General features: G+C 46.3%; 2 protein-coding genes across 3 annotated transcripts; both read right to left on the reverse strand.

Moving 5' to 3' along the window:
• Window positions 1-12,037: 12,037 nt before the first annotated feature.
• Window positions 12,038-89,371, reverse strand: LOC135370088 (phospholipid scramblase 1-like). 2 transcript variants are annotated; one of them, XM_064603779.1, is made up of 7 exons: window positions 89,117-89,371; window positions 84,532-84,609; window positions 76,750-76,815; window positions 40,097-40,272; window positions 23,419-23,592; window positions 19,798-19,932; window positions 12,038-12,316 (listed from the first exon to the last, which is right to left on the reverse strand). In XM_064603779.1, exons 1-7 carry the CDS (start codon window positions 89,151-89,153, stop codon window positions 12,239-12,241), a joined length of 744 nt encoding a protein of 247 aa, XP_064459849.1. In that variant the 5' UTR covers window positions 89,154-89,371; the 3' UTR covers window positions 12,038-12,238. The 2 variants fall into 2 exon arrangements, with proteins under 2 accessions (XP_064459849.1, XP_064459850.1); XM_064603780.1 differs by lacking the exon at window positions 23,419-23,592.
• A 2,091-nt stretch (window positions 89,372-91,462) lies between these two features.
• LOC135370246 (uncharacterized) lies at window positions 91,463-140,933 on the reverse strand. Its single transcript, XM_064603950.1, has 7 exons — window positions 140,790-140,933; window positions 130,917-130,960; window positions 102,161-102,269; window positions 101,446-101,487; window positions 101,183-101,321; window positions 92,525-92,632; window positions 91,463-91,571 (listed from the first exon to the last, which is right to left on the reverse strand). The coding sequence occupies exons 3-7, from the start codon at window positions 102,190-102,192 to the stop codon at window positions 91,494-91,496; spliced, it is 399 nt and encodes a 132-aa protein (XP_064460020.1). The 5' UTR covers window positions 102,193-102,269; window positions 130,917-130,960; window positions 140,790-140,933; the 3' UTR covers window positions 91,463-91,493.
• Between the last annotated feature and the right edge of the window lie 3,246 nt (window positions 140,934-144,179).

A 144,179-nucleotide genomic window follows, 5' to 3' on the forward strand; every position in this document is an offset into this window, starting at 1 on the left:
AAAGCAGGGCGCTGTCGGCATTAAAATGGGTACTACCCCTTTTGGGACCTTCAGTGGACACCTTTTAGAGAAAAATCTGCCACCGAAGCGGGTCATTTGTTGCAGTAATTAATTGGTTTCCGTTTACGTATTTTTGTCGCGGCTGGTCGCGGCGCGGCGCAAAAGGACGCTCTTTCACTCCCTTATCCATCAATAAATTACGTCCTTACATTAATGAATTACACCAATAAAATACGCCCTTTTGCGCTTCGCCGCGACCAGCCGCGACAAAAATACGTAAACCGAAACCAATTACTTACTGCAACAAATGACCCGCTTCGGTGGCAGATTTTTCTCTAAAAGATGTCCACTGAAGGTCCCAAAAGGGGTAGTACCCATTTTAATGCCGACAGCGCCCTGCTTCAGAAGATACGCTTTTTGACGAAACTCATTTGCACTTTTATTTTAATAATGAGCGCCTCCCACTCATTCACACGGTGTGCAGCTTGTAGGTGGTATCGGACAGATACTTGTAAAAAAGAAAGTTCGTGGATTGGTGCACCCGTTCACGAATTATTTAGCCCGGAGATTTAACTGAAACACCCGGTATATATTGCTCTGAAATTTGCTTGAAGAAGCCTGAAGACGTCAGATTGGCTGCGGCAGTGACTGTGAGGCCGCTACGGAAGCCTGCGGCAAGACTAAAAAGTGGGGTCAGACATACAGCTGTGCATCGTGAAAATTGCATGATCACTGAGTTTTTTTATTTATTTTTTATATGGATAATACTGCCGACCATCAGTTGAGGGTCGAGGCAGAGAGAGCACAATGAGCAACACAGGGACACGGCATCAATTTGGCTCAGACAGAGCCTAACATCACGAAAATAGCACAAGAAAACAAGTGACCGCCTAATTCAACATGCTTAGTTGGTCAGTAACTGCCTTAGAAAAAGCAGCGGAGCCAGGAATGCACGTCAGGTATGGTGGTAGCTTGTTCCATTTGCTAGTAGTGTGAGGGAAAAAAAGAACAATTGAACAACTGCTTTCTGCAACGAAACCCACTAACGAGGTTAGCGTGTTTCTGCCTGGTGGTACGACTCTAGTCGAATTTAAGAGAGTCATCGAATTTAAGACCGCTTTTACAATATACAACACTATGCAGAAAGTGAAGACGCCTTACTTGTCTGCGGCAGGATAAAGGTAACAGGTTTGATGCTTCGTACCACGCTGTGACCGAGGTATCTCTCCCGTACGAATTATATACAAAACGCGAGGCTTTTTTCTGGACAGATTCCAGACAATCAATTAGGACTTGCGTAAATGGGTCCCACAAAATGTCGGCATATTCTAGAAGTGGATATATTAAAGTTTTTTATGCTGTCAGTTTAGTCGCAGAAGTACAATGACGCATATTTCTTTTCAGGAACCAGAGCTTGCGTCAGGGGCGCCGGAACAGGGGGAACGACGGCTCCCCCTCATTTACAGATGAGGTAGCACGGCTCCCCAGTCAAAGGCCACAGGGCGACAAGTGCTTGTGCGAATTTTCGTTTAATTGCGAGTAGAATTGTTGCAACAGGAACTGGTTCAGTTGGCCATGACAGCTTTGGGATCCACAAACTTATTGCTTCCGCATGTTTTGTCAGACGCGTTGGAGGGACAGTACAAGTGTGCGTCCTCCGGGTAGTTCTCGACCCCTACGGCGGGACCAGTCCTGGCATTTTCGGGTCGTTCGGACCGTTTACAGTAACCCGATGCCACGTGTTTTCGCCCAGAATCTTTTGGCGCCCCAGACCTGGGAATTGTTTTTGCACCCTGACATTTGGAAAGGAAGTGAATTATTCTTTGTTTTTTTGCGTAAAGCGGCCAAAGTCGGGTTTTGTGACAGTGGCGTCGTGACTCTTTCCCGCCCAAGAAGAAAGGGATGTTCCGTGGAGTGACTTGTGGCAGCCCCGTCTAACGATGTTTTATAAGGGATTGTTGGATGAGCTTGAGAGACTCGTCCCGTGGTTGGTCTGGAAGACGGAATAATGCAAACGCGAGGGGGATAGCAGCGGTTTTCCCGCCGGGAAAATTTGGGAATAGTGGCGGCGGTAATAGTAGCGGTATGGCTCGACGATCGGTCTGAAGTGTCTAGTGCAGGTTACTGCACAGTGCAGCTAGATTATTTTTGTGACGTGTGCAAGTGTTGTGTGCCACGGTGTGACGTCGAGGAAAATACCAGAAGACACCCCGCCGACAAGAAGACGTCTCAGCCCTCTTCGAATAATCTTCGAACTTCCCCACCCCTACAGCCAAGTGAAGTTGACGAGACTGACGTAAAAATTGTTTAGTTAGGTAGCCGGTGTGGCAATTTTGAGTTTAAGGATTTGTGCAAGTTGTTGGGTAGCCTAGCGATTGCGATTTTAAGAGGCAGATATCACTTTTGTGCAATTTGTCGGGTAGCCTGTGTGGCGATTTTGATTGTGAGGAGCAGAGATCACTTTCGTACATCTTGTCGAGAAGCCTGTGTGGCGAGGTGGATTTTAGGTTTCTTGAGCTTAGAATGTCTTTAGGTAATTTGTTGGACAGCCTGTATGGAATTTTAGTGATCGGTGAAGATTTGTCTAGCGTAAACGGAAGCCGTGTTTTCATCGCGAGCATCGCGAGGCCACTGCCCGTAACCCGCTTCACCCGCTGAGTCCGGATGTTGATCAGCACGGAGCTCCAGACTTTACTCAGTATAGTCCCGACCGAGCCCGTGACAGGCACCTGTAGGCTCTTGTTGAGCCCCAGACCGCACCAGGAAAGCTTGGTTTAACCGCGGAAGGCAAAAGGATTGCGGATCTGACGATATATTAGCTTCCAGCCTGTGGGAACCTCTGTTCACCACGACCGGAACCCCAAACTCGTTCGCATCAACCGCGCATGGGAAGAACCACAAAAAAGGAGGTTTACTTAGAACAGACCTGATTTATTCCCTGCCATCCTGCAGGCCACGCTCCCAAAGCACACCCTGCCAGCATCAAGCCCGCCCCCTTAAATACTAGCGTGCCAGAACAGCCAGCGCCCCCCACTGGGGCTACAATGTCGGGTAACCATTAGCGCCCCCACGTCTCCCCCTCCTCAAGTTCGTTACGCAAGAGTTCAGAGGTCCTCGTCGGAGGGAAACGCCATGAGCAATTCTTCCTCGAAAATCGGAGGCGGAGCACCGGGTGGTTCAAGTGGCTGGCGAAGCGTCTCACGCAGGAGCTCGCGGAGCGCCTCGGGCCGCATGCGACGAAGAACGCTTATAGCAGCCTCCGGGTTGATAGCACTAGAGGAGGACTCCGCAGCCCGTGTTCGATGCAGGTGTCCCCGCTGGTGCGTGGCCCGGTGAATTTCAGGAACACGGCAAAGCGGGCACAGCGTTCGTTGTTCTTCGGCCGAGAGGGGCAGAAGTGGGTCCGAGGGATGCCTCTCAGCCATAGTCAGTCCCCGGAACGGCGGCAGAACAGTGGCCGGGTCTGATGTTCGAAGGGGGCGATGCTGAGAAGACCACCTGGAGTGGCTAGCCCACGAGACGGGATAACCATTATGGACGACAGTCCATGTCGAAGTCGATCTCATCCGGGGTCGAGGAACCGCAGCGGGAGGAACCGGGGACCGAGAGCGGGAATATCCAGGCGGCCTTGATGGACGAACCGTCCTCCCTGGTCCTCGTCGACTAGAGACTGGAAGAAACGAAAATAGGCAGTAGTGAAAGGGACCACCACCACGAGCGCTGGGTCAGCACTCTCTCCTACGTACGAGCGAAGGACCGCGTAACGGAAGTTCGACAAAAGCGCACTGGATCGTGAGCACCTGGATGTGGTGACCGAAACCCAGTACTGACAGATACATACCGGTTGAAACCCGGATGGTCCACATTAGCAGGTTAGGGCCTGCAGGACCCTCCCTACAATGACTGACCTTTGCGCAAAACAATGGTGTCGGATACTCGGGGAAACGGCGACATCCAGGAACCGAGACGTTGCCTTAAACCAGTTGAAAGCCGGCTCCTTCCCAAGCGTACCAGGGCGTCACATGAAACCGTAACACTCTTGTAAATCCTAAGAGATAAGCGTACTCCAGGTTGCGGGCGGTCTTAAGTTCGTCCGAGATACGGTTCCGCCGGGTAGAGCGCAACGTCACCTTATTAGCCCGATATCCGCGTAATCCAAGAAGGCGGTATATCAGGAAACAACAGCGTGCAAGATCATGTCTAGAGCGGCGATCCGTCTAACATCAAGACGCGCTGTCCCTAGCGTGCCATGCATGGTTACACCAATATCGGATTAGAATTGTCAGGCTACGGCCTGCAGGTTCCAGAGTGTGACAATTATGCGGATGAGGGCACTGCTAAAGTACCTCAAACCTCGTCAACGGCCCTGCAAGGTCCGGATGACCCTCCGCTGGTGTCCGCGGACGGGGAGCGAGCAGAGTGCGTCGGGTACCGAACACATCAAGGATTGCAACAGTAGGTCTACAAACAATTCAAACCTAACAATTTCCAAAAACAAGCCAAAGCCTAATTAGGTAAAAAGCCGGAAGAAACCCAACGTACCGTGGCTCCCATGCTGGTGACCGAACGAGAGGGCTCCGAAATACTGGGCGTAACTCGTACATTCTGCCAACACGAGTAACAAGGCCAGTGACAACACTAGGGTTTAGAAAAAATAAACGAATAAACGGGGGGGGGGGGGGGCTACTCCGCTGCACCATGCAGGATGAGCCAACTGCCCCTCGAGACAACAGCACAAGGCTGCTTCCGTCTCGAAATGACTGAAAATACAAAAAAGCAATGGAAAATAAGACCAGCGGTGACTCTAGTGCACCGTGCAAAATTAGCACACCGCTACGGAAGCAAGAGCCCGAAGCTCCTTCCCGCTTCCAAAAAAGGAGCTAAATCACAAAATTACAAACAGGCACTCATACTCGTATCAGCAGAAAACGGGTAAGGCCTCGCGTTGGGCGCCAAATTGTGGGAACCTCTGTTCACCACTACCGGAACCCCAAACTCGCTCGCATCAACCGCGCATGGGAAGAACCACAAAAGGATGTTTACTTAGAACAGACCTGATTTATTCCCTGCCATCCTGCAGGCCACGCTCCCAAAGCACACTCTGCCAGCATCAAGCCCGCCCCCTTAAATACTAGCGTGCCAGAACAGCCAGCGCCCCCCACTGGGGCTACAATGTCGGGTAACCATTAGCGCCCCCACAAGCCCCGGAGAATATATAGTTCCAGATTTTCGTTGGAATTGGCGTCCTACAGTCGTGCTGTGAGACTATTGGCAAGGGAATCTTCGTTCCGTGCCGCGGCTCCCATGTAGACATGCATTTCATGTTCCTTCTATTGTGTCTTCCATTGTTGGGCCTGCCGCATCGGCAACAAGCTTACCAGACAGAAATATCCTTGACTGGAAAAGTGAAAACTGGTAACGTTTATTCCTTGTTTGTAAAGTATGTATAAAAGATATGTAAATTATGTTTGTAATTACATTAACATTATCTTCTTACTGACATATTCATACACATTACTTCTGCAATGTTAATTTAGGTCTGCTCTACAAGTATGCACATGTCGTAATTTGCCTGGAGCACGTTTTCAATTTGTGTGCCACCCCTGTATTGCTTGCATGAGCCCTCAAGGAAAATAAATGATGATGATGATCACGATTATGTTTATGGTAGCTTTTTTTTTCCGCTCCCCCAGTGGAAAATAGTTCCGACGCCACTGCTGTGCACTTCTGTGCGGGTGGTGAACGCCACACAGCTACGAGTTGTGTGGCGTTCGCCACCCGCACAAAAGTGCACATACACGTCGATCGTACAAACGCACAGGCTTAGGAGATGTTGAATTCCTCCTTCACGTCGTCTTGCACGGTGATCGTGTCCCATTGAGATTTTGCATCGTCGACTAGTAGTATTTCATAAACAGTGACACTCGTGCTATCCTCACGCAAACGTCCCGCGAAAATGATTAACGAAAAACTACAAGAACTAGAAAGATAACGTGCAAGCTCCCACGAGTGTTTCTGCGTATTTCAATTTTCAAATCCGTTGACGGACCGAAAAGGTGGAGCGGCAAATCCCGGATCTTGGAGTCTGGAATATGGGTTGGGAGGCGTATTATGCGTGTATGTGTATGTTTTGAGTTTTTCGTTTTCCTTTTCAATTGTCTAAGTGGTGCACAATCATTGTTTCTACATGGCACATTAGCAGAGCAAACTTTTCATCTACGCGTTTTACAGCATGCGAGCAGCCGTTTCATGAGGGTCCTGCCAGTGTTGCCACACGTAAAAAAAAAAAAATATCGGTAGATCCGAGTCCGAAACATCTGTAGATCGAGCTAAAAATCTGTAGCCACTCAAAACTCAGTTTCTTGAACGTTTTGCTTTCAAATCTGGAATATCTGCCTGCGTCTCTAAATTAGTGGAAGAGCAAGGGCTTATTTTGTTCCACTGCTGAAGACCACAGCCGGAATTTATTGCTGCGGCGCTCTGGCATTACGCGTTGGAACTTTCGGTTTCGGTTTGCTACTTTCCGTTTTTTTATGATTGTAGCAGACTTAGGTGTCCGCTACAATCACAATAAAAAATGTGTCACTGCACGTAGATTTTAATACTTTGACACGTGTATTCACATCAGCTGTGCCGCTCCAATACATGAATAACACGTATCGCGTGTAATAGAAACATTTCTATCGCTCGTTCCACCATCACAGTGAGCGAGGATCACAACAGACCACAAAAACAATACAGCTCGATATATTATTTCCACAGACATAATGAAAGCGTACATGCGTGACGTGAACGATAAATGGTGTGGTTTCTTTTCAAAGCCAGTCAAGTCAAGTCTGCGAGGCAAACTGGTAACGCGCACACAAACACTTAAGAAAACTGATTTTGCGTTGAGGCTCGCCAATGGTTCAGTCGCCGTAGACGTCCTTCTCCTCCGGCGAGTCCCCCCAGTTTTGTGATCGACGGATCAAATCCTTGTCAACGGCGAAGGCGAAGCAGCTTGACCCAACAGCATGCGTTTCGTGTGCAGGAGGCCAGTTATGGTGGTCGTTGAGAGGCTGTCTCATTTCTCGTTTTCATCAAATTAACGCAGGAAAATAAACTAAAAAATAGTCGGTAAAACACTCACTCCCGCGTTCTGCTGGCATTTTTCATCGTGGTCGTTTTGTGAACTGATACGAAACACTAAGTGATCTATTCGTTGGAGCAAAAAGTCATGTGATTTCAAGAGATCTCTGTAGATTTTTCAAAAAGTAGGTAGATCTCATGATAAATCTGTAGGTGTGGCAACACTGGGTACTGCTGGCTGGGCTCCAACGGGTCCACTCCCCCGTTCTCCCACGCAACAGATTCCGCTCGAAGGAGTGCGAGAAGGAAGCGGGAGTGATTTCGGGAGAAGCGGTGAATGGGGAATCTGGCGCGCCTTTGACGCCTCGCGACTCCCTTTATTTATTAGAGTCATTGTGTTGTTCTGAAGGCAAACAATTAACCGTTTGATAGTGGTGATACCTGAAGTAGAACACTTAATTTTACGCAGGGTTCGCGCTGATATTTTATGAGTTGGTGTTACTTCAGTTACATTTTCAATAAACGTTACAAATGCAACGTTGAGGTTGCAGATTTTGCTTCATATTTCGTCTTTGAATGGTTTCTTCGCTCTCTTTTTATGTCGCTGAGCGCCTGGATGTATACTCTAATGCGGAGTTGCTCCCATAATTACAACCTATGATGTGAACGAAAAGCATCAGATGCTCCTTATTTGGACGACATTCCCCAAGGACACGCGCGGTCCCGGGATGTCCCCACAGAGTCATCGCGTCCTCGTCCTTCTATGTGCGTCCCCAGGGCGTGCTGAGGATTACACTTGTGGATGTACCTTGAGGAGTCATTCAGGTACGTCCTGAGCCCGATCCTGTGGGTAGCCAGCGGGATAAGAAACATTACTTTGTTCAATATAGCTGCTGGGACAACCCAAATATTGAGCGACACATTTGTTTTGCTTTTTGAGCCTGTCCTGGAGACTGAATGACATTTGTCAAAAACAAACGGCGAAAGGCGACTGTCCATGATACCTGGAGCATTTATCGCGTAAAAAAAACGCGTGATTCCGTCGCACCGCTTTGACTTTCAAAGGTCCTACGAGGTATATATAAACAGGTAGCGAAACTCACATAGGGCCATGAGTCTTCAGATGGCGCCATGATAGAGACTGTCAGCGCCATCCATCCGTTGCGCGGACTACTACTTTTGTAAATAAATGACGTCACAGATGACGTCAGCAGCATGAATAATAAGTAGAGCATAATTAGCCATGGCACGTTTGCATTCGCGTACTTGGTTCGCGTTGTATACAATTCCCATTTTCGTTACCGAAACCACTAATCACCCAGGACAGCAATACCAGAAGAGAACAGAGAAGGATCAATCCCATCAGGTTTGATGACACATATCAGTTCGAAATATATAGAGTTATCACAGGTTTTGACGAAGGGCACGTGAACTACAAATAGACAGGAAGCTTCGCTTAATGTCCATTCCTAACCTAGACCCACACGTACACGTACACGTAGTGATTAGCTGTTGGTATTTCTTCAACGAGTGGTCATAATGGGTTCGTTGCAAAAATACATGGGATCGTTGCACAGCTGATTCGCTAACACTCACGCTATCATGGCCGGTTTTGCCATGACGAAACCATGTTTTTTTCTTGGGGCCAGCAACACGGGATGCATAGCCCACATCCGACACACAATAAACAATACTTAAGTGAGGAATTCCCTTGAAGTGTTAACTCTCCATCAATGCAGAGTCTATGCTTGTTACTGCTTTTGGTTTGTGACATTCGGGTAGGACCCAAGGTAGATTTACCCAGGTAGCGAAAGCGAGGAAAAAAACAATCTGACCCGGCAACACTGTCATCTCCGTGAGTCGAGCGATCCTGGGAGTTGGTAGCACAGGTACGGTCGTAAACAAAAAATATTTACGACGCCCGCATGGGTCTTGTACAAACTGATAGTTTATTCATAATTCAAGTATAGGAAAAGCCATCTGTCGCACTACTAATACACATATACGAAATCATCTACGACCTGACTACGTTTCCGTATCCTGCTCCACTGCGCATGTGTAGCACTACGCACGTTTGTCCGTGCATTCTTTTATCCGTTCCGTGTAGCCGTTCACACTTGTTAATCTTGGCCTACAGCTTCGAAATGTGAACGTCGCTTCCTGTTTAATTCAAAAAGTGTACGAACTCCGCATTAGAATGCACGGGTACACGGAACTGATAAAAGAATGCACGGGCAAACGAGCGTACTGCTACACATGCGCAGTGGAGCAGGATACGGAAACGTACTCAGGTCGTAGATGATTTCGTATATGTGTATTAGTGGTGCGACAGATGGCACTATGAGTTTATACAAGACCCATGCGGGCGTCGTAAATATTTTTTGTTTACGACCGTACCTGTGCTACCAACTCCCAGGATCGCTCGACTCACGGAGATGACAGTGTTGCCGGGTCAGATTTAGTTTTTTTTTTTCCTCACTTTCGCTACCTGGGTAAATTTACCTTGGGTCCTACCGGAATGTCGCAAACCAAAAGCTGTAACAAGCATAGACTCTGCATTGATGGAGAGTTAACACTTCAGGGGAATTCCTCACTTAAGTATTGTTTGTTCACGTAATCGAATTAAACTTAGACAGCTCACTCTTCGATTTGTGTCAGAGGCAGGGATCGGAACGGGTATTTTTTAAGGCTCGGGTTCATGCATATTGGTTCGGTTCGGGTGTAGCTCCGCTGAACCGAAATTATCAGCTTGAACCAATCTAGGTATATCGGTCCGGTTCGGGTTTGGCTCAGAAAGGACACCCCCTGCCGCACACACGAAGACAAAAAAAGAAAAAAAAAGAAAGAAATCGGTCAGCGGTCGGGACATTTAAAGGGTTGAAGCCATTACTCTTTCGGTCCTGGTATAACCGGTTCATGGGCAGTAATTTTGCTACATGAAAGCGAGCTTATACGCTCACCGTACACGGTTGTAAGAGAAAGGTGTGAGATAACCGTTTCAGGTGAGTCAAAAAATGGTCGGTCAGTACTACAATTGTTTCACCTCCGAACAGATTCCCGAACCGGTAAATGGATTAATTCTTTTTTCGGTTCAGGATAAGCACAAAAATTGTTCGGGATCGGTTCGGGTTCGTCACGAAACAACAGTTTTTTTTTTTTTGGTTTTCGGTTCGGGATCAGTTCCGGTTCCCATCCCTGGTCAGAGGAGAGCAGGACCCTCGAATTTGTGGACGGTGGCTTAACAAGCAATAAATACAAATTTTAATTGTTTTCTTTAATAAATAGGTATGTTAGTTATAGTAAACATATAAAGTAAATAGTTATAGTAAACCAATAAATAGTTTTCTTTACGGAAGGGGATTCGAGTACCTTTCGAAGTGGGTTCCTCGAACTCTGTACTCGTGGCGAGATTTTTTATCAACATCTTTTACGTTTCTGTCTGCCTTCTTTGTAAGTCGCCACGTTGCACGCCAGTCGCAGTCGTCGTCGTTGTCGTCGTCGACCGAAACGTTTTTCTTTCCGGTTCTATCATAACCGGTCCGGTACCAGATCTGCTCCGGAGCACAAAAAACAAAAAAAAAACAAAACAATAACGGTTCATATCGGTTTTAATCGGTTCCGGTTCTGGTGGGCATATTCATTCCCAGAAAAAAAAATCAATGATGCAACTGTAAAACCGTTTATTCCGCATACATGGTATTTAATATGAATAGGCAGCTATGAAATTGGTAGCTCCTGGTTCCTCTAGGTTACTAATAGGCTCTCTACTTTCTTGAAGCGCATGATACAGACGGACTTCTTTGTCGTGATGTCATACGTAAAGTACTCTCTTGCTGTATTGGTGCGATCGTGTCCCATCCGAATGTATGTAGCTGCTTCCTAGCCAGCAAGCACTACCGCACGAGTACGACGCAAATCGAGGAACACCTTCACTCACTAACGCGTTCGACGGCTCAGTTTTCTTTTCTTCGTGTCCTGTCCACAGAAGAGGCACCATTTCGCACGCGCTTGCCCTCGCGGATACGTAAATGTATTCAACTTTGCTGCTCTCAAACAATGGACGTGTTGCGCGACATTACCGATAGAGAACCCGTTATGCAGCCCCCTTGGGTGATGATTAGTTGAGGAAAGTTTGACTGGATGAAATTAAAACAAACACTACGGCACATTGATAGAGAGTCACAACCGGTCACATGTACCTCTAAGTCTATGTGCGCGAACGATAAAACGTTACAAAGGGAGCCTAAGGGTCATAGTATACAGACATACATTCCACCGTAACCGTAACCCTCGTACAGCATCCATGACATGATTTCATAGCACACAACGTCAGTTTCATCCGCCTATCCGTAGTCCAAAACGGCGAAGTTTTTTCTTGGACCGAAAACCGTTAAATATTTTTTTCGGTCTCCCTCCTGAGCGAAAAAAAAAAACCTATGCCGTTTCGATTCCGTTCCGGTTCGCACCAAAATAGCGGTGTTTCTCGGTTTGCGTTTCGCTCTGACACCCTGGCGACGACCATCGTTCGTTAGGGAAAATACCAGACTTTATTGCCGCAGTTTACCAATATGAATTGACTGTAATCAATCAGTGAAACAGAAGTTGTCGAGACTGCGTGTGGTCTCTGACGAAACAAATAAGGTACAATAAAACGACGCTAAATTATGTCCCTCATGTGCCGCCACACCGTCCTAGCTCGGTCCTTGATGACGTCCGAAGAGCAATCATAACGTACCGTAAGGACGTGTATTAGTCCCACTTTGACACATGCTGAGATACACCGAGGATCGATTTCGCGCTTCTGCGGACGTTCTGTCCGTCCCTGTATGATAACTCTTAGAGCGTGCTCTCAGCGTAGTTGTTACACAAAGTCTTTCGGCAGAGACACGCATATTCCACCCTACTTGTCTTCTCTGCTGCTCAGAAAACAGCCCAAAATATACGAGCACGAATATCGTTACACGGTGGATTGACATTGACACAAATTTTTTATTACTCGCTATGCAGACGTTGAGTACAAAAACTTTGTCCACGTTTGTCTCTCAATGATTTGTCTCATTGTCTCACGTATGTCTCTCAATGATGATTTGATCACACAGGCATTAAACATTTACAGTGCAGGTCAATTCCCACGATGATGAAGTCGACAGTTGCTGACGAAACCCACATATCATTTGGAAAGATCCGCGAAAATACCAAACACCTGACAGCAGGTATACGTAAAGCCTTCCAGACGAAACATGAATGCCTGCAGGTGGAAAGAGTACCACATTGTTTAATGGTTACAATGCTTTTTGTGCGCCTACACTGTAAACTGAAAAACACGTGTCCTATAACTAACACCACTTTTTACACCGTATGGTCTGGAACACCCTTTGTAGAGGGTGTATTCTGTGTAAAACACCCTTTGAAAGGGTGCTTTTCGTTGAAAATACCTTCTTTTGCATCCTTTAAGCACCCTTTTAGGAGGGTGTTTAACAATCGTACACCTTCCTAAAAGGGCGTATAAAGGGCGCAAAAGAAGGCATTTTCAGGGCATTTCAAGGCATAGCAAGGCAAGGCATAGCATAGCACCATTTCAAAGGGTGTTTACACAGAATACACCCTCAAAAAAGGGTGTCCCAGACCGTACGATGCAAAAAGCGGTGTAAGCTATAGGACAAGCCACTTACACCCATAATGGTGTTTTTCAGTTAACAGTGTACTCATGCATCTTAAAGCGCAACACACACGGACAAGAGGGAGCCACACACTCACGCCTCGTTGTTACAGTGTACTCACAGAGATATTTCTGGAAGAATATAAAGTGAGCTTAGTTTGGCGAGTGTGCCTTGTCGCACGAGTGGAGCCTTTTTTGACCCAAGGTTTGTCGAAAAGAGAAACTTGTATGCTTTGCATATGTATGCATTGTCCTTAAACCTTGTCCTTGCGCCTGGAGTGGACAACTCTGCACAGATGCTGCGGCATACATGCACCGCACCTCCACATTATGGATCACGAATGCCATATATCTTGCCATATATCGAGTTGCAGAACAAGTGAAGGACAGTTTTTCGTTAGTTATATTTCTGATATCATCAAGTTACCTAGAAGTGTATCTGCAGAATTTGTAGCTGCCGACTCCGCATATGATTTCTACTTTATCCTGAATAACTCAAATTGACTTACAAGAAGTAACCTTTCGTCCCCTCAATTCAAATATTCTGCTGTCCTTTGGACCTTTCGGCAAATATAGGGTAACGTTTGAGTGATCCTGTTTCTAGTACATTTGCTAACGTGGCATGTGTCTGTGAACAGATAACTGCTATGAATCACGAACCATTCTAAGGAAAATAACGAAACTATACCCCTACACTCTTAGATTTAAAACACCCTTTAGGGTGTAATCCGGGTGTAACTGGGGGTGTAAACCAATTTTTACTCCCAAATTACACCAGCTCGAAGAAACATCATGGGATGAGGGGTGTTAAATGGGTGTAATAATAACGTGACACCTTATTTACAACGTCTACTGAGCTCGGGTGTAAAAGAGGCGTAAAATGGGTGTAGCGGGCATAGAGCTTTTACATGAACTGTATTTCTTTTGAAAGCACAATGATATGCTTCATGTTACCTACAGATGCATACAATAGGGCACATCAGTAGAAATTTTGAGTCTACACTCTAAATCCTGTGACGAACATGTGCCGGTTAAAAAAGTTCCCTCAGAAAGTACAGCCGGTACACAGCCGTAACCGTCTGGAAGCAGCCGTAACAGCTATCAAATAGCAAGCTCAACGATCCCTATCGCCAAAGATGTGTGCCCCGCTGAATAATATGTGTGCCTCCTGAGCCGTATACTCGTGTGCTTGTCGAATAATCCGTGTGCCGGCTGAATATGTGTGCCTTCGCTGGAGCGTACTACGTTGTTCCGCGCTCCGCCCGTGAGGAGTGACGTGACACCGCGTATTCTACCGCAGTGCATTCGTCGCTGCGTTCGTGCCTGTTATGTGCGCTGCAACCTCGCCTTTGAAAGGACGACAACCTTGCTTTTTAATTACAAGTTTAATGTTTGCTTAAGGGAAGTCAACCTGGCTGTGATGCAATGTACGACGCCTGCGTTTTACTTGTGTTTAACAATCGTTCTGTTGCAGACGATGGACACATTGCAAATGGCGGCAGGAGTGGATCGGCTACATTGGTGAAGCGACGATTTATATTACAAGCGAGGCTAATTGTATTCTTTCTTTATAGGTGAACGTGAGACTGTATCGACTGCAAGGACGTGAGTTACAAAAAGCTGTAATATTCTAGCATTAACGTTTGAACAATACCGGCGTGATGTTCACTTCGGTTTCTTTACAGGTAGTGTCCTGTCTCAACGGTCACGCATATGCGTGCAAAACTGCAACTGCTTCTCACATCGAAGAGGGGTCTGGTGCCACATGCTCGGACAATTATTCGACGGCCATTTCGTTTGAGGAACTGTCGTGTTCGTCACTAAGGATGATCTTGGTTGAGCTTTGCAGTGCCAGCCTGGTGCATCGGAGGGGTTGTGTCCATGCAACGTGTACCCCATATGTGTGTGTTGGGATTAGTGAACCGTGTATGCTTTCCATTCGGCCAACGATGATCTACTGGATGATATTTCAAGGTATGTGCACGCCAACAAAATTTGGTGTTTCAAGTTCAATGGTGCATTGTTTCCCCTATTTTCTTCTTTTTTTTCTTTTTTTTCTTGCGAAGCCTGGAGATCATTTTCTGTTAGAGAACTCGAGAGGCATAATGTGTCTCGTGTATTAGTTTGTACAAGTATTCCTTCATTACGTCCGGTACACTGTGGCTCCTGGCGTCAGCAGCGATGTCGTACCAGTTGTTTCAGGGGGCACAGGGCACCTACAGCTTTCGCAGGCTTCCTCTTGAAGTCGTCTGGTGCACTTTTTGAGAAATGTGCCAGTTGATAAGGCGGCACCTATCTGTCAATGGGTTTAGATCAGAGGCGGAGAGTTTTCATTTTCCCAGGGGGGGCAAGGGCGCACCGCGAAATAAGTACTGTGGCGGGGGGGGGGGGGGGGGTACCTTTATTAAGAAAAAAAAAGAAAGGTAAGCCAGATGGATGTCGGTGTGTTATTCCAAAAAAAGAGTGAAATGGGGTAGACAAAAAAGGCAAAGAAAAAAGAAAGCAAAAGGAAACAAAAAGAAAAATGAAGAACACAAAACTAAAGCTGAAGAATCACACACTCTGGCGGGATCTTATGATGTATGCAGAACTGGTATAGAAATAAGAGGAAAGAAGAACAGAAAAAAAAAAGCAAAAAGAGAGAGAACGTAAACAGTGAACATGTGCACAACTGAAGGCATTACGCCTTTGAAAACTGACTGCAAAAGGAACAAAACGCATTGAATCCTCGGTGTTTGACCCGAAATGCGCGCCATATTATGAATATGGTCAATGAAATGGAGCAGCGGGAGTTGAACCCGCTCCCAACGGATATGCGTTCCGAAGAATCTACTGTTACACCTCACTGGCAGCTGCTGGTACCTTTTCGACTGCTTCGTTTCATTGATCTGATTGCTTTGGGCAAAATTCAGGCTATGTGTTGTGTTTTTCTTTCTTGTCTTACTTTCTACTGTGATGAGTATGGTGGGCGGATACATATTTTACAAATTGCAAGATGCATTTTTGGGGTTGGTGCCTCTTCGCTCTTTTGACCCGGGCGCGCAGAGCCCCAAAGGTTGGTGTCAGTCTCTTAGCGGGACTTCCCGGGGGAGGCGGCGCCCCCCCCCCCCCCCAGTTCATGTTCCGGGGGGGCAAGGGCCCCCGCGCCCCCCCGCAGTCGGCGCCTATGGTTTAGATTGTACATTGTACCTATTTGAGACGTACTTGTCTGAAGTTTGGGTTTCGGGCTTTCACAGCATTCTGCTGCCTCTGTGAAGAGTCGTTGCAAGTAGTAAGCAGCAGGCAGGTCGGGAAAAATCTGCTGTGCCTGTTTATTACTCACTACCTGCAGCATGCCGCAGAAGGCAGCGAAACCATGAAACCCAAATGACAGACAGTATGTCGCCAGCAGTACATGTCCAGCTCAATATGACTTTTTTTCAGAGCATTCAAGAAAACCTGTGAAGCGAAAAAGCCGCTGCTCCTTGCTCGCTCTGTCGCTGCTCCTTGAGGGCACATTAAGCTTTGGCACACTTTGATATACTGGCGTCAGGAGTTTTAAAGCAGTGTTGCCCAGCAGGACTTTACATCATTCTTGTTGAATGTTTCTTTTAAGACCCCAGAACTAAGGGAGACCGAGATTTGTTATGCAATGCACAAAGCAGGTGCTTTGTATCCTGGCAAGCAAGAGTTTCATGCCATATATAGCTTCGGTGGTAATTACGGTTCTAGTATTGATATGTGGTGTTTGTCTGGTTTGGCCTCATTAGCAATACAAAGGATTGTAACTGCGGTAGCAATTGGACCTCAAGCACTATGAAATAAAGAACCTGTATACTTAACCTACGTCTGGACTTTTCTTTTCAGGTGCATTTCCCAAATGCTGCAGTGGCTGTGCATTTGGTGCTCGTGGAAATTTCTTGTGTCCACAGTAATTAGCAGAGAGGCACTCCCCTGAATTATGTATGAGTGATTCAACTCATCATTTATTGGACTGCGTACATGTGCATAGATTCACAGTTTCTGGCTGCTGGCATTTGTGAGAACTATAGCATCTATCTCTCACGTAGCACATGTATTACTTGACAGATAAACAACACCTTTTTGAAGGGTGTAATATTACCAGGGGTGTTAAATTACACCCTAAAGGGAGTGAGTTATAGCACTTTTGGATTACACCCTAAAGGGTGTTTTTGAAGTAGCAAATTACACCCTTTTTTTAGGTTGTAGCCGGTGGAAAAGGGTGTGATATTACACCCTAAAGGGAGTGATATCGCACTTTGGGATTACACCCTTATTACACCCTAAAGGGTGTAAAAAAATTAAGAGTGTACACGGCTGCTGGCATCAACGAGCTGCGAGCTAAGGTATAGTCTGAGTGCATTCGTTTGAATAATTCACTTTTCCAGTTTCCCTCCAACGAGAGTCTCCACGAGGTCTCCCACGCGAGACCACGTGGGGTGTTTTGCGACGCTTTTACTTTGTGAGCAATGAATGTCGCGTACTGTTGACCTCCTTTGAGAGTTTAAGGCATACAAAGAGGGCATGGCTTGCTCTATGAACTTCACCGCATAGCACGCTCCTAGCCAACCATAATCTCGAATGATATCATTATGTACCCTGATTTGTTGAAAACGGGAGCCGTACGCTTTTTTTTGTGACACTTATGCTGTTCATAATTGTCATAAAAAAGGCGTACGCCTACCGTTCTCAACAAATCAGTGCAGATAATGATATCGAGATTATGGTTGGCTAGTAGCGTTGTATGCGGTGAAGTTCATTTCTAAGAGTGCACTGACTACCTCTTCCGCGTCTGTTACAACCGGCACATTCTAAAACAAAACGCAGTCGAACGATCGCTTTCACAGAGAGATGCAACCAGAGCGTCTGCAATCTGCATAGCGTCTGCGCATGCGCCGGCAGCAGCAAACAGGAAACTGGTGCTCCGACTTCCCATGATACCTTGGGCTCCACAGGTGGCGCTGGCTTTTCTCAAAAGGTCTATTCCCTGACCGAATAGAGCATATGCTGAGACAGAGGAAGAAACGCGCGACTGCATTGCATTGCATGCAGTTCGACTTTCCATGGACCTACAGAATGTCTCAAACTAAACGCACTAAGAAACGCAGCTGTTGTATTTCCTCACTTCTATATTGCTTGTGTTAGTATTTGAATGAGGCAGCAAACAGGACTCTCGGATTCGCTCGACCTCGGAAGAATACATATTATCTGTGCTGTCTGCCTTAGGAAGGAAATGGACCCTGCGTTTCTAAGTGTGCTTTTTGGACTTCAGTTCTGGAAACATTTTATTTTTTCTGTTCACTTTTGGAAACATCGAGAACACTGTTCATTATGAAAAGTGCGGGAAACAAAAAAGAAATACAACAGAAGCACGCTTGGGAGTAAGGTAGAGAATGCCGATTGCTACACAAAATTGTGGTATTGTGGAGCTCCCATGAAGATTGTTAGACATTTAGGCCTTAATGGTCTCATCAGACCGCTAAACCATTCATTCCTACTGGAAATTTCGAAAATTAAGGTAAGCCTAATGGTTGCATTAGGATTGTCTTTAATTGATGTTTTGAACTGAAGTATGCTACTGGGCTGTGAGGCTCGTGTTTGTTTATGCCCTCTCCTGTTTAACTGCCTCATCTAGTACATCATTACATATTCGTCATATAAGCCTCTGTATAACGCGAACGTTATAAGATGAAAGAACTGATGTTCTGAGGCTGGAACAACATAGAAGGGACAAATACATACAAAGCCCCAATTTGCCTAAGAAATCAACGATGAAAGATGAAAGTCACTGAAAAGGTTAGCCAGCTGTAGGACTCGAACCCACATCTTCTGGATTGCCGGCAATTGACAAGGAACGTGTGGGCAGCGAATCGGATCGATTCTGTGGATAACTAATGCATCCACGGTGGATTCTATACAAATAACTTTTTATACTTTTTATTTGACGCAGGTTTGATTGCTATAGAAAATAACCAGTTTTAGTAAACCACTTTGCAAGGTCCCGGTACGGTACACGGTATCATAATCGGAAACAATATCACCATGCGCTATGGAAGTTTTAGCAGACCATAGACCTTGCAATGTCCCGATACAGTACACAGTACGATGATCCGAACCATCACGATACGCGAGACTGACGCTCTTTACGTGTTAGCACACCATGGAAGGGGAGGGTACGGTTAGTTAACGTCGTAGCGCTCCCGCATGGCAAACCCCGAATCCTGAACCGTGAAGCCTTTCGACCTTACGCTGTTGAGGAGTTCTGCTATTGCAATCCATGCGATCCGTGCCAGCGATACGCTACCGAAGCTCCGATAGTGTCGCGCATGCGCTTAGAGACGAATACCGTAGCGGGTATCCTATCCGAGATGCAAAAACGGTCTACGAAACCTCTCGAGTCTAACCTATCGTGATATCGTTTCAGATTATAGTGTCGTGTACTGTTTCAGAACGCTGCAAAGTGGTTTACAAACCCAGTAAAAGTGAGTTTTAGTAACCCACCTTGAAACGTCCCAGTAGAGTACACAGTACGATGATCCGAACCATCACGATACGCGAGACTGACGCTCTTAACGTGTTAGTACACCATGGAAGGGGAGGGTACGGTTAGTTAACGTTGTAGCGCTCCCGCATGGCAAATCTCGAATCCTGAACCGTGAAGCCTTTCGACCTTACGCTGTTGAGGAGTTCTGCTATTGCAATCCATGCGATCCGTGCCAGCGATACGCTACCGAAGCTCCGATAGTGTCCCGCATGCGCTTAGAGACGAATACCGTAGCGGGTATCCTATCCGAGATGCAAAAACGGTCTACGAAAACTCTCTAGGCTCACCTATCGTGATATCGTACCGAATTACAGTGATCCTTAGTACATTAGTCGTTAGTGAGTACATTAGCCATCGTCCAGTTTACGCCAAACATTTTTCGTCCTTCATCCAGTTCAATCTTCCTTCTCTAACCACTTTTGCAATCACTGCACCCACAGTCTTCAAGAGCATAACTGTGTATTCATTAAAATTAAGCACTAAAATGAGTGTCTAGGAAATAAGCTCCACCCACAAAATTACTTACTGCTAAAATTGCGCAACCGATGAGAGATCCTTTGATGTGGACGTCCAGGTTGACGGGAAATGAAAGGCTGATGAGCTCTTCCTTACTTCCTGCAAGCCTTATCTCCCCCACTAGAGTGCCTGTCATTGTTTGCACCTGGAAAGCGTATCACACTGTTCTCAGACTGGCTATCTTCTAATAATTATAGTGATTTTCATAATAATTACGAGGTGATTACATCAGTCATTTTGTGTCACAAAGGATTTGATCTGTTGTCCACACACAAATACTGGATGAAGCAGGAACTTTTTTTTTCGATTTTCTTTGCTATCTTACCCTTGGGTTTCCAACTACGACGTGATTCTACTATTAGATGATTCCACCACTGCTTAGTTCATCTTAACGCGTCTTCAGATTTGTCATGCTTTAGCATCATCTGAGCCGCCAAATGTAAGCGGCATGCCGAACAAGACAAAGGAAGTGACAAATAATGGAGATTTCAGATCAAGGTATATTTTATTTTAGCAAGTATTTCCCATCGATGCTACACATTGCCGCAGTTAGCGCTGCTGTCATCAAGGACTGCAACTAAGGTCCCACTGAGTCACTCTGTGGACGCCTTTCCAACATCAGGGAAATATGTGCCCGCATCACGGTGCACAGTTACGCCATTATGAACAAATAGCAACACCGAGGTGATTGAAGCGTTCGGGGTGAAATCACATGCATGGCAAGCTCTTTTCACAGATATCTTTTGTTCGAGCACGTACGTACCGTGTGAGTGGTACCTGTTAAAGGTTTACGTCAGTGTGGAGGCGTCCTATGTGCACGAAAAGGGCATCAAATTGACCTTTCTGTTGACCAGACGCAGCCAACACTGTGGTTACACAGTATGGATATTTATGCAATGCTGCGTACTCTGAACATAAGGGCTGATTACACAGACTTATGGAATAGGACTGGCTTCGAATCAATGTTCCACCTTTCCCGAGAGATTTTGTGTGTATATGTGTCTACTGTGTTGAAATCTGCAATTTGCCTGATACTGGGGATGGAAGTACATTTTGGAAAAACAAGGTTTATTGTCAGTCGTAGTGAGTGACCGGCATTAAAACTGGCGACAAGTTCAGCACGTTCCAGATTTAAATTATTTGAGTTGAAAATTTTAATTACTGCATCATCTATCAATGCTGAACTGGCAATCGGTTGGCTGTGCATAAGTAGAGGCCACAAAAAACAAATACAAAGAGAGTGGACAATAATAATTCATTTACTTCAAAATCAGTGAATTGAATTGCATCACCTGCCACCGTTCACCATCGCTGCTCCGCAAGTCATCACCATGACAGTTGCAAAGATTCACAGCAGGTGGCTACACTACATTCGCAAAGCAATACACCAGGTGGCGGCACCCTCCATATCATAGCGGCTTTTATGGAAGAGAAAAAAGCTAGCAGCAGTGTGATATTATATGGGGTGCTCGGTCAAAGCGAACATCACAGAAGGTTGGGAGTAGGCACTAGCGTGACGTGACCAGGAATTCCGACGCTGAAACAATTCGCAAATGGGCAAATCGCAAAGATGCTAACATAGATGAACCTGGGACAAGCGGACTTGAAGCGTTGGGGAGATACCAGAAAGCAAGATGGAAACAGCAACTTTCAAATGGTGAAGCTTAGCAGTTGAAATGATGCCTGGAAAACACACTGAAGCAGTCAGGAAAGGTCTGCGGCGTGTGATGTCAAAGATGACCTGTGTTACCACTCTGTCCGGTCCAAGATCCATCATGACTTCACCACAGAATGTCTTCACGAGAATCTCTCGTTCTCTGCCGCCTTGATGCAGATATCGATGCCATTGACCCATGTATCTCCATGCGTGTTGATAATGCAGCGATTATTTTGCATTGGAGCTGGCCACTCAGTTGCCACTCAGGCTAGCACCAGTACGCAGTGCTGATGGGGTGCGCACAGTGTCCGGAGGGTAACGTATGTGGGACGTCAGCTGTGGTATACCCATTGGAGCATCCCAAATAACGGGTCGCGGAGGCGTTGATGCTCACACTAGGCTGCGACTACTTGGAACCTTGTCGGCCACCCACGGGTGGTTAGTGGTTGTGTGGGAGACGGAAGCCATGTTCACATGATATTCTGAGAAATACCTCGGTGGCTGCACAGTGTGCGTAGACAACGCCTGCTGCGAGACAAATCACAGAGGGGGAGGAAGATATGTTTATTAAGAAAAAAGAAAGGGGAGAGAGAGATTATGCCTTTAACGACACAAAGGCAGCAGGCCAAAGAGCGCCAAAACTATGGTGAGTGTGTGGGATATGATTATGGGAGGACGACTCCCCACTCCCCCACAGGACGTCTCCCCACTCTCCTCTTCTTCCTTCCTCATTTTGTGTACCATGGAGAATGGTATTCTGTGTACCATGGATATTTCTAATTCTCCTTCTGAAAATAAAGTTGTTGTTGTTGAATATGGGAGAGATGATGTGGGAGATATGTGGGACGATAACAATAATAACAAGTGAGTGTGGTAGTTAAAAGCTATCTGCAGGTATGAGCAATGAGATGGTCCAAGATGAGAGAGAGGAGAATGACGATAACAAGTAAGTTTGGCTGTTAAAAGCTATCTACAAGTATGAGCGATGAGAAATTTACATGATGATCGCGTTGGGTGAGAAAGGCTCAAAGCGGAGCAATGCTGAACATCTACATCTGACTAAGTTACCCAGACAGGGTCAAAAACTAGATAACATTATCAAACGGCGCAAGAGGAGTGTCACCCAGTAGAAGGGCCGGGTGGAGTGGGACATGCTATCGGTAGAGCGCGGTGAAATACTGTTGGCGTTGGAAAGAAAGGAACGGTTTGTGCAGCAGAGCTTGCAATGCCTGCAACAACTGTCCACAAGATGAAGGCCTCTGCTGCTTTATGAGGTGAATAGGCTGGAATATATAGCGAGGTGTCGACTATGATCCACCTGAGTAAGATACGGCTCAAACACTTTAAAGCTATTTTTACCAAAAAATGTAAGACCCAAAGCACTTTGTCGTGAAGACGACAACACGAACTCACAGCATAATATCGTAGAATAGCGATATAGTTGGTAACCTGACTGTGCTACCTAACCTGCATTACTTTTTGCTGCAAAAGTAAGCGCAGAACAGACTCGCTTCGTGCTTGCACAGCATGGTATGGAACTCAAGAGCGCCTTTGCTGTGTAAGCACTGCTGCTGAGTAAGCACTGAAAATAGTTTCTTGCGCCCTAGGTTCCTATTTATGGTACACAAAATCATTTCTGCCTTATACATTATACATTAAAATTATTTTCACTCCGATAGGATAATAGTTATATGACACGCGAATTCAGTTTCGCCAAGCAAAGTGAACCCAGAAAATATTTCTCATGACACACGACACGACACACGAATACGTTTTGGCAAAGAGAAAGCAAGCTCTGAAAATTATTCGCGCGTGGAGTCGAGCGGTCGGTACAGCCAACCAGTTTCATCGCACTTTTACGGCTTTCACTTAAATGACTCTCATATACTGTAGTACCTTCAATTAGATCATAAATTATGGTTAAATAAATTATGCCTAACTTAGTTGGGCATTCCTGATACTACAAAAACCCACCTTGAAGATAGACAGACGCATCGCGCACGGGGAGTACGGTGGCAGAGTTGGGCCAAGAACCTTTAAGATGGGCTTTCCTTTGGCGTCATAGATGGTGAGAGAGGTACCCAAGATGTTATAATCTTCTGAAATAGAGGCAATCCTTCTTCCGGGAGGGGCTTCGATGTTCATCTCCTGACAGTAAGAACACAGAATGATTCGGGAGACCGGACAAAAGACGGTGCAACATTTCCTACAGAAGAAAGCGTAATTAAGGTTTCAGAGACGGGAAAGCACGCCGGTGACATCGTAATGGTCAAGGCGGATGTTCCATCGAAGTTGATATTATGACTGCGGCATCATTCCTACAACATGCTCGTTGACGACAAAAATGTTTCCGCGTCATGCTAGAAGCACGGATACATACAGGGTGTTCAAAATTAACTTTAACTAGCACTTTATAAATAGGCGAACAAAAGAAAACTGGTGCTATTTTTTCTGTTCCTCCAGTAAGAAACAGGTGCTACACAATTAGCAGCACCTGTTTCTTACACAAGTAGCGTAAAGTTATCATCGGGTTTCCTTTCATCGCTGTGTTTACGTAGCGCTCGTGAAAGCTTAATTTTGAACACCCTGTATAGACAGGGCCGGTGCTAGGAGTGTGCGGGGCCTGAAGCAAAGGCACATCACCGGGCCTGTTTCACACCAGCAGTAAGGATGCGAAATCCTCGGTATAGCTTCTAGGGTTGGCGGATTTTTCTTAAAAGTGGGACTTTTTCTCATCAAATGACGGAATGGCACATAACAAATTTTTCTCCCATTTCTGTTTTAGTCAAAGATCGCGCGTGCGCTTAAGTGCATACTTGCCATAAAAAAAAAAAAAACGAATCCCTCGTTGAGGGCTTCGTGCGCGGGGCCTAAGGCGGTGGCCTTACTCGCGTAGCCCTATCGCCAGCCCTACATGTACAGGGTTAGTCTCACAAACGTTACACATTTTGATCGCATCGTAAAAATAGAAGACTGGGTTTATCCAACACCAAACTTTGCAGACTCGTAGCCATTTGTCTGAAGTTTTGTTGGAATTTTTTGTGGGCATTATGGTCCTGTAGAAGAAAAATTAAAAATCGAGCAAAATTTCGCTCTATGCATTTTCTATGGCCTATCTCACTCAAAAGCCGACATTTTCTGCTGTGTGCGCTTCATTTTCATTTCACCACACACAGGTGGCACCAGCATACGGAACAAGACTAGAACATGAGGATTGGTGCATAACGTCAGAATTGGCCTGTCAGATCGTTGTAGGCAGCGCTACCTGTGTGAAATGATGTGAACGTGGAGCAGACACAAGAAAAAATGGCGGTGTTTGCGTGGGATAGGCCATTGAAAATGCATGGGGCGAGATTTTGCTTTATTTTTAATTTTCTTTGTACATGACTATAGCGCTTACAAAAAATTCAAATGAAACTTCAGATAAATGGCTATCAGTCTGCAAAGTTTGGGATGTGCCAAACCTAGTCTTCTATTTTTACGGTGCGATTGAAATGTGTAACGTTTGCTAGAATAACCCTGTAGAAAGACCCCAGAGAACGCACTTGGCGCGCTCTCAGTAGACTCCTCCTATGCCAGCCTGTGACCGTCCTACCATTCCGCCTTCTGTCCCCTAACTACAGCGGTGCAGCTCCGTCTGCATGCGACACCGCAAAGTAACACGTCATAACAGAACGGAGACGCTGGCGGACGGAGGAGGAAGGGAACGTCGATGGCCAATGGAGGGAGCGAGATAAGCTCTGTGCATTGTGTTGCGTACGAACGGCCCTTATGAGTCTGTGTACAGGGTTATTATAGCAAACGTTACACATATCGATAGCACTGTTAATATAGAAGACTAGGTTTGGCTCATCACAAATTTTGCCAGACTGATAGCCATTTATCTGAAGTTACGTTCTATTTTTTTTGTGATGAGTATGGTAGTGTAGAAAGGAAATTAAAAATGGAGCAAAATCTCCCCCATGCATTTTCAATGGCCTATCCCACAGGAACACCGCCAGTTTTTCACACAGGTAGCGCTGCCTACAATGACATGACATGCCCATTCCGATGTTCTGCACCAATCCTCTTGTTCCAGTCTGGTTCTGTATGCTGATGCCACTTGTGTGCGGTGAATTGAAAATGAAGCGCACACAGCAAAAAATGGCGACTTTTGAGTGAGATAGGCCATAGAAGATGCATAGAGCGAAATTTTGCTCGGTTTTTAATTTTGCTTCTACAGGACCATAATGCTCACACGAAATTCCAACAAAACTTCAGACAAATGGCTACCAGTCTGCAAGGTTTGTTGTTGGATAAACCCAGTCTCCTATTTTTACGATGCAATCAAAATGTGTAACGTTTGCGAGACTAACCCTGTAGAATTGAGCAGTGGAATAGGTGTCATACCGTAAATATTATGAACCATATCCTATTGGTGAGATCGTCTACGGCGCGCTAACCATTTCCTTCTCAGCTTAATATATGGGCGTGTTAGTGCCTGTAACATGCCGAAGCAGTGATGTGTATGAGCGTTTGTGCGTATCCGTATGAGCTAATTAAATATCCAATATACATATACAGGGTGTCCCAGAAAACGTGGCATTGAATTATAATAAACAAATATCATGCTTTTCGGAGCACCGGACCATAACGCGCGATGACTTTTTCAGCGGAATCGCTCTCACTCCCACGAAAGGAGGTTCCGAAGCCAGCCCACAGAGTGATAGGAGAAAAAGTAATACCTTCTAAAATTGGGAGAGGGAAAGCATTATCCCAGCGAAAGTCGGACGTGAGAAGCCGTGACTGTGTTATGTCCTTCTGCGATGCCGGAGTGAGTTGGCTTTCCAACCTCCTTTCGTCAGACTGACAAGGATTGCGCTGAAAAATTCATCGTGCGCTATCTTGTGCGACCTCCGTAGAGCATTATGTTAGGGTATTTTTTCCTATGGTAATGCTCCTGAGTATCCCTGTCAATTACCATTAATTTGAGTAAATTAGACACGGTCTTCAGATTGGTGGGGTAAAAAAGTGACCTTTACTATGCAAATTTCCGACTTAAAGGGACTATCCGCATCCGTCCCGGTCGATTCCGAAACTGCAGTGCTGTTTTACTCCGCGTTCATCACTGATAACAACGCCGAAAACCCGACACGAATTGGCAGCGTTGTTCCTGCGTAGATTGATATAAAACTTCCCAAGAGCAGACGACGCATTCCGTGGTTCCCTCTCTGGAAACGTCACACGGACGAGGCCAATCACTGCGCGCCCTTTGACATGGGGAATGCCAATCACGGAGCGGCCGGAGGGACCTTGGTGGCCTTGGCAACCGATCGACACGCAGGCTGGCGAGCGAGGCGGAATGCTAGGGAACGGCGTCTTCGCTGTTACCGGCTCGCGGAACGTTGTTTCTGGTTAGTGTCGAACGTGTTCTTACAGTCAGGAGCGTAAAGCCGTGTTTCACATAACATGGTTACGTCTCCACTCACACTGGTAAGTGAGAGTCAGCGTATTTACTGAGGACTTTTCACTTAGTATAGTGCGATGTGAACGCCAAGCAGACTATCTCGGAGACAATCGCCTGCGCTGCTCTCCCATTCGTGTGCCTGGCTTTCGTCATCATCGTGTTGGCTGCAGATGGAATGCGAACCTCTAAATCTCGTTTACGTAATATGTAAGCTGTTTTCGGAAGAGAAATTTGGCAAAGTTCACTCTGAAACGATGACGAACATTATCCTATCGGTATCATACATACGTTCCCGGATGCGGTAGTTCCTTTAAGCTCGCAAACATTTATATAATCAAACTTACGTTACACGACATTGATATCAGGAGGTGGCAAAAACCCAGTAAGAACGAATGTCATTGACCGCGTGACTCTAGGTGGTGTTATTTCTTATTATAATTCAATTACACGTTTCCTAGGACACCCTCTATATATCCTCGCCACACGAAACTGGCCATTCCCTACAGTCAAGCTCTTAGGTATAGGAGAATCTGCTCGAATGACGACGATCTGGACAGAAATTTAGAACAGCTGCAACAAACCTTTGTCGGTCGTCAGTATCCACCCGATCCAGTTCAAGATGCTCTCAACAGAGCTCGCAAGGCAAACCGTCTAAGCTTACTCGCTAAGCTAAGACAAAACAAATCAGAAAGTAATGCTGTGAACTTAATTGTAACATTCGCCGGAAATATCCCAAACATTAACAACATACTTAGCCGCCACCACAGTATCCTTCTCCAGTCAGAACGCACGAAAAACATATTTCCTAATCCAACACGTGTCGCTTACAGGCGTACACGTAACTTACAAGATAGCTTGGTTCGCTCTAAAGTAGGCGAACCCACTAGCCTTCCGGCGGGCTGTCATCCATGTAATGGCAGGCGACGCCAGATTTGCAAGTTAATGCAGACCGCACAAACGGTCAGAAGTACGAATTCCAACTTTACCGTCAAGATCAACGCAGACGTAGGCTGTAACTCATGCAACGTTATCTATGTAATCCAATGCAACACATGCCGGGCCCAATAGGTGGGTCAGACAAACTTCTTTCCTAATTAGATTCAACAATCACCGATCGGATGTTACCAAGAAACCTAATCTTCCAGTCTCACGCCATTTCAAACAACCAGAACATTCAATCAACGAAGCCTCAGTTTTTATTCTCCAGTCGAACTCCGACGGCTCCCGGGAACGACGGGAATCCTACCTTTACAAATTCCGATCGGCCGTTAACGAGGACCCTGGCACGCTGTCAACAATAAGAAGTTGAACAACCAAGGTAACACCCTGTTGCCTTTTCTCCTTTCAGCCGGATCAAAATCCCCACTGACCCAGAAGGACGATGACCCCCACTCCTGGACCTGACACAAAAGCACTCTGGAATTTCCCCAATTGACAACCGCCAGGTGGCAGGAATTTCCCCCAACCGACCATGGCGTCATTCTCAAGCCCCTTATCAGCCTCGTGGCAACATTTAGCTCTTTCGTCCCGAAGAAGGCGGAGCTTCCGCCGTAACGTAGACATCCTCCCTAACTTTTATAATTTTCAAGTTTTAATAAACCCCTTTTTTGTTACTTCCCCTACTTTCGTCTTCTGTCTCCCATTTATTTATTTATAACTCAAACGTCGCCATGCCAGTACTCGACAGCTGTTTCGGCCTTCTTGAGCCTCATCAGCAGTACGCAGGCAGACAACGCTTGAGTGGCTGGCTTCAGAAGGTCACGTAACACGTCATTCTTCCCGTGAGGGTGACATAACTCACTCACTGAAAGCCCAGTGCGAAGCCAGTGAAGTGTATTAGGAAAAAAATAGCCGGAGCTCTTTGGCTGCACGTATAGCATATGTTTGTAACTCAAACGTCGCCGTGCCAGTATTGGACAGCTGTTTCGGCCTTCTTGAGCCTCATCAGCAATACGCAGGCAGGCAACGTTTGAGTGGATGGCGTCAGAAGGTGACATAACACGTGATTCCTCCAGTGAGCGTGAGATAACTCACTCACTGAAAGCCCAGTGCAAAACCAGTGAAGTATACTAGGAAAAAAATAGCCGGAGCTCTTTGGCTGCACGTATAGCATATGTTTGTAACTCAAACGTCGCCGTGCCAGTATTGGACAGCTGTTTCGGCCTTCTTGAGCCTCATCAGCAATACGCAGGCAGGCAACGTTTGAGTGGATGGCGTCAGAAGGTGACATAACACGTGATTCCTCCCGTGGGCGTGAGATAACTCACTCACTGAAAGCCCAGTGCAAAACCAGTGAAGTATACTAGGAAAAAATAGCCGGAGCTCTTTGGCTGCACGTATAGCATATGTTTGTAACTCAAACGTCGCCGTGCCAGTACTGGACAGCTGTTTCGGCCTTCTTGAGCCTCATCAGCAGTGCGCAAGCAGGCAACGTTTGAGTGGATGGCGTGAGAAGGTCAGGTAACACGTGATTCCTCCCGTGAGGGTGAGATAACTCACTCACTGAAAGCCCAGTGCGAAGCCAGTGAAGTATACTAGGAAAAAAATAGCCGGAGCTCTTTGGCTGCACGTATAGCATATGTTTGTAACTCAAACGTCGCCGTGCCAGTACTGGACAGCTGTTTCGGCCTTCTTGAGCCTCATCAGCAGTACGCAGGCAGGGAACGTTTGAGTGGATGGCGTCAGAAGGTCACGTAACACGTGATCCCTCCCGTGAGGGTGAGATAGCTCACTCACTGAAAGCCCAGTGCGAAGCCAGTGAAGTATACTAGGAAAAAATAGCCGGAGCTCTTTGGCTGCACGTATAGCATATGTTTGTAACTCAAACGTCGCCGTGCCAGTACTGGACAGCTGTTTCGGCCTTCTTGAGCCTCATCAGCAGTACGCAGGTAGGGAACGTTTGAGTGGATGGCGTCAGAAGGTCACGTAACACGTGATCCCTCCCGTGAGGGTGAGATAACTCACTCACTGAAAGCCCAGTGCGAAGCCAGTGAAGTATACTAGGAAAAAAATAGCCGGAGCTCTTTGGCTGCACGTATAGCATATGTTTGTAACTCAAACGTCGCCGTGCCAGTACTGGACAGCTGTTTCGGCCTTCTAGAGCCTCATCAGCAGTACGCAGGCAGGGAACGTTTGAGTGGATGGCGTCAGAAGGTCACGTAACACGTGATCCCTCCCGTGAGGGTGAGATAACTCACTCACTGAAAGCCCAGTGCGAAGCCAGTGAAGTATACTAGGAAAAAAATAGCCGGAGCTCTTTGGCTGCACGTATAGCATATGTTTGTAACTCAAACGTCGCCGTGCCAGTACTGGACAGCTGTTTCGGCCTTCTTGAGCCTCATCAGCAGTACGCAGGCAGGGAACGTTTGAGTGGATGGCGTCAGAAGGTCACGTAACACGTGATCCCTCCCGTGAGGGTGAGATAACTCACTCACTGAAAGCCCAGTGCAAAGCCAGTGAAGTAAGCCAGTAGTAGCCAGTGAAGCCTGCGTACTGCTGATGAGGCTCAAGAAGGTCGAAACAGCTGTGCCGTACTTGCATGGCGACGTTGGAGTTACAAACAAGCAACGCTGGAGTGCAAGCTGTGTCCAGCACACTTCCCCGTCGTGTGCTATACGTGCACCCAAAGAGCTCCAGCTATATACAGGGTGTCCACGCTAAGTGTGAACAGATTTTTAAAAAATATATATAACACTTTTTCCAAGATGAAATCAATTGCAATATAGCATGTGCTAAAGGGCACTCCCTAGCAGGGCATTAGCAAAGTCCAAAGGCAATGTCTTAATTAACTTTCATTAATTAACTTTTTAATTATAAAAGCTACAAAGCTGTCCCAATGAGAACATCTGTTCCTTTCGGTCACCTGATATCGTAGCTGTTTTCAGAACAAAAATCCGTTCGATAGATCGCCCGCAAAAAATTCGTGAAGGAACTTTTTCGTTATTTTGTTCATTGCGCTTCTTAGAAGACGCGTCTTTCTTTCACCCCCAATGTGAGAGGGAGAAAGAGCACACTATCGCCTCTCGCGTCCTGGAAAAAGATTAAAAGAAAACAGAAAATGCAACCCTAGATAAGGCCAGTTCCGATAGAGTTACCCGATACATTTGTTTTTGTTTTGTTTCCGCAAGTTAAAGCTCATCTTCGACGCATGAGGCGGCACTGTGCTCCTTCCGCCTCTCCCGTTGGGGATGAAGAAAATACGCGTCTTTTAAGAAGCGCAATGAACAAAATAAAGAAAAAATGGCGTTCCTTCACGAATTTTTTGCGGGCGATCTATCGAACGGATTTTTGTTCTGAAAACGGCTACGATATCAGGTGACCGAAAGGAACAGGTGTTCTCATTGGGACAACTTTGTAGCTTTTATAATTAAAAAGCTAATTAATGAAAGTTAATTAAGACATAGCCTTTGGACTTTGCTAATGCCCTGCTAGGGAGTGCCCTTCAGCATATGCTATATTGCAATTGATTTCATCTTGGAAAAATTGTTATATATATTCTTAAAAAATCTGTTCACACTTAGCGTGGACACCCTGTATATATACAGGGTGTCTCAGATAAATCCCCGGGCTGAATAATTCGGGAACGGCGCCATCTATCGGGAAACTTTCTTTTTTGTTACCATCTCTGAGATATCGTCCACCAGCCATGCAGTGTGGAATTGATGTACGCACTTTCATTAATTAGCTAAAAATAAAAATCAATTACCCGGAAATGACAGCTTTCAAAGTACGCGTCCGACGGTACCGCGACATCTACTACACCATTGGGGATCTTGAGTACATACCCATCAGAGAAAAAAAAACATCGGGTCTAGTCATTTTCGCGAGTAATTAATTAGTTTCGGTTTACATATTTTCCTCGCGTAGGACCGCAAACACAAGTTCTTTCACATTGCTATCCGCTTCGGAATTACGTGTTCTTCCGCATGTTTGGCAGCAGGGAGTGCTGATAAAAAAGTAACAGCCACAGAACCGGCTTCGCCAACCTTCCGAAGCAGCAAAATGCACTGAAAGTCGGGTGCAATAGGGGTGGACGGGTAGATGAAAGGCCTTGAACAGATTCATGAAACTACAGAACATTGATAAGACACATATCATCCACCCCTAATGCACTCGACTTCCAGTACATTGTGCTGCTTGGGTTCCTTCCTCTTTATCTGATTGATGTACAGTCCGCTCTACGGGGCCGTCATGTAGTCGAGATAACGTGCTTTTATCGCCAAAACAAAGAATGTACGCACGAAACAAACAAGCAAAACAAAGGAGTGACAAAGCAAAGCAGGAGTGACAAGCAAAACTGAGCTTTCGTACCATGAAATAACAAGCCTTCTGACCAATTGACCTTCCATTCACGTTCAACCTCGAAGCAGGAGAAATTATGCGTATCATGCCATTTCCCCACTTGGTTTCGCTTCTGTAATGCCATATTCTCTGAATGTCCATAGGCGACCGTTGGACGATGTATGGACGGTGGTGTGACAGTGCAGAGAGCGATGTGCTCCTTATGCACCACCACGATGTATTCTTGTGCTTGCAACCGCAATGAAGATTCGTTCTTTACTTATATGAAGGCAACCTCCTAAGTTTAAACTACAAAATTAGGAAAACACAAATTTGATTTATTGCGGCACAGAAATCACAGGACGTGTTCAAAATGCCTTGCTTCCGCGGCAAGGCACATACGGAGCCGCTTTTCAATTGATTCCACGGTTCCTCTGTAGCTGCTCAACGGTTATCTGTGCGCAGCATTCCTCGATCCTTCGCCTCAAGTTTTCCGGCGTCGCTGGATCGGTGTCGTATTCTCTGTCCTTTACGTATCCCCACAAAAAAAGAAAAAAAAGTCCAAAGGAATCTGGTCAGGGGATCAGGCTGGCCAGGGAACAGGACCTCTTGCGCCTATCCACTTGTCTCCGAAAACGGAGTCTAACCATTGGCAGGACGTACGCGATGCATGAGCTGGGGCGCCGTCGTGCTGATACCAGACGCCGCGTCGGTCGGACAAAGGCATTCCGTCGATGTAGTCTTGGACAACGTTCCCGAGCACTTCACCGACGTACCTATGTGAAGTTAGCTGCCCGTCAAAAAAGTATGGGCCAATGACGCGGTCACCATGAATGCCACACCAGACATTAAATGACCACTGCCACCGGTGCTTACCACGCAGCAGCCAGTACGGGTTAGCAGAAGGCCAGTAGTGCCGATTCTGGGTGTTGACATTTGCGTCGCGCCCAAATCGCGCGTCATCGGTCCATATGACTTCTGATAGAAAGTCCTCGTCGTCCTCTAGTTCTCCCAGTGCCCAGTTCGCGAATTCCGCTCTTCTGCCGTAGTCAGCCTGAATGAGTCCTTGATGTATGTGGGGATGGTAAGGATGTCTACCGGCCTTTTTCAATATGCGCCATGTTGTCGCTCGGCTCACTTCGGCTCGGCTGCTGTGGAACGGACACTAGCATGTGGATGATCGCGGATATGTTCGAGAACACTGGACGTGACCTGCTCGTTCCGCGCAGATGGCTCTCTCGTATGGGGCTTGACGAAGGTGCCGTAGGTTGAAAGATTTCTGTAGACGGATAATATTGTGTTATGATCCGGGTGACGCCTCTGGGGAAACCTCTGGGCGCAAATTGTTGCAGCCAAAGATGCGTTCCGCTGAGATTCCCCGAAGGCCAGGATCATGTCCACTCGTTCTTCGTTGGAGTAGGAACCCATATCTTGACATTTGACATGGAGCAATATCCGGGGTTTTTATTGCCTCCAAACCAGGGTGTCGAACCGCAAACAATACGGGTTCGGTACGGGTATGGGTTCGCGTTGCTTTGATTTCGTTCCGGTTCAGTTCCGGTTCGGCCATGCCAAAAATCGAACCGGTTCGCAAACCGGTTCTCAACCTCGAACCGGTTCACGAACCGGTTCAACTCTTCTATTTTATATGTTCCATAAAACTGCTTCTATCAGGAAATGCGTGGCTAATAGCGTACCGTTGTTGTCTGCATTGACGTTTTTAGCGGTCAGGTTTTAGCGAGAGAAAGGAGAAATGGATGAAGCGTCGTGGACCTGCTACTTTCTGTTCCTAAAATATCTTTTTTCACACGCACAGTGCCAGCAAGATACACTTAAAGGAAGCCTGATAAGATGGATAGCGTTACATAGACGACGGTACTTGCCGGCAGACTGCATTCGCAGCGTGAATCGATCTGAAACCGTACGGAAGCATGTCGAAAATAAGCCAGCCAGCCTTACTCTGTCCGAGCTCACAGCAGTGTACTAGTTAATCCACAACACAAAGGCAAAAGCAAGACAAAGGCAAAGGCAACAGGCGACACAACTGCACTACCAATAAGCAGAACTGCATTTACTTTTCAAACCACGACCAATTAAACAGGCACTGTTCTGCGTACGCTGCTTCTCCACTTCTCATGTTTCTAACTTGTGTAATTTTTACTGCTCACGTGTAAAGGGAAATGTTGGGAGCTTACTTAATCACATATTCGTTCTATAGAGCTACATAACTGGCCTACTCCATTCCTGTTTCATTCGTCCGCTTGGCGCCTCGTTTGTCAAGAGTAGACGCCTCAGCGCGTGCGTGGTGCGCTAGACACGGCGCTCACAAGGACAACTGCGCTTCAGCGTGTTAAAAAGACGCTGAGAGTATACTTACTATATGTCCTCGTTTGTCTGCTAGGTGATAATTTCCAACATTCATGATGTGGACGTGTGATGATGATACCAATGTGTGTTCGTTCTGGGATTGAAAGGAACTCTTATGCTGACTTCTTTTATGTCCGAACCGTTTTGTTGCGAACCGGTTACCGCTATTATTTTTTACGGTTCTGCTCCGGTTCGGGTTCAACAGTGTCATGAAAATTTCGGTTCGGGTTCGGGTACGGTTCCGGCAAAATTAACGGTTCGGGTACGGTTTTCGGTTCGGGTTCGGGTTCGGTTCGACACCCTGCTCCAAACCGAAGTTGTGCCCAATGAAAACAAGAAGACATATCAGTGTCACATGTGCGATTTATCTTACCCTATCAATGCCATGTACGAAGTCAGGTGCTGGCAGATCGCGTTGATCAAGGCCAGTCTCACTGTGTGCACACCTTTGTGATATCAGCACATCATTGTCAAGACAAACTTGATTTCACCAGGGGCGCCACAACGTACAGAATTTATTGGGTACCTGCTAAACGGTGCCCCCTCCCCCAGCCGCGATAACCTACCCTATCAATGCCATGTACGAAGTTAGGTGCTGGCAGATCGCGTTGATCAAGGCCAGTCTCACTGTGTGCGCAGCTTAGTGATATCAGCACATCATTGTCAAACAAACGGGCGACGGAAAAATATGCGGTCAACGGCACTTGTGTGACAACTAAATTTGCCACCTTGCAAAAATATTTTCAGTTGGTTTTAATTAAAAGAAATTGAATTTCTTGAATTGAACTTCAAAATTTCCTAAGTCAACCTTGCATTTCTCTTTTTTTTTCAGAATTAGAGAGCCCATAGCGAACTTAGTCAGGTCCACCAAGAAATCTGCTCAATATTGCAAATGGAGCTGCCCCAAAAAAGTCCCGAAATTGAGGCTTCAAAGGTTCGGGTATTCAATGGCACGCCAAATCAGTCGCGAAGTTGCACGGAGAGCAGGACATGCTCGTGCCTATGAAAGATAGAAGGTCGAAAAAAAAAGGGGGGGGGGAGGGAGAGGCAGAATCATTTTTGTTTGCCGCTTATCAACGTATCGTATCACCTTCTTATCGCCGCGTCTTGTGCTGCACGCCGGTCCGGCGATAAATTGTTCCAGCATCATGGGGACAGGAGCATGTCCCCTTCTCCGCGGATCTTTCGGACCGGTTTTGTGCGCCGTTGAACACCCGAAACTTTGAAGCCTCAATTTTGGGCAGTTCCATTTGCAATATTGAGCGGATTCCACGCTCGCTTTCCGCATGCCACGAAACACCTCTCGTCAAGATGCTGCATTAATCCACCGAATGCGCCTCGATGTGGCCTTTACAGCTCAGTGGCGTTACCGCTTGAGACAAGTTGACTCTCCCACCTGCTGCCACTGTGGTGCTCTTGAGGATCTGGAGCACATTATTCTTCATTGCCCTCACTACGAACCTTCCCGAACCACACTCTCCGAGTCTCTTCGTCAGCTGGACTCTCGCCCTTTCTCCCTATCGAAATTGCTTGGTCCCTGGCCCAATCCAGCCCAGCAACGCTCTGCGCTCAAAGCTCTTCTGACATTTCTGGACACCATCGGACTTCGATCGTTATTGTGAAGGGGCTCGTTATTTTATTCCCCCCATTCCATCCAGCAATGGGGTAGAGTATCGCCTGTGGCGATGAAACTCCCCACTCCCCAAGGTCGAAAATAAAGTTGTTGTTGTTTTTTGTTTCTTGGTTTTGTTTCTTGATGGATCTGACTAAGTTCAATACGGGCTCTCTAATTCTGTAAAACAAAAAGAAAAACACGTTGGGTTCACCTGGAAAATTTTGGAATTCAATTAAAGAAATTCAATTTCTCTTAATTAAAATAAGATGAAAATAATTTTGCAAGATGGCAAATTCATTTGCCATACAAATTTTACCAATTTTTATCAAGTCTGAATGACACGTTATTTGAAACACCCTGTATATATATATGAGGCCCAAGAAGGCCGAAACAGCTGTCCAGTACTGGCATGGCAACGTTTGACTTACAAACATATGCTATACGTGCAGCCAAAGAGCTCCTGCTAATTTTTTTTTCCTCCTTATATATATATATATATATATATATATATATATATATACAGGGGATATATATATAATCCCCAGGGGATTAGGTACAAGGCAATCCCAGCATTTATATCCTTGGTCACCAAACCAATGTTGTTGAGAGGAGCTTTTCAGCATACAAGTTCTACTAGAAATAGAAACAGAAAAATCGAAACGTAGGTCGCGCTGGTGCGACCGGATGTGAAGCAGTATATCGTGATCTACTCTCACCAGAACTACAAGTAGTTGATGGTGGTGTAACATTCGTTATTCTAGTCATTGCTAATGTTGTAAACGTCGAGTATACCCTGAAGTTCTGTACAACACGCATGAAAATAAACCATGCGCATATTGCATGTTTCTGCACTTTTGCTGCATGTTTAATGCTTGATTTGCCGCTTTAGCTGCATGTTTCGTCGTTTTTTGATGCATGTTTAGTAGCATATTTTCCCATTTTTCGCTGCATGATTGCATGCATATTTAGTGGGTTTTTAGTGCATATAATTCCGCGGTCTGCTCATGACAAACAACACAACCAGTACGTCACCTCAAAATGTTGTTAATTTGTCGTCCCACCCCCTCAGCGATTCTGAGCTATAACTTCTGAACCGTGGGCTTTCATTCTGCCCAAATAATAACGAGGTAGACGAATTCCAACTGCATCTCGATTTAGATAATTTTCCCGGACGTATGCGCCTGGAACAGTATCTTCATGATAAGCCTGATACAACACCCAAACTTTTCAAGCCACCGTGTGAAATTACGCCCGAGCCCAATCGCGAAAAAGCTCTCGAGATGCATATAAGGGCAGTTCAAAAACATATAATTACATCATACAATCATCAACGTACATCGTACAATTCCTGTTCCCGTTTGAACCAAATTTTAGGTGAGCCGAGCAAAGTAGTCTGTCCCAGCTTACAGAATGGAAAAACCTAATAATCAAAAGGGCAAATAAAGGTGGTGCAATTGTCGTTATGAATATGCAAGATTATATCGATGGGAGACTGAGACAATTGGCTTGTGCGACGTTTTACAAAACTTCAGATGCAACTTCCACGGAACAGATTGTTTCAGATGTCACAAAAACTCTAAACGCATTCAAGGCCGTAAAGCTACTGAGAAACCTCCAGCTTCATAGACATTCATAGACGCTTAATGGCGAGAAACGCAGAAAGAAAAAAAATTAAAGAGGCCAGAGTCCCACCTGTACCAAAGTGATCTGCTTGTAGATGCCCACATACAGGGTGTCCCAGAAAGCGTGTCATTGAATTATAATAAAAAAGCTACGCCACCTAGAATCATGCGGTCAACGGCATTTGTTCTTATTACGTTTTTGCCACCTTGTAAAGTTAATGTCATGTACCCCAAGTTTAATTATGCCAATATTTGCGAACTGAACTCAGAAATTTGCCAAGGGAAGGTCACTTTTTTTACCCCACCAATATGAAGGGCGTGCCGAATTCACTCAAATTCATGATAATTGTCAGTGATATTCACGAGCTATCCCATCGGAAAAAATAGCCGAATATCATGCTTTTCGGATCACCGGACCATAACGCGCGGTGACTTTTTGAGCGCAATCGCTCGCAGTCCGACGAAAGGAGGTTCCGAAGCCACAGAGTGATAGTAGAAAAAGTAACAGTTCCTAAAATTGGGAGAGGGAAAGCATTATCCCAGCGAAAGTCGGACGTGATAAGCCATGCCTGCGTTATCTCTTTCTGCGATGCCTGGGTGGGCTGGGTTTCCAACCCCCTTTCGTCGGACTGACAAAGATTGCGCTGCAAAATTCATCGTGCGCTATTCTGTGCAACCTCCGTAGAGCATTATGTTCGGCTATTTCTTCCCATGGGATAGCTCCTGAATATTCCTGTCCATTGTCATTAATTTGAGTAAATTAGACACGCTCTTCACATTGGTGGGGTAAAAAAGTGACATTTACTAGGCAAATTTCCGACTTAAGCTCGCAAAAATTTACATAATTAAACTGATGTTACACGACATTCACATGAGGAGGTGGCAAAAACCCAGTCAGAACAAATGCCGTTGACCGCATGACTCTAGGTGGTGTAGTTTTTTTATTATATTTCAATGACACGTTTTCTGGGACACCCTGTATAAAGGTACCAGCCACATGTTTGACATGAAATAAGTCGCTAAAATTTAGTTAGCTCGAGACACTAAGCCCAAAATGTGGCGACTTACACTGGTGTTGGACGATGCTTCATTTCGGCCATGAGACGCCAGACGCAATTGTCGATTATCCCAGCAGACGCTTGGTGGTTTGTGCACGACACCACATACGTATACGCGGTGTCAGAAAGCACGGCCCGTATAACATTTGAAGAACAACATGCGTCAATATAGTCGTAAAGGACTGATATTGCAAGGCAAAGGCTCAGCTTATCCGTCAAAGCGAAATCTTATCCGTCAGAATATAAGAGTAAACCGTGTTCCCCGTGCGATTTACGCATAAAACTTCGACCTTTACATTGACAGCGGACACGTTGACGCGTACCACAATAAAACACAACTTGGCGGATTGAGAACATGTCGTGTCGTCTCTTTTCTGTTCCGTGTCTCAGGTTTTATCGTCGTTTTCTAATGTATCAGCTCGCCTGCACCCTTGCACTTCTACCACGGATACAGCGTCAGCCGTTTTTTTTCTTTTTTTTTCGAAAATTACGCTTAGTAAGGGTAAAATTGGATGTAAGCGAACATGTATCCGTTTCCGTTTCGAGAGTGTACTAGAGGAAGAACCGTGCGGTTAACATACAACCCCAAATACACGGCAATAATACAACAAGAAGTACACAGACTGGGCGACATCTAATCGAACCGGAGGAATCCACATAAAACACGTGGAACAAAGTTAACAACTTTAAGTTAGTTGTTAACAAGTTAGTAGTTAACAAAGTTAAGTTAGTTAATAAGACATGACAGAATCAAAACTTTGCAAGACGGCAGATCACGTCATACCATGCAGGGTGCTCTACCCCTTCAAGATTTTTATTAAAAGGCCATTAGACCAGAATACATGTCCTTCTGTGGTAGAGTTTTTAGTCGGACCGAAGTCGCCTCTCAGGAAGTATGTGACTACAAGATGACTAATTATCTAAAATGCGTTAATTATCTCTCTAATTAGGAGATTTAAGGCGAAACCACCCGTGTTAAAAAAAATCCTGAGGCACGGCTTTGCGACGAAATATCAGTGGCAATATCAATCAAATTTAATATTCAAATGACCAAAAACCGAAGCTGCGGTAAACTTCTGGTTTAGATAACTTGAAAGTATTTCTTTTTCTTCTTTTTTTTTTTCTTATAGAAAGCAATCTTGATGGCATTTGCTAAATCTCGTTTAGCTGGCTAAGCACTTGAGTACACTTGCAGGGTATACGATTGGATGATACCATAGATTGAAGTCTAACCAGAATGAAAAATCAACCTTGAAGTGCTTACCTGTCCCAGGCAACAACAGAAGAATCCCTTAAGACCGCTCTGAAGACGTAGAGGGCGTTCGAAGCTCATCACGGGGAGACTATCCACAATATTGCTTTGCTTCATATATGCTGTGAAAGATGCACTTACAGGCCCAAAGACACAACTACGACAGCACCCAGCACAATCTTCCGTTCCTGCATTAACAAAATTCGAACACAAGTATAAGGTCCCGATTGAAAAAAATCACGACAATTATTCTGGTGTTTCCTGATGTTCCTGACTTTAGCACTACACCCTTAAAAATGAACTTTTTGTGACACTTTTGCTGTTCATAATTGTCACAGAAAAGGCGTACGCCCCGCGTTTTCAACAAATCAGGCCAGATAACGATATCATTCGAGATGACGGTTGGCTAGGAGCGTGCTATGAGGTGAAGTTCATTTTAAGAGTGTACACTGTTAAAACAGAACTTCACCACATAGCACGCTCCTAGCCAACCACCATTTCGAATGATATCATTCTGTGCATTGATTTGTTGAATATGGGAGGAGGCGCCTATCTGGGACAGATTATCTTGTCCGAGATAGGCGCCTCCCCCCTGTTATGAACAAATCATGACACAGAATGATATCATTCGGAATGGTGGTTGGCTTGGAGCGTGCTATGTGGTGAAGTTATGTTTTAACAGTGTACACTCTCTTGGTATTTGTACTGTGCGCATCAAAAATGTCTGACGTGATACCAGGGTGATTCTGGTGCTGTCGCGTTCTCCTGATGTCAACACCAGAGTGGCCTACTGCGACACCGCAATGATTCTGGCGCCATGTAGAATGCTTGGTGCGCGCACTAGACAGACGTAGTGTTTTAATGTGACCGTTACAACGGTGTGGAGTGGTTCACAGACACCAGACCTACAGGCGCCAGAGTACGAGCACTACGCGTTGCTACCATGAAAACCGCAATTTACAATTAGCATGGGTTGGTAGCACAATTTCTTTCCCAATGGAATGATAGTTCACATCGAAAATAATTCCATCGAGTGTCGAAATCGACACATTTTTACAGCTCTCACTCGAGTTTTAAAACGAAACTTTGCGCTCTCATTGTCACGTAAGACAGCGACAGCGCCATCGGTGTCTGTTTTGTACACCGGGATGACACAAACCCGCCATTGTTGTAACTACCCTCAAGCGGATGCTTTTGGCAAAACTGTCGTCCCGTTCTGGTCGCACCTCATTGAAAGCATCATTGTGAGGTCATGTGACTTTGTTTACGTGTCATTCTGCCGCATACCGACATGTTTCCGCCGTCATAACGCCGAGAGATGAACGTACCTTGCCAGCGTACACAATGCAGTGCTTCTCCCGCAACATGGTAGCCCATATCTTCCTAGTTTAAGTACATCGCATTGGCTCAGTGAGTCCTCACTCGCGGTCGCAAGCAGTACGACGCCTTATCTGCTAACTGCGCGTTTTACTGCGAGATTATCGGATAAAAGTAATCAACGTGATTGAAAGGTATCCAAAACGTTGCTCAGAAACAACAACCGCATTGTTTACAAATAGTTTGGGCGCCGCCATCTTTAAGGCCACGTGTGCCTCGACGTTTGCTGTGACGAGCGTCCAGGACCTGTTCAGGATGCATTGCGTTCGCCCAGAACGTTTTCGTCTACGGAGCAATGCATTGGATGCCACCCCTGTGGTTTTCGACTCAACGAACTGGCCGAGGTGGTTGAGGTAGCGTTCTATCGTGGTTTTCACCATAAAGACCGCACACAAATATGAACAACTTTGTGAACGGTTTGCTTTCCAATCTGTGCATGAGAGGCTCCTATGAGAAAATACAGGCGATGCATTCGGGGCAGATGTGACGACTGGACGCCGGTGTGACGTTTTTGAAAGTGCGTTTGGTCGAGCCTCATGTGGACTGTAATTATTCATTGCATATGGACAAGAAAGGAGGGCGGGGAATGTGACCGAAGAGTCGATCGGGTACGCTTTTCTCAATTAATAACTACCACATGTGGTGTATTCACACTTGCAGAAGAAATAACATTGAACCTTTTACGAGAATATTGTGGTGTGCATGCTTCTCCTAAATGTGTATCATCAATGCTAGCAATAATACGAGGTAGGATTCAAAAGTTCCCGGGCTGAGCCTACTTATTTTATTTCTTTGCAGTAGAGCGACTATACACTGTTAAAACCCAACTTTACCACATAGCACGCTCCTAGCCAACCACCATTCCGAATGATATTATGCAGTGCCCTGATTTGTTCAAAACAAAGGGGAGGCGCCTATCTGGGACAAGCATAATGTGTCTCAGATAGGCGCCTCCTCCCATTTTCAACAAATCAATGCACAGAATGACATCATTCGAGATAATGGTTGGCTAGGAGCGTGCTGTGCGGTGAAGTTCAGTTTTAACGGTGTACGATAACGTTTCTGCGTTACTACACTCTTAAAAATGAACTTCACCGCACAGCACGCTCCTAGCCAACCATTATCTCGAATGATGTCGTTATCTGCCCTGATTTGTTGAAAACGGGAGGCGTACGCCTTTTTTGTGACAATTACGAACAGCATGAGTGTCACAAAAAAGGCGTACGCCTCCCGTTTTCAACAAATCAGGGCAGATAACAATATCATTCAAGATGATGGTTGGCTAGGAGCGTGCAATGCGGTGAAACTCATTTTTAAGAGTGTACTTACTCCCCCTCTTCTAGAAGTGGTCTCACACAAATCACGTGGTCGGTGGATCGCCACGGCGTCGTATTTCGTAGGATGGTGCATTAGTACCCGGCGGTTGAAAGAAATGGCGTTTGTTGAGGAGATAATTAGTATCAAATTTTGGTGTTCGCTCGGAGAAGAGTGCTACGGAGCCTTACAAAATGTTGAAGCATGTGTACGGCAGTGATACATGATCGCGAACGCAAGCTTTTGGGTGGCATCGATGTTTCAGAGAAGGCTGGGAAAGTGCCGAGAACGACGACGCGTTGGCCGTCCGCAGACTTCCCGCACCGCTGAAAACTTGTCTTTCTTGGATTTCGCTTATTTTCAAACCGAAAATAACTGTTTTGTCACGTCCTCTTTACTTCCCTGATCTCGTCCCCCGTGACTTTAGTTCAGCTTATTTCCTGAACTGGCAGGCCGCTTGCAGGGTCGTCGATTTCAACATGCAGATGAACATAAAAGCGCATCGCAGGCTGAATTAAAGGACATGGATAAAAGTGGACTCCAGAAATGTCTCGATGACCTTTACAAGCAATGGCAAAAGGGTGTTGTTGCGCAGGGACCTTATTTTGAAGAAGAGTCAAGAGCAGCATTCAGGGACACCCCCTCTGAAATCCGGCTTGACCTGATAGCAGAGGACTACGCAAGGAAGCTAAGTTTACTTACAGGGGGGTGCGTGAGTACGTGAGGAGGAACAGATCTGGGCAGGGAGAGGAGGACTTATCTGAAGCGAACGCGCCACGACCTGATAACAACACCGATAACACGCCCGGGAGCATTCGCGTAAGATAAAGAATAAGACGTGATGTACAACTGTGGGAACGAGCATGAGACGAGCATGGCAGGTTGGTGCCTGTGATAGCCTTCTGAACGACAAATTGACTAAATGCGGGTTCTAAGAGCGCAGCAAGGACACCAGCTACGGTCCGCAGACGATACACAGACTACGTAATTTTATGATGATACCGTCAGTATCAAATTGGAATCAAGAGTTATTACGAGCTAAAATGGAGGAAACTGACAAATTGGCGCCCGTGAGTGCAACTTGGGCGACGATTTGGCAAAATGTCTGAAGTATATAGATTGGGCTGGTTGGTGTAAACCCACAAGCGACCAAAGAACAAACACGAAACAACAACAGAGCGACTTGTGTGTGATCTTGTCTCCTGTTTGTTCTTTGGTCGCTTGAAAATGCATGATTTGACCAAACGCTACTTCGCAGGCTCTAGCAAGGGAAACAGGTATGGGCCACGGACTCGTAGCTATTAAGCATGGATATACAGACTACGTAACTAAATGATGACATCTTCGATATCACGTTTATATCCCGAGTTATTACTAAATGAAATGGAAGATATGGACAATTTGGCGTCTGCGAGTGCTGTGGCGATGCGAGTGGTGACGTCTCCGAGTGGCAATAATTTGATCAAACGCGACCTCGTTGGACCAGAGATCTTGGAGCAGAACTATACACCAGATTTGCAGATAACACTAAACAAGTGCTACGCGCCCTCGAGTACATTCTTTATTCCTCGCTTAAGATGAAGCAATGCTTAGATCAGGGCAGTCAGGGCGCTCACACACGCGGGCCGCATGTGCATGGCTTGCAGTCAACTATTCTGTGTCCCGAGGGCTCTTGACCACTAAATAGAATAAAGCTGCCCCCTCCACACACACACGCACACACCAATAATGAAGAATTCGGAATGAAACCAGGCATTGTTTTTACCTTTGCTCGATGTAGGACTGCTCCTGTCGACCTTAGGAAGTACATTCACATTCGAGCAGTTCTTGTGACTCATGAACCTCAACAAGTAGTTATAGCGATGTGGTCTGAACGTGCGTTTTGATAAACTACACTGTAAGTAATATGATAATTGAGAAGTAATAGTGGAGACAAGTGCAGAGAATGACATCATCTTAATTATTACACAAAGTTTATGGGCTTACAGCATAGCAGCAGCCTCTCCGGATATCATGCGCGAAAAACTATATACGGAGCACGGAGAAGCACAGAGAAAAGAAAAACAATAGATTGAGTAGTTATGTACGAGGTCATTGTGTAAATATTTTTAATTATTTTTCTTACCCTGATATTTTTCTTTTTCACGTTGAAAATGCAAGCACAATTAGCAATACAGTGTGTAAACCGACAATTTCAGTGCTCCTGAACGATGGCATAATCGTTCGTGGAGAACTATGTACGAAGAACTTGCAACACCTTTCAAATTTTCAATGTCTCATTTGGAAAAGAAGCACATTTGTTTATATTGGTGTGTCAAGTGAAGTTTTTCATTGACGAATTGTATATGCGAATGCCTAATAACTATACCGCTCAGCTATTTACGCTAAGGTACTTTGCTATAATTGCGGTCCTTTCCAGGGTCATTACCCCCACCCCGCACAGGGAGGTGTACACTCCCCCTGAATTTTTCCAACCACTTCCCTGTAATTCATGAGATTTCCCGATACAGCTTGGCCACCAATGCATCTACCCATAGATATGTATCCATATAGATATACCACCCTATGGTTCGCTCCACTCGAAATCACGCAGACATCTTATCACGCCGGGTACCGCATCTTGGCTTCTATGCGCATTGATGATAGTGTCAGCCGCAACAACAATGACAAAGAAGAAATTGTCGTTCCTCTTCGCTGCTGATACGAGTTGCGCAACGGACTAAAAGCTGATACCTTCCGTTTAAATTCAGCATGAGAGAGCCGCGACGATATGACAAGGAAAAAAACTTTCCAAGCTACGGGGCATAAGAGTGAACTTGCACGGCAAATCGCCGGCAGTCCGAATATTTACACGGCAACAATCACCTACGAGCACTGGTGCTAAAGTCTGAGGAAAAGACATCATAGATGAAAATACATATCCGTTACGAAACCGTTTGAATTTCGCTGTTCATGGTAATCAACCAATTTTTTCCGAAGTGCAGCACGCATAAAGAAGTCCATGATTCGCTTACATGCCGACCTGCAAGAAATGACCCACACTATCGCTCTGAAACACTGCATCACTTGCAAACTTCGTTGAGAAAAGTAAAAAGTAACCTTTCTCCAACCCCGATGATGGCAGGAGCAACCAAGGAATACACCGCAAAGAGTCACTGGTGTATTCTGCATAGGGAAGCCATTATCAACGATTTATACTAGGCCCTTGTACTGGGATTTTAACAGTGGTGACTGCAAAATTTGGAAAAGGCGCCGGCAGAGCCCTCTAAAACGGGCAAAACCCTTTGTATCATGGTGCCAACGGCATATTCGAGACGGCTTATGCTATTGCCCTTCCCACTGAGATTGTAACGGAGGCGACCGCAAAATCCGTAAAACACCGCACCAGAGCCGTTTAGAGCGGGCGAAACCTCTTTAATCATGGTTTCCAACAGATATTATCAACGGCTTATGATGCTCTTCTACAGGGATCGCAACAGAAGCGACCACAAAATTCGGAAAAGGCTGCAGCAGAGTCCTTTAAAACGTACGAAACCCCTTGTATCATGGTACCAAAGGCATATTCATGACGGCTTATGCTATGCCTTTCTACGGGAATTGCGCGAGAGGGGACCGCAAAATTTGGATACGGCGGGAGCAAGGCCTTTTAAAACAGGCGATACTCCCTGTATCATGGAGCGAAAGAAAGAAAGTTATCAGTGGCCTGTGCAATATTCTGCTGGAGTTATAACACAGGCGATCGCCAAATTCTGAAAACGTGGCAGAGCCCTCTGACACGAGCAAAACCCCTTGTGTCATGCTGCCAAAAACATATTATCAACAACTTATACTATGTCATTCTACCGAGATCATAACACAGGCGACCGCAAATATCGGAAAAGGATGCAGCATAGCCCTTCAGAACGGGCGACACCCCTTGTATCATGCTGCCGATGACATGTCATCAATGGCTTGTGTTACGCCCTTCTACTGGGATTGTAATAGAGACTACAGCAAAATACGGAAAATGCGGCAGCAGAGCCCTTTAAAACTGACAAAAACCCCTTTAATCATGGTGGCAGACATTTCACACACATATAAAGACACGACGGCTTATGTTATGCCCCTCTCCTGTGATTGCATCAGAAACCACCGCAAAATTTGGAAAAGACGGCAGCAGGGCCCTTTACAATGACTCAAATGATATGCATCATGGTGCCAAAAACATACTATGAACGGCTTGTACTGGGATTGTAACAGAGGCTACCGCAACGTTCGGCAGCAGATCGAGCCCTTCAAAACGTGCGAAGCCCCTTTAATCCTGGTGCCATTGCGTACATGGAGAGGTCGCGTTTGAAGAAACCGCTTCCAAAACGACACTCGCTAAGCAAAAAGCGTCCTAAGCTGATTTTGTAGTATGCATATGTGAAAGTAAGATCACGGGGTTTGAACCCCGTATCTTGTTCCCCCCTGTTGCACCCTGAGAAGGCGCGTTTTACAAAATCGCTTCCAAAATGGCACTCGAAATGGCCAAACAGCCTATTTCATCAACTTCGGGGCTTAATATATTTTGATATAAAAATAATATGAAAGATGTCCAAAGCTGATTTTCTAATGTGTATATCTGGAACTAAGATCACGGGGTTTCAACCCCGTACCTTGTTCCCCTGTTGCACCATGACAGGTCGAGTTTGTCAAAATCGGTTCCAAAACGGCACTCGAAATGGCCAAATGGCCAATTTCATCAACTTCGGGGCTTAATATATTTTGATATCAAAATAATATGAAAGATGTCCAAAGCTGATTTTCTAATGTGTATATCTGGAACTAAGATCATGTGGTTTAAACCCCGTACCTTGTTCCCCTGTTGCACCCTGAGAGGTCGCGTTTGACAAAATCGCTTCCAAAACGGCACTCGAAATAGCCAAGTGGCGAATTTCGTCAACTTCCGGGCTTAATATCACTCTATATAAAAATAATATTAAGAGTGTCGTAAGCTGATTTTTTAGTACGTATATGTGAAGGTAAGATCACGGGGTTTGAACCCCGTATCTTGTTCCCCTGTTGCACCCTGAGAGGTCGCGTTTGACAAAATCGCTTCCAAACCAGCACTCGAAATGGCCAATTTAGTCAACTTCGGGGCTTAATATCATTTGATATAAAAATAATATTAAAGATGCCCTACGTGAATTTTGTAATATGTATACATGAAAGTAAGATCACGGGGTTTGAACCCCGTACCTTGTTCCCCTGTTGCACCCTGAGAGGTCGCGTTTGACAAAATCGCTTCGAAGATGGCACTCGAAATTGCCAAGTGGCGAATTTCGTCAACTTCCGGGCTTAATATCATTGGATATAACAATAATATTAAAGATGTCCTAAGCTGATTTTGTAGTATGTATATCTGAAAGGAAGATCACGGGGTTTGAACCCCGTATCGTGTTCCCCTGTTGCACCCTGAGAGGTCGCGTTTGACAAAATCGCTTCCAAACCAGCACTCGAAATGGCCAATTTAGTCAACTTCGGGGCTTAATATCATTTGATATAAAAATAATATTAAAGATGCCCTACGTGAATTTTGTAATATGTATACATGAAAGTAAGATCACGGGGTTTGAACCCCGTACCTTGTTCCCCTGTTGCACCCTGAGAGGTCGCGTTTGACAAAATCGCTTCGAAGATGGCACTCGAAATTGCCAAGTGGCGAATTTCGTCAACTTCCGGGCTTAATATCATTGGATATAACAATAATATTAAAGATGTCCTAAGCTGATTTTGTAGTATGTATATCTGAAAGGAAGATCACAGGGTTTGAACCCTGTATCGTGTTCCCCTGTTGCACCCTGAGAGGTCGCGTTTGACAAAATCGCTTCCAAACCGGCACTCGAAATGGCCAATTTCGTCAACTTCGGAGCTTAATATCATTTGATATAAAGATAATATCAAAGATGTCCTAAACTAATTTTGTAATATGTATACGTGAAAGTAAGATCACGGGGTTTGAACCCTGTACCTTGATCCCCTGTTGCACCCTGAGAGGTCGCGTTAGACAAAATGGCTTCCAAAACGGCACTCGAAATAGTAGCCAAGTGGCGAATTTCGTCAACTTCCGGGCTTAATATCACTTTATATAAAAATAATATTAAGAGTGTCCTAAGCTGATTTTGTAGTACGTATATGTGAAAGTAAGATCACGGGGTTTGAACCTCGTACCGTGTTCCCCTGTTGCACCCTGAGAGGTCGCGTTTGACAAAATCGCTTCCAAAACGGTATCGAAATGGCCTAGTGGCCAATTTCATCACCTTTGGGGCTTAATATCATTGGATATAACAATAATGTTAAAGATGTCCTATGCTGATTTTGTAGTATGTATATGTGAAAGGAAGATCACAGGGTTTGAACCCCGTATCTTGTTCCCCTGTTGCACCCTGAGAGGTCGCGTTTGACAAAATCGCTTCCAAACCTGCACTCGAAATGGCCAATTGGCCAATTTCGTCAACTTCGGGGCTTAATATCATTGGATATAAAATTAATATTACAGATATCCTAAACTAATTTTGTAATATGTATATGTGAAAGAAAGATCACGGGGTTAGAACCCCATATCTTCCACTGTTGCTCCCTTCCACTGTTGCTCCCTGAGAGGTCGCGTTTGACAAAATCGCTACGAAAACGGCCAAATGGAGAATTTCATCAAGTTCGGGGCTTAGTATCATTTGATATAACGATGACAATAAAGATATCCTAAGCTGATTTGTAATATGTATAAGTAAGATCACCGGGTTTGAACCCCGTATTTTGTTCTCCTGTTGCACCCTGAAAGGTCGCGTTTGACAAAATAACTTCCAAAACGGCACTCGAAATGGACAGTTTTATCAAGTTGTATAGGGTAGTTCAATATAAAAGCGATATAAAATACCAAGCGTATCATTTGTATATTACTCACTCAAAATAAAGTTGTCTCTTCTGTCAGCCCCTTCGAGTTCTGGAAAAAAATAACCGTTCTCGTTTCGAACTCCTTCAGACCGGCTGTACAGTCTCAGCGCATGCGTATTACGATAATACTGGGACTTAGTCCGTCGAGCGCCTAGGAGGGGAACCCTGTCTGAGTCGCAACTTTGAAGGCCCTGGGTGCATGAGGATTAACACTCACACATCGTGCCGTGGTTGGTATGTAGCCTGGAGGACGTACTGAACGAAAATAGGCGATGACATTTCCAGAATTTGACTGCCTTTGTTGAAAAATCGTAGTCTAAACATGGGCGATGTGCAAAAATGGACGGAATCCCCATAGGCGCAATGCATTAAAATTCATTTGGCCAGGGTGCAGTAGGCTTATATTCTGCTGGCTCCTTTCATGTCTCCAGGGGTTCTTTACATGGTGTTCTTCTGTATTAGACGATGACATCTTAAACATTTTATTCTGTTTTGCTGTTAATTGGCATAAACGCTGTCTCTCATTGAATTCACATCCTGTAAGGCCGCTTCCCGCAAGGCGGCTGAGTATAGTGACGGAGTGCGCCGACGGGGGGGGGGGGGGTGACCGCGAAGTTTGGGATTGGTGTTTCAGCAGTTTAATTGATAAGTTATAGACCCAGTCCGGGAACTTTTGAATCCCACCTCGCATAGACAGTTTCGTTGCACGTGTTTGTCCGTTCCCATTTCTGATCATATTCAGTATACAAACTACAGTCGAACCTCGTTTTATGAACCCTCGATATACGAATTCCCTCAACTTACGAACGGCTCCCCAGGGAACCAAACTTTTTCCGTAGATGGGTAGAAATCCAGCGAACCGGTAGAGATGTAGGAAGGGAGTTGCCTCAGGTCAGAAGCCGCCGATATTTCGAATAGAGATTGTTCTTCTTCTGGGCACCGTCCTCATCATTGGAATGGTATTTAAAGGGTTAGGTGTGACGTGTTTAAAGGTTCATGCGAATTGTGGGTCAACAGCCCGGAGAGAAGAGAGGGTCCGTACGGGCTTCTACGGCGGGAGTGAATGGCTGCTTTGTTAGAGTGTGGAGGGGATTATGTGAACATAGTGATCTAGGCTACACACCGGTTACAGAAAAATGGAAGGTTCACGAACACGTGGACGAAACGGGACAACAGGCAAGAATTCGCAAGCATAGCGAAAGATAAGGAGGTTAGTGGTTACGTGGGGAAAATTCCAGAACGAGCTCGTTCTGGAATTTTCCCCACGTAACCACTAACGAGTAGTAAGTTTCGAACTAAACAGGTGAGAAATATTTAAAACTTTTGTATAGAGGAAATCAACAGACACAATTAATACATCATGCATACATAATGCCCAAATTCCTGCTGAGCGCTATAAGACGAGGACTTAAGAAGAAACACAACACATGCGCTAACTTCCAACACTTTAATGAAATTTGTCCTACCAGCTGCTTAAACGCTTCTGACCACCTGCCGGTTCTTTCTACTTTTACACGTGTCGAGGTACGTCAGCTCCCTGTCAGATAAAGCAATGGAAGGAACACTGACACAGGTCTGACCCAGATCCTTAATTGTCTGGGCCTCTATAATCTCTCTAGCTGTTCTGTCTCGATTTCTTCCGATGATTACACATTGGGTTACCACAGGCTCACACCCACACACCCTGCAGTGTTCCGCTAGCCACCCACGCCTGCAGTTCTTGAAGTTTAGCCAATGCTCCCGCAGTCGGCCGTTCACACTGCGCCCTGTTTGTCCCACGTATGACTTTCCGCACGAAAGGGGAATCCTGTAGACAACGTTCTGCCTGCATTCCACGTACGGATTCCTGTGTTGCTTTTTGCACCCCTTCGGTTCTCGATCTACGCCGTTGAGCAGCCGACAAAGTTTAATGAGTTTTTCTGGGGCCGAGAACACAACTCGGACGTCGACACGACCAGCCATTTTTTTTTAGTTTATGGGATACTTTATGGATATAGGGAATAACTGCGGTTCTTCCTGTTCTATCCTCCAACTCCGGATCCGATTGTCTCCGACTTAAATCCTTTCTGAGCAGGGACTCGGCAACCGTCGTGAGCAAGGTCGTTGGATACCCCGACTTTTCTAGCCTGATGGCCTGTTGGTGTATGCTATGACTCATAGAATGGGGGCATGATTTGTTGATTGCGTTCTGCAAACACGTATTAACTATGCTCCTCTTCACCAACTTCGAATGGGCTGACGGCAAAGGCAGGAGAGGTTTGTTACCCCTGGGCAGGTACATCCAACAGGCGTGCTCTTCGGTGAACGTCAGACGTAGATCCAGGAACTTAATGCTGCCATTGGTCATCCTCTCTTGGGTGGTCTCAAGCGGTCTCAAGGCTTCCTGTATCGATGTCACGACTGACTCCATCATCTGCTCAGTAGCCTGGTGCCTCAGAACGACCAGATAGTCATCGACATATCGGAATACGCGAACGACCTCATTCTGTACTCGGCCTGTGATCTCCCTGTCTAGTCTTGCCAACACAATGTCACTAAGTACCGGGGCCAAGCAAGACCCAATGCATATTCCTTGCTTCTGGATTAGATACTCCCCCTGCCATTTAACATACGTAGAGTTGAGGTACACAGATAACAACTCCAAAAAACCGCACTCCGAGATTCCCGTCGCATTCTGAAAACGAATGTTTCCAAACTTCTCGATGGCCTCCTCAACACAATGGCTTACTAAGTCATGCGGCAATGAATAATACAGATCCTTGATATCTACCGACAAAGCAGAAAACCCATCGCTTGGGTGTGATCTCAAGAATTCAATTACCTTCTCAGAACTGCTTATCAGAAAGGGGTCCTCTAGTTCCAGCATATTCAGCTTTTCTTGTAAAAATAACGCTATTGCTTTCTGCCAAGTTCCCCTCTCTGACACAATAACTCTTAAGGGCACTCCCGGTTTGTGAGTTTTCCCACTGAAAAACACTTCCAGAGAATCCCTCTCACATCGGTAGATAGTCTTCACCAGCTTATCTACGTGCAACTGACGACATAGTTCCTTAGCCCTGGTTTTGATCTTGGCCAGGGAGACTTTCCTCCGACGCTCGAGCACCGCGGAGACTGCACACGTCGCTTTATCGATGAACTTGCCTTCCGGTAGCACGACGAAACCACACTCCTTATCTGCGGGGAGGACGGCGAGTTCATTTTCCTGGAGAAACGCTCTTGCATATTGTATTGGATTCCTGAACATTTCTGCGTTGTGGCGACTCACGATGTCTACTCCTTCCGAGACACATCGATCATGGTCCACCTCAGCTGCCTTCCTGGCCACCTCGTAAACTATCGACAGCATCTCCGGTCCTGAGCATCTTGGTTCCGCAGCGAACAGCAGGAATATGGTCTCACACCAACAAGCCCACATTTCGTCACTCTTCCAGTATAATGCCCAACTCATAGAATATCAATCGAACCTGAAACAAAGTCAAAACAATAATTAGTTCAGACAAATCATTTCTAAGCAAGCAGCGTAAATACAGCACAGAACCTATTCAGTACGATATTATTCGTGGGGATCACTATCTTTTCGCATCCTTTCCTTGAAACGAAAGTCTTTCATCAAAGTGGATGACATAGTCGGCTATGTTTGTACAGAGGCAATATTTTTATTGAACATGTAGAGAAAGTCAAAATTATTAAATCGTAGCAACAATACTCAATCAAAAACGAGAAACAAATTTAATTACATCCGCTTTTTTAATTTAATTACGTCCACTAAATTGAAACTGATCTGCTTATTATAATTAAGATAACGTATCTTGCACTGTGTTTATGCATAATGCTCATCTTCATTGTATGTTGGTTAAGCATTTCTGACGACGGTTGTGTGGTCCACCTCTCCCAAAATCTGATTGCCACTTGGAATTTATTTCATATACGTTTGTGTGTCGTGTGTTACGAAGATTAGGTGATTAGAAATGTAGACTTTGCCTGCACATCATGCTTGTAAAATCCTCCATTTGCACCGCGGCATTTGATAATAGATTCCTTTCAACATATGTTGTCAAAAGATGTTATAGACATACTTTGAATTATACATTTGTCGTATGCTCATGCATAAGAGGTCTAGTCTAGCTGTTTGAGAAATATACATGCATTGTGGAATTTTATTCATGAAATATGATAAGTTTTCCCAAAAGGTTCCTCTTTTGTAATCAAAGACTGATGTATCATGCCTCTAAATTTCAATGGCTGATCCTTCTCCGGCAATTCTATCCTTCGGGTGTTGAAGTTGTACAGAGTGTAGTCGGGTAAAACCTATTTGATGGTCAGCTCTGATTCCATATGAGAATTCTTACACACCGTGTGGAATATTCGTTTCCTTAGCGATAATTGTTCTCAATCTAGCCATGCTAAACGCAAAGTGTTTTTCATTGTGATGCGTAGAATTCATTATAATGATGGCAAAGCTAACATTTATTATTTCAGTTATATGCTTGTTTATTCCGATCAACTACAATTGTCCTATTCCAATCTCTGAAGTTTTCGTTTGTTGTCTTGATTGATGAATTCGGAATGTATGACATAATGATGTATTATTATCGGTCGCTTGAATCCAGCGTTGGTTAATGCAATCGATACGTTGTCGCCGCATTTGTATTGCTTCAGCAACTTGCACTTTGTTGCGATGAACTTGCACAATCTCTTATTGATGTTTCTTTTCTTCCTATGAAGATTCTTGATTGGCGCACAAGACAGTATTAGATGAAAATCGTCCGGTGGTCCACCGCAGTTGATATGCTCGTTGAGTTTCAATAAGTGATGATACATCAGACCTTGTACAACAATATTGAACTTCTGCTCATTCGACATCGTTGCAAGAACTGGTAGAAGAAAATCATTGCGTTGTCGTGGTAGCGGAACGTATCATGTGATACCATTTCTATGTACTTTTCATCTCAATAGATAATAATGTAATCTCAATAATGTAATTTCAACAAATCCGTAATGAATCGTGCGATATAGACTGCTTGTATATGACAATTTGATTTGACTGCTTCCTTGATGAACGCAATGCCCATTGCAATGATTACAATTACATCTGGTCTAGTGTATTTCAATTCTTCGTTAGCGAACCTCAAAAACTCCGCCATCAATCCCAGTGGTCCTTCCAACGTTGATGTGCAGATATTTTTATAAGTATTGTAGAATCGTCATACAATTTCTTGCATCTTCAGTTCTGTACTTTGTACCAAATCTCCGAATACGACCATGTCTAGGGCGTATTGAAATGCAGAGATAATGGAATCGTTTCGCGGCTCTTCCTTTTCGAAGCAGTTTTTTATCACATCTTCCCATGACTTATGGTAGCAAGTACAAAATCTGTCCATCTCTTCAATGTAGAGCAATTGTCTCTTCTGTTTTCAACTGCGCGTCTACACTTAATTAAAAGCATATCTATACTCATTTTATTGATTAAAATTTACTTATTTTTTTTTAGAATCTTATTAATATCCAGCTGCCATGAGAATTATGAATATTGATTTCCAAAAAGGTGTGATGAGTAAGAAAAAATGTGTGCTTTCAATGATTCTATGTACAAGACCATGCTAGAACCCTCCCTTCCATAACTTGAGGTTGGTGTTGGGGTCGTCGGCTTTCATCCATCACTCACTTTATCTCTTGAACCCACTAGTTGATCTTGTTTATTCATTGAAATGACAAGTTTCTGTACAGATTCTGTGGTGTATTCACGCTGCTTGCTTAGAAATGATTTACCTGAATTAATTATTGTGTTGACTTTGTTTCAGGTTCGATTGATATTCTATGAGTTGGGCATTATGTCATGATGTATTAATTGTGTCTGTTGATTTCCTCTATAAGAAAAGTTTCTCGCTTGCTTAGAAAGTTACTACCTGAAATAATTATTGTCTTGTATTTGTCTCAATTGATCACTCGATTGACATCAGTAAAAATAATCTCTGAGTTGGGAATGCCTCATATTTCTGAGTGTGTTTCACATTTGATTTTTCTGTGTGGGTCATCTATATAGAACTTTCTGTTGCAAGATATTACTAAAATTGATGTAATTAAATTTGTTTCTTGTTTTTCATTGATTGAGTATTGTTGCTATCATTTAATAATTTGGACTTTCTCTATATGTTCAATAAAAAAATATTGCCTCTGTACGAACTTAGCCGACTATGTCATCCACTTTGACGAAAGACTTCCGTTTGAAGGAAAGGATGCGAAAAGATATTGATCCCCACGAATAATATCGGCATCTATTCGCGCTGCACAATAACATATATCGCCTTTGTACTATCTTATCTTACCTCGAGAGCGCCCTGTTTGCTTGAGGAAGGAAAAGGATATGGCCCCCAACCCTTTGAGTGACAGAGCATGCTCAGTGCTTTGGCCGTATAGACAGAGAGATAATGTCTCCGGGCTTTGACAAAAAAAAAAACGAGATCCTCTCATGGTGCCTGGGTGTTGGATTCATAAAACAAAGTAAGGTTTGTAGTGTCTCTTAGAATTAAAATTGTATAGTGTTCGATTAGATTATGTCACGGGGATGATTTTATGATAGTTAAAATGATAGATTATTCTCCTCTGTTGTTTTGATTAACAATATCTTCTTTGTAGTGGTATAGATTTTATCTCCTCTTGTGTTCGTGTCGTTCTTGTCGTTCGTGTTCCGCGGTCTTCCAGGGTCTCTGCTGTTCACAATTAATTACATACATCTATCGGCACCCGTCTTCAACAAATCGGGGGAAATATCATTAGAGCTAGTTGATGGCTAGGAGCGTGCTATGTGGTGAAGTTCATTTTTAACATATCTATTTTCTGTGTTGGATTCATAAAACAAAGTAAGGTTTGTAGTGTTTCTTAGAATGAAAATTGCATAGTGTTCGATTAGATTATGTCACGAGGATGATTTTATGATAGTTAAAATGATTATTCGCCTCTGTTGTTTTGATTAAGAATATCGTCTTTGTAGTGGTATTGATTTTATTTCCTCTTGTGTTCGTGTCGTTCTTGTCGTTCGTGTACCATGGTCTTCCAAGGTGTCTGCTGTTCACAATTAATTACATACAACTATCAGGACTTCCCGCTATTGCAATGATGGTTCTCATGTATAGGAATATTAGACTTTTTATAATACAACTGGTAATTTTGATTGTAATCGTATTGATTAAGAATATCTTCTTTGATTAAATGTGCTACTCCATTTTAATTCTGATTCATTGAAAACTTGTGTGTATGATTACAGTTAATAAAAAATATTGTGTTTGATCTGCGATACCTATTCAATGCTATTGTATCGTACCTGTAATAAGTATATTCTTTGTTACGTGTATTGCATTGTGTTCCTTCTGCTTCAGGTTTTTTGGCTGGGTTCTTCTCCTCCACACAGAGTCACAGCATGCTTCCTGGCACTATTGACTTTAATAAATAAATTTTCACTTGTACTTTTGTGTATGGCTACCCTTTCCATGTCTGTACCTGCATGTAAACCGCCCACTGCACTGCGTGCGGACAACCCTCCGCTCACGCGCCGCCCGCCGATAAGCGGGAAAACATTCGCGGTGAAGTCGGCCCACACGCGCCCGGAACTCATCCCGCTTTTACTTCTGCCAGACCATTTAGTACTGACCACTGGTTTCGTATCACCCAATCACGCACAAAATCATCAACTGGTAACTTGGTACGAAACATCTTCGTTGTTAGCGTACCAGCTCGTAATGCGAGGAGCACGGCATTCTCACAATTCTCTCGCACCGCATCTCTCACAAGATGACACCTTATGCGTGGTTCACACTACAACTTCTCTCCGTTGCGGTTGCGGTGCGGATCCAGTGCGGAGGCGGCTGTCGTACGACACGCTGTTCAGACATATGCGTTCTTGATACGTCAAACGCTTGTGGTTGACCAATCACGTCTCCATTCCATGAACATGCAGCCATGAACGGGCAACGTGATGTGGTCGGCGAAACTTTGAGGTGTTTTGAAGCGTATCTGCGTCATACAGAGCGCGTGAACTGGCCACTTGTTGTTCAAATGGCAGCAGCCATGTTGGAAAAGCACGCGACAGCACAGCAGTGATGCGCTTGCGCGGAGCGCGCTCGCTCATTGGTCAGCTGCATCTCCGCAGGTAGCCCGTACCGCATGGAGTTCGGTCGAGCTCAACTCTTGCGGTGCGTGTGCTTTTCGGAGTGTCGTGCTTCGTCGTCATGACAACCGTGTCGCGCCGCATCCGTAACGCATGAAAATGCAACAGTGTGAACCAAGCATTAGACGAAGTTGTGTGTACTGACAAGCCGATGGATGATCAAATTTAGACGAAGAGAACGGTGCTCGTGGTGCTTGTGTGTACGGGCGACTCTCGATTTCGCTTTCAGCCTGACGATTGCTGGCGATTGCGAAACAGCGAGCAAGCAAAGAAGAGCCAAAGCGAAAGCTGACCGTGACGTCACTGGTTTGAGCGGACGACCTCACGGCAAACCATAAAAAATTGATTTCTCCTAAAATATAGGGTACTTGGCCAAACTATTCTGGAGGTACACTTAGTAGGCACCGACCTTTGTGCCTGCTCGCTTTTGTTGTCATCTGTGACAATGAATTTTCCTCGGAGCTGACCTTTAGGCGATTTATTTCTGAGGGTGTAGTCCTACTACCGATGTGAATATAGTCCAGAGGCCGGGAGTAGACATGTTTAATAAGTTCAGCGCATTGGCAAGCAACACACGAAACAACATTATACGTCACGTTTCGGGTCCCATACGGGTCCCATCATCAGAAGTGAGCCGTCCTATCCGCTACTGCCTGTTTATTGACTAGTGGGGTGTAACAGTCTGGGAGAGGGCCAGGGTGCTTCTTGATAGTATCTTTTGTTTTCTTTATGTACCAGGATTCGAGATGCTTCCGTACACCCCTCTTGGTTTCCCGTGCAAGAATGAATGGATTATCAAGGTCTACCACGTGTCCCACCTTGCACGCGTGTTCACTTATTTCAGTTCTGTTTAGGGCAGACTTCTCGATATCTTGATTCGTTTTTCTTCCCGTCCCCCCGATGTAGACCGCCGGGCAATCCTGACAAGGTATCTTGTATAAGACGCCCCTCTCATCGTCAGGCGGCGTTCTGTCCCTTGGATGACTAATCAGGCTCCTCAGTGTTGACATGGCATTGAAGGTGGCCTTCATGTTTATCTGAGACAGTACACGCCAGATGGGTTCCGACAGACGTTTGACGTAGGGGATGGTGACATATATAGGCTTATCCTGGGTTTCATCAGCTATCTCCGGGCGGGGAGATAACATTCGATGGTATGTGTCATTAATGAAAGGTTCCGGATAGGCCCTTCTTTGAAGGTTTCTTGTTGCTTGCGTGATTTCTTCCTGCCTCACTTGTGGTTTTGAGGAGATCTGAATGGCATGTGATAGGACGGAACGAACTACTGACCTCACCTGCTCCAGCGGGTTGCCTGAAGTATAGTGGAGAACTTGGCCTGTGTCACATGGTTTCCTGTAGACCGATTTCCTTAAGGCACCACACTGGCCCCTATTTACCAGGACGTCAAGGAAGGCGATCTTTCCATGAGTTTCATCCTCGTGCGTGAACTGAATGCTGTGATGAATGCTGTTCAGCTTGTTAGAGAATGCGTCAGTAAAATCCTTCTTGATAATCACAAATGTGTCGTCAACATAACGTCGGTAGAAGGCCACATGAGGTCCTGAATCCGCTAGGGCTTTGTCTTCAACGTATTCCATGACTAAATTGCCAATGGTCATTGGTATTGGACTGCCCATAGGGCACCCGTCTGTTTGTTCAAAAAATTTGCCCTTGAACCGGAAGAAGGTTTGTCCAAGACACAGCTTTACAAGGTCTAAAATGTCGTCCACTGTAAGATCAGTGCGGTCTTCTAAGTCATTTTTCATTTTCCAGCATCGCCCGAACTATCGATAGCGCCAAGTCGATTGGCACATTGGTGAACAGGGAGACGACATCGTATGACATCATGATGTCGTCATGAGATACACAGAAGCCACGGATGAGGTCACAAAACTCCACAGAATTTTTTTACCGAGCGCCCGTTCATGCCTGTTAAAGGCGTCAATAACTGGGATAAGAACTTGGACAGGTTATAGGACGGCGGTCCTACGAAAGAGACGATGGGGCGAAGGGGGCAACCATCCTTATGGACATTCGGCAGGCCGTAAAGCTTTCGGTGTGGCGCCATCAGATGAGTATAGTTTCCAGTATAAGCCTTCTGAGATCCGTCCTTTGGTCCTCAGCGTCCTGAGAGCGGCAACTATCTTTCTTTCGGAAGTGGGCGTCGGGTCACCAGGAAGTTCCATAAAGCGCGCCTGGTCCTGTAGGATGGAATTCATCTTGTTGTCGTAGTCATCGCGATTCACGACGACTGTTCCTTTCCCTTTGTTTGCGGGTAGTATGATGATTGCTTTGTCATTGCGGAGGTCGTCCATGGCGTTACGTTTCAGCCCTTGTCATATTTGAAGGCGGGGGTTTCGCGTTCTGTAATATTCCCATGATTCTGTTCCTGGCTGATATCACTGCTGTCTTGTCTTTCACGTTCCGTAGTTTATCCTCTATTTCCGAGACAATTTGGCTGACAGGTATTTTACTGACGCATTCTCTAACAAGGTGTACAGCCTTAATCATGCATTCAGTTCACGCACGAGGAAGAAACTCATGGAAAGATCGCCTTCCTTGACGTCCTGGTAAATAGGGGCCAATGTGGTGCCTTGAGGACATCGGTCTACAGGAAACCATGTGACACAGGCCAAGTTCTCCACTATACTTCAGGGCAGCCGCTGGAGCAGAAGAGTTCGTTCCCTCCTATCACGCGCCATTAAGATCTCCTCAGAACCACAAGTGAGGCAGGAAGAAATCACGCAAGCAACAAGAAACCTTCAAAAAAGGGCCTATCCGGAACCTTTCATTAATGACACATACCATCGAATGTTATCTCCCCGCCCGGAGATAGCTGATGAAACCCAGGATAAGCCTATATATGTCACCATCCCTTACGTCAAACGTCTGTCGGAACCCATCTGGCGTGTACTGTCTCAGATAAACATGAATGCCACCTTCAAGCCCATGTCAACACTGAGGAGCATGATTAGTCATCCAAGGGGCAGAACGCCGCCTGACGATGAGAGGGGGTCTTATACAAGATACCTTGTCGGGATTTCCCGGCGGTCAACATCGGGGAGACGGGAAGAAAAACGAAACAAGCAAGATATCGAGAAGTGCCCTAAACAGAACTGAACTAAGTGAACACGCGTGCAAGGTGGAACACGTGGTAGACCTTGACAATCCATTCATTCTTGCACGGGAAACCAAGTGGGGTGTACGGAAGCATCTCGAATCCTGGTACATAAAGAAAACAAGAGATACCATCAACAAGCACCCTGGCCCTCTCCCACACGGTCACACCCCACTGGTGCATAAACAGGCAGTAGCGGATCGGACGGCTCACTTCTGATGATGGGACCCGAAACGTCAAGTATAATGTTGTTTCCTGTGTTGCTTGCCGGTGCGCTGAACTTATTAACCATACTATCGATGTGTTGCCGCGATGTAATCTGGTGTCTTGGTAATATTGTCTCGCCTTCCAAAGTGGTCCGTATAGCTTCTAGGCACCCTAGAGGACTTCATAATTTTGGAAATAATACCATGCAAATTTCTTACTTGTTGCTGTGTCCCGGGAGCGAGGATGATGCGCCTGGACGGCTGGAGCTCACGTCCCTCGACGAATTTCGTAGGTCCGACACAGCCGGAGGGTAGGTTGTATTTAGTTGGGCGACATCCTGGCTGTCGTTTACATGCCAGTGTTCAGTTTTGTTGGGACCTCGCAGCCGTACTGGAGGTCGAACCATAAACAGTATCACGAACAAATATAACGCTATCCCTAGCAGCAGAAGGGCTAAGTAAATACGTTGGGCGAGTTTGCTGTCAGCCATTTTCAAATCTTGCGTCACGCCGGTGTGCCCCCCTCCGCGACTTTCCCCCACTAGCTTGGAAGTTGCTTGGGTAACTTGGTATATTCACCTCTTCGTTCATTGTGTGATGCGGTCGCCGCTAGGTGGTACGTCTCGCGTACTTACGTGGAGTTTTTTACAGACAGCAACCAAAGTACGTATACCTTACGTACTTTGCAATCCGACACGCGATCTTACTGTCATACAGAGACTGATCAAGGTTACCATGAAGTTGAAACCCCTCGATATTCGCGTTTTGCATGACCTGTAGGTGGCGCATCTAAACTCCAACACAGCGAACATATCCATGATGCCGCTTAGGTTCGGTTTTAGATTTCTGAACTGCAATGTTGATTCTAGATGTGTTGAAGGCGAATGAGTATTAACCGCTGCTCAGATACTTCTGGCAGGCGTAACCGAGTTGTCTAAAGAGAAGGCTATAGTTGTCGCGTATTATTTGCGAAGTTCCAGCGTGTTTGAGCAACCACAGTTGGTGAATGTGAATTTTACGTTTACAGGTTGCGAGGCCTAAATAGCAAGCAGCGAATGTCCTGCGCTGCAGGAATATCAGAGACATGCAAGCACACGGCAGCTATGCTGATGCCCTCTCACAGATAATATCACCTAAGTGTAGCGCGTGTACGAATATGGTTCAAAATTTACAGGGTAATGTTGCGACACACGTGTGTCACTTGTGCGCCTGTTTTTGGGAAACCTTAACGAAACGTCGCATTTTTTCGCATTCTTTCCCAAGTGACTTGACGCGCTGATTCAAATGCAGAGTTACAAAACTGACTTGGTATACGTTTTCCCGCTATCCCTTGCCCTTTCTTACACATAATGGCTGCTTAAGTTTGAAACAAACTAATTCTGTTTTACCAAGACAAAGTTTTGCTTCCCTTCCTGACGTGAGTTGCACAGAACTCTGCTTCACAAAAAAAGAAAAAAAGAAAGAACGTTCATCGGACATGTACGCAGAACCGCTCCAAGAGCTTCCACACACGCACAAGCATTACTGGTGCAACAGGTTAGTAGTATAAGGCTTTGTCCATTTGATTCCCTCCGCCACCAGGGCTGCGCCACCGTCGCGTCAAGGTCGACTTCGTTCGCGAATTTTTTTCCGTGCGCGGTAGGTGGCGCGTGGGCGGTGTGCTACCCGTGCGCTTGCCATCGCACATTTTTACGCCTGGGCAGACTTCACTCGCAAATGTTTTCCATGCGCGGTAGGTGGCGCATTGCAGAGGGCTACCCGGCGCTTACCGGTGGGAGGAGGGCAGCGCGAGCGCTTGCCATCGCGCATTTTTCAGCCTGGGCCGACTTCTTTCATGATTTTTCCGCCTGGGCCGACTTCACTCGCGAATTTTGGCATGGCACAGAGGGCTACCCATACACTTATAACATGCATATACATGCAAAGAGGGTAGTACAATTTAATATATTTATTAAAGCCAATTATATTGCCAATTGCAATGCCAATCAGCTGAAAGAGAAAATTCCAGCGAAAAAACCTTCACGACCTGAAACAAAACTCAAGACAGTACATGTAATAGAAAATATAATTATTGTCTGTATAATTATTATCAGGGCTTCTGTCCTGAGGCAACTCCTTCCTACATTCTACCGGTTCGCTGGCGGCTTCTGTCCTGAGGCAACTCCTTCCTATAATTATTTATTGATTGTTTAATAAATATAACAGTGCCTCTCTTAGATATTCTTTTATTAAATCCCTCAGGGCATCAGGATCTGAAAGAAAACATAAAATCAACATTCATCACATAGCTTACTACTTGATCACTCACGTAGCCCGCACCAATGACCTGAAGGACAACTTATTATTATTATATGAAACCACATGCTCATCACAATAATACATACAGTGCATTGCCACTGGATAATCTGAAAAGATACTCATAATTAATATCAACGTCCATACACATTACAATAATACATACATGGCGCCATCACTGTATAAGCCAAAAAAGATTTTGAATTAATGTGGAGGGCTGCCAGTGCGCTTACCATTGCACATTTTCCCGCCTGGGCAGACTTCACTCACAAATTTTTCTCCGTGCGCGATAGGTGCATTTTCCACCCTTGGCCGACTTCCTTCGCGATTATTTTCCGTGCGCGGTGGGTGGCGCGTGGGCAGTTTACGTGCAAGTAGGGACATGCACGCTAGCAACCCCGCAAACCGGTGCCACCGTCGCATCTGGACTGACTTCACTCGTGATTTTTTTCCGCTGTAACATGCGCAGTGGGCTGTTTGCATGCAAGTAAAGATATGCAAAGGACAGTCATACATAAAAGTTCATGTGCAAATATATTTATTATTGCCAATGGTTCAGGGAATTGTAATGCCAGGCTGCGAAGGGGAAAAGTGTACCAAAAAAAAACCTTCACGACCTGAAACAAAAGAAACACATTATAATACAATTCACATAATAAAGTGTGTAGCTGCGCTACAATAAACGAGGTCCGATACAAGTGATGGCCGAGGGAAGAATGATGTTTTAATGAACTGCAGGTGCGCTCGACACCTACGCTCGAGGTAAGGACTCGCGGGGCCACAAGCGATGTCAATGATAGTGAAGGTGGCCGCTGCAAGGGTTCCCCCTGCGGCGGAGGGACTGTCCTGTAGTCCGGCTTGTGGAGGGTTGAACGAGAGGTGAAGTCCAGCGAACGTGGCGTGTTGGCGGACGCGCGCGGCGGTGACCGCTTAGCAATGGGCAGTACAGCAGGGGAGGGAAGGTGGGTTGTGGGTGGCGGGGGTGCCTCGATGTCCGCGAGGTGGGCGGGCTTCAGCCGGTCCAAGGTAATGGTGTCGGGACCGTGCGGCAGATGCACCTCGAAGTATTTGTCGGCACGGTGAAGTACCTTAAAGGGACCATCATATGGTGACTGGACGGGTGCGCGAAGGGTGTCACGTCGAACGAAAACATGTGTTGCTGTGTCAGGGCTACAGAAGATGGTGCGGGAACGACGAGGGGTCCGAGGAGGTGTCTCGGCCATGTCGCGGAATATCGAACATAGGCGGTCGAGGTAAGAGGAGGGGCCGGGCACAGCTGGCGAGTCGACTGGTGTGAAGAAAGCTCCGGGCAGCCGTAGGGGCGAGCCGTACACGAGATCGGCTGAAGAGCAGCGCAGGTCAGTCTTCAGGGACGAGCGGATGGCTAGGAGCACAAGGGGAAGACGATCCAGCCAGGGTCGCGTATCGTTCGCGACACAGAGGGCTGCCTTGAGTTGCCTGTGCAGACGTTCAATGATACCATTGTCGACGGGGTGGTAGGCTGTGGTACGTATGTGCTTGGTGCCGAGCAGGTGGCAGAGCTGCCTGAAGAGGTGGCAGTCGAATTGTCGGTCTCGGTCTGTTGTTATGGAAGACGGCACGCCAAACCGAGAAATCCAGCCAGAGAGGAGGGCTGAGGCTACGGACTCTGCAATTATGTCGGTGAGGGGTATGGCTTCCGGCCAGCGAGTGAAGCGGTCGATACATGTTAGTAAGTAGCGCTTGCCATGTACCGGAGGAAGGGGGGCCGACAATATCAATGTGAACGCGGTCGAACCGCACATCCGGGGTGAGGAAAAGTCCGGGTGGGGAAACCGTGTGGCGATGAACTTTCGACCGTTGGCAGAACAGGCAGGAGCGGGTCCAACGGCGGACATCGCGGTTTATGCCAGGCCAAATATAGCGTTCTTGAATCAACTTCTGTGATGCCCGAATGCCAGGGTGCGAAATGTTGTGCAATGAGTCGAAGACAAAGCGGCGGAATTCGGACGGCACGAAGGGTAGCGGCGAACCGGTAGATGTCGCACCGAAGTAGAGTGGTGGTGGATGGCAAGGGGCACTGGGCGAACTTAAGAGAGCCCGATGGCTGGTCGGGAAGGGCGTGCAGTTCGGTATCAGTCGCCTGTGCCAAGGCGAGGGCGTCGAAGTCAACGGACGCCCGGGACGGTGGGGTGGAAACGGCGGCGATGTCAAGCCGCGACAGGGCGTCGGCAGCGTAGTTGGAAGTTCCGGGGATTTGGCGGATGTCGTCAGTGAACTCGAGTATAAATGCCATGTGACGGTCTTCTCGGGGAGAGTGGGTGGTGTTCGGGGTGCGTAGGGCATGGACGAGGGGCTTGTGGTCGGTATGCAGTGTGAAAGATCGGCCTTCTAGGAAATGCCTGTAGTGTTTCACAGCGAGATATGCCGCTAGAAGCTCCCTCTTGAAGGTGCTATAGCGACGCTGAGTTGGGGAAAGCTTGTGCGAAAAGAAACCTAGTGGGCACCATTCGCCACTGCAGAGTTGTTGTAAGACGGCTCCAACAGCTTTGTTTGAAGCGTCGACCAATAAGGCCGTCTCGGCGTTAGGCTGTGGATGATGCAGGAGAGTTGCGTCTGCAAGTTTCCGTTTGACGGTTGTAAAGGCTAGTTGAGCTTCATCAGTCCAAGTCAGGGTAGTAGTTTCTGCTGTTTGCGGCCGGTGTCGGCGAGCGTAGAGTAGTGTTGTAGCGTATACTCCGGGGAATGGCGCATCTTGTCGTGACGGGTCGGAGCAATAATACTAACGTCAGCGCCGGTGTCGACGAGGAACCGTCTGCCAGTCTCGCGATCAGTGATGTAGAACAGGTGGCTGTCGCGGTCCCCAACCATTCCAGCCGTTAATGGTTGGGACAGGTCCCCCAAACTCACATCGGAAAAGCGTGCAACGAAGAAGGCCGCCACTAGATACCCCACTGTTGCCGTTCCGGATCACTTCAGCGCGCTAAGTTTAGCGGCAAAATGTATTTGTTGTTTCTGCGAATGAATCTAGTCTTTATATGTCCAAATAAAACGCGTATAACAACTTTCTCTGTCGTGTTTCACTTTTTGGTCCCGTTTTTAAACGTGTTGAGCGATCGGAAGAATCTAGTGCACGGCTGCGTGCATCACATAGCGTACCTGCCGTACAAGGCGCGGCAGGCGCTGCAGTCGTCCATTTCTCCTTCGGTGACTTGGCCTGGCTTGGATTGTGCTTCAACTGGATTTTTAGCGCGCTACAATCCACGCAAGCCAACGTCTGGTAACAATGGGGTATCTAAGGGCGGCCTCCGGCATTGCACGCATCGGGATAGGAACAAATACATGGGAAAATGACGACCTTGGGGGACCTGGGTTGGGACTTCCGTTTCCCTGCCATGAGCACAGCGGTTTGCAGTTGCGGGCAGCGACTCCAAAGGTGTCATGGTACCAGCAGTACCCATTGGCAGGAGAAGGAGAGCTGTGGTATCGGCGGGATGGAGAGCGGTGGCGGCGATACGAACGCCTAGGAGAATAAGCCCTGAGTGGATGGGACATAGCAGCGACTTCGACGCGAAGCTCCTGAACTGCGGCTTGCAAATGTTGGACAGTGGAAGTCAAGGTCGCGATAGTGGGATCTGGTAGAGGGAAAGGGGCAGCATCGTATGACAGCCGGGTGGGATAACTTGACTGGCAGGTCTGTCTCGACGCAGCAAGAACGGGAAGGCCCTGCAGGTCCATAATACGGTCGGCCGTTTTGGCTAGTTCATCGAGAGATGTGAGTTCGGCAGCAGCCAATATGAGCCTGACATGGTGGGGTAGGCGCTGTAGGAAGAGCTCACGTAGTATGACATCATCAGCTGAAGTATCTCCCAGGAATTGGCGCATGCGGCGCAAGAGGTGGGTGGGCTTACGATCTCCGAGCTCCTCGCTAGTGAGCCATTGCTGTAAGCGCCGTTGTTCCGAAGCAGCCGTGCGGCGGATTAGCTCGGTCTTTAAGGTGTCGTATGGAGTCTCAGAGAGTGGCTGGAGAATAAGGTCGCGCACTTCAGCAGCGGCCTCGGGTGCGAGACGACATAAGAAAATTTTGAAAGCTGGGAAGTTATTCGGCGTCCGGCGAAGGTAACTTCTACTTGAGCAAACCAGAGTTGAGGATCGGCCAGGGAATAGAGCGCTAGGCGAAGGTTGGTGACGGCAGCCTCTGCGGAGACGGGTATGTGATCGCCGTCCGGGATTGAAATTACGTCCGGGAGAAATCACGCTACAATAAACGAGGTCCGATACAAGTGATGGCCGAGGGAAGAATCATGTTTTAATGAACTGCGGGTGCGCTCGACGCCTACGCTCGAGGTAAGAACTCGCGGGGCCACAAGCGATGTCAATGATAGTGAAGTTGGCCGCTACAAATGTACTTACTTATTACAGGTATGATGCAATAGGCATTGAAGAGGTATCACAGAGAAAGAATCAATCACAATATTTTTATTAATGGGAAAAAGAATCAATCACAATATTACTATTAATATTTTTATTAATTTTTATTAATTAATTAATATTATAATTATTAATTTTAATAATTTTTATTAATATTAATTTTATTAATTAAATTTAAATAGATATAAATTAAATTTTTATTAACTAAATTAATACACACAAGTTTTCAATGAAAGAGAATTAAAATAGAATAGCACATTTAATCCAAGAACATATTCTTAATCAATACGATTACAATCAAAATTACAAGTTTTATCATAAAACGTCTAAGATTCTTATACTTGAGCACCATTATTGCAATAGTGGGGTTTTAATTTCAATTACAAGTTCTGATAGGTGTAAGTAATTAATTATGCACAACAGAGACCCTGGAACACAATGGGTCACATCGAGGGACAACACGAACACAAGAGGAAATAAAATCTATACCACTACAAAGAAGATATTCTTAATCAAAACAACAGAGGAGAATAATCTATCATTTTAACTATCATAAAATCATCCTAGTGACATGATTTAATCGAACACTACACAATTTTAATTCAAAGAGACACTACAAACCTTACTTTGTTTTATGAATCCAACACCCAGGCACCATGAGAGGATCTCGTTTTTTTTTGTTTTTTTTTCAAAGCCCGGAGACATATTATCTCTCTGTCTATACGGCCAAAGCACTGTGCATGCTTTGTCACTCAAAGGGTTGGGGGCTATATCCCTTTCCTTCCTCAAGCAAACAGGGCGCTCTCGAGGTCAGATAAGATAGTACAAAGGCGATATATTTTATTGTGCAGCGCAAACAGATGCCGATATTATTCGTGGGGATCACTATCTTTTCGCATCCTTTCCTTGAAACGGAAGTCTTTCGTCAAAGTGGATGACATAGTCGGCTAAGTTTGTACAGTTTTTTAGTCTACAGTTTATAGTGTACAGTTTAGTTTGTAGTAAGTTTTTTATTGAACATATAGAGAAAGTCCAGATTATTAAATGATAGCAACAATACTCAATCAATGAAAAACAAGAAACAAATTTAATTACATCGATTTTTGTAATATCTTGCAACAGAAAGTTCTATATAGATGAACCACACAGAAAAATCAAATGTGAAACACAACTCAGAAATATGAGACATTCCCAACTCAGAGATTATTTTTACTGATGTCAATCGAGTGATCAATTGAAACAAATACAAGAGAATAATTATTTCAGGTAGTAACTTTCTAAACAAGCGAGAAATATTTAAAACTTTTCTTATAGAGGAAATCAACAGACACAATTAATACATCATGCATACATAATGTTCAACTCATAGAATATCAATCGAACCTGAAACAAAGTCAAAACAATAATTAATTCAGACAAATCATTTCTAAGCAAGCAGCGTGAATACACCACAGAATCTGTACAGAAACTTGTCATTTCAACGAATAAACAAGATCAACTAGTGGGTTCAAGAGATAAAGTGAGTGATGGATGAAAGCCGACGACCCCAACACCAACCTCAAGTGATGGAAGGAAGGGTTCTAGCATGGTCTTGTACATAGAATCATTGAAAGCACACATTTTTCCTTACTCGTCACACCTTTTTGTAAATCAATATCCATAATTCTCATGTCAGGTGGATATTAATAACATTCTAAACGAAAAAAAAAATAATTTTTTAATGAGCATATATATGCTTTAATCAAGTGTAGACGCGCACTTGGAAACAGAAGAGACAATTGCTCTACATTGAAGAGATGGACAGATTTTGTACTCTCGCTACCACAAGTCATGGGAAGATGTGATAAAAAACTGCTTCGAAAAGGAAGAGCCGCGAAACGATTCCATTATCGCTGCATTTCAGACGTGGTCGTATTCGGAGATATGGCACAAACTACAGAACTGAACATGCAAGAAATTATATGACGAGTCTACAATACTTATAAAAATATCTGCACATCAACGTCGGAAGGACCATTGGGATTGATGGCGGAGTTTTTGAGGTTTGCTAACGAAGAATTGAAATACGCTAGACCAGATGTAATTGTAATCATTGCAATGGACATTGCGTTCAACAAGAAAGCAGTCACATCAAATTATCATATACAAGCAGTCTATATCGCACGATTCATTACGGATTTGTTGAAATTACACCTATCTATTGAGATAGAAATCGTATCACATGATATGTTCCACTACCACGACAACGCAATTATTTTCTTCTACCAGTTCTTGCAACGATGTCGAATGAGCAGAAGTTCAATATTGTTGTACTGTTCGGGACACGGTTGTCGAAAATCTCCAGCCCGTGGCAGAGCGATCGTAATTTTAATTAACTTTTAAATAACTTTCGTAATTAATCTTTGTAATTAATGAAAATACGTTGACTGCGTAATTGCAAAGATTTAGAGTACAACCCTGGAGGGTCTACCTCACAAGAACCGACACGACAGCGCCTTTTTGTGTTCTATTAAAAAATGTGCGAAAATACAAAATAATTGAGCACTGTGCGGGTTTTGCGGCCAATTTCTCCTCTCCCTGTCTTGGTGTCACCCCTTTTCAACTGACATCAGGTTGTTCCTGAAATCATGGAACAGCCCGCTTTGTCCCTAGAAAGCGTGAAGGGAATTAGTGATGCCGTGTCTCAGTCTACATTATCATAAAACATGCCGTCTTTGATCTTCTTTCCGTCATTATCTCGTTTGGTCTGCTCAACACCTTCCAAGGCAGTTCGCGATTCGATGTGACAACTGTCACGCAATAAAACTACCAATGTATTGCCTCGGAGATCTCAAAAATAAAATCACCGATTCTGCTGCTCGATAAGTGTGTACGTTCTACCAGAAACGAAAAACGACGATATCGACCAGGACGCTAGGAAGCGGGGGTGCCCCATGTTTTGAGGAACAGCGTGATGTCAATGTTGTCAATGGTTGAGAGTGAGAGAACGACAGGAAAAATCGGCCGCCGAACTCGCCCAACGCTCGACGATAGGGCCTTTTCGCATATTCTTCAAAGGCACAGAAAAGTACTAATGTTTCGATTCTTGTTGACTAGACCTCTCAGGGTTATGCTCTACACAGAGCCGTAGCGACGGCGGGGGGGGGGGGGGGGGCGAGAGGGGCAGCCGCCCCGGGTGCCCTCGCCAGAGAGGGCGCCGAACGAAGAGCCCCTGCAGGTTGGTTGGACACGATAAAGCGGGAACGAAGAAAATTTGAATCTTCGACCTATGCAGTACAAATGAGCGTTTTCATTTCTTTGTTTACATGGCTTCTGACGGGAGAAGGGGAGGGGGCGCTTCTGATTTACCCTGCACTCTTAAAAATGAACTTCACCGCATAGCACGCCCCTAGCCAACCATCATCTCGAATGATATCGTTATCTTCCCTGATTTGTTGAAAACGGGAGGCGTACGCCTTTTTTGTGACACTTATGCGGTTCATAATTGTCACAAATAAGGCGTACGCCTACCGTTTTTAACAAATCAGGTAAGATAACGATATCATTCGAGATTATGGTTGGCTAGGAGCGTGCTATGCGGTGAAGTTCATTTCTAAGAGTGTGCCCTGGGCGCAAACTTGCCTCGCTACGGCTCCTGCTCTACAAATCTGGAATTGCGCGTTCAACTTGTTTTCAGGAATTGTGAAGATTCATCATAAAAGTAGTCTTTTCTTTTTTTACACGATCAAAGGAGTAACGGCTGCTGAGTGTGCGTTCCAAAGCGGTTACGTCTTGGTCTCTCACGATACCAACATTCTGGGCTGGTGGTTCAGTGATGCAGATGTCGATTCTAGCTTTCATGTTCCCTGGTTCGATCTGAGGGTCGTGCCTTTCTTCTAGGTAATTCACTTCAAATTCACTTCAAAGGTGGACCACTTTTCATTGCATCAGAACCTACTACGTCGTTATAGGAGCTCATGGACAAATTATGAGTTTACCTGTCATGCCAACTGCACTTCAGCCGTTATCTTATATTCGGTTTTGCTCCATCTTTGTGCTACATTTTTGTTTTACGAACAGCAAGCCGACCTTCTATCAGGCTGGCCTTTCCGAAATAAACGTATATCCCCCCCCCCGCCCCTCCCCGGCTTTACAGAATGCCAAGGTGTTAACATCTCAGAACAACAGCAGACAGAGCATCTTTAACCGCCATCGTTACAACAGCAAGACACGTAGGGTCGAAATTCTTGTTTCGCTTTTTAAGTTTTATTTGTTCATCCCTAACAATGTGCTCTCGTGCGCACTCACAAGGCTTTTTAATCAAACTGTCATGTCAAGTCATGCACGTCCCACGGAGACTGCGGATTAAGGATTACAGTGCTTCCGACGGGTGAGAAAACTTGTACTTGCATCCGCGTTTTCCTTTACCGCTTCTCGCATATTATAAAGTGTCTTCATAGGGGACTGCGATAACTGTCGTTGCTTGCTAGTTGAAGTCTCTTATTTCAGGTTATCAATAGCAAGCGCACAAAAGCAGTTTTAGCGGACCGTTTGTAAGGTTATCATGCTTGTCGGTGCCAATTTGCAGTTATGTATAAGACTCAGAATCTTATCCACTGGCAAGCCACGTTGTGAACGGTTTGCTAAATTTTCTACCATGTTCACCCGATTCCACAATAAAGCGAATTAGACGCCCGCAAAAATTCCAGAAGAATGGCGATTATCTGTGGGAAACATCACGGACGATTGCGCGACTCTACCCAAGCAGCACAATGTACTGAAAGTCGAGTGCAATAGGGGTGGACGGTATGTGTCTTATCAATGTTCTTCAGTTTCATCAGTCTGTTCAAGGCCTTCCACCTACCCGTCCACCCCTATTGCACTCGACTTTCAGTACATTTTGCTACTTCCCATGCAGCACAATGTACTGAAAGTCGAGTGCAATAGGGGTGGACGGGTAGGTGGAAGGCCGTGAACACGCTCTTGCAGCTAAAGAACATTGATAAGACACGTACCGTCCACCCCTATTGCACTCGACTTTCGGTACATTGTGCTGCTTGGGTTGGGATACTCTTGGTTCGGTAAAAGAAAACTTTGATATGACGTCCGTTGCTCCCTACCATCTTATCACCACAGTTTGCGATTGCACCTTTCTTCCTTTTTCTCGGTTTCTCGGACTTTGAGCAGAGTTTACCCAACATCTCCAAGATAAGGAGAAGGCTCTCGCCCTACATCACACAGGATGGCCCGCTGTTACTATTGTGGATGCTGCTATGAGGTAAATGAAAGAGCGAACGAGAAGAAAGCTCGAAGCAGATCGCGAAGTTGGAAAGGGTTCCATAGGTGACGTAAGCGCGGATGCCCGACGCTATCTAGGAGGTGTTGGTTTACCAATCACTTTTTTGTGTCGAACGTGAGTGTGCTGCCACCTATAGATGCTCTGAATATATAAGCACTCTTCCGCTTGTTTTTTGGTTATTTTCATTTCTTTTTTTTTTTTTTGCGGGGGGAGGGTGTTGGTAACCGACAAGGCTTCTTGATGGTGGCGGGAAGAGACTTGTAAGACGCAAAATTTCAAATTAAGCATTGAAATGTCCTCATGATAAGGCCAAGAACAAACTGAAGTGTATGGTAGAGTGATAGCGGAGTAACAAGGTACAAGTAACAAAGTGAAGTGCAGTTACTGAATTCATCTTCGTGGCCTATAGAGTATTTTTTTAATCATAATGTAGGGTGATTTCTAAGGGTTTCCTCCGACGCTGTCACACATACACCGACACAGTCCCCTTAGAAGTCGCCCCAGGACGCACATTTCTCATCGTCCACGGCATCCCGATTTCCCACAGAGAGAACAAAAATTGATATTGACCAGCCTATACGAGTGCCGGTCATCCCGTTCCACACGCTACGAGAAGCAGCCCAGAATTATGAGCAGCAGTACACCAAAGAAAGGCTTGGCAAAAGTTACCAGAGCTGATTATCACGTTTTCATTCTGCGTTAGGCAATTGCGGCTGATAGCCAGCCTCGGCGCGCGATATCTGATGTTCCCTTTCTCGTCTGCCCACGCCTCTTTCCATCTTCTTTCCTCCTCACCTTATACTTTCCTTTCAAGTTGGCTTTCCTACATGTTCTTCTGCTATCAGGCAGAACCTGCATCGAAGGATGTGTCCCTGAATTCTGGTCATGCATACACGCTTCTCTATCCGTGTATTCACACGAGCGACATTCCCGCAGATGCGGAAGATGCGCAAAACGTCATAGCTTTCTGCTGTTACGTGAGCGCGAGCCCTCAACGTCGTGTCTTCACGTGCACTGCTAACCGTGGGGAATATCCTGATACATTGCCACAAGATATTCCGTAGCAGACGACAGGAAAACACGCTGACGGTGTCGTCTGCTATATGCGCAGTACGCCACTCCCGATATTCCGCATCGTCTGTATGCTCAACACAACACAGAACGAAACTTCGACTCTGTTAGCAGTGCTTTCACTTTCCTTCCACTAGAATATTCCGTGAGGATGTCGCTCGTGTGAATACGCGGTATACCACAGGGATCATTATGTTAGCCGTCTTTGACCCTGAAATGGGGATGGTACAGGTGTGTTGCGGAAACAGGATGGCGCTCTTGCTCTCCCTTGGACCTCAGTGTCGATACTCGGAAGCGAACCTTATTTACTGACTCTAACTAGAATAAGTGAGAAGACGACGTTGCGTCAGGAAAAAATCTCAATCAAAATTCCTCACTGAATAGACTGAACAGGGCCTTCCAGTTAGAATGCCTGCCGCTCTGGAGCCGTGTATGTACGTCCTGAAAGACTGCCCTACTGAAATTTTTTTCTGATGGACCATCATATCTGGTGGGTTTTTTTACCCTGAAGGTTTGATGGAACAGGTTGATGGTCCATCAACCTAATGGTCTATCAAGCCATCAGGGTAAAAAAAAAACACCAGATTTGATGGCCCATCAATACTGATTGTTGATGGCTTTGATGGTTGTTGATGGTTGATCCATCATGCCTCATAGTTGATGGTCCACCAGGCCTGAGGTGGCCGAACAGTTGTGTACTTATCTCCAAAGCAAGGCCTTACAGCTTCAGTCACATGTGAACAGGGACGACCTGCTGGTCTCTCAGGTGCCACCAAGGGCGGCTTGGTGCTCCAGCAGGAAACATCAAGGTAGATTTCATGGTCTGTTAGATGCCATCAGAATATTTCGATGGTCCATCAAATTTTGTGGTGGTCCATCAGAAAAATTTTCAATCGGGTGACTTCAAGTACACTTGACAGGAGAGTGAAATCAAGAAGTGCTGGAACTTTTCCTTTTTTTGAAACCATTCGCGAGCGTTTCGTCAAAATGAACGTCGACCCAAGCCAACATTTCTGCAAATGCACAACATACTGTCATTCTACAGGTTCATCAGATCATCAAAGTACGGCAACTGTGAAACACGCAACGACGTGCGTGCCCTTACGTTGACGAACATGGAGCTCGCTTTCCGTCAGGATGAGCAGCAAATACGCGGCTCCAGCAGTCGAATGAGATGCTAGTTGGCCCAGCATGCTCAATAATTCGGGACAAAACGTAAAACACGCTTCACCCGTTCATTTCCCATACAGCCCATGGATTAGCAGCCTGTAGGAGTCTGTAGCAGTACATTCCGCTGACAGCGCTCTGCATTCGTTCGCTAGTGACGCGTTGCATGTGAATAACGGGATATTCGAGGTTCCGTATTCAAGGTTCCAGCCTTGTGAACGTCGGCGTCTTGTGGGTTTCATGTAGGGTAGGGTAGGGTAGGGTAGGGTAGGGTAGGGTAGGGTAGGGTAGGGTAGGGTAGGGTAGGGTAGGGTAGGGTAGGGTAGGGTAGGGTAGGGTAGGGTAGGGTAGGGTAGGGTAGGGTAGGGTAGGGTAGGGTAGGGTAGGGTAGGGTAGGGTAGGGTAGGGTAGGGTAGGGTAGGGTAGGGTAGGGTAGGGTAGGGTAGGGTAGGGTAGGGTAGGGTAGGGTAGGGTAGGGTAGGGTAGGGTAGGGTAGGTTGGGTTGGGTTGGGTTGGGTTGGGTTGGGTTGGGTTGGGTTGGGTTGGGTTGGGTTGGGTTGGGTTGGGCTGGGCTAGGCTAGGCTAGGCTAGGCTAGGCGAGGTCAGGTCAGGCCAGGCCAGGCCAGGCCGGGTTGGGTTGGGTTGGGTTGAGTTGGGTTGGGCTAGGTTAGGTTCCAGCGTGTATAGGAACTTTCATGTTCTGCACTGAAGCCCGCCAGTATCATAGGCGCCACGCGTAATCTGAACATCTACATTCATGAACTTCACCACATAGCACGCTCCTAGCCAACCATAATCCCGAATGACAACGTTCTCGACCCTGATTTGTTGAAAACGGGAGGCGGAGTCTATTCTGTACCGTGCATAATAGCCACAAAATAGGCTCCGCCTACCGTTTTCAGCAAATCTAGGGCGAGAACGTTGCCTATGAGCGTGCTATGTAGTGAAGTTCATTTTTAAAAGTGTAATCTCTCAAAAGTGATCCATCACAGAACGCGCTCGTACACTCTTAAAAATGAAATTCACCACATAGCACGCCCTTAGCCTACCATGATCTCGAGTGATATCGTTATGTGCGCTGGTTTGTTGAAAACGGGAGGCGTACGCCTTTTTTGTGACACTTATGCTGTTCATAATGGTCACAGAAAAGGCTTACGCCTCCCGTTTTTAACAAATCTAAAGCTTTGTCCCTCTTGTGCGCGTGGGGAGAACGAAAATAATTCATTTGGATTACAGAATATGCGTTCCTGATGACATCTCTGCCATGGCGGTTGGCACAATCGCCTCATCAGCATGCTAAAAAAATAAAGAGAACTCACGTTACAGACGTACAGGTTGAACGTTACTCACCATTGTACACACCGAACAGGTCCCTATTTCCGGCGTCTAGCACAGTATAAATCCATCTGGGAAATTCTGAATGGAAAAACGAGGAAAAATTACACATGCAGCTTCCCACACTCTTAAAAATGAACTTCACCGTAGCACGGTCCTAGCCAGCCATCATCTGGAATCATATCGTTACTGTGATTTGCTGAAAACGGGAGGGGTGCTCCATTTTTGTGACAATTATGAACATCAGAAGTGTCACAAAAACGCGTACGCCTACGTTTTGAACCAATCAGGGCACATAGCTATATCATCCGAGCTGATGGTTGGCTTGGATCGCGCTATGCGGTGAAGTTCATTTTTAAGAGTGCACATTTGCCTTGACAGAGGAGGGGATACAAACATTCAAACAAATACATGCAACAAACATACAAACAAATTCTTTCTTTGGATACAAATATCGTAGCAAAGCATGTTTACATAAAGGGTTCGATGTTGTGTCTTTTTTTTTTCACACATAATTACAATCGGGGTTATGAAAAAGAAAACCGCCGACGCAGCTTGACGCGCTCACAATGTCTCAAGACAATAGAGTTCCCCGAGAACTACGTCATTATGACGTGATCTGTCTACTGGTGGGCAAAACAAACACACGTGATTATATACGCCAGCACACGCCAATAGTTCTACGTGCATCCGGCGCCCACCACTCTGATGCTTCAGTCACTGCAGTGTTTACATAACATGAGGAGTTCTATTGGCAAATGGTGGCAGTATACAACACCACAGGATGTACTTATACTACAAGCAAAACCTGCAAACCGTTTTACGTGAGACACGCACAAGGTGGGAAGGACACCTATTCAAAATGATGAGCAGGTTTTAACATAATCTGTGTTCGCCGTAAAGGGCTGGGAAACTTTAGTAGGAAGGAAGTCCGTTGTACTATCACTCTGTATGAAGACAACCAGAAACCGCCCGTGACTTTTTCCTTAGTCTCCATCCAGCTAGCCATCGGATGACGACCCCTGGACGCGCTTTTGTGCATATCCCTGTGGCTACTGCCAGGAATTCCCAGCATACGCCTGCTTCCGGACAGAGTGGACACTTCACGTAGGGAGCGTCGTCGTAGCGCAGTCGGGGATCTGAAACCGTTTGTAATTTCAAGTGCGAAGTTTCCGTCTTGAGCGGTAACCGGTACCTGTAACCAATTCGAAAAAAAAAATCCAGGCAGGCAATAGACTTTATTTGGACAGAGCTATTTCTTTGTGTTTTTCTTCTTTTAGTTATCTTGAACGGACGCTCTCTATAGACTCTTTTCTGCTGTCCGGTATATAGACACATTGTCTTCGGAAATGCCATAGACTATTACCCCTCAAGTGCCTCTCAATCCCCATTTGTACCATATCATGGATATCGCAGATTTTTATTAGCAGTGAAACGAGTAGGTATACTTTCATCGTCTTTTTTATCAAGTTGAACCACAGCTGTCCTTGCGGGCGTCGCGGCTATCGCCCCACGTACGCGCTGCTGCTTTCTGCTCTTCAGACAGTGATGTACCGTGGTATAGGTTGAGCAGGAGAGCTACGGCTTTTCTGGATGGACCCGGAAGAGAGAAGGTGCAGGAAGAGGTCAACGTACACGTCAGGACGCAACAGAAGATAGACACAGCGTAGGGAGCATAATTAAAGCAGTGGGGGTGGATTAATAATATCACCCGCAAGCGTGCAAATTTGGATGACCAGGCTAGTTGGTAGAAGGTAGTCATTGATTGAGCGACACTGCTGGAAATACAGACGAATATAGGCGGCAGACGCGGAAAGTCCGCGTTGTAATATCCACCGTCTGCCCTCTACCTTGTTCTATACCTTCTCTACCCCAATGTTCTCGTACTGAGCTACGCCATCAATCATGGCATGACAGTCCTCAGAGAGGCGTAGACATCCCTCACTCCGCAAGTGGTGGTTCTGGGAGGCAGCTGCTGAGACTTTTAAAGCAATCAGATGGTTCAAGTCCAACCAGGTCCCCCAAACTCACCTCGGAAAAGCGTGCAACGAAGAAGGCCGCCACTAGATACCCCACTGTTGCCGTTCCGGATCACTTCAGCGCGCTAAGTTTAGCGGCAAAATGTTTTTGTTGTTTCTGCGAATGAATCTAGTCTTTATATGTCCAAATAAAACGCGTATAACAACTTTCTCTGTCGTGTTTCACTTTTTGGTCCCGTTTTTAAACGTGTTCAGTGATTGGAAGGATGTAGTGCACGGCTGCATGCATCACATAGAGTACCTGTCGTACCAGGCGCCGCAGGCGCTGCAGTCGTCCATTTCTCCTTCGGTGACTTGGCCTGGCTTGGATTGTGCTTCAACTGGATCTTTAGCGCGCTACAATCCACGCAAGCCAACGTCTGGTAACAATGGGGTATCTAAGGGCGGCCTCCGGCATTGCACGCATCGGGATAGGAACAAATACATGGGAAAATGGCGACCTTGGGGGACCTGAGTCCAACAGTCCCAGAAGAAAGTATTTGTTTTCTGAACTAAGACAACGTCTCAAAAATTCAGCAAGTGAGTTTTCTCTGACACACAAACATCATACTTACTTATCAGATTACTTTCACATACGTTTATCGTTATATTTAATTAGCGGTGCCAACATGTGCTCGCCTAAGAGTTACGCTCCACAGTGTGATTTCCGTGGTTGAGCATTTGAGGGCAAGTGGCTGCCGTTACGTCCTCACAGGGAAACTCTGCTGAGATCCACTTGAGGTATGCTTTGTAGATTGCCCTCTTAACAAGTAACAACTGCAAAATGAACCATGACAATTGAAGGCATGTGCTTTTTTTTTTCATTCTCAGAAGTTCTTCGCAATTGTGCGACACGTAACTGGAGGTGGTGGCCGTCCCACTGTTGTACAGTTCTTGTACATTTATAGTATGCTGTCAGTTAACAACATTGTGAAGCCGCCACAGAGAAGCAACGTTGGAGGGAAAGGACCTCAACTATTGTGAAAGCTCCAGACCATCTTTGGCCGAAAGTCTGCGCCACCAATCTATGTAGGGCAACCTTCACTGACGCATCATATTTATCATGTCATTACACAATATATATTCGGTTATTTTTATTGTAGGCTCAGCTAGAATAAGTTTGATGGTGTGCTGGCAGAAGACAATACAGCTGCTTGTCCCAGAGGAACAAAAGAGCATGCATCCTCGAGTACCTTGGAGGATACGTCACACACAAATTCCGCGGAGACACCCGCTCTGCGGTGATCTCAGGAAAATGCCGACTCGCATGACCTGATACCCGTGAAATCCTGTGCCTTCCTTAGTCTGTCTTTCCGCCCCTAATGAAGCTCATCATGCTTGCTGAGGACAATGTGATATAATGCACACCAAGAGAGACAAGCCCCATCTACTCTCAAGCAGCCCTTCTTGACGACAAGCTACCAGGTTCTAGCGTTCGATGCAGTGTGCACTACATCCAGAAAACAGCTGAAGCGCTTCATTCTTCTTCTTCTTCTTTTTTTTGTGAGATGTCGTCTGCACTTCTTTTCCCGTGAAAACATGTAAGCTACGAAAAGTAGCAAATAAAGGAAGCTGGTGACTGAATACTCATAGTGCGGTATTTTAAACGTTTTTTTTCCTCCATGAGTTCAAAGTTGACGTACATTTGGTTGTAACTGCCAATCTGAGCCATTCCAGCCAAAAACAGCCAGAGGTGTTGCCTGACTCTCTTAAATTTCATTAAGAAAGATATTTTTTTTTTTTTTACATAAGATGTAAACAGAAACATGTTGGGTGTTACGCGCTTCTGACATACTCATAAGTCATTTCTGCGCCTTCGTTGCCTGACCTTAGAGGGGAAGCACGGGTCTACCTCCCGGAAAGGCATATAGAGAAAGAGAATAAATCTGGTGGCGTGTGAGCACTGAAGAACGGAACATGTCTTGGGTCAACTTTATGAATTTCGAAGGAGCCCGAGATTATTTATGCTTGTAAACTGCTGTATGGAGATTAGGTCCACATAAAAATGGCAAGCTGTTCTATATTCATTGTTGAACCGAGCGGTCGAGGATATCAACCGCTTGCAAAAAAAAAAAAAAAAAAAAAATGACACATTTTTTTGGATACTATTTTCACATATAGGTCCTCTAGAAAGTGAAAGAAATCGTGCCCTGTTTACCTACGAGATCCTCTCCTATAAGACATTGGAAGCGTACAGCTGTATTTTTCTTCCAACAAGAAAAGAAAATTCTTTTTTCGTCATCATAATGTGCTGCAGCTAACTCATTGGTTGAGGTCGTCTGGGAAGTAAATATATATATATATATATAAACATATAGGCATGTAACCTACAGGCGCGCGCGCAACCTGCACGATAATCTAGTTAGCTCTAAGGTTAGCAAAGCAGCGCATCCAGGGAACGGCTGTCACCCATGCGATGGTCGCAGGTGTCAAATATGCAAATTAATGCAAAGCACCCAAGTACTTAAAAGTACTAATTCAGATTTTTCCGTCAAAATTAATGGTGACTTCGACTGTAATTCATCTAACGTCATTTACGCCATTCAGTGCGGCATGTGCCAAGCACAATACGTTGGTCAGACTAAAACATCATTTCGGATCAGGTTCAACAGCCACCCATCTGACGTTACAAAAAAGCGAAACCTCCCGGTGTCTCCCCATTTCAAGCAACCAGGTCATTCACTAAATAATGTCTCACTTTTTATTCTCCAGTCAAATTTTTAGCTCGATCAGTGCAGGGAACAACGCGAATCTTATCTCATTTACAAATTCCAATCAACTATTAACGAAGATCTGGGAGCACTTTCAACGGTAAAAAATCTGGCCGCCTAGATGAGCTACACTTTCTTCCTTTCCGTTTCCTTTCTGTTTCTCTTTTCTTTTTTTTTTCAGCAAAATTTGAAGCAACACTCACCCTGCCCGGAATTTCCCCGAAGCGGACAGTGACCTACGGCGAATGACATCACCACCCGGACTTGACCTTCTGGAATATTCCCGAATCTGACTCATTGACAAACGCCTGTGGAGTGCCCGTACCGATTATGACGTCATGTACCAAACCTATTTAAGTAATGTGTAACCAGCTACGCATCTTTTGTCCTGACGAACACAGTGCCACTGTCGAAACGTCGACCCCTTGCCCAGTTTACTTTTTAACGTCTCCCTATGTAATAAACTAGTGTTTGTAACTTCCCTAAAATCTGTTTCCGCGTCTTTTTTTGAACTTATATAAACACACATATATATATATATATATATATATTTTGTGGCTGTCTCCTGTGAAAGTCGACATTGTGCTTTTCCATTTTTGGGAGCCTACAGGTGTGCCGTGTGTCGTGATTTCGGCACACTTTAAAGAACCCTCAGGTGGGCAAAATAAGCCCGGGTGCCGATGACTGTAGGGTCGATCATGATAAATGTTATCTCGCGACATACAGCCCCGAATTGTTATTACTGAGTTTTAGTGCATCGTACGCTATCGCCCTAGCGTACGTTAGGGGTAGCGTGATGGTTCTGCGCACTGTGCGGAGCTCTCTTTATGGTTTCCTCGTGCGCATAAGCACCAACGCTATCCCTTACGTACGCAAAGGCGATAGCGTACGGTACACTAAAACTCTCTATTATCAATTTCGCGTACACTAAACTCGGACTACTCTCAATGTCCGTCGTCCGCTTTTGCCACGTATTCCACCGAATCATAGTCAAGCTAAACAACTCTTTCGCAAGGTATTTTCTATACCAGGTTCGGTGTAGTTCACAGGGAATGAAACGACACTCTAGTTTCGAAATCGAGCCAAACAGATGCGACCTTAATTATCGCGTAGCGCGTGTCGTGTATTTCTGGCTGTTCTCCAAAATGTGTGTGTCTATGTCAATCCTGCGCCAGGTTTGTGGCGGCCAGCAATGGAGTGAAGAAGAGGCCACCTGTTTCACGTGCACGGGACTCGCATTAAAAACGTTACCTCGCTGTTCCTCATAGGTTGTGGTCGTTCGTTATTGAGTTCCAGGGCTCAATACACAAAGGCCTTACAAAGGCCTTTGACCTCACTTGATCGCTCACTACTGCTTCACAAACTACAATACTGTGGTATTCGTGGAGTACCATTATCACTCTTGGAATCTTACCTACGTAATAGGTACCACTATGTATGGAATAATAAGTTCAGATCAGGTCTACTTCCCACTATTTCCGGTGTACCCCAAAGGAGCAATTTAGGTCCATTACTTTTCCAAAAACGACATTGTAAACACAACTCTAGTAGCTAAATTTTTCATCTAAGCTGATGATACTATAGTGTATTTGTTACTGGAAGCACGATTAGTGACACTGTAACGCATGCAAACATGGCTCTTTCTGCGATCGGGACATGGTCAGAACATAACAGAATATCTATTAACATAAACAAAACTAAGGCAGTGCTATATAGGACACGTAATAAACCTTTATCCATTCCCTTCAACATCATGTTAGGCAACCAGTCCATTGAAATTGTAAGATCGATTAAAATCCTAGGGGTACTATTTTCATATAATCTGACTTGGGATTGTCACTTGACGTATCTTCAAAACAAACTTGCGAAAGTCATCCTTGGCATCCTGTCTACTTACCGTTACGCACTCCCGAACTTCGTAAGGCTTACTCTTTACAGTACATTAATACGGTCTCACCTTACCTATTGTCACCTCGTATGGGGTACGACATCTAAGACTAACGTTACTAAACTTTATCTATTACAAAAAAGGGCAGTAAGATTGGTTGCAGGCGTTGCTTTCGCTCATCACACAGCAAATCTTTTTGATCGCCTAAAAACTATGAAGGTACAAAATATTTACGATTTCCTCCTTCTAAAAACATACCTTAGGGCTGTAAAATATAATAATACGTTAATCTTGTCAATATGTAACCTACACCGTCGAATAGCTAGCAAAACACGTCAGGATTTATATTGGAAGGTCCCAAGGACGCGAACAATATGCTGAGATCAGTCGCTACCCCATAAGATCGCAAAGCTGTTGAATTCTTATTTAAAGAAGGGAATTGATCTTGAATCTATGTCAGCTGTCGCACTACGGGCCATGTTTATGTTTTAGTGGTTAATGATGTCTCTTATTTTGTCTATGTTGATGTCTAATTTTCTGTTATGTATATATGTATATTTATTCAGTTTCCTTGTTTCATTGTAGTATTTTTCACGCTTAAGATTGACGATCGCAATTAGCTTATATTGCTTGCTGTTGCTGCACTGAATCAGGGGGATGCGCCCTCGTCAAACAGCATGATGCTGTTTTTTGGCTACCCCTATGTAACTCTGACTTGCATTGCAAAAAGTTAAATTGAATTGAAAAAAAATGATGTCTGTATACTATAGTTTCGTGTGTAAAAACCCCGTCGTCTCCTGCAAATTTACGCCATTCTGAAGACCGCCCGCAGGGCACGGCTCGCCGATAAAGGTGTAGCTGTACACTTAGTTACGCACTACACTTTATTAACTAATAAAAAAAATTGCGGATCACCTTTGAAACATTCGGTGAAATGAGGACGTAGGATTTACGAATATTGAGGATGGGCTTTAAAATGGCGGCTTGATGGCGTTTAGTTCCGCAAAAAGTTAGTCAACCATTAGGAACGAACGAAGCATTAGGAACCATTCAACCATTCATATCATTAGTCAATCAGTAATAAACCCTGACATCAACGACCTGCATTGTGATATCAAATATTCATCACATTCGATGCGTTTTAGAATTGCACGAATGGGGGTTGACAACTTGCACTCACCTTTCACCTTGATCAGTTTCAACGTCGTCGATTTTGACAGGAGATTGAGGCCAATCTCCTGTCCCATCATGGGAGGCTCTGAAACATACAAGTTGGACACAAACAAATTAGACGTTTGAAATCATTCGAAACTGGAAAACCTAAACGGGAACACAGTCTCCCAAGGTAACACATTTCATCACACACCTAAGGCACGAACACTGTTTCCAGGTTGAAACACCTTCCGGAACACAGTCTGTATGGGGGTATGGTATGGTAGCACGGCCAAAAAATCGAATGTTCAATTTTTTTCACAGAAAAATAGATCGCATTGTGAGGAACAAATCTGCCAAAGCGCATCCTTGAGCGTGGCGCCGAAAGCGGTTTAAACACCGCGCCAAGGAGCGGCGCGCCCCCTGGCAATTAATAATGGCGGCTGCTGGTTTATTTACGGTTGATTTTTGCGCTGTTTTCTTCAGTTTTTCGACGTTTTCGGTTTGTTTTGTCTTTGTTAATAGTGAACCGGTACATGATGAAGTACTATTGCCTTCTGAAAATATTTATTGCTTATCTAAACGTGCCCGCTAGTGTACCTCTTGTAGCTTGTTTTCATCTTCGTTTTTTTTTTTTTTTTTTTTCACTACGTTGTTGCACCCACCGTTTTTCACGTGGTCCCTTTCGACTTTTTCGAGCGTTTTTACGTGTGCTAGTCATGCCACGATCGTCTGGAAGATGGACAAGAAGGCGTAAATTCAAAGGAAACCAGTTCTCAGGCGAGAAAAGCCATGAAAAGCCGGCACGGCGGAGCGCCAACTTTGCGAAAATGGAAGAGACGACCTATGTTGATACATTCGATGTAGACGGCGCTTGCACAACTGGCTATCGTCTTATCGACTATGAGCTTCTTCGTAGCTTCCTGGAGGACACCGCTGTATGCAAAACGCGTCATAAAGGAGAAATAATTCTGGAAGAAGCTACTGAGAGGCGAAGTGGTTTGGCATCTTGCATAAACGTCACCTGCAGCCAGTGCGACGCCCTCAGCGTGTTTGAGACATCCAGGCGCATCGCAGGCAACATTTTTGAAGAGGTTCACCTATGCTTTTCTCACCTGTTGAAAAGGAATGACTACTGGTCGAATTATGTGTGCGGTGCTCAACCTGCCGCCGCCACCAATAAAGTTTGCGTCATACAACGCTAGGCTTCTCGATGCACGACCGTTGCGAACAATATTGTGGGTAAGGTTGCCGAAGAGGTCAAGTCAGAGGGCTGTGCATCTGACGAGGAACTAGAAATTGCAGCGACAGTGGATGGAACTTGGATGAAGCGGGGGTACTCATCACTACACGGCGTGGTTGCAGCAATATAGGCTGACACTGGAAAAGTGCTAGACTTTGAAGTTGAGTCGACGTTCTGCCACATGTGTGCCCGAAATCTTCACACAGATTCCAACCGGTGTGATTGTAAGATAACCTACGATGGGTCATCTGGTGGGATGGAGGCTGCAGGGGCCGTAAAAATATTTGGTCGTTCTGTCGACAAACACCAACTAATGTATACAACATACATCGGTGATGGAGACAGCAAAGCATACATTGCAATGAAAGACTTAGAACCTGATGAGAAGGCCATCGAGAAACATGAATGTGTTGGGCATGTCCAGAAGCGTATGGGCACCAGGCTCAGGAACATAAAGGAGAACGAGAAGGGGAGGAAACTCTCGGATGGCTTGCAACTGTCAGGGAAGGGTCGACCAACAGGGAAAGACATATAGGTTATCTGTAGTTCTCCTATGGCAAGGCTATACAGGACAACACAGACAGTTTGGAGAACATGAGATGGGCTGTGTGGGCAATGTATTTCCACAAATTGTCTACAGATGAGAAGCCAAACCACGGACTCTGTCAAGGGGTCATCATCGTGGTGTGGGTACAACCGCAGCATTGCTGATGACCGGCACGGGAGGTACTCCCATAAGAACAGTCCTCCTCAGGCTCAGATGGATGTCATCATGCCCGTGTTCAAAGCGCTGTCAGACCCAGCTCTTCTCAGCGAATGTCTGCATGGACGAACGCAAAATACAAATGAGTCGTTCAACCAACTCATCTGGTGCCGCTGCCCCAAGACAACATTCATCAGTGCGGATGTCTTGAAAATTGCTACTAATGATGCTGTGGCGTACTATAACGGTGAAAATTTTGCAAGAAAAGCTGTGCCGGAGGCCCTCGGAGTGACTCCAGGTGTCTACTGTGATGTAGCTCTCAACAGGCTGGTCAAAGAGCGTGTTGAGAGGGCTGAGTTTTACAATTCTGCTGAGACTAAGGAGAGACGCGGGTGAAAGAGAAATGCGAAGAAAGGCTTCACAGAGGCCAACAAGAAAGCCAGAAACGAGTTGTATTCTTCCTGGAGCTTTTTGAGCATTTGTGTGAAACATATACGCATAAATCTTTTGTTTTTCTCAAAATGTTTTTTTCTTGTATACCTAAAGTTCAATGTACCTTCCCTCTGCAACTATTCACCCGGCAGTAATGAAATTTGGCGCACATGTTCAAAAATCAACCTTAAAAAAACAAAACAACAGGGATAACATCAATGCAAATGTCTGAAAAAAAAATAGAGCAAAGTGCGTACTGTCAAAGTACTTCTTGGGTATGTTCAAGCATGGACTTAAATTTTTTAACACCAAAGTTCAAGAGCGTGAGGATATCTCTTGTCACGGAATTGATCACGTTGTACTTACAAATTTTCATGTGCTTTCTCGTTTGCGTCTTGCATATATATTAGTTTTATTTATTTATTTTTGCGCACGATACGTTGGGTTGCAACTTGTAGACCATGAGTTCATTGATGTGTAATCCTCAGGTACTGTTTGCCGTATATTTCAGCTACTAATTTGAGTACGGATCACTTACACGCGAACAGCGTCTGATCCCTCAAGGTCTTATGTAAATGATGAAGTTCCATTGTTGATGAAAAGCAGGAATTCCGTTTGTGATGCCAATAAGAGAGCTTTTCTCTCATCTCTTTCGTTCGGGTTTGACCTCTGGCTACCTACAATAAAACTTCCAAATATTATCATAGTATGCTTTGTAGTTGGCGAGGAAATGTACACCGAATAATAAACTGCACCTGCAAATTTGGCAGCGGGTCACGGGATACGTTAGCCAACTGACCACTGAAAAAGGGTTTTATATTAAGCTTCACTTACTTCGTCCCTTACCGTTCCAGTCCGTTCCAGAAGGTGGGCAAATGCTCTCGCGATCTTTGTCCTCATCTCAGTTTTCGTCCCATGTGTTTTTCCTCACCTCACCTCAGCGTTCTTTCTAAAATATATTCACCTACTTGTTATAATTTTTGCCTCGTCGAGCCCCGCTTAACCGGTTTCTGCAAAACGTTTTCAATTCCCGATTGTTCTTTTAAATAGGAGAGGCGTCGCTCATAGCCACAGTTGCTTCGTGGCGCTCACACGGAATCAAAAAAGTATTAGGAGCGGTTACGTGCATACGTCGTAGTTGGCTTTGTGTCGCTCCGTTGGTTGATTCCTGACAACATGTTACAAGTACCCACAACTAAGATTCATTATCCTGCTGTGTTCATCCTTCATGCAACAAATATCCCCTACATGTGCGATCGGTAAAAATTGAACCTCTGTATGCAATAAGTGGATAAGTCGAAAAATGGGAAACCGGGAAAAGGGGCTTTACCTGATTGTCCGTCCCAGTGACACACATGCATTTTCCGTTTCTTACCCTCCTGTAGCGAGCCAATAAATTGCAATTCGATCCTAAATTTTCTTTGACACGTACATACTGGCATGTAGATGTCATTGCAGCAAAAATAATAAAAATGGGGGATAAGTCGACTTATCCCCTTATTGCATTCATGAGGTTCAATTGGGCTTCCATATGTGGAGAAGTTGCGCTACTGTAATCGCAACTTTTTTTCAGTAGCGGAGGTGTAACTCCGCTACATTTGTTATTTGTAGCGGGAAAGTAATTTCCGGTACAATTTTGAGTAGTGAAACAGCCTCCGCTACAGCTACTTTTGACGGAGAAAATAGAATAAATCAGACGCTAGAGTACGTCCAGTGAATTTGAAAGCCCGACTCAAAGAAGTCGAGCCGCGGCCGTCGCTCAGCCCTGAATCTGGCTGGCGTATATATGACACATATTCATAGGCCATCGGCGAGAAACTAGCGGAAGGGTAATTGCGCTACATTTTTTTTTTTTTGGTAGCGGTAGCGTGCTACATTCGTAAATTTGTAGCGCCGCTAGTATCGCGCTACTTTTAAATATGGTAGCGGGTAGCGGTATTTCGCTACCTAAATTGAGTAGCGGACAGAACACTGCCCGCCCGTGCCCGTGCTCCCTCTCCGTCTTCAGCATACCCCCTGTTTCATCGCATGTAAAAAATGCATTTTTTAGTTTTTGTTGTTCGTCCAAGACAAATCAAAGTTGTTAGTTGGAGCCTGTGTTGTGTCTGCATCGTTTTTGTCATCTTTTTTTTTCTCTCTCTCTTTTATAATGCACCTACGTGATTACCCATGCAGCGGGCTTATATAGATCTCCAATATGCCGAAGTTGAAAATAGACTGTTCTGCCTTACTCACCTTTTGTAATTACATTGACGACTTCGCCCTCTGCCATTATTATTTCTTCTTAGGTGCACTGGAAGCAAATTTACCTTGACAGAACACGTATATAGAATCTCGTGACCGCAGGAACTTCTTCCTTTTTGCCTTTTACGTTCAGTCATGCTGTACCTTTAAACGTGGCTTCCGCCAAAACGACATACTTTCCGAACATCGGTGATATTGACTTCGTTCATGTTTTCGACGTCAGCGGCCTCCGTCACGTGGCTGAAAAAAAAAAAAATCTGACGAATCGCAAAATTCGAACGACGACAAGGCAAGACGCTACTGGCAACAGGTCACTACAGTCTCCGCAAAGGAACGAGCCGAACTGGGTTCAAAATGTCGGGTATCCGCGTCTTGTACCATGGTCGGCAATTTTCCTTACTTTCAGCGTTTATCTCGTAAGGCTGGCTGGCTGGCTAACTGCAAACACGACAGGAGAAAACCAAGAATATGTCTTGCATAGCGAAAAGGTAGAAAGCTACGACTGAGAGACAGTAAAGTAAACCAGCAAGCTGCTCTGCTAGATTCTTGGCATAAGTCCCCACCCAACACGGAAGTATTAAAGAACGACATCAGCGAAAAACTAATTCTGAAAAGCTGGCTACCTCATATTTGCGGTGTACACGAAAAAAAAATGGTGAATTCGACTGAGGGTTACGTAGATTCGCTGAAATGCTGCCATAATCGCGATGTAGAATTAGGCTATTTACCTGCAACCATCGGACGACGCCCATGTGTCCGGCGAGAAGCAGGAGTGTTAGCGATAAACTACTGAAACCCCCTCCCCCCTGTTGCCCGCTGTAGCTGACCACGAAAGTGACGCATATTGTTCCTTCTGTTGAAGTCCCAACCGCTCATCTCGCGATTTCTTTATCTTTTGTTTTTGTCGCAATCCTGTGATTTTTTTTCTGTGACTAAGAATATGTTAATGCCGATAAGTGTCCCCTTACAGTGCTACAGTGTGTCGAAGACTCCCTTGCAAAAACGGGTGGTCAGGGTACTCCTTCGGGGAACGACGCGCGGACGGACAGCGTGTCAAACTTCGACTGGCGTTTATTCCAAATACAATCCTACCGAAGAAAAGTGAACGATGTGCTACAAACATGGTTTGGTTGTGTAGTGTTACCACAGAGTACATTCCAGCATAACCAATACCTTCTACTATAGTCTGACGTTGTTTCCCTAATCGCACTGTCAATCAAGGCGCTAGACCGACAATCTAAGACGGAATTTATTCCTTTCACTTGTACCACCATGTTCACTGAATTCTACTACTAGGGTATTTTAAAGGGTATCTTAAGTACTTCTTAAAGTATTTAATACTCTACTGAAATTACTTTCGGTTTTGAGTATTTTGTACTCTATTTTAAGTATTTTTATGTAGAGTATTTAGTATCTTATTTTCAATAAATTTGCAACCTGAAAGTGAAAGCACCTGCGGCTGCTACACGGAGGAACGTGCCATACTTGTCGAAATTCATGTTCATGGGCATGCTCACTCATGTATAATGAAACGAGCGACCTGAACATATGTGGGAAACTGAAAGGGAGAGCTGAGCGGAGGGTGAGCGAGTAGCCTCGGTACCTGATGTTTTTATTGTGTGCCATCCTAATAGCAATTATGTGGTTGGTGAAAGAATTGAAGCCCCTTAGTATTCGAGCGAGGCCTGAAGGCGAGTTCCCACATATAGCGCTGCGCTATATAGGGCTAGAAAATAGCGCTCGAAACCTAGCGCTGTTTTTCCGTTTGCCGTTCTCACATACAACCGAGCACATGGCGCTATCCTGCGGGGGTCACGGGATATCTCTTTGCGACGTGATGCACCGGTGCTGCTGTGATTGCTTACTGTCGGCGTCGGGTATCCGCAGCATCAAGGGGGATGACACTTTCGATGCCGTGATCGCGATACCAGACTATAGTAACCAAACAACCATGCATTGGCAGGAAACTCGTGGCCATTTTCACGTTGTCGTCGCATTCCCGTCTTGCTGCTTCGAGTGATCGGAAGCAAGACAAACCCCAGCTTCCGCGATGTCACGGCTGAAAGAAGCTCACGATTGGTTAACGCAGACTCACCGCTCAATATAGCGCTAGAAAAGTTGACCGGGGCTCTACTTCGACAAGAGCGGTTTTATAGCGGTTTTTAGCAATGCGAGGAGGAAAATGTAGCGCAATTTTCTAGCGCTATGTAGCAAAGCGCTATATGTGGGAACTGGCCTTAAGGCTTGCATAATTTCGCTAGTTGTGTCACAAGACGTCACATCGTTTGTGCCATACATTGTAAATAAAATACTCATTTATTTCAATAGCGGGTGACACCCATCTTTATTGACTGGTGTAGCGTAAGAATTATTGCTTTTTGGGCTTCTTCTTTGAGCCCTTCCTCTTGAGCGAACTCCGTAGTATACACGTGTTCATGAAGCACATCTGAAACAATCAGTAGAAAATACCTCAGCCAATTCCAGCAAAGTGAGTAGCATCAAGTGAAATAGAGAGGGCAGCACTAATTGAAGCCTTTCTTCTTCTTTTTTTTTTCTTCTCTTTTTTTTGCACAGCTAACGCGGTTTGATAAAATTCAGCAGCCAACAGAGTCTGCCGCACACATGTGTTCAGCTTCTTCTTCTGTTGCGTACATCAATTATCGCGACTTCGAAGGGAACGTGTCATCTACATGCAAGTTTTCACTTAGTCGTCGCGTATTCAGCACGGTGTCCGTTATAGGCTACGACTTACGAACGCATGACCGAATCGCTTCCGTCAAACTTTGTAACTAGACGCTTGCACAGAGAATGATGCGCTACATTTTTTTGTGCAAAGCGTTCCTTCCAAATTTGTCGGAAGCGATTCAGTCAGACATTCGTAAATCGTAGCCTTCAGCGGACACAGTTACATAGCGTAAGTTTTCTACTAAAAGAAAACGAAACGTAGGAGCTGGGTCGTTTTTCCGTTGTTCGTCAGCAACACGGGCACCCACTAACTTTCCCTGTCATTAAAAATCCGGCAGCGAGCGCAGTTTGGGAGAAGAATTCAGGGGCGCTTTAGCGGTAAATGCGAGAGAAATGCGTTAGAATTAAGCGCTAGAATTACGTGCCCACTCTCGTTGTGTAAACCTCCTCTCTGGCCACGCACACACGACTGATAATTGGTTCTGCTGCACAAAATATTCTTCACTGAAAAGCTCTCAAGAAAAATTCCAGTGAGAATTCTGTCGGCCCTCGCTTGATTATCCATCTTAAGATTCCGATATCGATATTTGTCTTCAAGCGAGAAACACAAAGAGGAAACATATTTAACATAAAGCATAAGCAGCAACACAAACAACCCTGCTATATAAAATACATATAGTGAAGTTTGCAAAGCGCCAGTCACTGATTATTTACCTCTTTCTTTCTCTTGCCGCATCCGAAGCCATCTGGCGCTGAAGTTTTTCGGGTTTCTCTCGTCATGTTCTTCCAACAACAACTTAGGGTGCAACCATCCTTAAGGGTCTGCATAGTGGCAAAAACAGATTAGAAACTTTCATCCGCGGTATTACTTGGGAGCTATTCTCGTCAAAAGTAATCGAGCTCGATTACTTTACGTCACGAACTGTTGGGCAGAGCTACGAGAACAAGCTCCGCCCATAGGCTCCCCTTATCTATCCCTAGCCGGTATCGTCGTCCACCGGTGTCTCTAGCGCATGAACAGAAGGAAGGTCGCGCTTTCCTACGACGACATCGGGAAGCCATGTGCTATACTGAATTAACGACAGGGAGGAAAGGAGGGAAAAGCGTGGCGCATAGGTGTAAACGTGTATTACAATTAATGTGATGTGGTGATATTCCGTTCACTGTGGAATAACCTTTATGTGCATAGATTGCGAAACATTGCGCATTTCGCCACGTTGGGAGTCAAGTGGCGTCACGCTGTAGGCTATGCACTCTACGCGCACATATCGCATGTCGGCACAAATTTCTCTTTCACGGATCACGGTGTTCACGATACAACCTACAACCTTCCGCTTGCGGCGAGAACACGCGGAAGGGCGACCTTGCTGTGATATGGGCACGGGCACTCCGATAAAGCGCGAAGATTGCAGGATCAAGGGCTCGACTATTGGTTGAGGACGCGTGGCATTCACCTCTGTTCTTCACGCCTTCTTCGCGTAACGACCAATGATAGGCGACACACAAAGTAATCGAGGTCGATTACTTTGACGAGAATAGCTCCCTCGAATGATCAAGCGAACGCGACGCGGTGCTGACAAATATACGTTATTAGGAATATCTCACGGGCAAAACAATTAGCTGATAAAGTCACTGATTGTTCGCTTCGTGTCTTCTCTACGCAGTGAATCATGTAGGTGGGTGAGGCGAACTAGATGTCACATAAGTTCGAAATTATTTGTTCCGTTGAACTGATTATTTAATGTTATTGTTTCGTCGCAACTTGAGGTTTGTCGGATTCATTCAACTGTTTCGCAATAGTTACCGCAACAAGCCTATATGTAGGCGGGAGGGTAGCTCCTCAGTTTCTCCGAAGTAGCTCCGGCTTTCCAAGTTCTTGTAATGTTTTCGAAACGGAAGAGGAAGGCAAAACCGTGGTGCAAATATCGTTGGGACGGAAGGTGGTTCCAGTCCAAACTTGTTCGGGGTACAAAAGAGTTGGATAATAAATCGGTCTGGCGGAGCGGTATTCCCACCTTATGTTGATGAGATAAACGAGGGTGCAGTGAGCAAATGTTCTTTTAGTATTGGATTGTGGAAATAAATGAGTGAGGCGCGAAAAAGAGTAAGGCGACTCCGTTTCCGACGTAGTGATAGAGGTTCTAATGATAATGAAGCCTTCATAGATGTAACACTCGCTGTTCTGTTGAAGTTAGCTAAGTTGAAACGAGCCGCGCGGATTTGAATGCCCTGAAGTTGAAGGATTAATGTGGAGTGAGTTGTGTGCCAGACAGATGATGCATATTCAAGCATGGGACGAACTAGAGTCTTAGTGTTAACTTGAGATCTACACGAGCCACGGAATAATTTCTTCTAATATATCCGAGGATGCGATTCGCGTTGTTGGTGACATATTCAATGTGCGATTTTCTAGAAAGGTCAGCCGTGAGTAACATGACTAAATATTTGTATGTGGTTGCGGACTGCAGCCGGTTATGGCTAATGCTGTAGCAATGGCTGACACCTTGCTGCCGCACGACACCTAGACACGTGCATATCTTTGCATTTATGGAGGTTAAGCTCCATGCCCCATTGAGTACAACAGCCAAATATTTGTGCTAGATCAGACTGTAGGTTATTTTTGTCAGAACTGTTAGTGACTTCGCGGGGGGGGGGGGGGGGGGGACGATGTGCAGCAAAAAGAAAAGTATGGCGTAGAGTTCCGCAGCTGTGGATGATAAGGTTGGCGACCTTCAACTACGCCTTCGTCGGGGATGACAAATTGAAAAATGACAAACGCGGACTTGCCATTTCGAGATGCGCCATCGGTGTAAGCGGCGGTAGAGGTGGAAAACTTCACGTCCACGAGAGCATACAAATGGCTCGAAGGACTGCAGGGGGAACCTGAGCTCTGCGGACCTAGAGGTCAGGAAGACGCGCGAAGATAGGTGGCACAGGCATAGACCAGGGGGCGTTCGGCGGTGTGACAGACCGAGGTTTGAAGCGGGTGAGAGCGTGGCGTGTTCTTTGCGTCACGCTATGGAAATCAGTTTAAAGACGGTATTGAATTTTCCTGAGGAGTGGGTGACGGGGAACGACGACAAACCTTTGCAGAGATTGATTGATTGCAACGTAGTTAGCGTGTGTATAGTCGCGGATATCTTTATGACGCTTAGGCAATGCTTTTTGTTTGACACTAGAGTCAATTGTGAAATGAACCGTTTGATAATCACTCAGACGTTCTAAACAAGCGAGAGATGATACAGTCAGGCTTTGTTGTCAATACCAGATCCAAAATGGATGAGGAGGTCGACGTGATCCTAGTTGATTCGTTAACAAGCTGAACGAAGTTCTAAGTAAACAAGTAAACTAAGGAAATCGTGACATTCCGCGGAAAACGGTAGAATCGAAGACGGCGATGTAGACCACAATATATTAGGATAATTAAAAAGACACAAAAGGAACACCGGCATGCCTGCATGACGGACAGTAATGAAATTAATGACATCATGAAGTAATCTTGCAAACGGCGATTAGTGAGACGGGGGGCGATAACAGACACCAGAAATAATTTTGCTAAAAGAATGTACAATCGACACCCACAGAATTTCAAGGTCACAAGTACATTATTACACATAAAAGGAGTTCCGATGACACAGCTACGAGTACACCACCGCACGTTCTACAACCCTTATCAGCACGGTACACATTGAAGGGTTTAACAGATGGGAAAAAGTTCATGATTAGACACTTTCGCAGAGAACCACGTTTCTGTAAGCACTATGGCATGTATCAATAATGTGGGTTAGTTCATCGCGTTTTTGAGTAAGCTACATCAGATATGGCGGAATCAAGATTTACTCCACTGCTCCTCTCTGGTTGTTATGCAGTCGAGGTGCTGGGCGTGGCTGGAGCAACAGTGCCATCAGGGATAGCTTTTTGTTTGGCTCTAATGTTAGCATTCGTGACTGTGTGGCTGCTTTCCGTAACGGCACTGAATTTAGGAGCCGCTGGCACAAGTTGAGTGATAACATCACGGGCAGAGTCATAGTCAAAACATTTGTTACCCGCGTGTAATCTATTGTACTGAAGATGGAAAGGCGTATGAAGCGATCGACCATATTCAACGATTTTTTTCCTAGCCGAACGGCTTGCTAAAGAAAAGGCTTCAAATACCGGTACCTTGGTGCCCTTTAAACGTATTTTCGATTTAAGCATTTTATCTTTTATTTTGAAGGACGAGAATTTAACTATAATGGGTCTCGTTTTGGTCTCAGAAAAAAAATCCCATTTTGTGCGGCTGAGCAATATGCCGTCGCGCTCTATTGCGACCTGCATTGAGTCGCGAATACAGTTGATCACTGCACTTTCTGATTCTTCCCACGTTTCGTGTAGTTAATCGGGCAGACCATGAATCACAATATTGTCACGTCGAGACCTGTCCTCCAAGTCGTTCGATCGCGCAATTCTCACTTTTAATAGTCGCGTTAATCATACGCAGTTCTATCAGCTCACTTTGAACTGCATAAATAGACTAGACGCGTTTTTCAACAGAGTCAAGGCGAGTGTTGATATTAGGCAGCTTCCTCTCGATTGTTTGTTGATTCTTCTTTATCGTCTGGGCTGATTCGATGAGAGATTTTTTACCATCGCCCAGCGTTGCTGTCCGTTTATTTACTTCATGCAGCAGCTCAATAACCTCATCCAGTTGCTTAATTTGTGGCTGCGCGGAGTTGGCACCATTTTTAGGACCCGGATTACTTTCAACATCTTCGCGTAACAATATATATTTGGAAAGAACAACGCAGTCGGAAAATAGACTGAAGTACATACGTGGGCTCGGCACAACGAGCAAAAAACTGTCATCACTACATACAGTAGAGGAGTAAGTGACCTGGATAACGAGAACGGCATGTTTAGCGAACATTGCAAACGGACATTCGCCGAGCCCACTGAAGATGTTGCAGTCGAGCAGAGCTCTTGTAGTAATGCTGTGTGACGTAGTTTGTGATGATCCAATCAGAAAGCATGGTTCATCCAAGCGTATGGATAAAGTTCGAAGTGGGTCACGCTCCTGAGACAGAGGTGCTTGTAGAAATGATTCAGTACTGAAGAAGTCGTGTTCTACCGGACGCTGGCACATATCGCTTGGGGTGCTGTCTGCCACCAACAGGCTTAATACGCTCATTCGTTCGTCTGGATCTTGCACTGCACGTGTCACTTTTTCTGGGGTATGTTAGTCTGGTGAATTTCGTGTGCTTCAACATCGCCTCATTCGCGGCAAGCTTCAACAATGGCGGCAAGGCATGTGATCACTGATGATCATGCCTTATGCTGGCTCGCATCTCTGAAGGATCCCTCAGGTCGTCTACGACGCTGGACGTTGCGGCCCCAGGAATGAGACTTCGCCGTGTCCCAACTTGACCCAAACTGCTTTCTCTCCGAGCAACTTCGGGGACCAGACGCTTAGCCCCCTCATTTATCACATTGACGCCATCTATCCGTTCACAGACACGAAGCTCATCCGCAAAGATAAACACTTCGTGCTCCATAATGGAAAATTATAATTACACGCCAGACGGCGCTCGCCTTTTGCTAGTGGTTCTGCATCACCTGCGGAACGCAGTCCTTCGCTCCCTTTATGATGACCCCACTGCTGGACATTTGGGGTTCTTTAAAAGGTATCAGCGTCTTCGACGCAAGTTCTTCTGGCCCTACTTATACAAGAATGTGCACAAATGCATGATGTCATGTCAGCTCTGCCAACGGCGCAGGACTCCTGCCTTAACTCCCGGTCCTCTCGAACCTTTACCGCCTGCAATCCATCCTTTCGAACGGGTCAGCATCGACCTCTCCGGGTCGTTATCCCTATCAGCCTCGGGTAACTGCTGTATATAGTCACTGCCATCGACAAGTCGAGTCGGTACGTCGTTGCTTCTGCGCTGCAGACAGCTATCGCACAGACATCGCCCCTAGTGTCCTCGTAAGCGATGAAGCGAATCCTCCAGGAGATCCTCGCCGCCTGTTCAGTCAGCCGTTGACTTCGTCTTATGACTCCCAGCCGAACGGCCCCACCGAGCGTTGCAACCATACTCTGGTTGACATGAGGACCTCTTTACATTTTTCCCCGGTACGACAGCTGGGACGTCATACTACCCTATCTTGTCTTCGCTTACAACACGCAATCTACAACACAGTTCAGCCCATTTTCCCTCTTACATGGTCGTGAACCAGTGCACACCGTGGACACGCTATTCCCCTACGTCCGTGACCTCACGAACGCTGTCCCGCAAGCGTTACACGTCGTGCCGAAGAGTGCTGCCAAATTGCTCCTTATCGCACTTTCGATGTCTAAACTTCCGCAGCGCACCAGTACGAAAAAACTGATCCTCCAGTGACGGCGACCGTGCAGGCGACCTCGTCTGGCAATGGGATCCCCTCCGCGAGTCTGAACTGTCCCCTAAATTCCTCTTCAACAAGGTCGGCCCGTACCGAGTCATACGCGCGCTTTCCAACGTCAAATACTTCATTCAGCCCTTGGACGCCCCACAGACCATCGTGGCCGTTGGTCGCGAGCTCCTGGCCATATATCTCACCGTCAAGCAGTTTCGCCATTTCTTGGAGGGCCGACAATTCACTGCATTCACCGATCATAAGCCCCTCGTCTACGCATTTTCTTCATGCAGCACAAGCTACACCCCTCGTGAGACCCGCCACCTCGCATTCATCTCGGAGTTCACCACAGACGGAGTTCAGCACATCAGTGGTGCAGATAATGTGGTGGCGGACGCTCTCAGTCGCGTCAACTTCATTGGGACCACCTGTCAGTCTTCGCTCCTCGACGCACTGGCCCAGGCCCAATCATCCGATCAAGAACTCGCATCTTTCAGAAGTGACCCTTCGTCTTCCTTAACCATAGAGGATGTCGGCCTGCCAGGCGCTACACATCCTGTCGCGTGGTCACGTCACAAGGTCGACCCCGCCCATTTGTTCCGGCGGCACTTCGACGAGAAGTCTTCTCGACCTATCATTCATTGTCCTATCCTGGCATACGCGCAACTCAAGAACTCATTTCTCGGCGCTACGTCTGGCCCTTCATGAAGAAGGACATCAAGCGCTGGGTTCAAGCCTGCATTCCGTGTCAGCGGTCTAAGGTTCACAGGCACACCCGCCTCAATCCTTCTCAGTTTCCCGCGAGACAGCCGCTTCGCTCACATCCACATCGACTTGGTGGGAGCACTCCCAATATCATCCTGCTATCGTTACATCTTCATTATCATTGACCGCTTCACCCGTTGGCCCGAGGCTGTACCGGTACCCGACGCCACTGCATCCACAGTTACAGCCGCCCTCTTGAACACCTGGGTGTCGCGCTTCGGTGTAGCCTCTATCATCACGTGAGACCGAGGTCCCAGTTCGAGTCCGCCCTCTTCTCTAGACTCGTCAACACACTGGGCTGCAAGCTGATTCGAACGACTGCCTACCACCCGGCGTCAAACGGCCTCGTGGAGCGCTTCCATCGGCAGCTCAAGGCCGCATTACGGTCATCCCCCGAAACTCCTTGGCCTGAAGCCCTACCCATTGTCCTGCTGGGAATCCGCTCTGCGTTCAAGCCAGATTTCGAGTGTTCCTCGGCAGAGCTCGTGTATGGTATGGCGCTCCGGTTGCCCGGTGACCTCGTGTCACCCCCATCTACTCCCGCCGTACTCCCACCATCCGATTTCGTCACCCGCCTACGCAGTACCATGGCTGCCTTGCGCCCTGCACCTTCCCGTTCCTACTCTGGGCGTTCCAACCAACATCCTGACCTGTGCAGCTCTACACACGTTTTCCTTCGCTGTGATAGAGTGCGAAAACCTCTGCAGCCTCCCTACACCGGTCCGCACCGCGTTTTGAGCCGAGCGGCCAGGTATTACACCGTTCTCGTCAACGGGAAAGAAGAAAATGTCAGCATCGAGCGCCTAAAGCCTGCGTTTCTCGATACCCATCCACCTCCCTCGACCTCCATCGACCTCCCCAACTCGCCCTCTCATCTTCCTCGCCCGGTCCAGGCTTATCCCCTCCATCGACCTTACGCCGTTCCGTGAGCTGGTCCAAAAACCTAGTCCGCACCCGTCGCCTTCCAGCGACGCGCTAGGAGGGGGGTGGGATTTGTGGCTGCTTTGCCATCGGCATCACGGCGCCGCTGTTGTTGAGGCGCGAGCAAAATAAACGTTCGTTCACTTGCTCCCTTGCGAGCTACCAGGAAGGTTGTTCCTTACTTGTGTCACTTGCTGCTACACGTTCAACTGAGTCCGCCCATATGTCGCGCCTCAAGCCATGTGTTGACCGTGCTTCATGAACGCCTCCGTCCTACATCTCGTGTGCTTCGCCCGGGGTGGCTTACTATGGGCTTACTCCACCGGGAAGGGGGTGGGGCAACTGTGAGACAGATGTCATCCTCGTCGTCCTCATCCTCATCGTCATCACAACAAAGCTCACTTTTCAAAGAAACCTAACGCTATTGACATCAGGAGGTGCCAAAAACCTTGTAAGAACACATGCCGTTGACCGCATGATTCCATGTGGTACAGTTTTTATTATAATTCGTTGACACGCTTTCTGTGACACCCTGTACATATATAAACATACTACAAATTATACACATATGCTCAACGTGTTCATATGCTCAATATGTGCCTTCAAATCTCTCTTTCTGGATACCGTAGGACTTCGATCCATATTGTGAAGGGCGTCATTATTTCATTGCCCGCATCACTACCCGCAGTGGGATAGAGTATCGCCCCTGGCGATGAAAGATGAAAGTGTTTTTCGATATGTTTTGTCTTGTAGTATCAAACCGGCAGCTTGGGGTGGAATTTCGACATTGTACAGGCTTAAAAATTGGCTTCACTGCATTATCTACTCGTGGGCAGCCACCATTGCCGAATGGCATGGCTCTCCCTCCCGATTTGTTGAGACTGCGAGGCGCACGCCCTCTGGTGACACTTAACATTGATATAAATTATCGCAAAAGAAAAGTACACGCTCCGTTTCCCCTCGAATCATGAAGGACATCCTACGCAAAGGAGGACAGAAAGCGTGTTACGTCTCTCTCTCTCTTACGTGTTACGTCACTGTTATTTGTAGATGCCGAAAGTATATGCACCTGAGGTTTTTTTTTTTTTCAGGGGATATTTTCTCCGGGAACTTTTTTTTTTCACGGGCGTTTTTTTTCGGTTCCTGAATATAATTACGTGCAGAAAGCGACACAGATCCAAGTGAACAAGAACATTCAGTGTAAACGCGCCGTGGCCGGTTCTCATATATGCAGTAAGTCCGCAGGTAAGAAACCCGCGCCCTGAGCCCAAAAGGGTCTCTCCCTTCATGCCCCATCTTTAAACGTCCTCGTACCTCACATAATGAGAAGGCATCGCTGTTGCCTGCAAACTCTTTGCAATAGACGGTTCCGTCGAGGACTTCTCCTGGAAGCTGGGTCACGTTGCTACGCACACCCTGCGGTTTCTTCTTCAAACAAGTCTTGGACTTGGTCCTGCAAAATGTAACCCCAATCGTGTCTACCATCAGTGCATAACTTGTTTCCCACAAGGCTTCTATAGCCGACATCCTAAACGGACGCCAGCGGGGGTACTTGCACCAGAACTGCTTAGGCTTACTTCAGATTTGCTGCTACCCCGCCAGTCTCATCACTTCCAAGGCTGTAATGGCAAGCACACAGTAGTATGTAATCACAGTCTCTTGAAAGCGCTAAGAAAGTTAGCTGAAGTCTCAGCTGTAACGTTTTCCTGAGAAGTGCATCATTATCGAGAACTTTGTAATGCTGCTGTCCTGTTTTACAGTTCTTGAAGATATCGAACCCAAGCGCTCGTGGGGCCCAGACGAACGCAACGGTGTATTCCCAGAACCGCGCTTCGAGCTTTGCATGCTCCAGTGTTTGGCAGTGTGTCCGTCCGGTGCCCTCCTTATTTGTTTTTAGCAATGGTTTATCGGTTTTACTTTGTATGCGCACCCCATTTTTTAAGCGCAGCGTGGGGACCTCATTACTGACTTGTGTAGCTCTTGCGGCCGGCGAGAATCTCCGTTACATCTACAAACAGTCCAGAGCATTGACGAAAGCATCAAAAATATATAAACGAGCTTTTTCCTCATTTCTTTTTTACCCCATGCGTTTATTTGTCGATGCCTCGTTTCTATTCTTAGCATTTGCTGGCTGTGTCGGTATTGCAATGGAGGAACGCGAGCAAACCGCTCAGCGTTACGGAAGACCCATCCCGTAACGGGGGACCGTTGCGTGCATTATAGCGCTAGAAATTTGGGTTCCGTTATTCTTACCGCACCCTATTCACCAATCCATTGATCGCGGGTACTTACAGTCTGAGAATGCCGAACATGATACTTTCCATCTTGTCAAAGTCCGGAATATACAAGCCGGCCGCCACTCCCTTTCTGGGTGTGCAAATTGTGCCGCTTGGGCTCCAGGCTGCAATAATTAAGATATTCCAGCAATAAAGAGCACTGTACTGGAATGCACTATAAGTATCTCTTCAGAACAAGTCAGTAACATCGTGCAGACAGCTTCTCGTCAGAATCACAGAGATTCGGTTTCTATCCTTAGCTCCTGAGCGTTAGCCCTCCAAGGGTGCGCTGTTTCGGTTTTGGCTCATTTGCATGGCAAAATTCGGCGTTGGATATTCAGCGTACGTGCTATTTTTAGGGCAAATAATGGCGTTGAACGACGGCTGTCTCCCATTTAGCTGTCTCACTTTTGCTGAACAGCCCAAAATTACTCAATACCGCAATTGAAATGTAATTAAACTGCGTTATAGTTGCTACCAAAAAGTAATGCCGTCCCATAGCCTCCTATATACTACAAGCCTGACCAATGAGACAAATGCGGCCGTTCACGCAACCGCAGGGGGGGGGGGGGGGCGCCAGTTTCGTAGGTCAGAAACACGGACAGTCAGAGCAGTCACAACCTTTGCCTACTCCCTAAGTGTACGCTGTCGTGCGCTCGGTGCATACGTTGCTCTACAGTTCTTTGCGGAGATAAGCGACCTGGATGGGCGCATGCTGTGCAGGCTGTGTCATTGCTCGATAAGCCAGTGGTTATCGAAAGACGCCGTGCCAGTTAGCGTTGGTACAGTCTCTTTTGGGTGTCATATCATTTTTCCGCCTGTCAGACGCCGCCGGTTGTAATCTGCAGTCTGTATGTAGGAAGACGGCGTCATGACCAATACTGCTGATATCGCATCGAGGTGGCTATCACCGACCGATGAAACTAGCGCCACCAATGTGGACGACAGCGCCTGTGTATTTCGGTATCATTGGGCAGGCATGTAACAACCAGATATATTTTGTTCTGTGCGTCACAAAGACTGTCACTGTCTCTTATTGCAAAAAGCTGTTGTCGCGGCGTAGAAGCAACTGACTTTCGAAGTGGCCGTCGGTAAGGCTGCCCCTGTTATGACTGAACGTGTCTTTGGCCATGCTGAAGATTCCCTCGACTGATGCAGAGATAGCAAACGCGCTGTTGTAGTCAGTGAACACGGCTTTGGTCATGGGAATTAAGGGCATCAAGACAGGAGAATCCTTGTGATTTCGTGTTGCTTAGCCTCCAGCGTCCAAGCTCGTTCGTGTCTTCCGTGTCGCTCTGATCTCCCCTACCAACCTAGAAGAACTAGTCATCGGGGAGCTCCACTGTGTCTTGCTGCTCCCATAGTCTCTCCTCTAGCCTAATAATTGTGCCTTTCTCCTGTTATACTCCTGCTCAGCAACTTCAGCTGTCCCAGATTCGATATCACAAAGCCAGCTCAGCATGAGTCGCGGATATGTCGCTGATGCAATGAAAGTACTCAAAACCAAGTGCCAACACAGAACACATACCCAATTCGTTTGCAAAAATAATGTGTCTGGCGCTAATTAAAAATTGCACATACATGCCTGACACATATACATGCAAATTGGCGCTAATTAAAAATTAGCGCCAAATGTCATTAAATTACATTACAAACTACATAATGTCAAAACTAATGTAAAAAGTAATTCTTTACTGCAACAGCATTGCAGTAATGACATTGCTCCCCAGGTATGGCAGTACCGTCTTCGAGGGGACGCCCGCCCGGCAAGTGATCTCAAAGATCATTATTGTATTGTATTGCGATATACACCTTGGAGGGCGACTGACCACTCCTCAATGCCACAGTGCAAGCCAGTGAATTATAACATGTGAATTATAATAATTTTTGCGCTGATTATATATATATATATATATATATATATATATATATATATATATATAATGCAGGAAAAAAAGCCATTAAATAAACAAGTAGATGACACTAGACGTGTTTGTTATACAAAATTACATATTAAGATGGCGTCTATGGCTGCACACAGTCAAAACGGATACTCATGGAACGATGCGACAGCACCAGAGGACACGTGTCAGCCCTGGGTAGCTGCGCATCGTTCCATAAGTATCTATATATATATAGGTCGAGGGAAGTACAAAAAAGTGAAACGGTCACGAAGTTTTACAGTTGTGGAAGGAAAAAGACGCGGACAACAGATTTTAGGCAAGTTAGAAACACTAGTTCATTTAATGGGCAGAAATTAAAAGTTGAATGAAAAAACTGAAACTTGAACTGGAACTGAAAAACTGAAACTTTTAATTTCAGCCCATTAAATGAACTAGTGTTTGTAACTTCCCTAAAATCTGTTGTCAGCGTCTGTTTCCTTCCACAACTATATATATATATATATATATATATATATAGACTACAAGTAATGAAGAGACTTGGGAGGCCGTATAAGGGTTAAAAACACTTGCTACTTTTATTACATTAATAATTAAGGGGGCGCTAGGAATAGATTTACAGTTAAGGGTCGACGTTTCGGCAGTCAGCGCTGCCTTCAACAGAACCTTCTGCCTTCTGCCAGAACAGCTGCCTTCTGTTGAAGGCAGCGCTGACTGCCGAAACGTCGACCCCTAACTGTAAATCTATTCCTAGCGCCCCCTTAATTATTAATGTAATAAAAGTAGCAAGTGTTTTTAACCCTTATACGGCCTCCCAAGTCTCTTCATTACTTGTAGTCTATTTGTTTTCGCGTCCATCTGTACTCAGTTATACATTCATATATATATATATACAAAGAGGGGGGGAAAAGCCATTAAAAAATAAGCAAATGATGCTAGACGTGTTTGAAATTCAAACTTACAGATTAAAATGGCTTCTATGGCTGCACGTAGAGAAACAGATACTCATTGAACGATGCGACAGCACCAGAGGACACATGTTTCGCCGTGTTTGCGGCTCATCGGCCCTGGGTAGCTGCGCATCGTTCGGGATTGGCAAACCAGGGGTCACTCAGCGAGTGATATACACCTGGGAGGGTGACTGAGCACTCCTCAATGCCACAGTGCAAGCCAGTGAATTATAAAGAGGGGGAAAAGCCATTAAAAAAATAAGTAAATGATGCTAGACGTGATAGAAATTCAAACTTACAGATTAAAATGGCTTCTATGGCTGTACGTAGAGAAACAGATACTCATTGAACGATGCGACAGCACTAGAGGACACGTGTTTCGCCGTGTTTGCGGCTCATTGGCCCTGGGTAGCTGCGCATCGTTCGGGATTGGCAAACCAGGGGTCACTCAGCGAGCGATATACACCTGGGAGGGTGACTGAGCACTCCTCAATGCCACAGTGCAAGCCAGTGAATTATAAAGAGGGGGGAAAAGCCATTAAAAAATAAGTAAATGATGCTAGACGTGTTTGAAATTCAAACTACCAGATTAAAATGGCTTCTATGGCTGCACGTAGAGAAACAGATACTCATTGAACGATGCGACAGCACCAGAGGACACGTGTTTCGCCGTGTTTGCGGCTCATCGGCCCTGGGTAGCTGCGCATCGTTCGGGATTGGCAAACCAGGGGTCACTCAGCGAGCGATATACACCTGGGAGGGTGACTGAGCACTCCTCAATGCCACAGTGCAAGCCAGTGAATTATAAAGAGGGGGAAAAGCCATTAAAAAAATAAGTAAATGATGCTAGACGTGTTTGAAATTCAAACTTACAGATTAAAATGGCTTCTATGGCTGCACGTAGAGAAACAGATACTCATTGAACGATGCGACAGCACCAGAGGACACGTGTTTCGCCGTGTTTGCGGCTCATCGGCCCTGGGTAGCTGCGCATCGTTCGGGTTTGGCAAACCAGGGGTCACTCAGCGAGCGATATACACCTGGGAGGGTGACTGAGCACTCCTCAATGCCACAGTGCAAGCCAGTGAATTATAAAGATTGATTGATTGATTGATTGATTGATTGATTATGTGTTTAATGGCACAAAGGCAACAAAGGCCATAGAGCGCCAAAACTATGCTGAGTGTGTCGGAGACGATTATGGGAAAGATGATGTGAGAGAGAGTGTGGTAGTTAAAGCCTATCTACAGGTATGAGCGATGAGCGATTGATTGATTGACCAGGATAAGAGAGAGGGGGATGACGATAGCAAGCGAGCATGGCAGTTAGAAGCTATCTACAAGTGTGACAATGAGATATTTACATGAGGAGTTCGGTGATAATGGATAAAAGCGGAGCAATGCTTATCATCTACATCTGACTAAGAAACCCACACGTGGTCAAAAATTTGATTACGTTATCAAACGGCACAAGAGGGGTGTCACCCAGTAGAAGGGCTGGGTGGAGTGGGACATGGTATCTGTAGAATGAAGATGCGACAGCACCAGAGGACACGTGTTTCGCCGTGTTTGCGGCTCATGGGCCCTGGGTAGCTGCGCATCGTTCGGGATTGGCAAAAGAAGCCATTTTAATCTGTAAGTTCGAATTTCAAACACGTCTAGCATCATTTACTTATTTTTTTAATGGCTTTTCCCCCTCTTTGTAATTCACTGGCTTGCACTGTGGCATTGAGGAGTGCTCAGTCACCCTCCCAGGTGTATATCGCTCGCTGAGTGACCCCTGGTTTGCCAATCCCGAACGATGCGCAGCTACCCAGGGCCGATGAGCCGCAAACACGGCGAAACACGTGTCCTCTGGTGCTGTCGCATCGTTCAATGAGTACCTGTTTCTCTACGTGCAGCCATAGAAGCCATTTTAATCTGTAAGTTTGAATTTCAAACACATCTAGCATTATTTACTTATTTTTTTAATGGCTTTTCCCCCTCTTTATAATTCACTGGCTTGCACTGTGGCATTGAGGAATGCTCAGTCACCCTCCCAGGTGTATATCGCTCGCTGAGTGACCCCTGATTTGCCAATCTCGAACGATGCGTAGCTACCCAGGGCCGATGAGCCGCAAACACGGCGAAACACGTGTCCTCTGGTGCTGTCGCATCGTTCAATGAGTATCTGTTTCTCTACTTGCAGCCATAGAAGCCATTTTAATCTGTAATTTTGAATTTCAAACACGTCTAGCATCATTTACTTATTTTTTTAATGGGTTTTCCCCCCTCTTTATAATTCACTGGCATGCACTGTGGCATTGAGGAGTGCTCAGTCACCCTCCCAGGTGTATATCGCTCGCTGAGTGACCCCTGGTTTGCCAATCCCGAACGATGCGCAGCTACCCAGGGCCGATGAGCCGCAAACACGGCGAAGCACGTGTCCTCTGGTGCTGTCGCTGTTGACCTTTGGAGGGGTCTTGACGGCACAGTGGGTGATGCGCGACGGTTTAGTTAAACCCCGAGGAGGTCAAGACAAGAGACAAGCACCTATCTTCGTCGTTCGCCTGGCAGAAGAAGCAAAAAGGTGCTGAGCACGCACGCAAGGTAACTTCACCCTCCCTTGCCACGCGCTGCCAGGATCACTTTATTTTGTCCACTCGAAACCGAAAGTGAAACTAACAAGATTTGCGCTCGACGCAAAAAGGTTCAATCCAACATAGCCCCCCCCCCCCCCCCCCCCCCCCCCCGCGTCAAGCAAATCTGGAAGATGAAAAAAACATCAATAAAAGTCTCTGAAGCCGAAGCCTTTGGCACACACTGCATTCTTTGCGTGTGGCACTGGTTTTGTCAAGGCGTCAGCTATCATGTCTTCGGTGCGTAGAAACGACAGTTTGAACTGCCCTGTTTCGACTTCATTCCTCGCGAACAGGTACTTAAGTTCGAAGTGTTTAGTCCGTTGGTGAAACGTCGGATTCTCAGCTATTTTTATCGCTGACTGGTTGTCACATCGAACTTCTAATACGTCTGTTCCGTAGCTGTTGAGTCCAAGTTCCGCCATGAAGGTTTTGAACCATTTGCCTTCCCTGAGGGCCTCCACAAGAGCGATGTATTCAGCCTCGCAAGTTGAGAGAGCGACGAGCTGTTGCCTTGTGGACCGCCAGCTGACCGTTCCCCGTGACAAGGTATACACATAGGCGCTTCTGGATCTTCCTGTGCCGTTTTCGTTGAAGCTCGCGTCTGTGTACCCTGAAATTGGCTCCTGACACGCAGCGTAAGTTATTCCTACGTCACGGGTTCCCTTTAGGTAACGAAGTATTCGTTTGGCCACTCGGCAGTGGTTTTGCGTGTGGCTTGAATTAAACTGGCTCAAGTAGCTGGTGGCAAATGCAATGTCCGGTCGGGTACCTTGAACCAAGTACATCAAGCTGCCTACGAGAGTCTGGTACGGGACATTGGGGCTACTCTCGACAACTTCAGGTTCTGCGTTTTCATTCTTCGGACATGCATCCATTGGCGTTTTGACTGGCTTACAGTCTTCCATATTAAAACGTTTTAAAATCTCGTCGATGTACTTTGTCTGGCTAATGGTCAGCGTCCTGTGCTCTTTATCATGCTGTACTTGAATCCCTAAGATGTAGGTGGGCTCTCCTAGGTCCTTCAGTTCCACTTCTCTTGCTAGGTTCCTAATTGAGGTCTGTAGGAGAGTCTGGGAGGTAGCCATCATAAGCATGTCATCGACATACACACTAAGAATCACTCTTTCATGTCGTCCTTTGGATAGTACATAGACACATCTGTCGGCTTCGAGTCTTGTGTAGCCCTGTCTCCTCAGGATACCGTCAAGCGTCAGGTAGCATGTTCTACCCGATTGCTTCAATCCGTAGAGTGCCTTTTTCAACAGACAAACTTTGCCGTCTGACGCAGGGTATCCCAGAGGCGGTTCCATGTAAACCGTTTCTTCGAGCGTTCCATGTAGGTATGCCGTTTTGACGTCCAGTTGACGCATTACCATATCTTCCTCCAATCCGATAGCGAGAAGTGTTCGTAGGCTGGTGAGCTTAACTACCGGTGAAAAAGTTTCAAAGTAGTCCACGCCTTCTCTTTGCGAAGCTCCCACGGCCACAAGACGTGCCTTGTACTTGTCTATCTGACCTAATGCGTCCCTCTTGATGCGAAATACCCATTTTGACTTGACGACTTTCATGTCCGGTTTCCTTGTTAGTAGTGTCCAGGTGTTCATGTGATGGAGAGAAGAAAGTTCCTGTTCCATAGCTTCAATCCACTGTTCCTTTTGTGGTGAGCGCATGGCTTCGTCATAGGACTGTGGGTCGGTTTGCTCCTCCGTCACTATTTCACAGTAAGTGACTTTTCTTGGGTCAACTTGTAGACGATTAGGTGGTCTACTTATCCGGGCAGATCGTCGTAACGGGGGGCTTGGAGAAGCCTCATCGGTGTCAGTAGTCTGATCTCCCTCTGAAGTATGGTCATCATGTCTATCAACGCTGTCTTCGATCTCCGCGGAATCTTGGCTTGTGTCTACGTGCTCTGCACTGGCAGTCTCTCCGATGATTGGGACGGCAACAGTTTCTTGCTCCTGTGTCATTGCGCTGAGGCGCTGGGAGTCATAACAAAGGTCGTCTAACCGTTCAGGTATGTACGAGCCTGCATCCAGGAGAGTTGACCCGCGTTGCTCTTCGATGAATTTGACGTCTCTGCTTGCGAAAAATTCACCTTTTGTTGGGTCGTAGAGACGGTAGGCCTTTTAATCGTGGCAGTAACCCACGAAAATGGCTGGTCTGCTTTTCCTGTCCAGTTTGGTTCGTTGCTTTTCAGGTATCCATGCGTATGCGAGGCATCCGAAAACCTTGAAATACCGTACAGATTGATATCTGCCTGTATAAGCCTCTTCTGGGACATTTCCGTTAAGGATGCGTTTGCTACAACGATTTCTGACATAGGCAGCAGTGTTTACAGCTTCCGCCCAAAAGACAGAAGGAAGCTGAGCTTCATGCAGGAGTGTTCTGGCCGTCTCTACAAGTGTGCGGTTCGCACGTTCCGCAACCCCATTTTGAGCCGGCGAGTATGGGACAGTCTTTTCGTGCAAAATTCCTTTTTCTCGGAGAAATTGGTCCAAGCGAGTGTTAATAAACTCGCCACCATTATCTGTTCGAATCCTCTTAAAGCGCGGACCCCATAACAAGCGACACGCGATGCGCTGCAGAATTTGTCGCTGTCGCGTCTGGTCATGGCGCGACTTCTTGGTCCATTTGAGCAGCGACATTTCGTCGTCGAGAAATGATGTTTTTGGAGAAGCATTGCTTATTTTATTCGAGCTAAGTTGTAAATTGCCATAAATATACCAAAAATAGTATTTCATTCGTCAAAACGAGGAGAACTTGTAATGAAGGTGCTATGTAATATTCGCCGTAACGCAGTGGCGCTGCGGTTGAAGTTCCCAACGCCCCGCCCACTTCTTCGTCTGCTACTTTTGTTGGTTGCCCTCTCCACCCTTTCCCTTGCGCACGCGTTCAGTTCTTGTTTCACGCCGTCAAATCTAGCTGGTTTTGTCAAACAACAGGCAACGAACTCAGCGACATGCTACAAATATCTACTGGGAGTAGATGCAGAAATATTCAGCCGCGACTGAGCTTTTTTGACGCTCGTGTGGCGGCAGTGACGTCGATTTTGTCGCTTCTCGCGTGTATCTGCCGCGTGTCGCTTGTTATGGGATTCGGGCTTTACACGGTGGGCTGTTTGTGTTTCCGCTGCACGGATGTAGTCTTCTAACGCTGCGGCTGCGTCATTCTTATACTTTGCAAGAAGTGGACGGTTAGTCGTCTGCTGTAGTCGTCCACGATAACTAAACAATACTTGCTCCCACCGATAGAATTCACGGGAAAAGGGCCGCATAGGTCCACGTGGAGCAAGGCCAATACTTCTTCCGTAGCATTTCCTTTTCGTGCTGTGAAAGGGTTCCGGGTATGCTTCCCTGTGAAGCAGTTCATGCAGACTTTGTGTGGGCCTGCTAGAGGCGGTAGTCCGGCGACGATTTTGGCAGTTGACATCTTGATGAGCGTGTGCATATTCAGATGGCCCATGCGACGGTGCCAGAGTTCAGATGCGCCAGGTACCTTGGCATGGTCAGCTCGCTCACGAGCTGGTATGACTTCTGCCTGCATTTTGTAGATGCCGTCGATCTTTACACCAGAGAAAACAAAAGATTCATCCTGGAACACATTACAACTGTCCCCGTTGAACGTGACCGTCATTCCGCGGTCGGTGAGCTTCGACACTGAAATCAGATTGTCTGCGATTCCGGGCACGTACAATACATCTTTGGCTGTAAGCTTGTTGTTTACAACGTTGTCCTGGAGTCGAAAAGTGACCGTGCCTGAGCCTGCGGCGTCAATCGTTTTCCCATCGGCTAAGGTCACCTGCTTGTAGCTCTCGTCTGTGGTGGTGGTGGTGGTGGTGGTGGTGATAGGGCTTGCCGTTGTCGGCCTCACGTATGTGGGCAACGTCACGACTCACGCCCTGGGGGAATGTGCGTCCTGGGCCGACTTCTAAGGGAACTGTGCCGACATATGTCTGAAAGCGTCTGAGGAAAACCCAGGAAAAACCCCAGACAGCACAGCCGGCACCGGGATTCGAACCCGGGTACCTCTCGTCTGTAAAACTCATGAGAACGTCCAAGCAACCAGTCATGTGGCTTGTAGCGCCTGAGTCTATAGCCCAATCCTGAGAGGGATTATCTTGCTTTGCTCCAAGAGCAAATTCGCGTTCCTGCGGGTAGCTATCTCCATGCTGTCTCGACGACTTTACTATTCTCGCTCCTTGCCTTGAACCGTGGTTTGAGCCAATACCATCGCTGCGATATCGCTGCTGTGAGGGCTTACCGCGGCGATCCTTGTGACGGGACCGGCAGTTTCGAGCGAAGTGACCGGGCTTCCCGCAGTTGTAGCATTCTAAAGCCCTCGAATCCTTCGCTTGTTGCTGGTGCCTTGGCAATTCGTTCCCCGCTCTAAAAGCAGCTTCAGCTTCGGCAGGTTGTTTTTTCTGACGTCGTGGCGTGCTGGGCCCATAACCTTTGTTGACCTTTGGAGGGGTCTTGACGGCACAGTGGGTGATGCGCGACGGTTTAGTTAAACCCCGAGGAGGTCAAGACAAGAGACAAGCACCTATCTTCGTCGTTCGCCTGGCAGAAGAAGCAAAAAGGTGCTGAGCACGCACGCAAGGTAACTTCACCCTCCCTTGCCACGCGCTGCCAGGATCACTTTATTTTGTCCACTCGAAACCGAAAGTGAAACTAACAAGATTTGCGCTCGACGCAAAAAGGTTCAATCCAACAGTCGCATCGTTCAATGAGTATCTGTTTCTCTACGTGCAGCCATAGAAGCCATTTTAATCTGTAAGTTTGAATTTCAAACACGTCTAGCATCATTTACTTATTTTTTTAATGGCTTTCCCCCCTCTTTATAATTCACTGGCTTGCACTGTGGCATTGAGGAGTGCTCAGTCACCCTCCCAGGTGTATATCGCTCGCTGAGTGACCCCTGGTTTGCCAATCCCGAACGATGCGCAGCTACCAAGGGCCGATGAGCCGCAAACACGGCGAAACACGTGTCCTCTGGTGCTGTCGCATCGTTCAATGAGTATCTGTTTCTCTACGTGCAGCCATAGAAGCCATTTTAATCTGTAAGTTTGAATTTCAAACACGTCTAGCATCATTTACTTATTGTTTTAATGGCTTTTCCCCCCTCTTTATAATTCACTGGCTTGCACTGTGGCATTGAGGAGTGCTCAGTCATCCTCCCAGGTGTATATCGCTCGCTGAGTGACCCCTGCGTTTGCCAATCCCGAACGATTCGCAGCTACCCATGGCCGATGAGCCGCAAACACGGCGAAACACGTGTCGTCTGGTGCTGTCGCATCGTTCAATGAGTATCTGTTTCTCTACGTGCAGCCATAGAAGCCATTTTAATCTGTAAGTTTGAATTTCAAACACGTCTAGCATCATTTACTTATTTTTTTAATGGCTTTTCCCCCCTCTTTATAATTCACTGGCTTGCACTGTGGCATTGAGGAGTGCTCAGTCACCCTCCCAGGTGTATATCGCTCGCTGAGTGACCCCTAGTTTGCCAATCCCGAACGATGCGCAGCTACCCAGGGCCGATGAGCCGCAAACACGGCGAAACACGTGTCCTCTGGTGCTGTCACATCGTTCAATGAGTATCTATATATATGTACATATACAGGTAGGCTCGGAATCTACAGGATTGCCAAGTTAGGTCAAAAGTTGTTAAAAGTTAACAAACCGGATGCTTCTCTGACCGGCTATCGCCCTTGTGGCGGCAGCAGATGTCAAATCTGCAAGCTAATGCACAGTACCCAGATTGTCAAAAGTACAAATTCCAATTTTTCTATCAAAATCAACGGAGATTTTGACTGTAATTCAATCTAAAATATGTGAATGTCAATATGTGGGACAAAGTAAAACATCCTTCAGAATCAGGAATTCAGGAGAATCAGGTTTGATAATCACAGATCAGACGTCAGCAAGAAGCCGAATCTTCCTGTTTCCCGCAATTTCAAACAGCCCGGACACTCAATAAATGACTTCTCCCTTTTTACTGTTGAATCAAATTGAAATTCTGACAGATGCAAGGAGCAGTGCGACTCATATTTTATTTGTAAGTTTAAATCCACAATTAATGAGGGCGTACTGTCAACGGTCAGAGAAGGTCGGAAGGCATCCCTGCACTGCGGACAATACTACGGAAAACCCTGATAGATGACTTTGCCTTGCATGGACTACTGATGAAGCAACAGGGCCATGAGAACAACAACACCCCAAAAGACGACTTCTCGAGGAGGCCACCTAAGGCTCCCAAACACAGTGACATAAACCCCGGACTCCCAGATAATGACTTCACCACGGACGACCTCCAGCTCTGACTTCAGAAGATACCGGAACGTCACGGCAGTGACACCACACCGGACAGCCATAAGCGAGCCTTCCAGAGCGTGACTCATCGACGAGCGCGAGGTGGCGCGAATACACAAGATTACGTCTGCAAGCCGAAGCCATAAAAGCTGTGGACTGTCTTGTTGCCTTTTCTGTTCCGAAGAAGAAGGAGCTTCCCTCGTTGACTCTTCTTTCTTAAATAATGTTTTAATTATGTAAAATAAACCTTTCTTTGTATTCTAGTAACACCTCAAATCCGTCGCTGTGTCCCCTTCACTTTCGCTTATACAAGTTTTTAATATAGAATAGAACGAGGCACTTTTCGAGCGCAGCAAGGAAGCGGCCTTCACCTTATCGGGATCGGAGAATGCTATCAGGTTAGCGGCTACTTCAATCAGCTCCATCGCTCCTAAGCACGTGTCCTCTCAGTAGGATCCCTTGTCCCCCTTTCTGCGCTCGAATGCTGTGTAGTTCTGGTTTCGGTTCATTTCCATTGCGAAATTTGGCAATTTATGCATCGAAACTACGTTCGCTTCTCAGGGTGTTTAATAGGATCGATGGAGTGCAATAGAGACTAGCACCAATTCGTCTCTCCCCCATTTCTGAAAACATGTAATTAGTGAGTTAATTAATGAATCTTAACTAATTAGTCGTCCAGCATTTGCATACAATGTCTTACATGATGTCTGTCTGGCACTGTAACCCAACTTCCGAAACGGCGTCTATCTTGCTCCGCTATTTTTTTTAAAATAAAAATTCTGTAACGAATAAAAAACAGATTGAATAAATAAGTCGCACCTAAAGAACACCCCCTTGTATAAAGACGTGCCGCATGAACAACTACTCGTAGACAAATTTCCAGTGAAAAAATGGGTTAAGCAAGCGAGCTGGTGAAGATGATGCATAAACCCCAAGACTAGGGAACACGAAGGGACAGTGTTTGAATTTGTTTTGCGGCGATTGTCTGAATAGCGAATCTCGACGTCGATGTAGCGAATGAGGGTGAGCAGGATTTCTCTATCTCTGCAACATAGACAAGCCTAACCAGATTCAGAGTGACATCGCTATGACTTGCTGAGGACAAGCTGCGCGCGTCATTTTTGCAACGGTCCGTGACACATTTTTGAGTTTGCAACATATTTATTTATTTATTTATTTTGGTTATACGTTTAGGGACCACAAGAGTCATTACACAACGGGGGGCACGACATAGGCGTAACATAACTGCGACTTGCTGTGATAGGAAAAATAATGCACACAGCTAATAAACGTGAGTAGTAGTGAATGACCACGACTATCCGTCCATGACTAGCACCCTCCAGGGAGTCATTACACTAATGGGGGAGCATCTAACTCGTGTCCAGACCATCCTGTGCGTTTCTGGATGATCGTGGTTATAAAAAGAAAAAAATAGATAGAGTGGAGAGAAACATTTATTCGAAAATCAACGATGCGGCTGCCAAGAAACCGCTCCGGAAGACCTGAGTGACCAGCGCCCGACATCTTGGTAGTTGTCGGCGGCGGGTAGTTGCAGAGATCGACGACAGGTGGCCACTTAGTTGCAAGGCATCACACCAGATGGCGCCACCATCATAGCTCTATGTGAGGAAGACAGAGAACAACAAGATACTAGCGGCAGGTAAACAGGCAATGACAGCATTGATAAACAAGTCTAGGCATGCGAGAGAAAAGGTCTAACCTCTACTGCTAAACAGCACGGAGAAAACAGTACACATCGGGGAAAAAGGCTTATGGGGGCGATCGCTTAGGCCTAACCACAGCGTCACAATGCTATGCAGCTAAGAGAAGGTGGGAGCCACTAGGCATACATCGTTAAACATGCAACAACACAAACAAAAGGCTTGCTTACTGCTAGACGAGTCTAAACATGCGCATACGGGGCACGGCAAACATGTGGAGAAAAGGCTTAACACAAGCGCGGTCAAACAACACGCAAACATCGGCAAATCACTCACTGGTAACCGCTAAACACGGGGGCATGGCAAACATGCGAGAAAAGGACCACGGTAAAACAACGCGGCAAATCACTCACCTTTTCCCCCGCGGCGCTGGGTGCGACTGCTCCATCCGAGAGGCAGGGAGAAACTGAGCGGACACGGGGACTGTGAAGCAACCGAGCACACGTCTGCCCTCCGCGACAGCCAGCCACCAACTGGCTGAGGCGCCGCGCCGCGGCAACTACGCATGCGTGCGTGCGCTCCTAGCGCCCTCTGCGCCACCCGCACACCCGACCGCGGGCTGTTTCGGTTCCCTCTCTCCACTGTGCGCGCTCCTAGCGGCAATGCATGGCTTCTCACTTTCGGTTTCGCTCTCCTTTCTTTGCGCGCGTTTATCTGTATAAAGGCAGCGCGCACCGCGCTCGCGTCATCAATACGTGAAGATGTACAGCTACCACTCGTTACAAAACCCCGCACCCACGCTTCTTTGGAAGAAGTGGAGAAGGAATGTTTCAACAGCGAAAGTCCCCGCAACGAGCTCGTCATCACTGCTTTAAGCTACATGATAGACATGGTAGGCTTTAGCAATATAGGAGAGATCTCGCCGGGGCCGCTGCAGGAGATGGTGCGTCGGATCTACGCCCGTTACAAGAACGTCTGCATAACGGTTCCGGACGGACCCCTGGGACTGATGAGCGAATTTGTGAGTCTGGCCAATGCAGAATTCAACTACATCGCTGCAGACATCGTGGACCTTCTCGCTCGTGCCGCTCGATATTAAGCACGGCCTGCGGAAGCAGCGATATTTGTAAGCAGTCTACATCGTGAACTTTGTCATTGATTTATTGAAATACCGATTGGTTATTGACATGCAACACATTAAACAGTCCAAATAACTTTGACGAGACTCTGTGTTTTCTTTCACCGAAACATGTTTATTGAATACATAATAAATACATAATATAATAAATACATAATCATTGAAATATGAATACAAGAGTTGGTCGATAGATGCCTGCACCCTAACTGACTTGTCTGATTTCACGAACGGAGCATTACGACATGATCAGACGTGCCAGAAAAGGAACAGGGAATCCTCATCACAGCGCCGTCATTGCGCGGGTCACTGCACCAGCATGATGACGTAATGGTCATTCTTTTCGTAGACCCATTCCCCTACCGCACTGCCACGATGACCCGTGCTTCTCATGTCTGCGAGAAAGAGAGAGAGAGAAAGACATGTCTCGACTAGAACTTTTATTATCGATTATATGCACTTGCTGCTGTGTGTTCCACAGTCACTCGATACCTGATGTCGACGGTCTCGGGCTCCCTTCCGGGTTTTTCATTTCTGCACAAAGAGCGAGTACTAACGTAATGCGATACGCGTCAAAACACCAGTAAAGCTTACCGTATTTGCAGCTTCCATAAGGGAAGGAGTGTACGTCATCCATGAGATAGCGTTTTTCGTCGTAGGGGACCAAGCTCTTCTTGAGTCTCGAAATGGTGTACATCGTTTGCTTTATACTCTGGATGGTGCACTGCTTCTGAGAGACCGTCTTTTCATTGAACAGAGAATCTCGGTACACTTCGTGCAATAAGTGTTTCCTCACCACGTCCTTCTTAACTCCTTTCGCTCTCGCGATCTGTTTGTTTGTCCCAGCCAAGAGAATGCTGTACATTTTGGCTCGGATGGCTACGACTTCCTGAATCACTCCGCCCCCCGTCTCGTCTTTGAAGTACCCCATCTGATTCGCGTGCTCGTCGTTGAAAGGTGGGTGGTCCACTGGATAGGAGGACAGGTATAAGTCGTCCTCAATTTTCATGAACTGCTCTTACAGGCTTTCACACGTTAGGGAAAAATTATGCTGTCCATGTCGTTATAAATCAATTGCACTGGACACGTCAAGCGAGAAAACAGCGACTCGTAGATGAAGCCGTACATTCGGACTTTGGATATCTCAAGAATGGCAAAGCCCACGTAAAGAGGGTGCGTGCATTTGATGCGGTGTTGTTTCATCTCATACCATATGCACTTGTCACTCAGAATGTGAAAATGCCGACTATCAACGAAGTTAGCTTTTTGGAGCGCACTTTCTTTGTCATAGGCTATAGCGTACCTTTTCATGCGTCTCACATTTTGTATCGACTTACCGAACGTATTGTTCGACATGGTTTTGTACAGAACCCGCTCGAATTTCGTAGTCGCGGCATTCCTCAACGCGACGTTTGTCTGCACGAAGGTTCGCAAAAAGTTGTCTTGGCAGAACGAGAGGATGCTGTGAACACGTTTTATTTTCATGCCCAACCTCACGTACAGAGCGAGCAATATATAATGAACGACGTAGCGTTCTTTGTCGTAGCTCGTCAGCAAGAGTTGTGGAAGGGGTGTTCAGCGCCAACGCATCTTTCAGGTGTCGCTGGTAGGGGGACAATTCGTTCTCGTCCACGCACCTGTGTTCGGATGCTAGGGGAAAATCCCTGGTGAGCGCGTGCAGTTCTTCAGGATATGACAAGTCTACCACGTAGACGTAACCGACTTCCGAATCGTGAGGAATGTTGAGAAAATCAATCTCGCTCCACCTCAGAGGATCGACCCACTCAAAACCACCTGTCGGGAGATGGAAAGTCATTGTGTACAAGTACAAACTGTTCACGTCGAGGTACTGGATAAAAGTCTTTTCTTGCTGGGGATTGTAATTGTCGCACACCTCGTGATTAGCCCGACAGTACCTGTGGAAGCTGTTACAAATTCCTCTCCTGATTCCCTTCTCAATCGTTTCGTACATCTCGCGATCGCTCATGAGCTCGAGTTTGACTTTGGTGAGCTTCAGAGCACTGCTCCACGCGTAACTGGTGAGGGACACAGTGCGTAGGATATCTAACCTATCCGTCTCTAGCGCAATCTTCCTGAAATACAGTACGACGTCGCAGAGCTGACAGGCGTCGAGCATGACGTAGAGACGCGTGTAGCCACCTAGGTTCTTACATTCGAACAATTCGAAAATGTCGAGGGCGAACTGATAACCCCGTCCGTGATCTGTTGGTCGTTCAGGTCACTTTTGAAAGCTTCCTTTGGCGGTAGTGCGGGCAAATTGTACGCTTCGAAACTGTCGACGAATGTGTACGGGTAAATGCCCTTCCTGAGGAGGCGTCGGAAACGATCACCATACATTTGAAGGGTACAATGAAACGCACTCTCGCCACCGCTGGCGAGCAGAGTTTCCGCCAGGTTCGACAAGGAGAGGTTGAAAAACTGCGTGGTATCGCGGAAATGGAGATCGCCAATGTTAAACCCTCTTATCTTTTCCGAGCTCGAAGCTAAGATCCACGGCTCGCCCAGATTTAGAACGTGCATGTGGCGGAGATGGAGCTCAAATCGTAGTGCAGGTTGTGCACGCACGCGACGACTTCTTTGGTGTTACGTCACGTAAGGTTACACGTATCACACAGCGTCGCGACAAAATTCGAAGAATCGGGCTCTACAAAAGCGGGTGGGTCGTGATGCGATACCTTCCGCGTATGTCGGTTAAATTCGATTCCACAATATTCGCAGTGCGTAGCGCTCGCGTGCCAAAAGTGGTCTCCATACTCATGACCAATGACGCGGGACAACGGTTCAACCTATCGATTTCATCGCTAAATCGCTTGAGCGAGAGCAAGCATTTCTCTGCCGCATTGGGTCCCACATAGCCATCTGGGCCTAGTATTTTTTCGTCCCAACTTCTCACTACACCGATGCAGTAGGAGCTCATCCTGTGCACACTCACGGCGTCCTTCACGAGCGCGTCCTTTTCCAAAACGCTCTCCGTGTCCAACACCGCAAAATAGGGATAGGGATGCATGTACTGTATCTTATTGAAGGAGACACTCTCCCCCGCTTTTGGCATTTCGAAAATCACTTCGTTTACGTCTCGATGCAGACGTTCGTGTTGCTGCAATGCCTCTCTCGTCCCGTAACCAGACGTGCATTTCCGCTAAAAGTAGTCACTTCGTCCATTGAAAGTGCTAAATTTTCGGATCCCATAGAAATGCTCCCTAACCTCGAGCAGATGGACTTTATCCTTATAGAGCGTGCAGGGAACCCGTCCGGTAGATATCGAACTCGTCTGCTCGTCGAACACGTAGATGTAGACGGAGAGTTTGTTTTTTCTCTCCCACAGGGAAATGTCTTCGTAAGTGACTCGGAAGCAAGGTGGCCAGTACGTTACGCGCGTCTCCGGATTCGAAGGATTCATGTACTTGTGGTATCTGACATGAAGGTTTGGTTTGCTCCTCAACGAATGTAAGAGTGCCAGCACACTATACTTCAAACACTCGTTTTTGTGATTCGGTGGAAGTTGGACGTTTGTGAGAGTCTTTGTTTTTCTTTTCAACATTTCGGGAAGCTCGATCGTGGACCCAATCCGCTTCGGTTTTAAGCGCGTTAGTTTTAAGTCGGCACATTGAACGTCGTTCGAGGTGAAACCGGACCCTTCTCTTGCATAGTTTTCTACGCGTTGCGAGGACTCTGCAATGGTAGCATTTATCGCGCCTTCGATTTCTTGGCGATTATGAGCTACTCTCAAGTGAAGGTACACGTGGAGGAGATGAGAAGTCAACCCATCGGCTCCGTCCTTAACCATGAGAATTTTCGAGCACAGACAAAATTTGAAAGGCATGGGATATGCTTCCAGGACGCGCGTGATTACTGGAGCAATGCTCGGTAGATAGAGTCGCAAATCGTCGACGTTGTCGTCGTGCGGGGAACAGAGAAGCGTGTACCTAGTAGCCGATCCGTCAAACGCCTAATCTGTGACAAAGAAAGGAAGAAATCGTCTCTCCGTGACAGAGGGATGGTTCTGTACGATGTGTTCTCGTAATTCAACGATTCTGCATCCCTGGACAGGCTCAGCTTCGTTTCGAAATTCTGGGCTCGCACCTGGTGATTCATCTCTAGCCCTACCAGACAGAGGAACGAAATCTGCATACGACTGATCCCCTTCGCACATGAGCAGCTCGTCTGCACTGTCATGCCCATCTAGGGGTTCGTCGTTGTTCGTTTCAGGTATTACGAAAGGCGGACTACTGACTCTCTCGCCATCGTCATCTGAAAGGACGACTGGGCTGTTACCGAGATTCTCTATTCTAGCTTCGTGCTCTCTTTCTATGGCCACGAGCATGGCATCGATGGGGCCATACTCACATACGAGATAGCGCGGCACTGCAGTCAAACAAAATCAGTACGAGATTTTCCCTGACGAAAAAATGCTAATTTTTCCCTTCAGTTGAGGAATGCTTGAGATTGGTGATGAGAGAGGATGGGATGAGTCCCTGTGTGTGTGTTCGGTGTCATGTGGAGACAGCGGCTGAAAAACAACGCCATACATAGAATACACTCTCACAGAGCAGAGCTGAATTACTCACATTTTGGTCCACGAAACGACTCACATCGTGGATGGATGCCCCTCGTGGGCTTTCGATCAATCGTCGTAGAACTAGCGCACCTTTTATAGTCGCTACACCGCTCTCCTCCTCCTCGCATTGCGACGGTGTCGTCTGTACTTTGACCACCCCGCCTTCCGCGTTCGCGCCTTTTGTCTTTGCGATGTCGCATATGACAATGATACCATCGACGTTGAACAAAATATTACACTAATGTCTAACTAACACTCTGGGACGACTTGTATATGACGACGAGAAGACCCAGTGTGGGATTAAAACCCAGGAACCTCCTACACTGGACGCGATACACAAACAACTAGTCTAATTCGTGCTGCGTGACGTATTTCGTATTGTGGGGTTCGTGCCTACACACGTCACATCATGTTCAAACACGTCCAAACATGTTCAATGACGTCATAGAGAAGGAGAGAGGAACTAGTGTGTCCAAGGGCGACTTCGACGGTTCGCCGCTCGTGTCTGAACACGTCCAAACATGTTCAAACACGTCCAAACACGTTCAATGACGCCATAGCGAGGGAGAGGAAAAGTTTTACTATAAATGTCGAAGCGAACATTTGATCGTCATTCTCGTACCATCATGCTCAGCTTGGTAGATCCTCGTAAGTAATACCCTAGACGTCATCATCATCGAAATGTTTGAAGAGTTTCGTTTCCAGTTTACAACACTTTTGCTGCGCGTGAAGTCGTTTTTTCCCTGCCTCATATATGTCGGGAGACATATATCGGCGATCAGCTGACCACCTGTCGTTGCGGTGGACTCTGGTCGAAAAACCCCAGCCATTGGTTAGACTCGAGCCTTCGTCCAGATTTGGGCTGCCTTCCCGCCTACGAAACCAAAGCTGGAGCCTGATTCATGTATAATCTCTCACAATCAATAAAAAAGGTTGTGTATATATACTCTCATTCCGTCTCAGTCATGACGCCCGAGCAGCGGTTTGCAACCTTTGTGCAAACGCGAATGTATCGGGACTTGCTGCGATTACACGATTATATTCATGGCGACAGCTGCGAGGGTGACTTTCGCTCGATTCTCAAGATGACACCCTTACGTCTGTTCACTGTCAGTGGGAAGATTGCAAAGAAAATGAAGCGTTTCGTAGATTACAAGCTCGAGCTGTTGGAAAAGTATAGACGAGGAGAGACAGTCGACCCGTGTCTCATCAAGGCGGGTTTCAACCGACCTATCGTCCGTCGCTACTGACTTCTCCACACATCCCTCGACGTCACGGTGACCGGCGACGACGACGAGCGTCGGGTCAGCACGTTGGAAGATCGTCTCGCAAGCGTCTTGTGTACGTCGTCAAAAAATAAATAGACTATTCTTACGAAACGAGTTCGCTCACGAGGAGACGTTTTATTGTTTCGTCATTCTCTTCGAGGTTACAGGAAAATATGGATACACAATTTTTCAAGCTGAAGCATTTCGACATGCGCGTGGCTACGTAGATACAAAAAAGCCCGCAGTAAGGCGAAAAAGGCGATTGAATACACTGGTCATTATGCTCGTCCACTGCAGGTAAAGTCCTTCGAAGGTTTGCTTCGATGGGGGGAAGTCCGAAGCTGTCGTAAAACACAGTAGACCCGTCGTAGTTTTTCAGGTACAGCACTCAGTGCTGCCCGCGCTTTCTTCGCTCTTCCGTATTGATGATTAAATAGCCGGGCTTGCGTAAGACGTAGGCTTCGCCCGAAGCGCAAATGCCTCTCAGCATGGAGGAAGTGAGGGGGTTCAGGGACATGAGTTCCAAGATTTCGCTCTCGTGCATCTTTTCTATGGAAAGGTGACCGTAGGTCCTTGTCGACGCACATGAGCTTGGGACACTCGGAAATAAAGAGAACGGTGACCGCGTGTGGAAGGGCTTTAGCGAAGCGTAATTGCAGGCGAACGTTTCCTTTTCGCCACTCGTTCAAATGCGAAGGAGAAGAACACTTGTCCACGTCCAAGTTGATGTAGAGAAGGAACCCCCAGTTCTTGCAAGAAGTTAAAGTAGGGAATTTTCATGAGGTCGTTCTTAAAGTCGTACTCGGCTCGCACTTGCTGACCGTCCATAGAGAGCATCGAATAAGACAGGTCGTAATGGCGGAATTTGTAGGGGTTCGATTGGATGTCACCGAGAAAGTCGGACGTGGCGAGGAGGGCGACACATAATTTGGAAGGCACCCTTTCGGAGTAAACGTGTTCAAAGTGAGCGTCCAAGCTCCCGGCACTCAAACTCCACACCTTGGTTTCCCAATCCGCGTAACACGTAGATGGCCGGCGTGGTCTGAAGCCGCCACTAGTACTCCAAAAACAGGGTAGGTGCTAGCGTCAACTTTTTCAAGTGTAACGTCATTTCTTGAATGTTCACCTCATAATTATACGTTTTCTTGTCGTTAGGGACCGATATGAGTTTAAATATGTCGTTGGTTAAGAGGAAAACGACGCGAATTTCGACGGCAGGTACCATCAGGCGCGGCTGTTGAAACATGTCGGTATTGATCTGTCCGACCAGGTTAAAGTATTTTCCACCCTTCGTCACTTCGTAACGTTGTTTCGGACCGCGAGACGAGACGTCGTAATCGTTCTTTAAATGTTCGTCGTCCTCGACATAGAGTCGAGCCGCGTGCGCTGTTTCTTGAGCCAGGGGCGTGGAATGAAGCACGACGTCCAAAATACTCCTGTAGGCATACAACTCGTTGGAACTGACGAGCTTGTTGTTTGCATAAACAGTCACCATCTTAAACATGCCGCTCAACAGATGGTTTATTGGGAAAACGACATCTTTCTCGTCCATTTCTTCCCCGTCGTCGCGAATAATGCGCGCGGTCAAAGACGGGAAGCTACCGTAGAGATCCAAGTGTGCCCTTTGCAAATTTTGAATAGAAAATCTGATCACGGAATTATTTACTTCGTTGACCGGATAAAAGAGTTGGTACGAAGTATCTTCCACGCCGTATTGAATGGAAGGGGGTTCGAATATCATCATGTCACTCGTAAGACAATGCGAAGACCGTTGCGTCTGTATTTTTGATTTCGTTGACGTCATGACGGAGCGCGCAGCGGATGTGTGACCTTCACGGCCTACCAAAGATATCTGCAGGTGCCTCGTGTGTCGGCGCGTTTTGTTGTCTTTTGTGACGTTTCTTTTCATTGTTGTTGTTCCCAGAGCCCTCCATGGAATTCAGCACGTCTCTCCCCGTTGCTATGGCCGTCTTTTTTACTGCGCGCGATATTCCTTGGCCATCGTCCAAATTCCGCGCCAAGCGCTTCAACGTTCTCTTGGCGATCGGTTTTATTTTCTGCCAGATGGGTACGATAAACTTGGATATGTTGCTCAACACACCACCCCCTCGTTGGAAAAGGGGTCCCGTGTACACGGGAATTATTTTGAGGAAATTATGGTACATATTTGAAATGCAATGTTAGATTGGTTTTACCTTTGGACCGCAACGGCAAACGTCTTCCTGTTTCTTCCGCGAGAAAAATCGTCACAGAGGGAATTTCGAATTGAGACAGGTTAAAATACTGGATGTTATCTAACGTGTAGGTGACGACGTGCTTGTCTTTCTTGTAATAAAAGGGTAGTAATTTTAATATCGTTTTTTTCCCGCTCTTCACGTACGTGAGTTCCACGATATCCGTGCAGACGATTATGTTGTGAAACGAGGGTTCCAGGAGTACCTCGATGGAGCTCATGGCATCCTCCTCCTCCCCCGTGAACACAGTACGCGATTCGAAGCCCAAAAGCACGGCCAGGTACTTGGAAAATCTTAAGGTGGAGGTGCCCTCGGAAAGCCGAATTTTATATTTCTGTTCGGTTTCGTCGAAGCTGAAGCGCGCGCGTTCGCCTACGCCCTGGTTAGTCGCATCCAGAAGTGCTTGTGGCGTCGCATAATAGCCTGGAGGCAGACGCACTTGCAAAGATCGGGGAATTTTCGTCTTGATCGTGAAAGAAAATTGGCGCGCTACGGGGAGAGAGATGCGTAGCGTTTCTCCGTGTCCCTCGATGGGTGTGAGATGTAGCAGCTTGACAAAGGGTTCCGGTACGTGCAACCCTTTCGGCGTTTTCAGAGAGTAGACGTTATCCACGAATTCTAGCGAGGCGTCCAGCTTGTGTGTCTGGAAATACTTGTTGAGTGTGTTCCGTAGGGACGTGGTTTCCGAATTCAGAGTGACGTCGCCAAAAGCGACGGGTGCGACGTGCTCCAATAAGATGGAGGTGGCTTCGCGTTCGGTCAATTTGGGAGGCTTCACCGCACGACCTGCTTCGCGGGACACTAGCGAGGCGTCGAGTGCCTGTGTGAGCCGAGGGTCCAATTCCACGGCTTTCACGTCCACGGGTTAGACGAAGTCGTATCGCGATTACTGGTACGTGAAAGAAATGTTGAATTCCGAAAGGGCTTTCCCCAAAGCCCTCTCGAGATCCAAGGTGACATGAAGAGTTCTCCCGGCTTCGACCGTGTCCTCGAAAGAAACCTCGATTTTCGCATCTTGCCTTTCATACCTGATATTTAAAACATCGTTGCTTATGCTGAGATCCATGAGACCGACTTTATAGCGATTCGAGAGCTGAAGCGGACTATCAAAAGCTACCATGATGGCGTTGAGTTTATTCAAGGGAAGCTTATCCTTGCTGGCGTTCGAGAGCAGGTGGACGTAGATGTCTGACGTCATTTCCCAATCTTGACCACGTCGCTGCTCAGCACCCAACTGTCGTGTTCTTTGTCGTAACCGAACCAGCGAACCAAGGAGAAGCTCTGACCGTTCACTTGCTTCTTTCTCAGCACTTTCGTTACTGACCAAGGCTGATTTGCGTCTCGGGTTACGACGAGTACCTCCTCCGGGTAGAAAGATCCGTCCACTTCCTTACCTCTGTAATCTTCCAGGTGCACGACGGGAGGGGAGGTGTCTCTCAGGCGGGAGACAGTGAAAATCTGAGGCGACCAACTCCCTTCCGAGCTCTTATGAAAACCTTTTCTGCGTAGTAGGACCCTCACTTTGTCACCCACATTGAGGTTCTTTTTCAAGGAGGGTACGACAGGGTTCCCATTTATCTTATTGAACAGCTCCAATTCGTTTTCGGGTGCGACTTTGCAGGGGCTGATGCCCAAAGTCCTGTGTTTGATGGTGTTGTAGTCGCGCACGATCTTGGGAAGGGCAGAAACGAAGTGGCATTTTCTGGTTACTCTAAAATAAAGGAATTTTCTGTTGCGTAAAGTGCGTATCACGCATTCTGCCTGCGATGCTTTGATTACTGGAGAGAAGGAGGAATACATGTAGATCTTCTGTCGTGACAGATATGCCTTGACGGTCTTGTTATAGAATTCCCCTCCTCTGTCGCAAAAGATGCGTGTAGGAGCATTACCTCCCCGAAAAAGTCTTATCATGGCCCTTTTCAGTTTGGCGGGACGCTTCATCTTTAGCGGGAGGGTGCGCAGAAAGCGGGAGAGGGAATCAATTGCCACGAGAATGTAGCAGTAGCCACCGCTGAATCTCTTGTATTTTGAAAAGCCGGCGAGATCCATTTGCCACACGCCGTTGATCTAGAGCGCGATGATGCGTCTCCTATTAAACTTTCTTCTGACCGGATGGTGTAGCGTGTAGGCATCCAGCTTTCTGAGAATGGCGAGAGCCTTCTTTTTGCTCAAGTGATGCGCTTTTCTATAGCGCTCCACACACCCCAAACCACTCGCTGGTTTCTCATATCCCTCCATAAGTCGTCCACGCAATGCAGGCTTGCTCTGCTGCTGTTGAGGCTCGCGAGATTTGGGTAGAGAAATCAGGCGCAATAGTTTCGAGATCTTGGGGAACCAGGAAGGTTTCTTTCCCGTCTTACGTTGCAACAAATAATTGACGAGTTCGTAAACGGAGGAGTGCCTGGTGGGCTTGCCCGACACGGAGACACAACCCTCACGATCCCAGGAAAGAACCTTCTTTAATTCCGAGACGACTCTTTCCGCTTCCTCTTCGTCCACCTCAGACGTCTTGTTTTTATTGTCGTAGGGGTCAAATCTGTACTGCTTGAGTATACGATACAGTGCTTGCAGTATGAGTGTCACTTTGACGTCGTCACTCTCCTTCGAGGAAAGAATGTTTCCGGTGGAGGAGGAGGTGGTCACTACAATTCTCTTGGCCATTGGCGAAAAGGTTAAACATGGCAGAAACTAGGACAGGAACCACCGATGAAAGAATGCCCTGTCCTTGCTGCTGAGGTAGATAGCGCTTCAAACTTTGCGGATTCTTGTGAATCTTTTTGTAGGCGAGCCGTCGTAAGAAGCGTTTGTGCTTCTTCAATGCGCGAACGTGTCTGGAGCGAGAGCCACCTTTCCATTCATACATCGAGGGAAATTTCGGAGAGGTGTTTCATGTCGGACGAGGAAGAACGTCTCAAGACGTCGCGATGGCGCAGAGGGGGTAGAGTGGAGAGTACTTTGAGTAAAATGAGGTGAGGGCAGAGATTAATTTTGGGGCGTAGATATATTGATGTTCACCAGGAAAGATATTGCTACGCAACCTGTGATCCTCGTGTGTATAGTTGTGAAGATCCACGAGTAAATAAGCATGGGGCGACGACATCGCTTGTTTATATGCGTCCCGAAAATACTCCAATCTTTTTCTTCCAAATAGCTGTTGCTCGAAATGTTCCATCTGGTGCCCGCTGCGCACAGTGCGCCAAAGGACGTCGTAACTGGCGTTGTTGGATATAGTTCTAAAATGGCTACTGTCGAAAAAAATGTTCTGAACGAGTAAGAACGTCGACGCGTTGGCGTGGTGAGAACCCTGAATGAAAAGATCGGTCACCTTCTTCAAGGAACCGGCGTCGGTCATGTGATCGTCGACGACGATCAGCATAGCGCGCGACTTGTCCCACTCTCGCGGTAGCTCCTTGGTAAATTTTACGGAGTCCCCAAATTCGTCCTGCATGCTCGGCGAAGCATATTTCTGCACGTAGAATATTTCTGACGGAGGCTTGTCCACCACGTCGTTCAGGTTCCTCAGCACGTTCGCAACGAACGTAGATGTGCCGCACATGGAGGGGCCGCTTAAGATACAGCGAAAAGGATGACGGAAACGAAAAGGTTCGGGGGAAGACATGATGCGTGCGTACACGTTGCACGAAGAAAAAGAAGAGACTGTGACTCAAAGAGAAATGCAACGCTTTTATTTACATGTCGTTGTCGTCCTCTAGATCGGAACTGCGTTCCCAATACAGATTATCCAGGCTAAGATTATCAGTCTGTCCGCCGCTAAGATGCGGTCGAGCGTCTTCATCATGTCCTGACACATTTCTTGACATGCTTGCAACCATTCCAGGCGGTGGACTTGAAAGGCTTCCTCTACGATGCTGCGAATAAATTCACGAATTTCTTCGTTTTTTGTTTTTCCTCGCCGGCGAGAAACGCAGGAGAATAAACCACACATGGTGTTTTCCTCGTTTCGGTCAGAATGATGACGCTAGAGCGGTGCGTGCTGCCTTTATACAGATAAACGTACGCAAACAAAAGAGAGTGAAACCGAAACTGACAGGCCACCCGTCGCCGCCAGGAGCGCGCACAGCGGAGAGAGGGAAACAAAACAGTCCACGGTCGGCGCAGAGGGCGCTAGGAGCGCATGCGTAGCTGCCGCGGCGCGGCGCCCCAGCCAGTTGCTGGCTTGCTGTCGCGGAGGGCAAACGTGTGCTCGGTTCCTCCACAGTCCCCGCGTCCGCTCAGTTCCTCCCTGCGTCTCGGATGGAGCGGTAGCACCCGTCGCCGTGGGAGAAAAGATGAGGGATATGCCGCATTATTTTACCATGCTCCTTTTCTCGCATGTTTGCCGTGCCCCCGTGTTTAGTGGTTACCAGTGAGTGATTTCCCGATGTTTGCGTGTTGTTTGACCGCACTTGTTTTAAGCCTTTTCTCGCATGTTTGCTGTGCCCCGTACACGCATGCTTTGACTTGTTTAGCAGTGAGCAAGCCTTTTGTTTGTGTTGTTGCATGTTTAACGATGTGTGCCTAGTGGCTCCCGCCTTGTGTTAGCTGCATAGCGTTGTGACACTGTGGTTAGGCCTAAGCGATCGCCCCAGTAAGCCTTTTTCCCCGATGTGTATTGTTTTCTTCGTGCTGTTTAGCAGTAGCGGTTAGACCTTTTCTCTCGCATGCCTAGACTTGTTTGGCAATGCTGTCATTTGTACCTGCCGCTAGTATCTTCTTGTTCTCTGTCTTTCTCGCATAGAGCTATGATGGTGGCGCCACCTGGTGTGATGCCTTGCAACTAAGTGCCACCTGTCGTCGATCTCTGCAACTACCCGCCGCCGACAACTACCAACATGGCGGGCGCTGGTCACTCCGGTCTTCCGGAGCGGTTTCTTGGCAGCGGCATCGTTGATTTTCGAACAAATTGTTTCTCTCCACTCTATCTCCATCTATTTTTTTCCCTGGAGGGTGCTGATTAATGTAGGGGGTTTCAATTAGCTCTAATTGCTAATTAAACGTGTCCAGAAGCATTGTAGCGTTTCCGGATAGTCGTGGTCATTCACTACTACTAACGTGTATAACACTGAAAAGAATTAAATAACAAAAAGATAATTAGAAAAACGCGTGCACATATCTAACAACACTACACATGTATACACGTATACACACTACATGTTTATACTGCAAAAGGTGGGAGGAAGACTGGATTTACAAGACCGAGTCATTACGCACATACTAGCCTAGGAGATGGCTTGTGAGGGTGGTTTTGAACTTCTGTGGATCGTGAAGCAGGATTATGTTCGAGGGGAGAGGATTCCAAAGTTTGACTGTGCGAGGAATGAAAGAATGAAGGGAGTAGTTATGGTGGACAAAGAACCAAGCCTAGCTTGTACAGTTGGTCAACCCTCTGTTGTGTCAATATGTGTAAAACTACTGCACAAATGGGCGAGCACCTCCCATTTTCAACAATCCGAAGCCAATACGGCTACATCCATACCTGGGTAGTAACGTCATTACTGTAATAAAATTACAGTAATAAATTACTTTTTCTGCTAATTTGTAATGTAATGTATTACTTTTGATATTATGTCATTTGTAATACAATTTAATTATATTTTGGCAGTAATTTTAATGACATTCCTCATTACTTTTTACAAAAGAATTGACTCTGTGTTTGGTGTTGGCACTTGGCAGAAAGAAAGTTGCCGACTGACGAGTTAAAAGAATTCCAACGCCCACTATGACGGTGACGCACTCAATCGGCACAGAATAAAACATGTCTTGTTTTTACAACATAGTGTTGTCTGACAATGAACTTCCACATCCGCAATATCGTTACGATGAAACTCGAATGACTTTGTAATATCATTACTTTTTCGTTGTAATGTAATTTAATTATATCCTAGCTCGAGTAATGAGTAATGTAATCTAATTACATTTTAGAAGCAATTTACACAGGCATGGTTACATCTAAATGCACCACACGCATTGAGTGTGTTGTGCACTCTTCTTTGAGAGTGAGGTGCGAATTTACTTTTCTCGACCATTCATTTTCGACCTAGTCAACGGAGCAAGGGTTCCCCCTTTTTTTTCTTGCTGCGTGCCCCAAATAAGTATACAAACAAGCAATAACGTACCATTGTAACGCTTTCCTTTGAAGGTGGCTGACCTTAAAATTGCCCTGAAAGAGGAATTAGCAGCGTAAAGTACATCGGATGAACATTCGGTCATTTCCTACTCGCTCAGGGAGAGATTGCCTCCCTAGCTTCCGCGCCGCACGGTGATCGGCGACATTCCCACCACTCACCGCCCCACACGCCCACGGCGGAGGCGCAAAACAATTGCCACCCATTTCCGCAAAATGGAAACGAAAGAAATAAATAGAGCTCGGTGACTCTTGAATATGGGTCTACTGCACTTTGTAAAAGAAGAATACAAGAATACAAACTAGTAGTAGAGTAGTAGTAGAGTATTGGTATGTTCCGCGGCCACGACCAAATTGTGGGTTCCAGTCACTCGAGTATTCACTCCCGTGTACATTAAACAGGCACGGTCTTGCTGAAGAACTTATATAGTATAGCCTGAAATGAAGTGACATCTATATCATGACAAATTAATACTATTTTACAAGGGAATTATGAAATTAGATTTATGTAAATTTTTAATTATCGGCTTGTCAAGCCGTTTCTAGCAGCTTTTTCCCCATAAACCAATGTATGTATTTCACATGTTTGTATAAATAAAGCTCTCTCTCTTTCTTTGTTTTTCTACGAAGAGAAAGAAGAATGGAAGCATATTCGACATCCACAAATACACGGCATCAGTACCATTCCGAATGACGACCAATCGTTCTCGGTGTCTGATCTGTACACCTCATTGCATGTCACACTGTCAAACAAAACACGCGCTTTGTGGACGAGAATGTCACATTGGCTAGACAGCGCCACCTACATCATAGCAAGACACATGTTGTGGTAGTGGTAGTGTGGCATACTTTATCGACAACACATCAACAACACACGTTGCAACACGTGTTTTTGCTATTTTAGCAGCTGACAAAATTTCTGCCGGCAAACATGATACGAATTTGCGAATTTCTAGCATTTTGGATGTGCAACGCACCGCCATCGACATGGAAAGACGCTTTTCATGTGAATGCATGCAAAGCTACCCACGTTCCGCCATTTGCTACTTCAAGTGGACACACGATGTCGAGTCACAGTTGATCAAACAAGTAGAAGATAATATAGAACACTCGATTGCCCATATACAACAGGCGAGATTGGAAAGACAAGGCATTCTGCAACTATGCGGAAAAACTTTTATGTACAGGTATAGGCATCACTTCAGTTAGCATTTTTGCCCCAGTGACGCGTTGAACCACATCATGTGTAATAGTTGTTCTCGTGCGTGTTGACAATACACATATTTGTACTATCACAACAGCGTTTATAATTTTATGCCGTTGGAGGCCGATGCTTTCGCTCGGCAAGATTCGATGGCCTCACAAAATGAACAAATGGACGATGTAAAGGGCCACTATATATTAGTTTTGTCACAGATCGACATGATATGAGCATATATACCATTTGCAAATTTTTGCAGTTCAAGATTGTCTGTTGAAGCTCAATAATAAGCCACCTAATCCACTTAAGCCATCTAATTTCTCTCCGCGTTTGCAGCGCAACGCGCGCATACCCTGCTGTAGGATAAGCAAGCTAAATCAAATATTCTAAGCGTTATACACTGACCTGTTGGCAAGTGCCTGAGTTGAGTGTTGGGAGTTCGTATCCAGTTTTGCTATGTGAGGACAGGCCAGCGACAGTAGCTCTCCGAACGTGTTGGTATCCACCTCCAATAAGATTCCACGTCCACCAGGGTCAACTCTCTCATTAGGTTTGAACAGCACCCGTGTGCCATTCACCTCCACAGTCGCGGATTAACCAACACTCTTCTCTTGCGCGGCGGTTGTTTGTCGTCATTATCGTCGAATGCAAGTTATTGCGCGAGGGCATTCATCATCACCAGTTCCGGATCTCACATGTTGACTACGGAAAGTGAGCAAGCAGAAGCAACGGAAAGGAGAAGGCCGCAGTGGCAATGCTGGTGATGTTTGTCTTTTGGTGTAATAGGAGACCGAAACAGGAACATCAGAGAATGTAACTACGACAGACACTGCCGTACAGTGCTGCCGTTTGCCGGAAAGGAGTTGCCTCAGGACAGGAGCCGCCGATATTTCGAACAGAGACTGTTTTTTTTTCTGGAAACTGTCCTCATCATTGGCAGTCTATTTAAAGGGTTAGGTGTGACGTGTTAAAGCCACAACTTTGTATTACAATTATTAAGAAAAAATACTTTGCTCGCTCTGGAATTCTTGGCTGTTGTCTCGTTTCGTCCATGTGTTCGTGAACCTAGTGAAGTGAACCTAGTTCGTGAAGTGAGCCGAGATCACTCCGTTCACATAATCCCCTCCACGCTCTAACAAAGCGGCCATTCACTCCAGACGTAGAGGCCCGTACGGACCGTTTCTTCCCTCCGGGCTTTTGACCCACAATTCGCATGAACCTTTAACACGTCACACCTAACCCTTTAAAAACCATGCCAATGATAAGGACGGTGCCCAGAAGAAGAACAGTCTCTGTTCGAAATATCGGCGGCTCCCGCCCTAAGGCAACTCCATTCCTACAACTCTACGGGTTCGCTGGATTTCTACCCATGCCGTTTGCCGGTGTTTTTGCAAAGAGCAGTGTGACTGGCGACGAATGTGAGAAGAAAAAAAAAAGTTAATGGGGCGGAATGCGATCTCTCCCGCCCCCTCATCCTCTTCGCAATTTCTCATATTCCCGCGGTAGCGATATGGCGAGCATCGGCCTAGATCTCCTGTTTGTGCAGAAACTGTACTGGTCGCCATACAACTGATCCGCTAGGGAGCACGACTTTACATGCGCGGATGAATGTCGCCGCGCCCTAGCCGAATCTCTGTGACGCATGCAGAAGGCCACAGACGTCGTGCGAGAGGCTTAGATGAAAGAGCACCAGTTCGCCACCTGGAATGCCACGATGGAACGGCGCTGGAAGTGATGGGGAGATGGTACCTCGGAGATGTACCCATGTGCCAATCTGCGCCAAAGACAGGTAGAAATCCAGATAACCGGTAGGGAAGTGTGAAGGGGATAGCCTCCGGACGAGAGCCGCCGGTATTCCGAGCAGACACTGTTCTTCTTCTGGGCACTGTCCTCATCATTGGCATATTATTTAAACAACAAAAACAACTTTATTTTGAGATGGAGAGTGTGGAGTTTCATCGCCAGAGGCTATACTCTACCCCATTGCTGGTGGAGATGTGGGGAATGGAATACTGAGCCCCTTCACAATAACGATCGAAGTCCGATGGTGTCCAGAAATGTCAAAAGATCTTTGAGCGTAGATCGTTGCTGGGCTGGATTGGGCCAGGGACCAAGCAGTTTCGACAGGGAGAAGGGGCGAGAGTCCAGCTGACGAAGAGACTCGGAGAGTGCGGTTCGGGAAGGTTGGTAGTGGGGGCAATGAAGAAGAATGTGCTCCAGATCCTCTAGAGCACCACAGGTCAGGTATTTAAAGGGTTAGGTATGACGTGTTAAAGGTTCATGCGAATTGTGGACCAACAGCCCGGGAGGAAGAAGGGGGCTGTACAGGCTTTTACGGCCGGAAGGAATGGCCGCTTTGTTAGAGGGTGGAGGGAATTATGTGAATGGAGTCATATTCGGCAAGATGACTGTCGTGTTATGGCTTATCATGTGTTTAATCACTATCAACGTGTGCTATCTGTTGCCGTCGCACGCGGTTAGCCTTGAACTTGTTTACTTGGGCATGCCATACTTAAGCGGCGTATCACGGAAATAAAGGATTCCTTCCCCTGCTCAAAGCTGGCAGTTACTCTGCCAGACGCCTGGGAGACACGACATGGTGTCAGGAGCGGTGTAGCCGGCGCCTACGTTATGTTCCTTCGGTTCCCAAATGAATACCAACGCCAAAGCCAGCAAGTCAGTCGTCTTCTCGACGCCCTTCAGAGTACGCCAACCAGAACCCTTCAACTTCGAGTCCACGACCGAGTGGGAAGCCTGGATACAGGAGTTTGATGATTACATGTTTGCATCAGGCCTCTCCGACCGCAACAGTGAAGCCCAAGTCAGGACGCTCTTGTATACGATGGGGAGGCAAGCAAGAAAGGTCTTCAGCACCTTCGACCTTTCCGAAGAAGAAGCGAAAACCTACGATACAGTCAAAAAAAAGTTTGACGAGCATTTTTCACAAAGAGACAACATTGTCTACGAAACTGCCCGCTTCCACCGTCGCTGCCAAGAGCCCGGAGAAACCGTCGACCAATTCATGACTACGCTGCATACGCTGTCGGAAAGATGCAAGTTTGGCGAAATGAAAACCCGAATGATTCGCGACAGGTTTGTTTTGGGACTCAAGGACTGCACCCTGTCTGAAAGCCTACAAATGGATCCTGCGCTAACAGCATCCGCACTCGCCAAGGCTCGCCTCAGGGAAGGCATACAGAGGCAACAGAAGGAACTCCAAGGTGGAGACGGAAGTTTACAGCAAAGCGACCCTAACATCGACAGTGTGGGGCGTGGAAAGAAGATCCCGTCTAGATACCGTCTAGACCAGTCTAGGACGCCGAATCAGAAAAGGGGCAAGTGAAGCCAAAGTGATTCCGAGCACGATGGAACTCTGTGTGCTTCGTGCGGAAGACGGCAACACCCTCGTACTACCTGCCCAGCAAGGACGGTAAAGTGCCATTTTTGCAAGAAAGTTGAAAATTTTGCCATAATCTGCAGGAAGAAATCTCAGAGTACCCGTAAGTTTCGTCTTTCTACTGTACGCCACGAGGGCGAAACGTACTTTTTGGGAACATTGACCAATAGAATGTCAGCAAAGTATACCAGTGTCGTTATTAATGGAGTGGCAGTGAGCATGAAAGTTGATTCGGGGGCAGAAGTAACTGCTGTTCCCGCGTCGTTTTCGGGTAACCCCAGTGTGCTAAAACCTACCAAAGAGATATTGAAAGGACCGTCGGGACAAACTCTACAAGTACTAGGCAAATTCACTGCGGACATAATATGGAAGGGCAAAGTGTCCCGCGAAGTCATATATGTTGTAAAATCACTCCAGACAGCACTGCTAGGATTGCCTGCTCTGGAATCGCTAGGCATCGTAAAATTCGTGGAGCCGCTGACCCCTTCCTCAAAGAAGGTGGAAGACCAATTCCCACACCTCTTTCACGGATTAGGTACGCTGGAAGGCGAATACCACATCAGACTTCAAGAAGGCTCAACGCCTTTCGCAATTTGTACTGCGAGAATAATTCCAATTCCTCTTCGGAAAAAAGTGAAGAAAGAGCTCCAAAATATGGAAAAGAGCGGGGTTATCAGAGCGGTAGAAGGCCCGACCTCTTGGTGTGCAGGCATCGTACCGGTTGTTAAACCTTCCGGAGACGTGGATATGCGTGGACCTTACGAGGTTGAACCAAGCAGTCCTGCGAGAACGTTATGTATTACCCACGGTAGAAGAAACGCTGGGGCAGCTTCAAAACGCTCGTGTATTTTCTAAACTTGACGCAAATTCTGGCTTTTACCAGATCAAGTTGTCGCCAGCAAGTCAGGATTTAACGACCTTCATCACGCATTTTGGCAGATATTGCTTTACGAGAATGCCTTTTGGTATAACCTCAGCGCCCGAGTACTTTCAAAAGTAGTTATCCGAGATACTTAACGGCGTTCCAGGGGTAGCGAACATGATGGATGACATTCTTGTTTATGGGGAGACCGAAGCGGAACATGATTCTAACCTCCAGAACGTTCTGAGGAGACTGCAAGCGTCGGGCGTGACGCTAAATGCCGCAAAGTGCGTGTTCAAAACAAAAGAAGTAAAGTTCCTGCGCTATCTCCTCAATGAAAATGGAATAAGTCCAGACCCGGACGAAGTCTTTGCAATCAAAAACTTTCCGCCACCAACGGATGTTTCGGGGTCAGACGGTTTTTAGGGATGGCAACTTGCATGGCAAGGTTTCTACCTCATCTAGCCGACAAAACTGCACCGCTGCGAGAGTTGCTGCGAAAGAACACAGAATGGACCTGGGGTCCATCACAACAAGCTGCCTTTAAGGACATTAAAGACGCCATCGTATCGGCAGAGTGCACCGCTAGGTATAATCCCGCCTACCTAACGATATTGTCAGCGGACAGCTCTTCATATGGAATGGGTGCTGTTCTCATGCAAGTTCAACCCGATGGCGAGACGCGGCCCGTAGTGTTTGACTCAAGGTCACTAACCCCGACAGAGCAACGTTATGCACAGGTAGAAAAAGAGGCGCTCGCTCTTACATGGGCCGCAGAAAGATTTCAGGAGTACCTGTGTGGACTTAAAGTGACATTTGAGACAGATCATCAACCCTTGATAACGCTTTTGGGAAGTCTGCTCTGGACATTCTACCGCCTCGCATTCAGCGCTTTAGGATGCGACTCACCTACGACGTGGTGTACGTGCCCGGCAAAAAGATGGTTACCTCAGACACATTATCTAGAGCGCCAGCCAGTAATCCCAAGGATGAAAACTATGGCATTGCTACAACAGAAGTAGAAGCCTTCGCTCACGCTGCACTGGGTAGCATCCCCTCTAGTGTCCAGCTAGAAATGGTCATGAGAGTCCAAGAGTCAGACGGCACATGTCGGCTTTTGAAGCAATGTTGTGAAACCGGTTGGCCACAGAACCATTCTCTTCCGTTCGAACTAGTGCCGTATTGGCAAGATCGCGCCTTGATTACGTGCTGCAAGGGTGTGCTCCTTAGAGGAACTCGTCTCGTGATACCAAAAGAACTTCAGCTCCAGACTTTACGCTTTCTTCACGACGGTCACCTTGGAATCGTCCGCTCAAGAGCCAAAGCGAGAGAGAGCGTGTGATGGCCGGGGCTCAGTAGCCAGCTTGCGGTAATGATAAGGAAGTGCGCGAAATGTGCTCAGCTGCGTCACCAAAATAGCGAACCGCTTATCGTCCCTCCAACCCCTGAGCTTCCATGGCAGAAGTTGGGCGCCGATTTGTTTGATTTGAACGGACGGACTTACCTACTGATTGTGGACTATCTACCTCGCTTTCCAGAGATAGCTCTTCTGGAGAGGGTGACCGCTGAGTGCGTCGTGGAACATATGAAAAGCATATTCGCAAGGCATGGGATACCGGACACCTTAATCAGCGATAACGGACCTCAATTCGCAAGCCGAGAATTCGCGAACTTTTCCCGTCTTTACGGCTTCACGCACCGAACTTGTAGTCCTCGCTATCCGCAAGCTAACGGAGAAGTAGAAAGAATGGTCCAAACCATTAAAAGGGTGCTGCAGAAGGCGGATGACCCCTACTTATCACTGCTTGAATACCGAGACACGCCGGGGCCCATTGGGAAAAGTCCTGCCGAGATACTGATGGGACGAAGGCTACGATCAAGACTGCCAATACATCCGCGACTGCTTCGACCTCAGAAAGTTAACTTCAAGATGCTTCGTTACAAAGATAAAAGTTACCGTCGGAAACAAGCGGCGGTTTCGACAATCGGCACGCTGTAAGAGACCTGCGTTCGCTAAAACCCGGCGAACGTATTTGGGTTAAAGACCCCAAGAAACAGGGAACCGTCCTCAGAAAGGCCGACGCACACAGGTCGTACATCGTTCGTACCTCCTGGGGAGACATCAGGAGGAACAGAAGAAGCTTGGTTGACATCTACTGTCCTGAACTGGAACCGCCTCTACATCAACCTCCTCCTAACCAACAAGAAGGGAACGACATACGAAGCCCTATGCGAGGAACGTGCCAGCCACCCTACGAAGTGCATGAGGACATTAGCAGTGACAGTGATCATCAACTCCAGGAACGGAGAAGTCCAATCGCAGTGACACGGTACGGCAGACACGTATACCGACCGTCAGGGTACGGGGTTGAGTAATAAGTGAGCGTGGTGCGTGAGCACCAGGACATGCTTGACTTTTTCATGCTTGACTTTTAGTTTGCACAAAGGACTTAGTGCTTTTGAAATAATGAAATTGAGTTAATATTGTGAAATACAATCAGCGTTTGTAATGCTTTGAAAGTGCAGGTTTGAGTGTGCAAATTTATTTGTTCATTTATTTATTTGTTATAAGCATTGTAGATGATGTAGTTTAATGAAGTGTTTGATGAAGCATTTGTATGAAGTATATTTCCTGCCTTCTTTAACTCTGTCTTCCTTAATTCTATTTGAAGGAGGATGTCGTGTTATGGCTTATCATGTGTTTAATCACTATCAACGTGTGCTATCTGTTGCCGTCGCACGCGGTTAGCCTTGACTGGCATACTTACTTACTTGGGCATGCCATACTTAAGCGGCGTATCACGGAAATAAAGGATTCCCCTGCTCAAAGCTGGTAGTTACTCTGCCAGACACCTGGGAGACACGACAATGACTTCATTCACATGATTGATGTTGAGGAGTCTTTCTTTTTTTTATTACTTTTCTAGCGGTGCTTGTACCACAGTACGTTCCAGTTTCAGTGCAAACAAACAACAGTTATACAGGCTGTCCTAGCTAAATGTGAGCATATTTTTTAAGAATATATCTATCACTTTTTCGGAGATGAAATCAATTGCCATATAGCATATGCTGAAGGTCACTCCCTAGGAGGGCATTAGCAGACACCTAACGCAATGTCTTAATTAACTTTGAATAATTAACTTTTTAATTATATTAGCTACGAAGTTGTTCCAATGAGAACATGTGATTTCTTCGGTCACCTGATACCAAAGCCGTTTTCAGTAAAAAAATCCATTCGATAGATCGTCCGCAAAAATTCGTGAAGGAACGCAATTTTTTCTTCATTTTGTTCATTGCGCATCTTCAAAGACGCCTCTTTCCTTCACTCTCAGTGTGAGAGAGCACAATGCCGCCTCATGCGTCGAAGATGAGTTTTACCTTGTGGAAACAAAACAAAAACAAATATATCGGGTGACTCTATCGCAACTGCCCTTATCTCAGGTTGCATTTTCTGTTTTTTTTTAATCTTTTTCCAGGACGTAAGAGGTGATAGTGTGCTCTTTAATCCTCTCGTATTGGGATGAAGGAAAGACGGGTCTCTAGGACATGCGCAATTAACAAAATAAAAAAAAATGTGTTCCTTCATGAATGTTTTGCGCGCGATCTATCGAACGGATTTTTGTTATGAAAACGGCTTTGGTATCAGGTGACCGAAGAGATCAGATGTTCTCATTGAAACAACTTCGTAGCGTTTCTAATTAAAAAGTTAAAAAATTAATCGCCGCTAATTAATTGACAAAAGGCGATAAAAATATTTTTGGATAGACCACACAACTGGGGCCAACCAGTTGGTTCCATTTGTGTAGAGCACACCGTTTTTTCTTTAGCCCATGGCCCTTTTTCGGTGGGACACCCTGTAAATGGTTTCGTGTACAGTGCTGGACAAAAGTTACGGAACATGTCCAGGGGCATGCTTTCCTCAGAATGACATGCTGGCAGCGAATTCTATTGCACAGACTTGCAAACACGTCTGTAAGTCTGTTGAGTCCCATTCACTACCAGCTTGTCGTTCTGAGGAAGGAATGCGCAGGGGCGTGTTCAGTGGACTTCCATCCAGCACAGTACTTGTCCTAAGTGTGTTGAAAAGATGAAAGCCTCCCATCGTATTTGCTGTGCATTTGGTGTGCAGTTCCCACGGGTTGAATAGGATCGCTATACATTTTGTACAGTTTACAAGGGTCACACATCTTAGCTTACAGAGCGTCGGGATGTTGCGTTTTTCTATTGGAACGACACACCAAGATGTAGGAACCAGGAGCTGATATACACACTGAGAGATAGATAAAAGAGCTTGTCAACCGTTGCTTATTGAAGCTCCGATGAAGACATAAGCCAGTGCCGTGCTCTGAAAACTTTTGTCCAAAGCTGTACATGTCCTGTCAATCGATTCCTGGATACATCTTACCCGCTTATGTACAGCACAATATCAGCATTTACTATGCTCGTATTCGTCTGTTCCTTCACATACGATTCCAGCGATTCCGCCGCGGCAGTTACGTAGTGGAATGGTTCGGGGTCTCCAACGATGTCGTCATCCTGCAATTGAACAGGCAGCAGAATAAATAATGATTTTTTTTAAATGAGCAGTCTAGAGGCACACAACTTTGTTCCTGTTTTTGGTTAGTATGGAATGTTAGGCGTCCGAAAAAAAAAGTTTTCGCACAATTAGTATACAACTGTAGCGTCCTTGCGACGCCTACCACACTCTGAAAAAAAAAGGGGTGTATGTGGGGAGTAAAAGCATCTTTTACTCCCTCAGGTTACCTTTACTTCCTTCTCTCGCACAGTACACCCCGAGTCATCGCTTGGGAGTTCCGGTACTCCCCTTAAAGGGATGAAATTTCCCGAACGCCCATACTTTTTTTCGGTGGAAACTGTTCTTCCCGCAGAGAAACTAATATGCCACAAATTTTTCCGGGCGAAATCGCTCCACTCTGCGAGGAGCGCGCGCTGGAAATGTCTCTTCCGCGTTCCTCCTCTCTCGCGCATATTTCCCTGCCGATTGTGTAACTGTACGGACCGCACTTCGGTTCCCCGTTACGTCACCGGTGTTGCACAATGGCAAGTAATGCCGCGAGCTCGCGCTGTGGCTGCCGCCACTTCCGAAATCTGCCGATCGCGCGAAAGCTGCTGTCATGGAGATTTCCACTCCCGATGAACGCATACGCGGGATCCTACGGCGCATGCTCCTGGCGGGATTCCTCGGCTCGGCAACACGTCACGATGACGTGTTGCTGAGCCGGCCGTGGTCGCGTCAAGTTACCCGTTGTGTCTCCGCTCGGCAGCTCCCCACGGCGCGGCGCCAGCTGTCCTCCCTTCGCCGCTCCGTTTAAATTCGCTCCCGAGAAGTCCGCTCGCGCGACGAAAGTAAAATTTCGGTTCTAGACTCAGAAAAATGTGTTCTTTCGAACGAAACGAAGAAAAAAATCGTTTCATAGTCCCTTTAACTACCCTGTTGTAGCGTACACACAACACAGACCAGCCTTCACTTACGCCCTCAATATGAGATCATGGGCTTTCACTCCCAGTATTGTGACAGCATTGTTTACTTTTCATTTAGTGGATGCAAATGAATAGACTTTTGTGTAACTTATATACATTACATATGAAATTGATTGCTAAACTAACTAGAGTTAACTAAAGTATTGCACAACACAGTAACTGCTAAAAGTCGAGCTTGGTGTATTTAGAATCCTTAGTGGGAGAATCGAAAGGGGGTGCTGGTATTTCGAACATACAGAAATGCAACCAAGATATAGAAAACTACAGGCCATTGTTTACTAGTTTTTGGTAGAACATAGGTAGTATCTTATAACAAGTTATAATTATACCGTCCACTACACTGAAAAACGGCACAAGAAATAGCAGTGAAAATCATGTGCGCCAGAATTTGCACAAAAAGACTGCGCCCCAAGCAGGTAAGGTACTGTACCCTACGTCAGGGGAGTAATGGCATGCCATTTTAGGGGTGTATCCGTACATCCCAGAAGGGAGTTACTGTACCTTAGTTCTAGGGAGTAATGGCACACCTTTTTTGAGGGGTGGATCCCAAAAGGGACACCCCAAAAGAGAGTTGCATATGTGACAAGCGTTTACTCCCCAAAAAGATTTAAGGACAAACCCTTTTATCTTAGAGTGCAGAGAATCTCTCTCTCGCACATACACACACACAAAAAAAAAAACTCTTTCGCCCTCACTCAATACACGTGAAGAGCGCAGAGACGCGCGTCACCATGGGACGTATGTGGTGGAGACGCTCCTGTTCGGATTTAGGATCACATGATTGAGGTGGCGTCGACCATCATCGGTAAGCAGAACCGCTGAGGTCGGACCATCTCCTCCTGTCTGCTACCGCTTCCGTGACGCTTGACGCTCTTCGGCTGACCGAAATGAGGAATCCGAAAGTCGTCGACGTCCCCAACATTTTCGGACCGCTGACAGTATGGGAAGAACGAGCAGTGCAACGCGAATCTTGCTGTGCGTTATACAGCTATGCCCCAGTTCTCCCCGACAGTGGGTGGCTTTATGGAGTTGGAGTTGTTACTTCAGAAATACCTTCGGTGAAGCCACCGGGACGTGGCAAGTGATCTGGACGCCGACAACCAACGGTGAAAACATTAGACGAAAAAAGCAGAATACCTCGCTTGCTTGAGTTGGGCGCAAATGGTTCTTCATGATTCACATTGAGTTTGCGTGCCCGCACGCAGTTTTGCTCGTATATGCGCGCAATATATGCATATTGAACAGTCACTTTCAAATGATTGTAGAGAAATGCATGCTACGATCATTTGCATGGCTGTGGTCCTACAGCCCAAGTTTGACAGTACATGATGTAATTCGCTGCGCCGGACTCACTACCAGCTAGAACGTGCTGGTGGCCGAGTTCGTTGTAGTCACCTGAGAAATTTCAGGGGGGGGGGGGGGTTGCAAAAATGCAGGAAGCGTTTACATCCCCCCTCCTGAGGGGGGTGTAGGGAAATCCCTGCCACCCACTCCTAAGGAAAATTCGATAACATCCTGAAAGTGATTTGCATCGAGTAGCGCAGTAGACACGCAAGGCTGCCACTGGCTTCAGAGCTAAGGACGTCACATCGCCGGGCGCCCCTGGTCTCTGCATGTGCCACCCACCTTCATACGTCTTCCGAACCTCCAGGCACGAAGAGATCGGGTTCCCCTTCAAGTCCTTCGAGCCCATTTTTATGTTCTGATAGGCATAGTGGAAGGACGTCGCCTCTCGCATCAAACGTCATCCACAGCTGCGAAAATCTGCGCCATGCTTTTCTTTCTGCAGCACGTCGTTGATTTTACCCCAAGGGAATGGGTCGTGTTCACTGACTCGACATCTGCGCTGCAAGCAGTTGAAAACTCTGGCATCCGAGGCTCATCAGCACCGTCGGCGATGGATGTGTTACTGACGTGTTACCGATGTATGGATATGGATGTGTCTGCGAAGTAGGACACAGGCTAGATATCCAATGGGTTCCAGCACATTGCGGCGTCGAAGGGAATGACAGGCCGACAGCGCCGCGCATTCGTTTTGTTAAACCGTCCAGGTAACGAGATCTTTCGTTCCGCGTGAAGCTTTGTCCACTTTTGTGCTCCTTTAGGCCTCATAACCATCGCAATAAAAAAGAAAACATGATGCGTCATGTTCCCTAAAGATAGGGCGAGCAGGGTTCAGAACGGGACAGAAGCACAGTCCAGAAAACATTCCTGCCGTCTGGGAGAAGCTGGTAATATTGAGTAGTCGAGCAGTCTGCCTTGTTCTACAAGGGCGATAAACACAGTAATGCAA

Source organism: Ornithodoros turicata, chromosome 10, assembly GCF_037126465.1.
Source record: "Ornithodoros turicata isolate Travis chromosome 10, ASM3712646v1, whole genome shotgun sequence".
NCBI lineage: Eukaryota > Metazoa > Arthropoda > Arachnida > Ixodida > Argasidae > Ornithodoros > Ornithodoros turicata.

Coding starts and splice junctions, on each gene's coding strand:
- LOC135370088 (XM_064603779.1), bottom strand. CDS start 89,153: ATGGCAGAGGGCGAAGTCGTCAATGTAATTACAAAAG. Junction 76,816..84,531: donor GAAACTGATCAAGGTGAAAG/GTGAGTGCAAGT, acceptor TTTTCCATTCAG/AATTTCCCAGATGGATTTAT. Junction 40,273..76,749: donor CCTGTTCGGTGTGTACAATG/GTGAGTAACGTT, acceptor TTGTTAATGCAG/GAACGGAAGATTGTGCTGGG.
- LOC135370246 (XM_064603950.1), bottom strand. CDS start 102,192: ATGGAAAGTATCATGTTCGGCATTCTCAGACT. Junction 101,488..102,160: donor ATGTTCGGCATTCTCAGACT/GTAAGTACCCGC, acceptor TTGCCATTACAG/CCTTGGAAGTGATGAGACTG. Junction 92,633..101,182: donor ATGCCTTCTCATTATGTGAG/GTACGAGGACGT, acceptor GCCACTATGCAG/ACCCTTAAGGATGGTTGCAC.